Here is a 139,578-nt window from a genome sequence, read left to right as displayed (position 1 = left end):
ACACATCCCGATATCAAGTGGTACCAGAACATCCTGATATCAAGGATGGTACAAAATATTCCCCAAGAATAGGAGGAACACATCGACCCCTCCTAAAAAATAAGGTCAGGATGACAGGAGGTAATTTGTTTGTATCAAGGTATAAAGATGTATCTCAGAGGAAGTATCTTTGGCCAGCCAAGGGAGCAGTGGAAAGTCCCACCATTGACTGAGCTGCATCCATCATCACGGACACACACATCTTAGTATCCTTGTAGAGTCTGCCAGGTGCTATTACCGTGCTTCATCGACAATAAATCTGGCCAGGCACCTTCATTCCTTAATGGATCTTGTGGTCATTGAGCGGTTCACTCGAGGTCTCCTGTGCCAGCTGTCTGCACAGAACTGGGGCAGCACACAGAGAGAACATACACATTCAGCCAAACGTGTAACCACAACCAGGAAGTAGGGACCATCTCCATTTTACAGGTGGGAAACAAGACAGGGAGGTGAGTGATTTGCACAATGCCACACCAGCAAGTCAGTGTCAGAGCTGAGAATTAGACCCCAGGAGATGCTGGCACCTAGACCTGTGTTCAGACCGTGCCTCTATCAATCCCCACCCGAGTTCAGTGCAAATGGGTAGGGGAATGTTTGACTTTCCTAAAAGCAATGTGGCAAGACAGGTTCATCCCTGGTTGGTTTCCCAGCTGGCTGGAGCCCCAACTGGCTATGTCTTCATTGCAAAAAAAGACTCGTGGCCCGTCGATGTAGATGTTCGGGCTTGGGCTGGAACCCAGGCTCTGAAGCCCAGTGAGGGGGCGGGTCTCAGACCCTGGGCTCCAGCCTGAGCCCGAAGGTCTACACTGCTCATTTTAGCCCCGTAGCTTGAGCCTGAATCAGCTGAGCCAGGCTGAGACTTGCTGCTGTGGGACTTTTTGTTTTTGCAGTGTAGACGTACCTTCCGTGGGCTCTGGAGTCTCTGCCGAATGAGCCGCAGTGTCTCCACTGCGTGTGCACCCGCTTGTGACACCAAGACTTGCCAGGAGCACAAGGCCTGTGCTCAATTTGCTGTCTAAATGTGTGTGCATCTTTAGGATCGAAACCAAAACACATCTCATCTGCTTGCACTCACACCCGCCTTGCTAGGTAGTCACCTCTGCTGCTTGGCTTGGTTCATCGGCCACGCCCACCAGCTCTCAATCAGCTTTGTTCTCACCTGTGCCAGTTACAAGGAGTAATGACAAGGGGCTGGGCACCACGTTTTCTTCAGGCGTGAGCGGGAGGGGACGACAGACTCATCCTCCCTCCTGGGCCTGCCCCCGCTGAGCACCGTTTGGGCGGATGTCTTACAAGAGGAGGATTAGGGCGATGACCCAACAAAGGACTGAGCTGTGATTGGGCCAGTGCTGTTATTTGGACCCAGGCTGTAGGTAGATCTCAGTGTGGGGCCCTCGCTTGTTACTCCAACCTCACATATAAACCGACTGGGACATCGACGTTCATGCCCTGCTGCTCAATCACATATTCTTGTATTGTTTTAATGCCGCCCCGTCCATCCTCAGGGGTGCTCGAGTCATTCAGTGCCACTGGAATGCAGCCACCTCTGGGGTGGAGAATGGAAACAGCTGATGCAGCAGAGGAAGGAAAAGTTCAGCCAGGGACAAAATTCTGGCTCAGGACGAAAGTGGCGGGGGGTCTTTAGAGTCCCTGCACAGCAAACAGGACAGTAGTTCTACAGGCCTCCTCCTAGCGACCCACCCACAGGAAACCTCAGGAGCCTAAAAGTTCAGGTAAGAGGCAGCCGGCCAGACCAGAGATCCCTAAAGCGACAGGGCAGTGAGCTGAGAGCAGGGGGCTGTAGACCGACAGGCTCCTGTCTATAACCACGCAGCCGCTGACCCTGCCGTAACTGTCATGGCAGGCGCATGTCCCGACTGCCAGCTGCTTTCAGGAAGTCCTGGGGCCCACGGTCATTCCGTACGGTTAGTTATTTACAGTAGCACTGGCTGCGTGCCAGGCACTTCCCCGGCACACTGCACAGCCCCTGCTGCAAGGAGCTCCCTGGCTAAGGGCAGTGATCACCCTGGGAGCAGAGGTTTATGTGCATGGGGGGCTGGACAATCCCAAACCGAGACATTGAGAGGCAGCCACCTCTGGGGTGGAGGGCAGGTGTGGCCGAAGGCCAGGCTGGGGCAAGGAGATAATGATTTGGTTAAAGACACCGGGCTCCTGGGTCTTGCAGCCTAGGATCTTTAAGGTCCATTCTGAGCAGACAGGCCCTCGGCCAGCCCCCATCCCCCGGACTCCTCGTGGGATGCCCGGACTCCGTTCTACCGGTTCATTCTGAGTCGGCGGAGGAAGGCAGGCCCCGCCTCCAGGGGTGCAATGATTGAACTGGCTTCCCGGCTGCCCCGTGGGCGAGGGCGAAGCGCACTGCACACTGCACACTCACTGTGACTCAGCCGCGCTCGCCCTGCCAGAAACAGCCTCTCCACCTCACACACAGCAGTGGGGGGAGGTGACCCAAAACCCAGCCCCAGGCTGAAAGCACAGAGTGAAAGCTTTGTGCAATTGAGAAATCCACCCAGGGCGGTGACCCAGACGAGGTGGAGCTGGGCTGGGGGAACAGATTCCTCTGCACTGCCCTGCGATTCCAAACGGTGCAATCCAAGCCTGAGTGTAAGGCCTCCCCGGCAGCGCTCCGTGGGGCTCTGGGGCAGCAGTGGATGCTGCGGGTGAGGGCAGGTGGGCAGTGGCGCGTGCTCCAAGGGGCTCTTGGCAGGGGCCGGGCCACAGCAATGGCTAGCACGGGCCCAGCGGAAGAAGACCAGGGGAACAGAAGCATCCACTCTGACAACATCCCCACCATACACAATGTCCCCATGAGGGTGCTCATCAGACCCATCCCCTCGGTCCTGGAGGAGAGCAAGGTGGCCAGCCTCATGAAAACCATCCAGGTAATGCCAGGGTTATACATCCTGGGGGTGGCAGCGCTTCGCTGGCGATGCTGAGAACGGGGCCACCTGCTAAACCCAGGTTATGCCGGGGTGGCCATGCCAGGGGTGCCAGAGTTGGGCCGAGTGGCCGCACTGCAGTGGGCACAGTGACTTGTGACTGCTCTTCCTGCGTTCACGCTGAGAGTGTGCTGGTGACACGGGGTTACACCAACACTGCCAGGAGTGTAACGTCAGCATGTACCTTGAGCAGGCACTGCTGCGGGGGAGCTCTCAGCTGGGGTGACTAGGTGTTGGGGGGGTGAGTCTTTAGACCCTGGGCGGTGGGTTGGATGGGGCTAACTCCCTGCTGCTGTTTGACATGAGTCAACAGTGTGCCCTTGTTGCCAAGAAGGCCAATGGCATTTTGGGATGTATAAGTAGGGGCATTGCCAGCAGATCGAGGGACGTGATCGTTCCCCTCTATTCGACATTGGTGAGGCCTCATCTGGAGTACTTTGTCCAGTTTTGGGCCCCACACTACAAGAAGGATGTGGATAAATTGGAGAGAGTCCAGCGAAGGGCAACAAAAATGATTAGGGGTCTGGAACACATGACTTATGAGGAGAGGCTGAGGGGACTGGGATTGTTTAGTCTGTGGAAGAGAAGAATGAGGGGGGATTTGATAGCTGCTTTCAACTACCTGAAAGGGGGTTCCAAAGAGGATGGATCTAGACTATTCTCAGTGGTAGAAGATGACAGGACAAGGAGTAATGGTCTCAAGTTGCAGTGGGGGAGGTTTAGGTTGGATATTAGGAAAAACTTTTTCACTAGGAGGGTGGTGAAACACTGGAATGGGTTACCTAGGGAGGTGGTAGAATCTCCTTCCTTAGAAGTTTTTAAGGTCAGGCTTGACAAAGCCCTGGCTGGGATGATTTAATTGGGGATTGGTCCTGCTTTGAGCAGGGGGTTGGACTAGATGACCTACTGAGGTCCCTTCCAACCCTGATACTCTATGATTCTATGATTCTATGACCCCATTTCTCGAGCTCTCTCTCTGCTCCCCAGGAGGAAGAAGACAGGGTGCCTCCCATAGACATCCTCTGGATCAAAGGCAGCCAAGGGGGGGATTATTTCTATTCCTTCGGGGGGTGTCACCGCTATGCAGCATACAAGCGGCTGAACAGGGAGACCATTCCTTCCAACATCATCCCGTCGAACATCAGCGACCTTCGCACCTACCTGGGCGCCTCCACCCCTGACCTGCACTAGGAGCCGCTCACTGGTCAGAACAGACCTTCTGCAACAGACCAGCGGCGGGAGCTGTTCGCTAGGCAGCCTGACTCCTGGAGCCCAGAGCCGCCTACCTTATATCAGAGACCCGCTATCAACCCCAGGAATGGGAGCTGCCTGCTTGACCCCTCCACACCCAACCTCACCTGCAGGGGGAGCCCTTTGCCGGGCTCCAGGGACTCTGCGCCTGCCACCTGGGATGTCCCAGGCTGAAGCAGCCAGGGGCACCTGTCTTGCAGCGGGAGCTAAGCCCTGGATGGTTTTCTGCATGTCTTTGCTGCTGGTCGCCCCAGGGGCTGAGATCTGACAGGGACCATGAAGCAGGCTGGGCAGAAATGCCTCTATGCAGAGGCCATGCTCCCGGCTGCAGGTGAGATGGGGCGGGGTTGGAGCTGCAGGAGTGTCTATCGATCATAAGCGTGAGGGAGCCTCGCTTCCCACTCTCAATGGGACGGCAAGGAGCAAGGCCACACAGGGCTTGGGCTCTGACCCCAGAGCCCAGATATTATGGGAAAGGAGGGGAGGTCAGGAATGTCCCAGCACTCAGCTGGGAAAGGAGGGGCTGTGGGGGATGGGGAGACTTGGGATTTATTTTACTGCAGGGGGAAACTCTTTTAACCTATTTATGTAATAAAACTGAATGGGACCCAGTGTGTCACCGTGTGGCGATGTGTCCAGGAGCCGGCAGAGAACGCTGCCCGTTGTGCAAGAATCACACAGCACAGGTGCGGCATATGCCTGAGGCTTGAACCTGTGCAGGTGTGCGGACTTTCAGGTGTCAGCAGTAGTTATGAGCCAAGCCAGGCGCGTACAGGGGTGTCTCTGTGCAGTAGGTGTGAGCCGAGGTAGGCGCGTACAGGGGTGTCTCCGTGCAGTAGGTGTGAGCCGAGGCAGGCGCGTACAGGGGTGTCTCTATGCAGTAGGTGTGAGCCAAGGCAGGCGCGTACAGGGGTGTCTCCATGCAGTAGGTGTGAGCCGAGGCAGGCGCGTACAGGGGTGTCTCCGTGCAGTAGGTGTGAGCCGAGCCAGGCCCGTACAGGGGTGTCTCCGTGCAGTAGGTGTGAGCCGAGGTAGGCGCGTACAGGGGTGTCTCCGTGCAGTAGGTGTGAGCCGAGGCAGGCGCGTACAGGGGTGTCTCCGTGCAGTAGGTGTGAGCCGAGGCAGGCGCGTACAGGGGTGTCTCCGTGCAGTAGGTGTGAGCCGAGGCAGGCGCGTACAGGGGTGTCTCTGTGCAGTAGTTGTGAGCCGAGGTAGGCGCATACAGGGGTGTCTCTGTGCAGTAGGTGTGAGCCGAGGCAGGCGCGTACAGGGGTGTCTCTGTGCAGTAGTTGTGAGCCGAGGTAGGCGCATACAGGGGTGTCTCTATGCAGTAGGTGTGAGCCGAGGCAGGCGCGTACAGGGGTGTCTCCGTGCAGTAGGTGTGAGCCGAGGTAGGCGCGTACAGGGGTGTCTCTATGCAGTAGGTGTGAGCCGAGCCAGGCCCGTACAGGGGTGTCTCCGTGCAGTAGGTGTGAGCCGAGGCAGGCGCGTACAGGGGTGTCTCTGTGCAGTAGGTGTGAGCCGAGGCAGGCGCGTACAGGGGTGTCTCTGTGCAGTAGGTGTGAGCCGAGGCAGGCGCGTACAGGGGTGTCTCCGTGCAGCAGGTGTGAGCCGAGGCAGGCGCGTACAGGGGTGTCTCCGTGCAGTAGGTGTGAGCCGAGGCAGGCGCGTACAGGGGTGTCTCTGTGCAGTAGGTGTGAGCCGAGCCAGGCGTGTACAGGGGTGTCTCTGTGCAGTAGGTGTACACAGGTCCATGTATAGATGGGGTATGAGATTCTGCTGCCGTCCAGAGCAGACAGCAGATGGCAGCCTTACCCCGTTGTCAGCCCACTGATGGCAGGAGCAGCAGGGCCTTGGGTTGCTTGTATTTATCTTCCCACCCGGGGCCAGATCTTTGCTCAGTGGGCACAAATGACCCCATTTCCTCATGTCTCCTGGGGAGTGAGCAATCACCTCCTGCCCTGTCCCACTCCGGGCTTTCTCAGGCTGAGCTGCCCCCACCCCTAGAACAAGCTGTGCCCCGGGACCCAGCTCCAACCTGCTGCCCCCGGCACCCGAAGGAACTGATCAGATGCCTGGCTGGCAGCACTCGTCTCCTCTGGGGAGGGAGGGTAGCCCAGTGGTTAGGGCACAAGCCTGGGCATTGGGAAACCCAGCTTCACTGTCCTACTCCACCACAGACTGCCTGCGCAACCTTGGGCATGTCACAGAGCCTCTCAGGGCCTCAGCTCCCATCTGTACAGTGGGGATAAAGCCCTGCCCTGCCCGGCTGGGGTGCTGGGAGGAGAAATACCTGGATGCTTGTGGAGTGCGTGGAGACCATGGTAACAGGGGCTACAGAAGTACCTTAGATAGACCGGCCCCAGGACTCCTGGGTTCTGGCCACTGACACTGCGTGTGTGACCTGGGGGGCACGTCCCAGCTGCGCTGGGGGACTCCCTTCGTTAAGGGCCGGATGACACTCCGCTGCCATGGGGTGCACTCAGTGCGGCGTGTTCTGCCCTCCCCCAGCACAGAGCCGGGCCTGGAACGCCCCTTGCTGCGCTCAGTTCTCCACTGGGCCCCATCGCTCCCATACGGGTGTCCTCAGCCAGCCCTAAAGACGCTGCTAATGTGCTACGTCTATAAACTCTGGTCCCTGAGGATCTGAAACCCCTTGGTGCCCATCCCCCTAGGGGCCCAGCGAGTCTCCCCTCCACTGCACAGAGCTGGGACTCAGCGACTCTCCCAACACTGCAGGCAGAGTGGGGTTAAATGGAGCCCCGCATGGATGCACTAACCGCTACCCCCGCCCCCCACACTTCCCCTAAAGAGCTTTGGGGTGAGCGTTCCAAACATCACCTCCCCAGGCTACTCTGCTCTCCCGCTCAGTATCTGCTCAGCCTCCCTCAGCCTGCCTCCCCTTCCCCTTGCCTGGCAAATTTTCCTTCTCAGCCAAGCAACATGAGCCTGGTAAAAGCTGGAGAAGCCGCGACCCTGCAGAGGTCTAGGAACAGCTGGAGGCCAGGAGAGGGCAATGCTGCTTCTCCCTTTGGCCACAGAGCCTGCCAAGTCCTAGGAATCCCCGGCAGAGAAACCGGGGACCCCTGTGGAAGCACAAGGGCTAGGAGCATAGGGACCGCTAGAGCGGAACAGAGAAATGGCCCATCTCATCCGGTAGCCTGGCTTGAGAGTGGTCCCTGCGGGGGGCTTCCAAGGAAGGCATGAGCCGCCCACAATGCACCTAATTGAGCAGTCATGGGTGGAAACTTCTTCCTGAACACAGCTGGGGACCATTCACACGGCAGGACAAGCTGATGGTTTTTATTCCACTCAGTGTAACTGCAGGCACAGCTCTTATTCCGCACCTGCTTTGAGCCCTAGGTAAGGGATTGAATTTGGGCTTATGCATCTCTCCATTTCTGGAAGCTTACACACCTCTTTGCCCCAAGAATATCCAGTCGCGGGAAGCTCCGCTCATTAGTGGCACAATTGCACCTGCAAAAGGGACCCTAAAAGACACATTTCAAACACTAAATGGAAATACATTAAAACTAACTGTCCTGGAAACGGGCAGCCGAACTCATCCTGCTCTTGTATGTGGAGCTGGTGGACGGAGGGAAGGACAAAGAAATGACAATAGAGAATTCACAGGTCTAACTAAGGGTTATGAGGCTAACCCCAGCTCTGGCAGCAATGCTGATGGCAGAGCAGGCAGGCCCGAGAACAGAGTGTCTTAACCTCTATGGGCTCAGGACCCATTTGTAAACCTTGATGGCCTGTCACGATCCCCCTCAGATGCCACCAGACCCAGTGCTCCCACCCAGCAGGGGTCCACTGAAGGGGGACCTTAGAGCTAAGATTCCAGATGCTCCAGATCAGATGTGTAACCCCCAATGTCAATTGGGGGAGGGGTGGTGAGCCAAGACACCCCCCAAAACACAAACCCCACTCACTGCCAAGGAAGGACAGAGGATAAGGGGGGATTTGGAGGCCTGGAGATGAAGTGGGGAGATCAGGGGGTCTGGAGGTATAGTGAGAATGGAGCTGGGAGTCTGGGAGCTGAGGAAGGAATGGGGGGCAGAAGGCATGGGGGTGCAATGGAGGGCTGGGGAAGGAATGGGGACAGGAGGCATGGGGGTGCAATGGGAGAGCTGGGGAAGGAATGGGGGCAGGAGGCATGGGGGTGCAATGGGAGGGCTGGGGAAGGAATGGGGGCAGGAGGCATGGCGGTGCAATGGGAGGGCTGGGGAAGGAATGGGGGGCAGAGAAGTCTGCAGGCAGTGCAGCCAGCCAATAGCTCCCCAAAAAACATACAACCCCCACCCACAGCCCATGAGGAGGAGACGGGAAAGGGGTGGAGGGGATTTGGGTTCCTGGCAGGAAAACAGGGAAGCTGGGGAAAGGAGATCGGGGCAGAAGGGGCTAGGGGCACAGTGGGAGAAGACCTGGGGGGCTGGGGCCAGGATGGGTTCTCTGATGTAGGGGGAGTTGCATGGCTGTGGGCAAGGGGTACATCGGTGGGAGCTGACGGGGGGCAGGACAGGGAATATAGAAGACAGAGTGTCGTCTGGCTGCAGGGTGAAGGGTACATTGGAGGCTGGTGCTTCCCGGGGAATGTGGCACCTACTGCTCCCTCCCAGCTCCTGTCCCATGGGGCAGGCAGGACTCAGCTCTCTGCTCTGGGCATTGCGAGCTCTGGCTGGAGCGGGGAGGGAATTACAGTGCTGCTCAGGCCTTGGTCTGGAGGGGTGGCCGGGTGGGCCAAATCTGTTCCAGTGGCATTGCAACCTAGGCACCAAGGGTCACAGCACCACTCACTCCTATTTGCCCCCACCCCCACCCCGCCATCATGAAAGAGGAGTAGCTAGGCCAAATCTGAGCAGTGCTGCCACCCTGGGCACCAGGGCACAACCCCCGGAGTGGGGAGTGCAGCCCAGCCAGCCTCATGCCCCTTTGACACCTTCTGGGGACCCACTTTGGGTTGCACCCCAGGGGCTGAGACATCCTGCCCTCCAACTAGGGGATTGTAGGGAAGTCAGTTAAAGGTGGGTTCTGCAAACCCCACATTCCACTTCTGCACACCCCAGGCCAGGGGCGGAAAGCCTTCCAGAAACACCCCGCAGGCGTCACGATACCCTCCGAGGGAGACTGTATCGAAACCGCAGCACAGAGAGGGCACCCTGACTCGCCAAAGCTGGGAATAGAGGCCAGATGTCCTGGGCCCCGGGCCCCTGCTCTGACCACTAGACAATACTCCTCTGGGAAGAGCCTGTCTAACAAGGCTGATTTGCGGGGGGGCTACAGAAAGAGTAAAAGGAGGCGATTCCAGAGGAGGAATTAATCCAGTTTACCTGGATTTTAAAGGATCTTTTACTACAGAGTGAGCTCCGTGCAGTGCCCTCTGAGCTGGGGGCGTGTGGGGAGAGAGATGATTAGCTGCCTGCCTAGCTGCCATATTGCCCCTCACCACGCTAGCTACATGGGCCTTTGGCTCGCCGGGCATGGTGCACGGCCTCCACAAGCCTGTGCCACGCTGCCTTGGGGGCTCCCACCGGTTGCCACCAGCAGCCTGCTTGCGAGTGAGCCATTTCCGTAAGCAGCCGTTGGAGAGGAAGGGAAGGGAAGGGGTGGATGGGTTGCAGGGCCTGTGTGCGTCTGCAGGGGAAGGAGCCGAATATCTGGCGCTCGAGCTGCAGGCCTGCCTGCGTGGCATCAAAGCAGCTCTCGGCCCCTCGGAGGAAGCGCTGCAGCCATTCGGGCAGAGAAGGGCCCTGGCAGGCCGCTCCCTCGTGGGCCATAAATTTCTCTGAAGAATTGTGGCGTGCTAAAAAGTTTCCTCTTGTTAGAGAGAGGGAAGGAGGTGGCGGCTCCTTCGGTGGCCGCAGAGGGAGACTTTCAAAGGAATCCTGCCCACGGCTCCACCTCCTGCACCTGGTCACTCCTCCGACAGAGGCAGAGGGTTCACCAGGAGGGACACTGCTGCTCCCACCACTCAGCACCTCTGGGGCGATCACTTTCACTCCAGACACTGGGTGTGTGGGCCCCTGGCCCCTTCCCGGGGGCTGGCTTCACCCCGACCCAGCAACCCCAGCTCATCCCGGAATCCTTCCTGGATTTATGCCCCTTACCATCGGGATTTGGCTGAAATGGAGCCCAATGAAGCTGTAACTCCACCGGCAGGGATGAAACAAAGCTGCACAAATCCCCTAGCCCCAGCCATCCCCCAGCCCACACATGCACCTCCCCCAGAGCTTCCTCCTCCGGCTCACCCCAGGGAGCAGCTGGGCTTGAAACGACCTGCTGCCGAATCCTGCTCTTCCACGGTCCCATCTGCCTCTGCAAACAGACCATGTCTGCACTAGGGCTGCCAGGGGGATGCACTGGCTGAGCTCAGCCTCCTGCCCCCGTTGCCCCGTTCAGGAGAGACGGACGTCCCTGCTCGGGGGGGCTGGCTGCAAAGGGACCTGGGGGGTAAAGCGAGCGGGTCATGGAGAGAGGGTGGACATGGTCCCTTCAGTGGCAACTGCTGCTTTTCACTGTTGCGTTGTGACCCCGACAGATACCGCCCGGCTGGGCGCAGGCAGACAGACAGACAGAGCGCTAGGACGGGCCCATCCATCTGGACTCACAGGGAGTGCTGCGGGTCGGCACCAAGGTGCATCATGTCAGCAGTGACCTGCCTTGGCAGATAGGGGTGGGCGTGAGAGGTACGTGGGGGAGAAGATGGTGCAGATGGGGATGATTGGAGGGGTACGTGGGGGAGAGGATGGTGTGGATGGGGATGGATGGAGGAGAAGACAGTATGGATGGGGATGATTGGAGGGGTACGTGGGGGAGAAGATGGTGTGGGTGGGGATGGATGGAGGAGAAGATGGTGTGGATGGGGATGATTGGAGGGGTACGTGGGGGAGAAGATGGTGTGGATGGGGATGGATAGAGGAGAAGACGGTGTGGATGGGGATGGATGGATGGAGGGGTATGTGGGGGAGAAGAGATCTCAGGTGAGCTCAGGGCTAGATGAGCAGCCTGAGCCCCAGGTGCGTTTGGCAGAGCTGAGTAGGGGTGGATTTCCCCGAGTCCTGCCCAGCCAGCGCTAGGCCTGGCCGAAGTCTAGGCCCCTCCCCTAGCCAGAAGAGTCCAAGATAAAACTTCGCCCTTCGTAGTCCGTGGCTGCCTATCCCACCCGCCTGCCGGATGCCCCAGGAGCAAGCTCTGGAGAGAGCTGCAGTTATTTATATCTGTTTGCTCTGTCTGTCTGTCCGGCTGGCTGTCTCTCCACCTGTCCCCCTTCCCTCCTTCCCACTGCCTGACCTGCAAGGTCTCCGGTAATGCAGACTGACAAATGACCTCAGCTGTCTCCAATCCATTCGTTCCAGCAGAGGAACAAAGGCTCTTTGTGGGACTCGCTCTCAATCTCGCCTGGCTAGCAAGGGTCCCTGGGTCCGGAACTGGGACAGACTTCCCCTCCCGACAGGCGTGTAATGCATTCCAGGCTCTCGGGGATCTGCCGTATCGGCTCGCGGAGCCTGGCAGGTAGGAGAGGAGAGAGGAGCTCCTGGCCTATGGAGCTTCTTGGCAAGGAGAGGTTCTCTGCACCGTGAAGTCTTTGAATCGAGATCTGAGGCCTTCAGGAACTCAGCCAGAGGATTGGGGCCTACGGCCAGAGTGGGCGGGTGAGGTTCTGGGGCCGGCGAAGGGCAGGAGTCAGGCTAGATGGTCCCTTCTGGCCTTAAAGTCTATTAGTAGCTAGGATCCTGCTGCAGCTGCTCCTGATGGGAGTAGCTCCTCTGAAGTCATTGGGACTACTCAGCTGAGTAAGGGCTGCAGCACTGCCCAGACCTTTCCGGCTCCACCCACCGAGAGGAACCGCAGGCTGGCCAGGGAGCCCGTGAGGACGAGAACTCAGCTTCCCTACTGCATCCCCCCAGCTCCTACTCCTCAGCAGGCAGCTCATCCAGGCATGTCAAAGCCAGCACACCCTGAAGTCACCTCCAGCCTGGTGCGGGCCCAGAGCATCAGAATACGTGTGATGCTGGCTGAGCTCACCCACCACTGTGGGGAGAAGGCTGACACCAGCGTGAGTGGAGCTGACATGCCACAGAGCACCGCGTGACGAGCCCCTCAGTCACCCAGCCTGGTAAATCACTCAGATACCCCTGGTGCCTCGGCCCAAGTTTCCGAGGCAGGATCTGGTTTCCAGTTGAAAGGAGGCACAGAGCTGGATCAGATTCCCACGGGAGCACAGGGGCATTTTATGGCAGTTTAATGTGGTTTTCAGAAACCTGCTCCGCCCCCCAAGAAGCAACAGGAGCTGACTCGGGGCAGCTAAAATTTCCCCTCATCAGGACAGATCAGCGTTGGTATGGGCTATATGGGACAATCACCCCTACAGGCACATCCACACACAGCTGATTCCCACACCTTTTCTGCACAAAGCCAAATCTATAATGTGTTAAAAACACCACTACAAATGTACCCTTTTTAATACGTTCTGTTATTTATAACGTTCTCTACAAGCCTGAGCGTGTTCTTTCTTACACCTGAACCAGTTTGTTCTTTTTCATCTGACAGAAGATGAGCGCTTGGTTTTTGCTAACATTCAAATTAACAGTGAAGGCCTGGTTTTTGCTAACATCAACAATTGCACACTTGTTTTGCTCACGTATTTGCACATTCATTTCTCTTGCACGTCTATTGATTTTTTAAAATCAGGCCCTGGAATTGTTTTGCCGCGTGTTTCAAATACGGCTGGAACCAATGAAGAGCCTGATTCTGCTCTTGTGTTGCTGAATCAAGAACCCACTGGAAAACCAGGGCTTCTAGAGTGAGAACAGAGCTTATAACTGCTGAGGTTCGGGTTCCTTTTGACTCCAAAGAAGTGTGAGCTCTGGGCTGTTCCCTGGGTTTATCGTCCCAGGGGCAAGGCAAGAATTAGACTGTAGCTGCTTGAGACAGGGCCTGTCTCTTTCTTACTCTGTGCTTGTTCAGTATGTAGCTCAAGGAGGCCTGCCCCTGATCGCTGAGGGATACGGTCACAGAAATACTGTAGAAGAACAAGAAGAAAGAACCTCAAACCAGACTCATTCAGCAAGGTGTGTGGTGGGGGATTGTTCCTTTATTACTTGTCTCTGGAAAAGCCCTGGCGCAAATTAAGGGGGGAAATGTTTCGAGCAACTCCCAGAAAACCAATGCTGCATGGAACAACCAGTTTCTCTTGGTTTTGCAAACTAGCCAGACCCCACTGGAATCTCCCACCCGCAGGGGGAATCGTGGCCGCTGCTTGCCCTCCGCAATTCCTTTCTACTAATACTGAGTTAGGCCCAGATGGTGCCCAGCTGTGCTGCTAATGAGTGTTCGCAGTTATAGCGGCTGCACGTGTGAATGGCATAGCTGCCTTTGCAAAGGACCAGAATTCCCAAGGGCACAAACACTCACCTGGTTCGCACACAGAAGCTAGGTAGGTAGGTGTGTGTACAAACTAGGCCAAGTTTCACGCTTAACATTTTTGCTAATCTCTCCCTTAAATCCAGAGCATGCTCTCCCAGTGAGGTGCCCAGATGGTTTAGACAAGTATAGTATCTTTCCCAGCATGTGGCCTCACCTGTCTCAGCCAGCACCCCCCATGTGACTTCCCTCTCTCCCAGACCAGATACCACAGTGGTGGGCACCTAGGTATCAGAATCTAGCCAGCTACCAGCCCAAACTCCATTGTGGGTTAGGCACAAGCTCCTGGAGGCTATACCCAACGGCACAGGAGATGGACAGTGCCCCCAAGCTCAGCAGGTGGGCAGGGAGAGTCTAGCTCCCAGCTGGAGCGCCAGTCCATTTGCTAGAGGCTGGGAACTCCTGTCCAATGGGACAAATCCAGCCCCTTTCAGCAGTGGCAGCCCTTGCCTCGCCCTCCCGTCCCTGCCCTCAGCTCCCAAGCACGCAGCCTTTCCATTGCTCAGAGTGACAGTGCGTGAAAGCGGCAGGACCCCGGCGGAGAGCCCCCTCCCCCTGCTGGGGGGTTAATATCTCTCCCTGCCCATCGACGGGGGGGGGAGGGAGAGACCTCAAGGGCAGGCCAGGCCAGGCTTGTAAAGCCGGCCACCGGGCACAGGAAGGGGGAGCGAACGGACCCCTCCTCGACCCCCTGGTGTGACGGACGATGCTGCTTTAGCAAGGTTCAGCAAGGTCAGGCCGGCAGCGTCCTGGTGGCCACATGTGGCCCTGGCGGGTCTGGAATCCATTTGCCTCGGCTGGCAGCCGTGTTTTCCCAACAGGAACCCCCAAGAGCAGGGAATTGCCAGCCGGCCCTCCGTGCCATCTGCTCTCTGTTTATTTACTTACACTTAAGTATCACCTCCCAGATAAACAGCCCCTGAGCGGAGGGGCCCTAATATAGCATGTGCCCCGGAGAAAGGCTCTGTGCTTCCTGGCTTTCCACCCCACGCACCCCAGTCTGACCCCCACAAAACCCCCTACCTCATTCAGGGGGCCAGCTCTTGCCCTGCCTCACACACCATATCTAGGATGACTTGTGTGGGGTGTGCAGGATCTGGCCCCACCTGCAGCCCTCATCAGGGCCTCTCTCAGGGCTCCAGCAGCCCAGCTCCAAGCCCACCTCCCAAATGGCTCCTTCTCCTCTCGGGACCTGAGCACAGGCCAGGGAGGCAGAATGCCTCTGCCACTGACAACCCTGGGGCCTCGGACCTGGTCACTTCCCCACTCTGTGCCTCAGCTTCCCCACCTGTAACACGGGGGGCATTCACCCACCTCAGCACTTTGGGCCCCCTCCCTGGCCCAGGGCAGGAGGTGTGAGCGACTGCCTCAGCCCAGGCTGATCACCCTCTGCCCCATCAGCATCCGAAAGGCCCCTCCCGGTTTTTGCAGCTACAATCCTGGGGAAGGGGGCTTAGAGAGAGACTGTCCCATCTTGGTCTCCTGCTGGAGGAAGGCGTGGCTATTTCTCCCACCACACCCCAGGGGAGACAAGAGGTGGCCCCCCACCTGCTCCACAGCAGTCCAGGGCTGAGGGGTCCCTCTCTAGAAGGGGATCCCATGGCCCTCCAAGGGGCCCTCCCATGTCAGGATAGAACAAGGAGGTGGATCTGGCTCAGCTGGTCCTGAGTTGCTGGGGTCAAGCCAGGCAGTCTGCAGAGCTGGAGAATAAGAAGCCTCCAGCAAATCCCATCAGATCCCCTCTCCTCTCCCTCAGCAGCAGCTATGTCCAGCCAGCAAAGGAAAAGCTTCCCTGCATCAGCCACCGAGGGCGCTGAGAAATGCCCCCTCCCCCCCCAGCAGCGTGGAGCACTGCACAGACACACCAGCCAGCAAAGGTCAGCGCCTTCCCGGGGACCACACTTTCGGGTCCAAATTGCCACCGGAATGCTCAAGGATTACTGGAGCAGCCATGCCATGGCACAGCTTGAGAATCGGGTTCTTGAACTCCCACGCTGCAAACGGGCTGCGTTAAATCTCCTCACTCAGGAGCAAGTATGCAGCAGATCGAAACCCCAAACTGGGTCCCACCTGAGCGTGAGCTGCCTGTGCGTTGGCTCAGCATCTAGAGGGATCTATCTAGCTGCCCTGCACTCCTTACCATGAGACGCGAGTGCCTGCGTGTCCTCAGGCCGAGAACTTTGGGAACAGTGAGAAGCTAAGGGGGAACCAGCAAGACTGAGCTGCGCCTGGTGACATGCAGCGTCTCTCTGAAGGGAGCAGTCCCTCGGAGCAACTCTGTTGAGCCCGGACCTGCCCACCCAGCCTTCCAGCTACATCCCCGTAGGCAGCCAGAGGCAGCTGTTGAGTGATGTGACTCACGGATGTCTCGGGCTGGTGACTTTGATCATGGTACATCTCCTCCAAACACAGAAATGAGACTTGGCTTTGCACTGGGGCCCTTCAGTGAAAACAGAGAAAACCTGGCTGCTCTTTGCCCAACAGGCTTATTGTGAAATCAGAGTCAAAATAACATTCTCAGAGGCATTCAAAGGCAATTCTCGTGCCAGCAGACTGCAGAGTTGCCCTCAGTGGAGCTCTGTATCAATGCACAGAAGTCATCACTTGGAACACAATGGTAGTCAACCAGATCGCTGGCCATGCACCAAGATACGGTTAATTTCTGGCCTGTTGGTTTCTGTGTCTCTTCATTCATTTCTTATTTATTTTTACGGGATCTGAATTAAAACGTGGAGTTCTGCAGAGCACCCAAGCTCAGCTCCCCCCTTCTTGTTCATCAGTCTCTAACTCTTTGGTGTCCCAGGTTTATTATTATTAACTAGTTCAGTAGCACTCAGGGTGTGTCTACACTGCAATTAGCCACAGCCACTGACCCGGGCTCGCAGGTCTCGGGCTAAGGGGCTGTTTCAGTGCAGTGTAAACGTTCCGCCCAGGCTGCAGCCTGAGCTCTGGGATCCTCCTACCGCCCAGAGTCCTAGAGCTGGGTGCCACCCCGAGCCCAGATGGCTACATAGCAATGAAACAGCCGGGCAGCCTAAATAGACAAGAGAGGCGAAGAGGGAGGGAGAAGGGGCGTGTGAAACAGAGGCACAAAGAAAGGAAAGGATTCGCCCAAGGTCACAAGCAAGTGAGCGGCAGAGCCAGAAATAGAAACCAGGTCTCCTGACTGCCCTCCAGTGACCTTGTCGGCCTGAAGTCCCACAGGGACTGACTCCTTCTCAGGGGAAGCGAAGCAGCAAGCGCTGGCCAAGATCTCCAAAGCTGACTAGTCATTCTGGGTGCCCAATGTCAGATACCTTAGAGGGACCTGGTTCTCCAAAGACGGGTGCTCACCACTTTCTGACAATCAGGCTCCTTTAAGGAGTCTCCAGTTGGACCCCCAAAAACGGAGACAGCCCAAGTCATGGGACAGTTTTCAAAATCTTCGCCACTGTCCTTCAGAAGCTCCTCTGGCTAATGTAATAGGCCCCGGTTCACCAGGATATAGGAGGAATTTTCAAAGGTGCTTAGCAGGGGCCGATCTCCGCTCCCAGTGAAGTTAATGGTTATCAACCTGTGTGTTGTAATAACCCAGTCTGCTCTGATGTGGACAGCACGGCCCCCTTTCCTTCCACACCCACTGCCATGCCCAAGCCCCAGTGGATCCTGGGATTTGTAGTCTGACACTCCTCTGCCAGGGTATCAGAGGCCAAGGATCACACTGCGAAATCATCTGGCAACACCGCCTGAGCTCCACTTGTTTGGCTGCCGTCCGCTGGGGTTATAGTTCTGGCAAACACAACTGGCCCGCGCTCCCCGGGGAGCCCGGCTGGGGATGGGAAGGGGACGGACGTTGTTTTAAACCGCTCTGAACATAAGGCCATTTCCCCAGCCGCGTAAGGGAGGATTAGCTAATCTCAGCCTCCCCTAGGAGTGAAACAAAACAGCCCCCTGTGTGAGTCAGACACGGAGATCTCATTGTCCATCCTGCGGCCAGCGGGAGTCAGAGGCGGGGAGGCACATCCTGTCATAGAATGGGCCAGCACATAGACTGCAGCTTCTAGTCCAGCATCTTTCATTGGGGCGGGGGCATCTTGGCTGCCCAGCGTGCTAACCAGTATTGCCCTATTGCTTCTTTGTGCTCCCCCCTCTGTCTGGCAGTATCCAGCTCTTGTCTCTTGTCTGGTACTTAGGTTGTGAGCTTTTCGGAGCGGAGACCATCAGTCTCTTCTGGGTTTGTACAGCACCTGACACAACTCAGCCCTGGTCCTGGAGACTGGGGCTCCAAGGCACTACCGCAACACAACTAAAATGAAATCCCAGCAGCTCTGGGAAGGGCCCAGCAGAGGTTTAGGAGACCTCCCAATGTACAGGTCACAAGCAGAGGACATGCACAGGGAGGTCACTCGATGGTGAGCAGGTACCATGTCCATTTCTGAAGCCCGATGAGACTCAAGGCAGCTGTTGGTACTTCTGGTGCTGCCCTCTCCTCTGTGTCATGGTGATGCAGCCATGCTGCCTCCTGAGAGGCACATGCCAGGGTAAGAAGGCTGGTGCAGGGCCATCACTTGGCTGGGAGACAGCAGCGCGGCTGGAAGTGGCGCTGGGCAGCCTGTGGGTGGAAGAAGTCCCCTCCTCTGGATCAGGTGAGGGTTGGAGGCATTGGGCTACTGAAGGTGCTTTGGAGGAGACATAGAACTCCAGTCCTGAGCACTGAGAGCCGTTAAAGAGCTGGCAGCAGGAGAAGCGACTGTCCAGCTTGTTTCCTTTCCCCATTTCTCTGGTACTTTCAGGGAAATCTGGGATTTTCTGGATAGCTCAGTGGTTTGAGCATTGGCCTGCAAAACCCAGGGTTGTCAGATCAATCCTTGAGGGGGCCATTTAGGGATTTGGGGCAAAAATTGGGGATTGGTCCTGCTTTGAGCAGGGGGTTGACTAGATGACCTCCTGAGGTCCCTTCCAATCCTGATATTCTACGATTCAGTCCTCCTGAATCACTGCGCAGCATTGCAGTGCACTGCTGAACAGCCGCCTTGCTTCGCTTCAGAGGTGGCTGCCTGCCATTGGTAGGTGAAGTATATCTCTGCACCCTGTTTGTAGAAGAGTCTGTTCTGGAAGGTGCTGTGTGAGATCAGGGTGAATGGTGACTCTGCAGTTCCTTAATGCTGACGAAATAGACGTGCCAGGCACTTGCTTCATTTTATTGTCTCTGTGGGCCTCATGATGTGGCCTGTGTTGGGGCTCACAGTCTGGCAGAGGGAGTTAAAGGGGCGGATAGCAGCCAAGTGCATGTTCTAGCTCTGCTCCTCTACCAGGCATGCAAGCCTCCTCCCACAGCAGAATAGACCAGTTCCCTGCACTAACCCGCAGACCTGCCCAGCTGTTTGTGGCTCCATCTGGAGCAGGACCACTAAGGTACTGTGCTGCGTACAGCTGGCTGCTTTGGGGACCACAGACCTGCTTGATTTCCTCAGGTCCTGAGAGCTTTCTTTGATGGACTGAGCACCACACCTTGTAGCCCTGCCCCAAAGCCCACTCGTATTGGAGGAGGCAGTGTGGCCTAGAAGATAGAGCACTGGCCTAGTATTCAGGAGACCTGGGGTCTGTTCCCAGCTCAGCCACTGGCCCACTGAGTGCCCCTCGACAAGTTACTTCACTGCCCTATGCCTCAGTTTCCCCATCTGTAAAATTGGGGTAATGATACTGATGAAAAGCTCGGTGTTATTATTAGAGTGCATGGATCACTGAACATTTCTAAGGTCAACCCATTCCTCTTCCTCACTGCTTCTCAGGGCTCAGGCCAAGAGCACCTGAAAAGGCCAGCGGGTGAGCTTTAGGGGTGCAGGTCCATTGATTTCTCCTCAACCCCCCCGCCCCGGCCTTCCTCCGTTTGTCTCTCACCCTGGCTTTCCCTCTTGCCCTGTCATGGAAGGAGAGTTCCAGCCTTTGCTCTGAGGTTGCGAAAGCCTTCCCCAGACAGATTGGCTTTGGAGGACGTGCCACGGGTTGTGCTCTGTTTGTGGCGTTGATGAGGCTTTGCTTTCTCCTGCTGTTCCCCAGCCCCTCGCCCTGTGCCTACATGAGAGAGAGAGCGTTCCCGCTCCCCACCTCCTGGTCCCCAGATTGCATCTGACCACGGTCCGGCAAATCAACTCCAGCTCAGGTCAGGCCAGCGCAGCAAAAACAAACAGGGAGCAATTAGTTCCGATTGATGAAGCGAGGATTCCTGCAAAGGCCAGGGCAGCGGGCAGGGGCTGGGGGTTAAAGGCTATTGAACCAGGTGCTTCTGAGCCCTGGAGAGCACCGAGGGACTCTTGGAATCCCAGCTTGCACTGCTGCCATCCCCTGAGCGCATGCTTTCCCATAATCCTTCGCTGCTCCCCAGGAGCGTTAGCTGGGAACTCAGATCTGACGGGAAAGAGTCAGGAATCAATAGCGCTTGGGCCAATGGCCAGGACAAAGGGAGAAATGGGGCAGGAAAATGTGCCTTGTAAACCCTGCTAGGCTCTGGTCAGAGAGCCGCCGGGCACAGGTCCAGCTCACGTGCCCGGCTCAGAGAGCGGGGCAGCCCACGCTGACGGGCGAGGCACTGCCCCGCTGAGCAGCAGAATGCAAAACTGCAGTGGCCGATTCAGCCGCCCAGCTTCGTCTGCGTGGCTGGGGTCACATGCCATGGCTGAGCTGAGGGAGGAGTGGGGTTTTCTAGGCTGTGCCCCTGGAAATGTCACTGCTCCAGAGACTCCCAGCACCGCAGCAGGGCCTAGGGGTTATCATCAAACCTGGGGCTTCAGGCTGTCAGTACCTGCATCCCTGGGTGATTAGCTGTCACCCATGCTAGCCGCACTCGTAGCCCTGTTCTTATGCAGCCGAGGAACTCTCTGGAAAGTGTCAACGCTGCCAGCCTGGTTGCACTGCGTGGCAGGTGCTTGCGAAGTCCAAGTCGGCTTGGCTGGCAGGTGCCTCAGAGGCCCCCCAAGGGTGAAGCAGAAGGTTCTGGGGAAGCATCACCCATAAACCTCTCTACGTCCGAGTGTCCCTGAGCGCCGGGCGGAGTTATGATTTAGAAGGCAGGCTGGCTGCCAAAAACAATTTCCAGGTGTTGCCAGCTGTAGGAAAATTGATGGCAACAGACTGTACCACAGGCCTGTGACTGCTGCTCCGGGGCTGTTTGTGGAGAACTGGCTGTACAGTTCTGTATTGAAACTTTAGGGCACCGACTGACCTCAGTCCTTCTGGCGTCTGCATGGAAATCGATGTTGTTGCTCCCCGATTCCTCGCAGCAGCTCTCTGCTCTCTGAGTAGCAGCCAGTGCCACAGACTTGGAGGGCTTGGGTCTGTGACTTCCCGTCCCCCAAACAGGAGAAAGGCTCTCTCCAAGCAGGAGCAAAGCTCGGCCATGCAAGCCTTTTTGCTTCTTTGACCCCTGAAAGCTTCTGCCCAGCGGACTTGGGTTTTGCCTTGTGCCGACTGCTATGCAAAGCCCAGCACAAAAATGAACGAGCCAGAGTAAAGCTCCCTTATTGCTGGACCCACACCAGTGCCTCAAGCCATGCATCCAGAGCTGCGTGCATGCACACACGCATAGATGTGCCCAATAGATGCATGTACACAGAGAATGCATGCATGCACAAACACGCAGGATGCGATCGGAGGATGGATGGATGGACAAGCTCACATGTCCGCTCGAGCACACTCATCTAGATACATCTCTCTCCACATGGATGTGTACTCAAACATGCACTGGCTCTCACTTCATATCAGGCTGCAGGCTCCCTTCACTCCTACACTCTCCTCCCGGTGAAAGAGCCAGGCCTCTGGCAGAGCCTGCAGGGACTGCTGCCCAGCATGCGAGCAATCCTTGTGCACCATGGTGCTACCTGGACAGGAGGACGGGATGGGAGACTCCATGTGCTTCACGCGGGCCGGCTTGGAGGTGTTCATATGAAGGAAGCGAATCTCTCTCTCTCCCTGTCCCTCTCCTGGCCTGTTTTCCTTCAGCTGCTGTCCATGTGCTCGGTAACAGCCGCACCTGAATACACAGCCCCTGCCTATCCGTCTTGCCTGCTGTCAGGAGGATCAGTGCTGTTCAGCTCAGCCGAGTCACACCCCAGCAGGGTGCCAACGTGTAAGAGCCCCTTAGAAAACCAAGAGGGGGGAAGAGGGAGAGAAAAGCCATGACCTGTGGCTGGAAAGAGGGAGGATGGGCTGAGACAACGGGCTGAGAGGAGTCCTAGCCTGGGACAGCCCGATGGGCAGATTTCCACCTGCTTCTTATCCAAAGGAGCCAGCAGCGGATGGTGTGTCTGTTGTCAGACTGTGTCCCCCGGGCAATGCGTTACTCTCTCACGGGAGATACAGTCGAGTGCTCTGAGCACAGCAATGGGAGCCAGCCCCTCGTGGGGTCTGATATCGACGGCCTTGGTGGCCACGGGCAAGTCCAGGGGGGCCACATGTGTGAGATGGAGGCCCAGGAGGGCTTGCCTGCTCTCAGTGGGTTTGTGTGTCTCCCCAGAGCTGAAGAGGAGCCAATTGCAGGCGTGGGACTGGGACACGTTTTCTGACCCGCAGGCCTCGGCACCTGAGTTTGAAACAGCAGCAGGACCGGCGGAAGGGTATTCGCTCCCCGGAGCAGTCCCTGGCTCAGTCAGAGCTGGAAGTAAATCTCCTCCATGCTGGAGCTAGTCACTTCAGTTGGTAAGGAACCCACAGTCTCCCCCAGGTCCCGCCAGCAAATTACTCCTGGCAGAATTCCCTTCCGCCGGTCCTCCAGCAGGTAAACACGCCTGCCGCTCTGTGAGGACCCAGCTCCCTCTGACCGCGGACTCGCCCCCGCAGGGCTCAGTAACCCAGCCACAGACTCCAGAGCCTGCTCCAGTCTGAGGAGGCAAAGCCAGGTGAACCGGGAGAGGGATGGGCAGAGACACATACTGATGGGGATGAAACCTCCCATGCCTCCCTGCCATTAGCCACCTGCTCAGGGCCTGCATGATGCTCACCTTCCTCCTCTCCCCTTCTCCACCAGTAATCACCTTCATCCTCTCCCCTTCTCCCCATCACCCCCCACCAGCACCAAAGGTCCTGCCCCCACCCCCTTAGTGTTCCCGTCTCTGCAGAATTGCCAAGGCTGTGTGCCCAGCTGCCTGCTAATTATATCTAAGGTCTATCACCCTATGCTTGGAGCTGGGTGTCTGTCTGTCTGTCATATCTGTGGGCTACCCAGCTCTCCTTTGAACTGTGTCTATCTGCCATGTCTAAGGGCTGGGGCCATGCAACGACCGCACATGTCCATCTGTCTGTCCTCTCTAGCCACCCACCAGTCCCTGTGTCCATCAGCAGGCCCTGCCAGGCCCGTGCCTGCCTGTCATTAGTATCATCGCTGTTGGCTCGGTTCCGGCTCTGGGAGCCTTAAGAAAAAGCGCAACATACAAATGTTTCAGGGGCTCCTGCCAGGAGTAATTTGCTGGCGGGACCTGGGGGAGACTGTGGGTTCCTTACCAACTGAAGTGACTAGCTCCAGCATGGAGGAGATTTACTTCCAGCTCGGACTGAGCCAGGGACTGCTCCGGGGAGCGAATTCCCTTCCGCCGGTCCTGCTGCTGTAAGCCCCCTCCCTACCCTCTCTCTCCCCCGGACCGTCCTCGGCCAGCTACAGGGATAATAACCAGTGGCGAGCCCTGAGGAATTCACACCTGCCCCGTGTGCACCTCTGAAAGAGCCCAACAGGCCTCTCTCAGGGGCGGAACAGCCAAATGGCTGGTGGGCCCCCCCGCCAGCAGCAAAACTGTCACAGGCAGAAGGGGAGGGAGGGAGCTGGGCCAGGAACCCTGGACACTTGCGGTGAGGTTTCACTTGGCAGTGGGCACAGTGTGGTCTGACAGGCAGAGGCTCTTCCCCACCCCAGGAAGGCTCCATTCCCGGAGAGACTCTGGGGAAGCCGAAGTGCTAACAGGCTGTCTCTGGCCATGCTGTGGTGGGAAGATGCACTAGCTGGATGATGGCGGCCTTTGGGGGTTATTGGATTATAGGGGCGGCAAGGGACAGACTGGGAGTCCTGGCAGCATCTATACAGTCACCTAGGACAGGGTGCTGCACCCATGGGGAGGGACAGGCGGGGCCCTAATTCATGTCAGAGTCATTACTTAGATTGGAAGCTGTCTGGGGCAGGGACCATCTTCCTGTCATATACGTGTGTGTGTGCAGAGCCTAGCTCAACGCAGCCTCCCTCCCTGACTTCAGCCCCAGGCAGCACTGCAATGCAAATAATAAGGGAGAGGAAGCTGTGACTGGTGTCTCGGGACATTTTAACGATGCATCATGAAGTGCTTCCAAAGCAGGGCAAGCAGCTCGGCTCCGGGGGAAAGGGAAGGGCTCCACTTGTTGGAATGTTTCTCGTCCTTGAAAAAAGGTGCAGTCCCAGCTGCCCCGGGTGCAGGGGATTGTACGTCCTCACGGGGAGGGCAAGGGAAAGTGGCCAACGCCACGGGGCATCTCTGGAAACCATTCTGCTGGGGTCTGGTTCTGTTTAAACACAATAAGCCAGATTCTGCTCTCAGTGATACGGAGACAAATCTAGAGTAACCCCACTAAAGTGAATGGGGACTAGCCCAGCCATAGTGTGGACAGGATAGCAGGAGGAGTGACCCGCGCTGAACCCAGCTCCACAGATAGTCTGTGTAGCTCCCCATTCTGCCTGTGTGGTCACCCCCCAGACACCCCTTTCTGTCCAGTGATGCTGATCTCAAGGCTGCTGGGACCCCTCCGACCTACAGTGTGAATTCCACTTCAGTTTATGGGCTCCGGGCAGGCAGACAAATGGAATAGGAAAACATCCCTCTGCATCCCCCCTACCCTGGAAAGATCCCACCTCTGCTCTGCAGAGAGATGGAGGGGTGCCCCAGCTCAGCTTGTAACAACAGCCACCCCTTTCCACCGGACACACACCAAAGCCGGGAGTAAGGTAATCCCCCCAGCAGCAGCACCCAGCAGCTCGGTGAGCACCTCTTTCCTGGAGAAGTCCAGTCACAAAGAAGCCTAAAGATCATTGTGGTTCGTTAATCCAGAGCAAGAAAACATACATGCTGGCCCACCCTTCTGGGGCAAGGCTTCTCTGCCTTCTACCCACCACGCCCCCAGGTCGAGTCCCCTGGCACAACCATGCCCGCTGCTCTGCTCCAGTGATTTGCCAGGTCTTTCTTCTGCAGTTCACAGAATCATAGAAATGTAGGACTGGAAGGGACCTCAAGAGGTCATCAAGTTCAGCCCCCTGTGCTGAGGCAGGACCAAGTAAATCTACGCCTGACAGGCGTTTGTCCAACCTGTTCTTAAAAACCTGTAGTGATGACAGGGCTTCCACAACCTCCCTTGGAAGCCTGTTCCAGAACTTAACCACCCTAAGAGTTAGAAAGCTTTCCTAATACATAACCAAAATCTCCCTGGCTGCAGATTAAGCCCATTACTTCTTGTCCTGCCTTCAGTGGAAGTGGAGAACAACTGATCCCCGTCCTCTTTACACCAGCCCTTAACAGGTTTGAAAACTGTTATCAGGCACCCCCTTGGACTTCTTTTCTCAGGATTAAACATCCCCAGTTTTTGTAACTTTTCCTTTCTACATCAGGTTTTCTAAACCTTTTGTCATTGTTGTTGCTCTCTAGACTCTCTCCAGTCTGTCCACATCTTTTTCGAAAGCGTGGCACCCAGAATTGGACACAGTTCTCCAGCTGAGGCCTCACCAGGGCCGAGTAGAACAGGACAGTTACCTCCCATGTCTTACATATGACACTCCTATTAATACACCTCAGAATGATATTAGTTTTTTTTCACAACTGCATCACAGTGCTGACTCATTCAATTTGTGAGTGACTGTAACCCCCAGATCTTTTTCACAGTACGACCATCTAGCCAATTATTCCCCATTTTGTAGTTGTGCATTTGATTTTTCCTTCCTAAGTGTAGTCCTTTGCACTTGTCTTTATTGATTTTTCTCCTTGTTGATTTCAGACTAATTCTCCAATTTGTCACGGTCATTTTGTATTCTAATCCTGCCCTCCAAAATGCTAGCAATCCCTCCCATCTTGGTGTCATCCGCAAATTTTATAAGCATGCTCTCCACTCCATTAGCCACGTCATTCATGAAAATATTGAATAGTACCAGACCCGGGATTGACCCCTGAAGGACACCATTAGATATGCCCTCCCAGTCTGACAATGAACCATTAATAACTACTTTTTTAGTACAATCTTTGAGCCAGTTTTGCACCCACCTTATAGTCATTTAATCTAGACCACATTTCCCTAGTTTGTTTGTGAGAATGGCATGTGAGGCTGTATTGAAAGCCTTACAGAAATCAAGATATATCTCGTCTACTGCTTCCTGTTCCCCTCATCCACTAGTAACCTTATCAAAGAAGGAAATTAGGTTGATTTGACATGATTTGTTCTTGTCAAGCGCACATACACCCCATGCTGGTTATTCTTTATAACCTTATTATCCTCTGGGTGCTTACAAAGTGATTGTTTAATAATTTGGTCCAGTATCTTTCCCAGTGTTGAACTTAGGCTGACTGGTCTATAATTCCCCTGGTTCTCTTTGTTCCCCTTTTTAAAGATAGGAACTATGTTTGCCCTTCTCCAGTCCTGTGGGACTCACCCATCCTCCAGGAATTCTCGAAGATAATTGCTAACAGTTCCAAGATTGCTTCAGCTAGTTCCTTAAGTACCCTAGAATGAATTTCATCAGGCCCTGCCGACTTGAATACATCTAACTTATCTAAATGTTCTTTAGCCTGTTCTTTCCCTATTTTGGCTCATGTTCCTTCCCCCTTCTTGTTAATACTAATTGTGTTGAGTCTCTGGCCACCATCAAACCTCTTTAATGAAGATTGAAGCAAAATAGGCATTAAACATCTCAGCCTTCTTGACGTCATCCATTATTAGCTCTCTTTCCTCACTAAGTAGACCGCCTACAGTTTCCTTTGTTTTTCTGTAACTCCTAATGTATGTAAAGAACCTCTTATTTCCTTTTATGTCCCTTGCTAGGTGCAACTCATTTTGTGCCTTAGCTTTTCTGACGTTGTCCCTAATTACTCCTCCTTAGCAATATGTCCATGTTTTCACTTTTTGTAGGATTCCTTTTTGGTTTTCAGGTCATTAAAGAGCTCCTGATGGAGCCATATTGGCCTCACTTTTCTTCCTATCTTTCCTTCGCATCAGAATACAGTACTTTGCAGTTGTGCCTTTAATATTGCCATCTTGAGAAACTCCTGAGCTCCTTTTTCCCTTAGGTTTTTGTCCCATGGGACCTTACCTACCAATTCTCTGTTGAAGTCTGCTTTTTTTGAAGTCCATTGTCCTTATTCTGCTGCCCTCACTCCTTCCTTTCCTTAAAATCTTGAAATCTATCATTTAATGATGGTTTTCACCCAGGTTGTCTTCCTTCTTCAGGTTTTCAACCAGTTCCTCCCCGTTGGTCAGAATCAAGTCTCAGATGGCTGTCCCCCAGTTACTACCTCCCCCCAGTGCATTCCAAGAACTATGGGACTTTGTGTATCTTGCCATATTACTCTTCCAGCAGATGTCGGGGTAGTTAAAGCCCCCCGTTACTACTCGGGCTTGTGTTTTGGATATTTCTGTTACTTGTTTTAGAAAAGCCTCATCCACCTTCACTTCCTGATCTGATGGTCTGCATTAGACCTCTACCATGACATCACCCCTGTTTTTTTCCCCTTTTAGCTTTACCCAGAGACTTTCAACTGGTCTGTCTCTCACTTCGTGGTGGAGCTCAGGACAAGTGTATGCATTCTTGATGTATAATGCAGTGTCTGCTCACTTTTTACCCTGCCTGTCCTTCCTGAACAAGTTCTACCCCTCTATGCCAATATCAGAGTCCTGAGATTTATCCCACCAAGTCATAATTTAGCTTCGGGGCTCGTACTTCCTGTTTACTCCCCATTTGTGTGTAGACACAGAAGATGTTGAGCAGATTCCCTGACTGAGTTCCCTCTTCTTGTTCCTATGACCAGATTGTACTTTTCCGTGTCCTCCCAACATCTAGCTTTCCATTCAAGTTGTCTTTTCTATGTTTACCTAGGCCCGCCTTTGAACCTAGTTTAAATCCCTCCTCCCACTTACACCACCCGTGCAGCTGTGTATTCATCTCCAGAATGCCCATGTCCCTGCCTGGGCCCTTATCCTCCACCGGAAGGATGGATGAGAACAGAACCTGAGCCCCTGGCCCCTTCACCCTCAGTCCCAGAGCCCTGAAGTCACTGCTGAGCTGCTCAGGCTCAGACCTGACAGTATCATTACTGCCCACATGGAGGAGCAGCATGGGGTAGTGCTCAGAGGCGCTTGGCAACCTCTATGTGACATCTCAGACACAGGCCCCAGGCAGGCCACACCCCTCCTGGGACAGCATCTCAGGCTGGCAGATGGGGGCCTCCACGCTCCTCGGGAGGGAGACCCTTTCGTTCTAAAATCACAGCCTGGAGTTTCCAGCTGAGAAAACCAACCAACCAAAAAACAAAACTGGAGGCGGTTTCTGCATCATTTCATTTGTTTCTCTAACCTGCTCCAGCCACGCTGCCCCTCTCGCTAACGGGAGGGCTGGAAATCTGCCTGCTGCACAGGGACACTCTGCCCCATTTAAGGGGGTCTGTACATCGCACTTGCTTTGCTAAGGAGCCTTTGGTGAGGGAATTCTTGAGTAATCAGAGGGTTCTCCTTTAATAAATGCAACAGGCCACTTGTTGGTATCAAGACCCGTCTGTGTAAATACACGATTCTCTCTGTTTGGGGAGCAGGTTCCCCCTCTGTTTGTTTAAGCTGCCTTCCCGCTTTGACCTGCAGAGCTCATGGCACCCCAGGCCCTGGCGATCTCCGCTCAGCCTCGGGCCTCTGAGGAAGGGAAGCACAGGAAGCCTTCTGCCTGCTTTATTTGGCTGGCTTCCCCTCCTGCCTTCGCTCTCTGGGGCTCTGTGCTTGCAGGCAGAGGATGAGAGGAGGGACACTGGGGTGGCGGTGGGAAAAGAGAAAGGGAGAGTGAGACAGGAGTGAATAGCTCCGCCAAAGAGGAGCAGACAGGAAAGGAAATCTCCCGGCAATAATTCATTGGCTCAGGAAGCCAGTGATGGGCAAACACTCCCTGTGTGTCTAAGGGGCTGTTCTGATCTTTCAGAGCTGCAGCAGGCTTTGGCTAACCCTAGCGGGAGGGTTTCTTCTCTGCTAGGCCGCTGGTTTGCAGAGGGCCTGAGAGGAGCGGAATTGCTGAACCCCAAGTGAATTCAGAGGCTTTTGCTGCTCAGATCTCTCTCCACTTCTGGAAAAAAAAACTTCATTTTTTCCACTGCCGGCACACACCTTCCTCCTGGGGTGAGAGGAAATGCTCCTACTCAGCCATGCTCCAACCTAGCATTCAGAGAGCTTTATCTTAGCAAAAGCTGTTTTTTAACTAGGATGATTTATATGATTAATGGAAAACCCAGATCTAGGGGAGCAACTCACCGCTCCTCCAATCCCTGCCTCAGCCAGCAGGTATCACTGGAGGGGATGGTGTAGGAGCACTGGTGGTGTGAGCAGCTCCCAGCTACTCCGCTCTCAAGCCTGTCCCTGCGGAGCGCACGCCAGGGAATGAGCCCCTATGGGGGACTGAAAGCGACTCCATCACAGCCTCTCCCAGCAGCTGGCTTTACGGGAATGGGAGACGAGCGCTGTCCATAGAGGATCTTTAGCTTCTGCATTCACAGTGTGCAAGATTCCCCCAAGAGGAATCACTAGAGGTAGGCGCTGAAGGATTGCATTTTTATCGGGAAAGGGCGATAATCGTCAGTTTCACCAGGCACACACACACCAACAAACAGTATGTGCCTTGATGGTCATTGAAATGTGCAGCTCGGCCCCAGAAGAAACCTGCTGTTGAGAACTTATCGTAAGCTGAGTTGAGGCTCTCGACTCGGTATGTTTTGACATGTGATGCCGACACTGTGTGTGTTAACGGCTCTGAAGCTTGCACTTTTGGAACCTCAACATCTGCTGTCGTTAAATCATTTCTGTCTGACCCTCCCCCCACCCCACCCTCCATAATTTCTCGCAACTGTGAAAATTTAAAGCAATCGAAATAGGGAAAAAACGCTTAAACATAAACATGGATATTATCTGTCAGAATCATTACAAAATAGAAAGTGAATGCCAAGCCCAGCGATAGGCAGAAATACAGGGCTGCTGGCCCGGCGGAGGTCAAGGGTAAAGAAGGCCCAGCCCCTCCAGGAGGTGACCCAGGGCAGCGTTTGAAAGCTCAGCTCCTCTTCAGGAAAATGAAACCATCCCCACCACGTGCTACTAAAGCGCCCTGCCCATCTTAATGTCTACATCTTCTGTGCCCTCCACAAGCTAGTCCTTCAACCCTGCATGCCCCACGCTTGGGGAACGTGCAGCAGGGAGCAGTGCATAGCTGCTGGCTCTGTGGAAGCTCTTCTGGGGGTGCTAGACAGGTGCTGGCTGTGGGGGGCCTTGCAGCCTGCAGAGGGGGCAGGGTGGGCTGTGAAGTCGACTGGAGCTGCCTGTGTCTGTGTCAGGAGAAGTTAGTTCGGAAGCAGCATTTGCAGCAGCTCCCCAGCGGGCAGCAGATCTCTGATGTGCAGTAGCACTTCCCAGCACAGCCTGTGCCCAGCTGCAGCCTGTTTAGATTCATTGCGGTGTGCCGCCCCCTCAGGGCTCTGTTTGCAAGGTGTCTGCGCACAGTAAAAGGGCCCCCATCCTGATCCTTGTAAAGCACAGAATAGAAGCAGCGTCTGCTGGCTTTAAATTCTGGGGGCTGGGAGAGCACCACAGTCCTGTTGGCTGGATGGAAAAGTCCAAGGCAGCCCCATTGGCTGGCCAGGAATCTGCTCCTAGTTCCTAGCCCCTCCCAGGACTTATATAGAGAGATTCTTGTGAATCCCACTAGAGCAAACTGTACCACCCTCTCCGACTCGAAAGGGGAGAAGCTGGAGCAACAGCTGGGAAGACGTCAGGACCTGCAGCGGGGGTGGGGAGGGCTTCCTGCTTGTGTCCGTGCATTGCGAGCCCTTGAACGCCACCAGGGTGAGCCTCTGGAGTGAGCCCCTGGTGCTCCAGCGAGGAGCCAGGCTGCCTCTCAGAGCCCTTCCAGCCTGGAGTGCAGAGGTGTCTTGCTGCGGAAGGCTCCCAGAGAGCAGAGGGGCCCTGGGTCTGGGGGCAAACCCCACCATGGCATTCACCATGCTGAGACCCGTGGCAGCTCACATGCTGTACCCAGACCTCAGCATGCTCTCTGAGGACGAGGAGAACCGGAGCGAGAGCGATGCCTCGGACCAGTCCTACGGCTGCTATGAGGACCTGGAGACCAGGAGGAAGGTGGCCAGGAAGCCAGGCCAGGTGGTGATGGTGAAGCAGAGGCAGGCGGCTAACGCCCGGGAGAGGGACCGGACGCAGAGCGTCAACACGGCCTTCACCGCCCTGCGGACCCTCATCCCCACCGAGCCCATGGATAGGAAGCTGTCCAAGATTGAGACCCTCCGCCTGGCCTCGAGCTACATCTCCCACCTGGCCAACGTGCTGCTGCTCGGAGAGGGCTGCGAGGACGGGCAGCCCTGCTTCAGCACCATCTATGGCTCCAAGGGGGAGCTGGACAACAAACAGCCCCGCAGCATCTGCACCTTCTGCCTCAGCAACCAGAGGAAAGGGGTAAGTCCATCCTCCCAGCTGGGCGGCGCTGCCCCTGCTTGGCCAGCCACCAACAAACAGGATCCCTTTGAGAAGGGAGGCTGGAAAGGGAGCTCTGCATTTGGACTGGCAAAGGCCCTACGTAGGTACAGAGGGATGTCGCTGGGGTGCGTGTGGGACGGGAGGGTGCTGGGTTTCAGGTGTCAGGATGAATGTAAGCAGAGGTGTCAGGGGGACTCTGTGGGGAGTGCATGGCCGAGTGGCAGGAGGATATGAAGGGCGAAGGGGAAGAGGTGACAGCTGGCACAGACTGTCTGCAATCAGGACTGGCTGTAGTTCAGACTGAGCAGGATGCTTGTGCAGGTTGGGGTGTGCGGGCCTTCACTGAGGGGTAGCTGCTTTCGGCCAAATTCTGCCCTTCGCTACACGCACACAACTCCCGTGCAAATCCCCAGGCCAAACTCTACGCTCGGGGTAAATCCAGAGGAACTCAGCTGGAGTTATCCGTGGCACTCCAGATTCACAAGGGTACCTGTGAGAGCAACATCTGGCCCAATGAAATAATGCCCCGGGTACCTGTGCTTGTGTCGTGCCTTTCAGCTGAAGGTCTCAAAAGTGAGCAAATCTCATTAGTGCCCTTTTACAAATGGGGAAACTGAGGCACGGAGGGGTGCGGTGGTTCATCCTAGCTCACACACAGCGAGTCACTGAGGATTGGAACCTACTCCTGAGCTGCAGGACCAGGCTGCCTCCGCAGGCAGATCCAACGTACTAAATAGCTCCTGTATACTGAGCATATATGTAACATGCACTAGCTGGCCCATTAACGCTAGTTTAAATGCATAGTCAAGAGAATTTAGGGCTCTTAACTGGAAGTGTTCTTGCTCTGTCTTCCACCTGCCTTTTCTGCAAGCTGCAACCTTGCACAGCACACCTGCTCCGGAGGTTGTATTAGGGGGCGTCTCAGGAGCTTTGCCTTGACTCCTTGGCTGTCTCACTCTTCATGGAAACACTCTGCCCCTGGGCAGAGAAGCCGAGCAGAGAGACTCTAAAGTAGCACAGGCCCCTCCTGGGTGAGGCCTCCTGCAGACACCTTCTGTGCCGGTATCACGTAACTTGTTCTAGTTTCCATGTGTTTGGTTTAGATTAGAGCCAGGCCTGAGACCAAACTGTGGATGCATTATATTGAACCCCCTTCAGAGCCTGAGGGTGTCTGGGCCCTGGGATCAGACCAGCCCTTTGCAGGAATAAAATAGAGATGCCAATATTGTGTCTGGATGCAGCTTGATTCCCAGCTGCCCCCTCGCCCCAGGCTGCGGGGGTGATGCTTGCAGGGCTCCAATTTCACTGCATCTCACATTCTAAGTACTCTTTCACCAGGAGTTACCCCATTGCCATTTAGCTCGAGGGAGCTAACACCTTCGGAAAGGCAGATCTGGATACTTCCCAAATGTTTGTTCCTGGCTACGCACATTCAGGCTTTACCCTAGGGCCCAGCCTTCCTCCACTAATATCATAATGAGGGCCCTACCAAATTCACGGTCCGTTTTGGTCAATTTCATGGTCATGGGATTTTAAAAATCATAAATTTCACGATTTCAGCTATTTAAATATGAAATGTCACGGTGTTGTAATTGTAGGGGACCTGACCCAAAAAGGAGTTGTGCGGGGGTCACAAGGTTATTGGGGGGGGGCTGCAGTATTTCTGCGCTGCTGCTGGTGATGGCGCTGCCTTCAGAGCTGGGCAGCTGGAGAGCGCCGGCTGCGGGCCGGGATCCCAGCTCTGAAGGCAGAGTCACCGCCAGCAGCAGCTCAGAAGGAAGGATGGCACGGTATGGCACTGCCACCCTTACTTCTGTGCTGCTGCCTGCAGAGCTGGGCCCTCAGTCAGCACCCGCCACTCTCCGGCCGCCCAGCTCTGAAGGCAGCACAGAAGTAAGGGTGGCAATACTGCAACCCCCCTAAAATAACCTTGTGACCCCCACCGTGACCCAACTCCCTTTTGGCTCAGGACCCCCAGTTTGAGAAACGCTGGTGTCCCCCCCGTGAAATCTGGTCTTTTGTGTGCTTTTACCCTATACTCTACAGATTTCACGGGGGAAGACCAGATTTCACAGTCTGTGATGCATTTTTCATGGTAGGGCCCTAATCATAATCTTCTGCCTGTGACATCATAACCTTCGGCACGGCAACCAGCTGTGAGGTCACAAACAGGATGGTGGCATAATGTGGGGAATAAAGAGCAGGACGAGATAAACTGGAAAGAGACAGAAATCTTGGGCCTAACCCATAGTTTCCACTCAGTCCCAGCTCCCAGAAATCAGAGGGAGGTCACTGCAGTCAGGCCCTCAGGATCTGGCCGCTGCTGCAGCTCTGTCCTGAATGGTGCAGAAGGAGAGGAGCGAAACACCGAGCTAGGAGAGTAGCCGCTTCATTGTCTCCACCCTCTGTAGACTGTCTCCTGGGAAAGCTGCCGTATGGTTCAAGCCGGTGCTGGGTGGGGACTGGGAGTCCAGAGTGCCTAAATGCAATGCTCATCTGGGCAAGCTCTCTGGATGCACTCGATAACCATCTGCACTCTGCCCGGCATGCACACGCTGACCCCAGCGCTCACACACTGCTCCGTCCCTACACGTAGTCTCCCGGTCAGACAGCCCTTCTGCACATCAAACCGGATACATGGGGCTGGAGCCTCCTCCTACTTATCCCAGCTTTACCCCGGTGTGACTCCACGGGCTGCAGCAGGCTTCTCCTGACCTACACACTGACCAGGCACTCTCACACCCACAATCCTCCCTGAGATTTGTCTCCAGTTTCTCTCCCTTTATTTCCCACCTCCTGTCTCTTCCCCCATCTGCTTGTCCATCTCTCTGGCTATTGAAGTATTTGAGCTGATGGGTTTAAAAAACACAACAGATGCTCAGGAGAGACCACTTCCCACCTGCCCGTGCACTGTGCACCCCCAACATTTGGGCCTGTACCTGAATGGCAGACCCAGGCCCGGCCCCCTTGTCGGTGCTCTGCACCTCAGCTGTTCTCAGTGGCCCAGGGACTCAGGCATGAGAAAAAGGGAGACCAGGCCTCAACCCTTTTGGAAACTTGCCCATAACCTCTGAGGCCCGAGACGATAACCAAAAAGCCCTCTCACCCCCTTGCGCAGCTGGCAGGGAGGGGGCAGGCCGGAGATAACTATTCAGCTATCGATGGAAGCCACCTTTAGGACCATCTCTCCCTCCCAAGGCAGGATTGTTCCCCACAGAACATTTACTAGTGCTGGGGCAAGCCTAGCTTTAAACGTCCCAAGCAATGGAGCTTCCACCACGTCTATAGCCAGATAGACCTCCCCCGTCAGGAAGCTTCCTCCCTATCTGCACTTCCTCCCGCTGCTCCGAGCCCTAAGGAAGGAGATTTTAGTGCTCTAAGAGCTGATCCATGAGCTCTGGCACGGAGAGTCGCAGCAAGGCCTAAGTACCAGCCTGTGGGAACAAGGGCACTGTCTCTAAATGGGAAACAAGCATCTGCAGCAGTTGGGGTTTCTTTCCCACAGCAAAGACGCAGAGGAAGGGACTTGTTCAGCAGGTCACTGGAAAGCTGGGACTAGAGCCCAGGCTGCGGGATTCCCATATGCCCTAGCCACAGGACTTCACTGCTACCTCTCGCTAGCCATGCTGGTCAGGGCCAGGTCTTTGTTGGGGGTGCCGTCAGCGGACTCTGGAATGTGCGGGGTTATTGAATGTACTGTAGATCCAAACAGAGACCAGCAGTGACCTGGGGTTGTATGGGCTCAGGAGTACAGAGGCTTCGTGTGCTGACCCTTTGCCCCAGAGACCTGGACTCAAATCCTGGCTCAGGTAACCAGTGAAAATGACTCTTCTGGCCTCCAGCGAGCCCGCTCTCTTCATGGCAAAGTCCCCCTGACACGCGAGGGTGGCTGAGAGGCTGCGGGAGCACAGGGAGGCTGCATCACCAGAGCTTTGAGGGGTCCTGGCCCAAAAGGAGGGCGGCTACAGATCAGGATTGGGGCAGGGCTGGATGAGCCGGGAGAGCTGCAGGGCCCAGCTGAGATGCACAGGTTAAGCCTGGGGCTGGGGAGTGGTTGGGGTGGGAGGAGCTGGTACAACACCATCAGTGCTGGCTTGAGCCTGGCAGAGGGGATCAGCCTCAATGTAACGGGCACCAAATGCCCTGCACAGGGGAAGGCAGAACCTGTTGTCACATCTCCGTGGAGTGTTCCTAGCCGATTCCCACAGCACACGGGGACCCCAGGGTAGGTCATGTGTTACCATGGTAATCAGGAGGGCAAGGCCCCTGCCTAGAGCCAACCCAGGTCCCTCTCTGCATGGCGTTGTGGGTGGAAGTTCAGTCCCGGGGGTTACTTTCCTGGACATTGGCATCTACTCGCGGTACCTGCTGGGACTTCTGCCTGTTGCAGGCCCTGCCCCCCATTCTCACGCTCCTGAGACAGGCTAAGGAACACAAAGTATCTGCAAGCCCCAGACGAGAGGGTCTGGGCTGGGACTGCACCCGCTAGGGGTGGCAGAGTAGGACACCGCATTCTGGTTAGTGCAAACCGCTCCTCTGGGAGGGTAGGAGCCGCTCCGGGGTCATTGTCCCCAGAGATTCCAGGCCTCTCTAAATGGGCCGTGGGGACGCCTTGGATGGTTGTAGTGGCTCCCTGGGGGCCAAGGGCCAGGGCACAGTCAGATGGGAAGATCCCATTGCACTTTCAAGAAAAGCAGAAATTTGTTCCTTAGCCAAAGTGTCCGCTCCTGCCGCCCTAGGCTGCATGGTGGCTTGTGATGTGCTCTGGCACCCTTGTGAGGAGAGGCTCTCAAGGGGCTGTTTTCCTGGCGAGTGGCTATCTCTCCTGCAGCCTGCTCTGGCACGTACTAGTCAGGATAAACCTCCCTGATCCCCGTACTCGTGGGTCAGTCCCAGGTTGGTTTTCCCCAAGGGGCTTCACTTCAAGAGATGAGGGAATAAATGTAACTCCAAAAAGATTTAAGAGCAAAATTCCCAGCTAGTGAGTCCCCAGGAAAGAGACCGGGAATTTCCTCACTTTCCAACGTAGGGACTCATCAGGAGACAGTCAGTAGCCAGGGAGTTTTGAGAGAGAACTGTGCTTCGTAAGGTTCCACCTCTAGAGTTTAGATGTCACGTTGACCTTGATAGCTAATCCCTGGGCACCTGCAGAACATCACACCGGATCCCGTCCTCCTGGCCATACCTAGAACAAGCGAGACGTCAGCATGCCAGCTCCAGCCCAGCTCGGTCTCCTGGCCTTTCCCTGTCTTTCAGACCCACCCCTTCATCGCAGTTACAGAACTTGCAAATCTATCTTCCCTGTCTTCCCTGCCCTGGCTATTTGGCCGTTCTGCCACCTGCTCTTCTGTCATCCAATCACAAGGCAGAGTACTAGGAAAGTCACAGCACCGTATTGCAGCCAGACCTCCCTCTGGAGCTTGGAAACATGACAAGACGACATGGCCAAGTTCAGCCTGTCACTCTCAGGGCTCTAGTGCTTGGGGCTTGGAATTTCCACCACGCCCTTCCTTTGCAAACACCCCCCCTCCCGTTACAGAGAGGTGGGGACGCACACCTCTAGTCTGGCTCTCCAGGACTGCCCCAGATGAACTATGGAGAGGCATAACCTATTCCAAGTGGAGGAATAGCCCCAAAGGAGGCCCATCCCTGAGTGACGCTAGCACAGGTCTTGTTAGCAGAGTCACGGGGGACGGTCGCACAGCCATCCCAGATGGAGTGTGGTGTATCTTGCCTCCTCCAAAACAATCTGTGGGGCCATGGCTGCACAGCTCTGTCTGTTGCAAGAGCCCAGATGAGTGGAAGGAGCTCCGAGAAAGGGGTGGATCCCACCATGACCGTGCCATCCCCTAAGCGCATTAGTAGGGTTTTCGTCAGGCGAAGTCCCCAGCAAAGTCATGTAGAAATGAGTGAGGACTTCCTGCTCTGGTCCATTGTGCTCCTATGAAGAGTTAACAAGGCAGCAACACCAGCTACCACAGCCCACAGCAAACTCTGTGGGAGGATTTTCCTGTTCCCCTGTGTGTTTCTAACCCCCAGCCCAAGATGCAACCATCTCTGGGCTTTTCTCTGCCTCCTGCTAAAACAGTTGCTCAGGGCACAGTCCAGCTGTCTGGAGGCACAGGAATGCAGTGTGAGCATCGTGTCTCCAGCTTTCCCCTTCCTTTCTTGCAGGGCAGCCGGAGGGAGCTTGCAGGCAACTGCCTGAAGGCGCGAGGGGTGAACCCAATGCGGGTGCCGCGGAGATGAGCCCGAGCTGCGGGAGCATCTGCCTGAGGAGCCAGGCCAGGTGGCCGAACCCCAGAACACATGAGCTTGATATTCAAGACCAGGGTGGGGGAAGGAGCATGGGACCCCTGGAGCTCAAGGAAAGGAAAGCCTATGTGAAATGAGCCCACACTCAAAGGACTACACGGAGACACAGGGGGCTGGGGCTGCACCGACTTGGACTGAAAGGCAGGACGATGCTCTAGATGCAAATAAGGGAGAGAGAGAGAGTGACCGCTCCTCTGCCATCCACTGTGCCTTCCCTCACGGCCAGCAGGAGCCCAGGGCAGCAGGGCTCACTGACCCCTGGAAGGGGATGTTGGCCCAGTGGCTGCAGGACAGAGGAGCGAGCAAGGGCGAGAGTGTAAAATATTGTTCAGTGGTTAGTTTCGATACAGAGCTTTATGAGAGTTAAGATTATTGCAGGTCTCCATGGTCACTATTTTTTTTTTTCATATTCAGCAGGTTTGAAAATAAAGTTATTTTTTTGATCATTTGGTGGCTCTTTTTTCATTGTTTCCCCCTCAGTTATGCTCAGGACACACAGCTCCAGTCAGAGGTAGAGGGCTGGGAGTCTCTCCGTTGATGGGGCTGACAGCAGACTGGCTGTGCTTTCCCCAGGGGCCTTTTGCTTCTGCTCTGGAGGTCTTGATCTGGTGCCTTACTGGCCCAAACTGGTCTGGTCAGCAGTGTGTGTCTGCTGAGAACCGCGGCTGGCTGTGGTAATGCAGAAACCCTGGTACTACAGCAGTCATTCTATGTGCTGCCATGAATCATCATGTCACATGGGCTTCGGTTAGTAGCTGATGGCCCCGGCTCAGCACTGCCAGAGTGCGGGAGGAAGGAGGATCATGGGAAAGGTACGAAGATACAGGGGTAACTCACTGAGTCCAGTGAGCTCATGACTCATTTGCTGTCGGACACAGCTGTGGAGTAGGGCAGCCTGGGAGTCACTTCCCAAGCACACAGGATTCCCTTTTATAGAACAGACACTTCAAGGGTTCCCACACCAGGGACAGCTCTGACCTCTGGGATCCTCCAGCCCAGCTCAGTCCCCAGCAAGAGAGATGCAAGGTCTCTCCAGTCGGACAGATGCAGGAGCTGGTCAGCTGGCTCAGAGTCACTGGGGATGATCGACGAGAGCTGGAGCTAAGGGGATGCCAGGAGACAGCGGTTCCTCAAGGGTCCACAGGCAAAGCAGTGTGAGGAAGGCCCCAGGCACTGAGCCCCATTCACCTTAGAATGGACAGATCCCTTTCTTTCACCACTGGGATGAGGAAGGCATTTCCTCCCTGTACACACCCCAAGGGGCGGAGGGTTGGGGAGACCCCCCAGTTCATACACATAGTCCTGCCATGCTGATGTTTCACTCACTCTGGCTCATGCATTTTCCCTCCCCGATAACCTCTGTAAATGCAGCTGCACCTTTGCCACCTCGAAGCCCACCTGAGGTGCAATGCCAGGGAGAGCAGGCGAAACAGCAGCATCCCCCTCCTCCCTGCCTCCATCTCCTAGAGCCAGAGAAAGGGGGGAGCTTGGACTGGTCCACAGGCAGCACCCTCCTGGCTGCCTGCTCTCTAGAGACGTCTCCCTCCCAGCTCCCTTCCCCCAGGATTTGATTTATGTAGTGACAGCCCGGCACAGCTGTGAGAGCAAGTCCCCGCCAGGGACAGGGTGGGTGGGGAGATGCTTGTTCTCAGCGTATCTAATCTGTACCAGACCCCAATAAACAGCCGTGAGATTCTCTAAACATTTCTGGGACACAGAATCCCCGGCCTTGGGTTTATTGGGGGGCCAGGGAGGCGGGGGGCTTGTGTTCTCTAAACAGCCATAGCTAGACAGTTAAAGGAAGATATCGTTTTCCTTGGAAGGACTGAGGTCTGCAGCTCATGGCCAAGCCCAGAGCTGGTATCGCAGCTTCCCAGAGGAGTCACAGCTACTGACTGTAGCCTGGGAGTTCGCATCCCAGCTGTGCTGCTGGATTTGCTACTACGCACCCCGGGCGAGGGGTGTTGCTGCTTTGCTGCTCGCTGGCTCCAGCGCTGGGAGTGTGGATCCCAACAGCACTAGCATTGCTAGTGCATGGCTCCTGGTGCACTCCAAGGCTGGGAGCCTGAACTGGGCACACGCCCCTCCCAGTGCTGCTAACATGGCAAGCGCAAGACCGCAACATGCCACTGTTGCAGGGGAGTCCAGCAGGGAAGGGGTTAAACCAGGCCCACGCTGGTTTGCCGTGGAAAGGGGATCTGGCCGAGCATGCTTTCTGTGGAGGCCCATAATAGCCTCTTCCTCCCAAACCCCGGGCGTGTTCTTCTCATCCCAGCTTGGTGCTGCCTGGAGATGCCGCTCTCTCTGCCTGCCTATCTCGCCCTCGCTCTCCCTTGCCCTCTTCCCGATCTCGGACACCCTTGGAATGGCTCCTGGCTGCTTTCTCTGAGACAGGAAGGTGTCCCCGAGTCTCAGGAAGGAAAAACACTCAGTGCTGAACCCACAAAGACCGTCTCTGAGGGGCTGAGGCTGGATGGGCTCCAAGCCTGACATCACCTGGGAACTGGAACCCGAACTGCAGCTGCACTTTGCTCCTCTGGTTTTTTTTTCCCCTGTAACTTGTGTTTTTAAGCATTCTTTTTATAGCACTTCTCTTTTCCCTCCCAAATACTTCAGTTTCTGAGATTTTAACCCTGAAGGGCCAAAGACTCTGGAATGCAGAGGGGCTGGGGCGTTGTCTTTTCCCCCAGGGGCCATGGCTCTGTCAAATCCCCTGTTACACTGTGTGTGCCCTGGGCGCCAGAGGAAGCCGGGATGATATGCAGAGGGGTTTGTTCCAGCAGGGAGAATGGTGGGTAAGCGCTCCATGAACGTAAGGGGAACGGTAGCCAAGCAGGTCACACCAGGGTCCAGCAGCACGACAGAGGTTTGCTCAACCTACTGGGCTTGGCGGGAGGTTCCCGGCTGGGCTGCCCCTCAGGAGGGCAGCACAGTGTGGCAAAGATGCAGCGTTTGATGCTGGACTCAGCGTTGACCCAACATACAGGGGGAAACAAACATGGCGTGGGCTGGATTCTCCACTGCCACGTGCCCCTTGCTGCAGTCCCTTTGGGCCCGACTTGTCCTAGTGCCACGTCATCGTCGTGGGGGCCAGAACTCCAGGGACAAGTTCAGCCTGGTGCCATGTGGGAAGTCAGTGCAGAAACCGAGCCCCAGACCGTGACGTGATCGCTCACAGGGGGAGAGTGCCTGGAACAGGGGGACCGGAGTCAAAGCGAAACTCAATGTTATGGGGGCGGGGCAGGGGGGAAGAGACAGGGCTCCAGAGCAGGAGGAAGTGACTAAATCTGATCTGGATGAGCAACTCTGCAAAACCCAGGACTGTGGGTGTTGAACCAGACCCTTGAGTTTGTGCCGCCTCTGTCTGTGAACTGAAGACCCAGGGCCTGATTCTGTGCTCACTTACAATGGTGCAAATCAGGAGTCAACCGTTACCCTTGGATATAATCAGGGTAAGTGAAAGGAGGTTCAGGCCTATGACACTAGACTGATTTACAAGGTGCCCTTTGTTTAAACACCTGGCTGCTGTTTCCTAGTACCTATTGTCCCTTGGCTCCTTGTCAGAGCATGGCTCTGTGATAATGAACACACAGAACATACCATGAGGTCACTTATCAGAGCAGCAGTTCTGCGATCGATAGGTATATAGAAAATGTATCCAGAAATGTCCCTTTTCTTGTGTAAAAACCCCAGAGTCACAGCCCATCCCAGAGTCACAACCCGCCACAGATCACCCCAGAGTCACAGCCCGTCCTGGAGTCACAACCCATCCCAAAGTGCAGAGGGACAAAAGCCCAGTTTACAAGCTGAAGGCAGAATGACACTGCAAGGACACCCCCTACCCCCCGCCCTGCCCCACACCAAGGCAGCTGATAAGTGCAGAGTACTGTCTGGGAGTCATCCAGAAATAAAAGCCAGAAGGGTTGCAATTTCACGTTTTCCTAGGCAGCAAGCCAAGACTCCATCTAGCAGCAGATCAGCCACAGCCAGTCTCTTCTTCAGGTAGGTTTAACTCATCAAGGGACTACATTCATCACACCAGCTGAACCTGCCTCATGGGGTTCGACTTTAACCTTAACTCCTGCTCTGCCCCTGGGAAAGTAAGCCTCTGCAAAAAGCCCACAGGCAGCCAGTGCAAATCAGGGGGCCCCAGCCGCATGGGCCCACAGCGGGAGACTCCACTCGGAGTGGGAGGGACCCGCTGCCATTTGCACTAGCTGCCCTCTCCGCAGATCTCAGCGGCAGCCCCAAGCAGAGGGTGTTACAGCTCCCTGCTCTCCAGGTTAGAAGGGCCCTGCCTTCCCTCCTCATGCCCTGAGTGTGGCTTTGCTGGGCCCTGATCTCCATTCCTTGCCAGTCTCCTACCAGCGCAGACAGTGCCATCTCTTTACCCTCCATGAAGTCCCCTTCGCCGGTGCTCCCCTCGTGCCCCTGGCCTCCGGGCGGGGTCTGTGTGGGCTGGGAGCAGTCTGGCTGTGGCGCCTTTGGTCGTTAAGGTGATTGGTGGCTCCAATCTATGTCGTAAGTGCCTGGAGCCTTGGACGGGTGTTTTTAAATGGCGGTGGAGACCTCTAAGTAGATCAATGACCTCACACTCTCCCTTGTCTGTTACTGTCACGTGCCCCATCTTCACCGCCCCACGCCAGGCTCCATTCCGGCCCACAGCCCCCTCGCATCGCCTTTCTCCCTGATCCCCACTTCGTGTGTCCCGCTCCTGGCTCCCCGCAAAGGAAAACAAGCCTGTGCTGTCCCTTCCCCCGCGGGCTTAGGGCGGACGATGGAGTGCTGCAGGGACAGGGAAAGACCGGGGTTCATATTTCTGGTGCATTCACCCTGGCAACTCGTGCAACTCTCACCAATGTGCTCTGTCCATCTGGCGCTCTCTCTGGCATCGCCCCATCTTCCCTTCCATCCTTTATGCCCCCCTTGCCCCTCCCCAGCACTATAACTCCTCTATCCCCCAAGTGTAATTTTAGCCCCAAAGGCTGTAGTGTTGTCGCATTACTCTGTAGTTTGCCGCAGAAAAATTAATCCTGAAACTGAACCTATAGAGCCTATGGAATAAATTCTCCTAGCGGGACAGACTCGCTGAAGTGGGTTTCCTGGCCGGGTTTCCTTCATTGTGAGTATTTATCTCATATCATGTCCCACGTTTAGGCCTGGCCCATGGGAGGCTTGATCTCCCCCATCCGCACGCACAGTTCCTGGCCAGGCTGGTCCTATATTTCTTTGTATCTCTACATTTTTTTGCACTGAGAAAGGGCTTTTCATCTAAGGGTCCTAAAATGCTTTGCATCGGGGGGTAGGTGTAAATTATTATTATTGTTTTAAAGATGGGGAAATTAAAGTTTGGTTTTTTCCTGTCTCCTTGTGAGTGCGTGTACAGTGCACCGACTACGTGTCTATACTGTCTCTATGAATGACTCTGTATATTTCAAGTAGATCTGTATTCTGCATCCCACAGTCACAGCCACTCTGCTTCCCGGGCCCCTTTATCTCTCACTCCTTCTCGCTGGCCCCTCTTTCCCTCCTGATATTTGCCTCCCCCTTATTTCCTTCATCTCTCTCCCTTAATCCCCAGTAGGGACAGGGTGTGAAACTTACTGCACGGGGTGAAAAGCAGGTTAATTTCCAAATGGAGCTTCCCTCTGAAAACAATAAGACAATGCCCGGCCGGGGGCTGCCTGCGTAAACCAGCCCCGAGGAGGGGAAGTTGTAATATTTGTATTTAGCAGTCAGTAAATTGAAGAAAAAAACCCCCTCAAGGCAATTAGAGCCATTCCTGGCCCTGTTCCTTCCAGGGCTGTCCAGGAGGGACCCCTGGGGCCACTCAAGCCCTGCCTGAAGGTCACCTGAGCTGCACTTATTCCAAACAGCAACAAACCTCAGTGCAGAACAAAGAAAACAAGGAGAGGAGGCTGCAATCCTTCCCCGAGCTCTCCACAACCCAGGCTCTCTCCCTGGAGTGTCAGCCTAGAAAGGGGATTCCAGAGTCAGCCCCAGAACTGGCCAGAGTCTGGGCCCCAGGATCTACGGTTATGAACAAGTCCTGCTAGAGACAGAATAGCCCTTGCTTGGGGAAAGCTCATGTGAAAGTGGAGGTGGGAGGGAAATGGGGGAAAGGGTCCTGCACCTTAACCCTTTCCCTGCCTGTGTGATCATTCTCTGGCAGCCCCGGGATATGCCGCAAGCTGTGATATGCAGGTGGTAAATTTCCCATGATCCTTCAGGCACCAGCCCCAGCTGGCGTACATCAATGTCGCTCCACTGAGTTCAGCGAAGGAGACTGACCCCAGGAGAGTAAACTGGAGATAGTCATACTGGATCCGACAGGTGGCTCATCAACTCCAACGTCCTGCCTCCAGCACTGACCGATACATGCTGCTGCAGGGGATGGTGTAAGAAAACAGACTCCCCCAGGGACATAGCCAGTGAGCAATGCTGCACATGCGGCTGTGAAGGAAAGGTTCCTTCCTGACCCCCATGCTGACCAGCTGATGCCCTGAAGCAATTCCTGGTTGTTGTTATTGCTTATCCATAGCCAGCCCCAGTTTTACAGTCCAGCTGCCATGCCGGCTGGCAACAGCTCTGCACTCAAGACCACAGGGGGTAGAAAATGGGTCCGTCTTGACTGGAGCGGCCTGTTGCCCTCAAACGTCCTTCTGCAGCAAAGGGCTTAGGGTGGCGCTCCCCTGAACTTAAAGATACACATGGAAAAGTGCAGGGAACTGGCTTCCCTTATTTACTGGAGCTGACGTCAACCCATCTGTTGGGATTGCCACGTCAGCCTGGCCCGGACCCCAGGGACAGCCCCCTCTGCTCTGCAGCTTTTCATTCATTTGCCCCATCCGATTCCCTTCTCGATTGCACTTGGGGGGCCTGTTGCCACACTTGTGCTCTAGGCCAGAGAACTGCAGGGAACTCCAGCCATTACCGTGGGGTGCATCTGGATGTGCAAAGGGTGGGGGGGCTCCCTTTCTCGCCCACACCACCATGGGCTTCTGGTTCCCTCTGTACTTTGCTGGTGGGATTCACAAGGCCTGGATTCAGACTTCCCTATGGCCTTCCCTCTGCAATCTCTGGCCTGCCTCTTTGGAGCTCAGCGTCCTGGTCTGAACGCTTCAGGAATTCCAGTCTGTTTTTTTTCTGCTGGGGTGCAGCCCAGAGTGTCCACTGAGAAAGACTCAGCATTTCCAAAGAACCTGTCCAGAATGCCTGGACAGGAATGTTCCTGGGTGAACCAGAGCCAATGGTTGTAGCCTGTGGATTGCATACACAGCTGGGAGGGAGACAGACATTAGTGGATGATTCACAGAAAGGGCATCTGACCCACCTCAGCCCTGAGCTAGAGCAATGCAACCTCCCTGAGCATGCAAAGGGCAGGGCATGTCCGTTGCATTCCCACACCAGGGCTGCAGTGTCCCCAAGTGTGCAAGGGCAGGGCACGTCCGGTGCATTCCCACACCAGGTGTTAGGAATCAGGGCCTGCAGCAGAGCCTGTCTCCTAATGAGCACTGCTGGCCTATGGTAGGCTGCCTGACTGGCTGCACTGCCTGACTGATGGGAAGAGTCCAGAGAACAGCTTTTAAGCCCAGCAGCAGCAGTTTGGTGGCTGCTCAAAGCATTTGCCCATGACTGTGACCGCTCCTGCACCTGCTGTTCCCAGCCTTGCTGCTGCCATGTTCTAATTCTGCTCCTCCCTTACTCCTGCCCTTGGCCCAGCCCTGCTCCTGCCTTACCAAACTTCAGATAACCTGGCCCTGACCTGTGGCTCCAATTCCTGACTTCAACTCTGAGCCCAGGCTACTGACTCCTTCTGTAACCACTAGGCATGACCACCACAATGCAGTCTCTGACACCAGGGCTGCTATGCCCCTGAGCTGATGGGGGCAGAGTATGTCTGGTGCATTCCCAGACCAGAGCTGTCAGTAAAGCTCACAGCTAACGCAGTGTGGGTGTGGCAGGGTTTGGGACATTGCACTGGAACGAAGACTTGGGATGCAAGAACTTGCAGGGTCTCTCACAATACTCAGCAAGCGAGCAGGCCAGCCATGGTGCCCAGAGTACCAGCCCAAGCAAAGGGATTCCCTTCCCAGCCATTGCAGGCTGGGAACAGGTGTGTCTCTTGTATAGGTCCTGGGGCCAGAAGACTTTCCAGGGATGGAATTCTGGGGAAAAGGCAAGTCTGGCCATCTTCATTTACATTAATTATAATTAGGGCCCTACCAAATTCACAGTCCATTTTGGTCAATTTCACAGTCAAAGGATTTAAAAAATCATAAATTTCATTATTTTAGATATTTAAATCTGAAATGTCACCGTGTTGTAATTATTGGGGTCCTGACCCAAAGGCGGCAGTTTGGGGGATCGCAAGGTTATTGGAGGGGGGTCGTGGTCTTGCCACCCTTACTTCCGTGCTGTTGCTGGTGAGCTGGCGGCCAGAGAGCGGCAGCTGCTGGCCGGGATCCCAGCTCTGAAGGCAGAGCCACCGCCACCAGCCGCACAGGAGTAAGGATGGCCTGGTACGGTATTGCCACCTTTATTTCTGCACTGCTGCCTTCAGAGCTGGTCACCCGGCTAGCAGCTGCCACTCTCTGGCCACCCAGCTCTGAAGGCAGCAGCACAGAAGTAAGGGTGGCAATACTGCGAGCCCCCTCCAAAACCTTGCGACCCCCCTGCAGCCTCCTTTTGACTCAGGACCCCCAGTTTGGGAGACACTGGTCTCCCCTATGAAATCTATTCAGTCCAGGGTAAAAGCGCACAAAAGACAAGATTTCATGGGGGAGACCAGATTTCATGGTCCATGGTGCATTTTTCATGGCCATGAATTTGTTAGGGCCCTAATTATAATGTTGTTTACCCATAATTTCATCTACTGAGTTTTGTTGCTTTAGTTGGAATCTGTTTATGTTCTGATTGTAAAAGTAATGCTAGATGATGATGATGATGACGGCTGGACTCTTGAACGGGAACAGGAATTGTGCAAAAATATCCTGAGTGGCTCAGTGGGTCACCCTAAGTTATGGGAGTGAACTTTGGTTTGGTAACAAAACCCAAGCTAGGAGGGAGAAGGGCTTTCCCTTCAAGATCAGGAATGCTAGCTATCCCAAGGGGCAGGGATTGTGGGCAATGTCTGGGTTTCCCATTTGGATGTTTTGCACCCCATGCAGAGCAAATAGCATTGACTGGACTGGACTGGATCTGGCAGCAGTTTGGAGCTGGTTACACCACGCTCCCACCTTCCAGGCTACTGGCAGCAGAGCTGATATCAGAACTGGACCGGGAAGCTGTATATGGGAGCAGGACCTGGCAGAGTGTTCTCTCTGGACTGGTGCAGACAGGTGGAGAAGACCTGCCCCTTGACGACCAATGACTCCTGCTGGACCCCTGAGTGGGGGTTTTAAGATTGGGGGTTTTGTGGCAAGAGTAAGCATTCTGGGCCTCACTAAATCAGACAGTTACTCTTCAGAATGGTGGAGCTGACCAAACTCTGGATGCCCGGGGTTTGCAAGGCTCATTTTCTTCTATGTCATTTGGCAGAGAGAGTTTTCATGTCTCTTTATATTTTCCCTCTTCCCCAAATAACAAGGTCCTTGTGTTCCCAAGGATTCGGGGTGCTGGCAGGAGGGGAAGCACCTGCTGCAAAGGGGACCAGGGCAGGTTTATTTATTTATTCTAATTTCCTGGAGTCAGAAGTGGGAGCCCGGCTTGGGGTTTCAGAGTAGCAGCCGTGTTAGTCTGTATTCTCAAAAAGAAAAGGAGTACTTGTGGCACCTTCGAGACTAACAAATTTATTTGAGCATAAGGGTTTGTTTATTTTAGAAGATGGCCCCCAAGAGAGCCTGAATCCAGCCCTTGCTGCTGCACTGGGCACTTGGCAGACTAGACATAGAAATCTGCTCCTGCACAATCTGAGCTGGATTCTCCTGAGCCTCCCTGCAGAGCCCATTTGGTCCCACAGATCGAGTTTAAAAGAGTGGATTAGACATTGGAACCCCCTCACCCGGGACCGTGCCAGTGAAGGCTCAAGCCCTCCCAGCAGGAGCAACAGGCTGGCTGATGAAAGATCTACCGCTCCCCCATCTATTTCTGCATGTGTGTGTGAGTGGGAGTGGAAGGCAGCTTGACTGAGTGTGTCGTGGAGATCAGTAACACCTCTCCGGGGTGTAGGGATTAAATCTGTCCAAAACTCAGCCTGGAGGAATCAGTTCCGGACTTCCTTAAGAAAGCCTAACCCCCTCCAGCCCCAGGGAGCCATCGGCAGTCAATAGTCAAGAAGGATCAGCAGAGAAGCAGGGCATGGCAAGAAGCCCCAAGTTCTGCACTCCATCACAGAGGGGCCTGACCTGCTAAGCTTGGACCCAGGGCTAAGTTCCGGGGTTGGGTTCAGACCAGTGGTGAAATCTGGATCTGGATCCAGCTTTGGATTCCAATCCTCTCCATCTCCCAGATGAAGTTCAGTGGGGTTCAGATCCAGGGGCTTGGTTCCAACCCAGCTCACAGAACAGCGTGCCAGCCGCATGGAGAGGAAACAAAGGGGCCAGAGCTTTGCAGCTACTTTAACAGGCGAAGCAGAGCGACAGAGACTCATTCCCCTTCTCCCCCATGTCGGCCACGCGGCACGGGCTCCATGCTGCAACCAACCAGAGAAATGGTGTCGGGACTACGTGCAAGGGGGCAGACTTGGGGCAGAGGCAGACAGGAGTGGGGGTGGAGGACAATGGAAGGGAGAGCTGAAAGCGGGGAGTGGGACAGCACCGGGGGGGGGGGAGGAGAGACAGAGTGGAGGGGGCTCTGACATGCCCTTCTCACTATTTAACCATCTCAGGGTCCGATACTGACAAGCCGCTGAGCTGCTATCAGTGCTGAATGTTTTGTAGCAATTCCCAGAGGGCTCCTCAGCCCCTTCCATCTCCACCTACCCTGTCTCTGTCTCTGTCCCACCCTAGCCCCCACGTCAATGCTGCAGCTTAGGTGTTGGAACAATCGCCTGACAAAGAGTTATTTTTAGCTGCCGGAGTCAGGAGCGAGGCTTCGGCCAGCACTCTGACAATGGGGGGAAGGGGGCTGGGCTTCCCCAGTGACCACTGGGCAGCAGAAGGACCTGTAAGGTTTCCTCGATGACCCAGGTCCATACAATACAAGGAAAGCAAAACAGGGACATACCCAAGCCAAGACGATCTGCTCCTTTACCTAATGGGAATGACCCCGGGTGAGGGGCTGGGAGAGTCCAGGCAAGCAGGGAAAGCAGGAGCTCTCCCAGCTCCTCCCGTGGGTGAGGCTCCCACACAAGTGGGAAAACAGGGTGAAGTGCAGCAGGGTTTCCATGAGGTAGTTCCAGGACTGGGCCAAGGTTTGGTGGAGCCTCACGTGCGGCAGTTTGCAGGGGCCCCTGGCCTGGCTCCTGCCTGTCTGCTAGACCGTGCAAGAATTCTGCAGAGACTTAGCAACATAACCTCAATTCTGTGGGGAACAGGGGGCTCCATGCACAAAGGCAGTGGAGAAGGCTAGGAAGCTGAAGGAGTGGGTCACCCACTTCTGGACATGTGCAGGAGTGGAGGAGTAGTGGGGCTGTTGGCCACCCTGCCCCTTCAGAGTCACTCAATCCTGGGAAGGGGAGAGGGGAGTTCAGTTGTGGCCTGTTTGGTCTTTGGCCTCTCTGCTGAGGATGCCAACAAGGAGGCAGCCAAAGCCAGCTGGTGTGGATGTGAACCACTTGCAGTGTGTTACACATCTGCTCTTGGCTGGAGGAATCAGAGGATAAGAGTCTACTCCAGCTCCTCTTCTCCACAGAGGATAAGAGTCTACTCCAGCTCCTAGCCAAAGGTGTTGTCTCTTCAGCACAAGGGGCAGAGGCTCATGTTCTCCCCACTGAGGACCCAGAATGGTGGGTGTTATGGGGACTTGTGCCTGCTTGGAACTGGCCAAGCAGACACCCACTCATTGCACACAGGCTGCTGAACAGCCTCCAGATGGCCACAGGTTTTGGTTACCAGCCTCTTGAGCCAGATGGAAACCAGTGGCCTAGCAGTGGAAGGCTTGTATCTCCCTGCCAGTGCCCTGTGGCACTTGGTCCCCATGAACCAATCTGCCTTGCAGAGAGGAACAGCGTGCTAAATAAACCAAGCGTGCCTTCACCCAGCGTCAGGGCCAGGAGGATTCCATCTGCTGTGCAGCTCCAGGGGCCTCTTCTGGCTGGTATCGCAGGGGCAGCTTCAGAAGAAGGCTGGGCAAACAGCGCTGCCTTTTCCTGCAGAGCCTCCATCCACTGGACACTCACATGCATGCTGGTGGTCAATGGGAGTAGAGTTAGGCAAGCAGTGAGTGCATTTGAAAACTCACCCCATGCTCCTTGTGGCTGCTGAGCCCAGGGGTGTGCATGGATCAGCTTGTTATGGACAGACAGTGCCCTATTTCAGAAGGGCAAGCTCGCACTGACCACTAAACATGCTGTGTCCCTGCCCTTGCCTAAGAAGCCCACCATACAGCATGAGCCACCTTGCACTGCACCCAGAGAGGTTTGGGGCTGGGGGGGTATTGAGGAGGAAGGAAGCTGCAGCCCAAGTCCAGTTCCATTTGAATTCCTCCAGAAACCCTCACAGCTGGACCTGACAGCTAGTTGGTTGATAACTTTCTTTCCCAAGCTGAATCAATGTTGGGAGCCGGGGGGGAATGATGGGGTTTAAATTGATACATTTATGGAGGGGATGGTGTGATGAGACTGCCTACAATGGCATACAGCCACTCTGCGACAGCTAGCAGCAAATATCACCAACAGCCAGTGATGGGACACTAGGTGGGGAGGGCTCTGAGTTACTACAGAGAATTCTTTCCCAGGTGTCTGCCGGGGAGGTCTTGCCCACATGCTCAGGGTCCAACTGATGGCCATATTTTGGGTCGGGAAGGAATTTTCCCCAGGTCAGATTGACAGAGACCCTGGGAGGTTTTCGTCTTCTTCTGCAGCATGGGGCATAGGCCACTTGCAGGTTTAAACTAGTGTAAATGATGGGTTCTCTGTAACTTGAAGTCTTTAAATCATGATTTGAGGCCTTCAGTGACTCAGCCAGAGGTCAGGGGTCTATTACAGAAGTTGTAAGTGACGGTCTGTGGACTGCACTGCACCGGATGTCAGACTAGATTATCAAAATGGTCCCTTCTGGGCTTAAAGTCTAGGAGTCTACAGGAAATAAAGGTTCACAAACTCGAAAAATAATTTGTAAAGGTCACCAAAGGGCTTGCTGCATGAGGTTTGCTAAGGAGAAGATGAGAGGGCAGTCGTGGTAATAGGTATTACTGGGGGACCAAAGGCCTGCGGCTGGAGGCAGAGAGAATGCAGACACTGGGCAATGCCAAGGATAATCCAATCCCAGGGGGCCCTGGGGGAATCAGATCAGCCTGAACAGTATTGGGTCTAACACTTGGGATCTCCTACACCCTGTGCTGAGACTGCACCTCAGTCTGACCCTACAGAAAAGGCACTGCTCATGTGTTTCCATCACAATGATTTTAACATGCCAAAGCTCAGAGAGTAATTTAACTCCCAGATCAGGTCTCAATAGGGATTCTGAGGAGATAGCACAGGGCAAAGTCCCAGGGCCACATGCAAGGAGGATTGGATTTGCAAGAGCCTCTGGAAAAGGGCATGGGATTCAGTCTTCTTCACAGCTGCTGAGGTCCAGGGACAAAGCTGTCTCTGCAGGGCATGGTACTGCAGCTGATTCAGGTTAACCCGTAGGAGTAGGGAGAGAAGGGTAAAAAGGATGAAGGTTGAGTTTACTGGTAACGGGTGGCCTGGGTCTGAAATCTGGTCAGGTGAGTGAGGGGGCCCTGGATTCCCCCTGGGAATATTCTGGGAAATCAGATGCTGTCTGGAATCATTGCCAGAAAATCACTCCCGCACAGACACCATCCTCCCATCAACAGGGATGTGGTCTCTTTCCCTTCCTCCTTTGGTCCCCTCCCCCCATAGTTCAAATTCCAGTAGACACCACAAGAATCCTGCAGTTAATCTCCTTGGTTTCTACTGGTTTCTGTTGGTTCCAACTGAGGAACCAGTATCCAGCCGACCAACAGACCCATTGTTCTGTTCCTAGCTGGCCAACTGGAACCAGTAGAAACCCGATGAAACTATTCCACTGGAATTCAGGTGGCTCTCTCTGTCCCATCTCCCCTGCCCTTTGCCAAGTATCTCAATGATCCAAGGCCTGGAGTTTGGTGAGGGGGAGGAAACTGTTTACTCCCCCTTTGAGAAAGATTTACACCATTATGGATGTATCTATTTACTTATTTAGGAAGTTCTAGCAGGTTTACAAACCATCAGCATGTGAAGATCAAAGACAAAGCCATAAGCCTTGCAGCCAGGAACTTTGGCTAGTGAACATTATCCAGAAAAAAGAAAAAAGAAAAGGAGTACTTGTGGCACCTTAGAGACTAACCAGTTTATTTGAGCATGAGCTTTCGTGAGCTACAGCTCACTTCATCGGATGCATAGCATATTGTGGAAACTGCAGAAGACATTATATACACACAGAGACCATGAAACAAAACTTCCTATCCAGAAATATCATCAGGTCTCTGCGTAAGAGGGTCTCACCATACTGCGGAGTGACCCTCTTTGCACTATCCAGGAAGTGTTGTTTCTGGATTCTTACCCCATTATTGACCCGTGTCTTACCTGCCTCCTTAACCCATGTGTTTCATTCAAGTTCCATCCAGGGCAATCTGGAGCTGGTAACTGATGCAGAAAGCACAGCTCCTCTTCCCTGCTGAGACAGCCCTTCTCCCCTGGCCTTTTCTAACCCCTTCCATGGCCAGCCAGGCTGGCTTATCTGGCTTTCATAGAATCATAGAATATCAGGGTTGGAAGGGACCTCAGGAAGTCATCTAGTCCAACCCCCTGCTCAAAGCAGGACAACCCCAACTAACTCATCCCAGCCAGAGCTTTGTCAAGCCAGGCCTTAAAAACCTCAAAGGAAGGAGATTCCACCACCTCCCTAGGTGCAGCTTTGTTTAGCTCCACGGTGGGAAGCAGGCTCAGGATTCTGCAGGACATTTCCAGTGTACGGACATAAACCCAGTGCTTAATTTGTGCCTGGGCTTGTCAGGGCTGAGCCCCGGCACCTCTGGGCTTGGCAGTTCACAGCCCCAGCACCTCTGGGCTTGGCAGTTCATAGCCCCAGCACCTCTGGGCTTGCTGCATCAGTTCTGAATGTAAAAAAAATTGCTTGAGCCCCGGGCCTTCTTTCATTACAAATTAAGCCCTGCATAAACCCCCAAGATTTCTGACACGTCCAGGACTGAGCCCATGGTCCTTGTCCACATAATTCCCTGGCTTCCCGATTGCATTTCCCCCATCCCCACAGTGCCCCAATACTGCTTCTTCCATAGGGCAGGTCCCCTGCTGGAGCCAGTTGCCTGAATTCATGGCCAGAATATGTCCCTTACGGACACGAAGCACTCCAGGAAACCTGCACTTTTGCAGCGTTCCCATGGTGCTTTAGAGGCAGAGCAGTGAAGGTTGGCCCAGGCTCCAGGAGGGGGGCTGGGTGGGAATGGGAACAGAGTGAAACAAGGTCTCAAGGGGCTTTCCTTGAGAGGAAGCAGCACTGCACCCACAGGAGAAGGCCAGAGCTCGCATCCTTGCCACCTAGTCATTTCATACAAGGCACGTCTGGAAATTACGGTTTGTGAGAAAAGAGAACAACAGGAGCAGCTGCAGAGTCTGTCACAGCTTTTCCTTCTTCTCCTTCAGTGCTGCCGCTACTGAACTTGGTCCTGCAAACCGGAGGCTGACTGCAAGGGGTGGAGGCAGCAGGTGGGCTCTGTGACAGCCCACACAGCTCTGCCTCTGCAGCTCAGCCCCACAAGCCCTATTCTGGGCTCCTTCTGAGCAGCGCTGGTCATGGTGGATGCAGCCAGACCCAGAGAGTGTGTCTAAACCGCACACTAAGCCCAGGCTCTGACTCGGGTTTGTATCCAAGGGCCGCTTCTGTTTGCACACAAATCAGTCCGACTCAGGTCAGCAAACATTCAGGACCCTGGTCCTAGGACCCTTCTAGGGAGTGGGTCAGAGCTTGAGTCCTGCTGAGACTCGGGTCGAAGCCCTGTCATTTTGCAGTGTGGACACAGGTCAAGCAGCAGACCCAAGTCAGAAGGTCAGCGTAATGCAGTATGGATGAGTTAGCCTGGCTGTGAGACCTTGGTCCAGCAGCTATAAACCCAGATTTACAATGCAGTGTGGATGCTCAACACGAGCTTGGATGCTCAACCGGTTCCCACAGACTCAGGCTTAGTGTGCAGTCTAGATATACCCAGTGTGGCCAGGCACTTGACAAGCACACCATACACAGCTCAGCCAATCCAGCAGTGTTATTCCAGCCCTGGGCCCCTGTGACACACTGGCACCTGGGCAAAAGGTCCCCAGTTCTTTGCAAGCAACTCTGGTCTCAGACCTGACAAACTCACTCAACCAAACACACTTCTTGCAGGGCCTTTATCCATAAAGAGTAACATGTAAGGTAGCTGCTGAAAGTTCATAAGTTGGCAAGACTCAGAATCACTGCGAGGTGTGTGTACAGGTGATATTTAAGGACAATGTAAGTATGTGGAAAGTCTGCGTTATAGTTAGTTAGAGTTCAAGTTAGTCACTGGAGCGCTCATATCTCAGTGACGGCCCATTCAAGCAGGAGGGAGTTGTCACCCTTCCTGTTTAGCCGGTGATGTAATGCAAGGCTCAGTTGTCCAGCCTTGCTCCATCCCAAGACTATCAGTGGAAAACCATCAGAGACAGCTGCAAACAGCCAAAACCACTTGGAGATAAAAAGGGAACATTACAACAGATTAGAGAGCTCGACCTGTCTATGAACATTCACAAGACTGTTTCAACATAACCCTGCGTGGAGACAGGCACCCTGGATACATTCACTGAGGAAACATCTTACAGAATGGGGGTGTTTTAATCAAAGTTTAGTTCCTGGTTCCTATGACACCAGCCGGCTCTGCAACCTACTTTATTAGAAAGGAAAGGCACTATTCATAAGTGTAGGCCCTAGTTCGCATTCTATGGGGTTTTTTTTGTATTGTAACCATTTGTTTCCACCAATCTCTCTTGTTTCTAGTTGAAGCTCTAGTCCTTCTTAAATAAACCTACTTTTGTTTTATTATGAGTGCTCACAAGTGGTGTGCATTACATAGGAGCAGTGATTTAAGGTAAAACTAGTAACTGGGGTACACTGCTCCTTGAAGGGCAGAGGCTCTGGGATGCCTGTTTGTAATCAGTGTCAGGGGCTGGATATCACAGGAGAAAGGGACTTGGGGACTGGGGTGCACCTCTTGCGAATCTGCATTTCCCAGGGGAGAGTGCTTGAGTGGCTAACAGGTGTAGGGGTGGCTGGGGGTGTAGGGAGCAGACACCCAGTCACCACGGGCAAGCCTACGTCTCGCTAGAATCATGGGGTAACAAGCTGATTTACAGTCCAGGATACCCCGAGAACCGTCACAGCCCCCAACCAACACCAGTATCTCTCAGTCCTGGCCTACAGGAGTTCCACTAGTCCAGTTCTGCTTTCCTCACTCTTCTGCCAATCTACATCAAACAGGCCCACAGCAACTCTACTCTTCAAGTCTGCCCCCATCCCCAGTCTGAGTCAATGTACCTTTATCTTGACTTTCAGCCCTTCTGCTATGCCCATAGTGGATCCCTGCTGAGCAGAGAATAGCTTTTGCAACGAGGAAAACAAAAAACCTGATCCTGCAAACAAAAAACCATGTTTGACTTCAATAGTTCTGCTCACATCAGTAAATTATGCACAGGCTTGGGTGTTTATAGGAATCTTCACTTTAAATTTCAGTTCCCCTTTTGAGGTGAAAGGCAAGTGTGTGCTGACTCCGCTGGGCCATGTATTTTCCCCAAATGCTTGGGAGTGTCCCCCTGCTGCAATAAAAGCATCTGCAGAGATCTGACAGCTCTCTGAACATCCATCCAGAGAAAAAATATTTGGGAAGAATGTACAGCTTGGATTAGTGACAGCTTCTGAACCGTAGCTCAAACGTGCCACCTCGTGGCAGACTCTGTGAACAGAATATTTTGCTCTCTCATGGCCATGGCCCCATGAGATGATGGCAGTTTTAAAAAGAAACTTTTAAAGAACCCTCTGTGCTTCCCATATCCTATGGAATGTCTCACCCCGTTTCTACACAGAGCCCTGTTCTCCCAACAAGGGCAGAGACTGAGGGAATGACTGGGCTGATCTCATGAGACTTAAAGGCTGTCTCCTATTTTACAGCAGCAGCCGCGTATTTGGGCAAGAGATGGACAATCACTGAAACAGATCCCTAATTCCTTTCAAGGGTTTCATCAACCAGCGTGGAATATACAAGTCTACCTCTGAGTTTTGGCTGCTGAGACTGTTAATTACGCAGCAAATAGCCCTGGAAATCCAGGAAGAGTGACAAATTAGACAAAGCTTGTTTGCAATTTACAAATAAATACATAAAAATCTGAAACAATTGGAAAAAGCCTTTAAAATAATGATCAATATCATGATGGAACTCGTGTGGGAGTTAGCTTCTGGCACTGGGACAAAGGACTATCTTAAGACGACACTCTCCTCCTAGAGATCTAGGACCAGGCCATATTGGAAAGTTTAAATCCAAGCTGCTTTTTGAGGTTATCCAAATGTGGGGAGGGGGAGGAAATAAAATCAAAACATGGTGACTGACATCAATACACTTGCATTTTTTTACAGTTGGAACAGAGACAAAAAAAACCACCTCTCCCCTCCACACACTTTGCAAAAGATGATGATACAAAAATGTACCAGGAAAGGTCCTGATCCTGCAAGGAGTTATGCCTGGGCCTGCAGTTTTAGGAGCCTGCTCACTGTGCATAAAATTAAGCACATGCATAAGTCTTTGCAGGACCGGAGCCAAAAGTAGTTCTGAAGAACAGAAATTTGTAAACAGCATTGTCGACCAGACTGTCCTGTTTTATAGGGCAAGTTCTGTGGTACTAGCTTGCTCTCCACTGACACATCCTGACAGAACACTGGGGCCGCAGAAACGATCGGTGTGACATGATGCTTTTCAGGACAAGGCACCATTCCAGTCGACATCCCGTTTCAGCACTGCCCCACCTTGCTTCAGGGCAGCATCTCTCACTTACAATGTGGTTTCAAAGCGACATCGCATGGGACTCTGGACCTTGGGCACGTGCCATCGGAACATTCTGAAGTGGCACATACCGCTTTGTGGTGTGCTTGACATGACATCACCGTGCTTTGTGGTGCTGACATCATATGGTGATATGACATCATCAGACCGTTGTGTCGACGCCCTATTCTGATCTGACGCCGTCACTTTCTGACGCACCGAGTTCATGTGTCAGAATCACATCCCCGACGGTGAATGCCTTCCCGCCATTGCGCTGTCAGGATGCCCATGTTGGCACTTCAGTGCCATGAAGTCATGACACCCGAGTCTGGCTCAACAGAGGAGCTGAGCCCGCTCTAGGCCCCAGCGCCTGAGGGGCGCCCGTGAAGGACAGAGAACTACAATTCCCAGAAGGCAGTGCCGTGGCGTCTCGTACGGCGCATGCGTGCCTTCCTCGCGTGCGCTCGGCCTGCCCCGTTGCCCCGCCCCGCGTGTCCAGCTTCCGCTGCCGCCGCAGCACGTCGCGAGCTCGGGGAGAGGCCGGGTTTCCGATTCCGGCCAGCCTCGCTCTGGTCCCTGCGGCTGGCTGCCGAGCCTTGTGCCTCCGCCATATTGTCTGTGTGAGGCCGGTGGGGAGGGAGGCGAGAGCGGCGGCCGCTTCAGGTACCGGCGGGCGGGGCGGACCCGACCCCTCCTCCCGGGGCCCGGCGGGGCGGGGAACACCCCGAGGCATGGCGGGGGCAAGGATGGGGCCACGGCGGAGGGGTCCCTGAGGGGGGGGTCCCTGCAGAGGAGGGGGCCCCTCCCCGCTGTGTGTGGGGCCCGGCCCGGGGGGGGTGCCCTGCGGGGGGGCTCATCCTTCCCGGCCTCAGGGCTGTAACTCTACAGAGGAGGGGGCCCCGCTAGGGGATAGGGAGGGGGGTGCCGGGGAGAGGGGGCCAGCTCTGCGGGGTGGGGCGGGGGTGGGCCCCTTCTTAGTTCTGGCCGGGGGGAAGGAGGAGGGAGGGTCCCAGGGTCCCACCCCCTCTCGCTTCTCTGGGAGGTGGAAGTGGGTGGGGGGGGTCTATAGCCTCCTGGAGAAGAGGAGCCCCTCCCCATCCCAGCCCTGTTGGCAAGGTGTATGCCCCCGAGAGAGGCAGTATCCTCCCCACTCCCCTTATCGGTTCGGGGTGGGGCAGGACTGTTCTCCTGGCCGAGAGGATCTGTCTTGCCCCACCAGGGTGAGGGGTGGGAAGAGGAAGGGTCCATCTCTTTCTGCCAGGGGAGTATGTCCTTTCCCCATGTGAAATAGGATGTTTCTTCTTTTAGCTTCATTGGGAGGGCGCTCTTGCCCCTGAAGCTGTGGTTTGTCAGGCTCTTCTCAGCTCTGTGGATGGCAGGGGGTTTATGTCCCGAGGAAAGCTCCACTTATCACTGCTCTTCTCACCCCAGCTGAAAATTGGTTCAAAATACTTTTATTGGAATAGCAAGTTCTATCACTATTGCTCAAGCATGTGAGTTTTGTTTTATTATTTTTTAAAGAGGACCGATTGGGTAAGAATGTTTAGGCCACCTACATTTTTCTAGCCAGTCTTTCACTGGGAATAGTGGGAGATTTATACAAAAACTGAGGATGGAGTATGCTCCTTATATGTTAGCGAAACTTTTCGGCCGTGATCTTGTGCCAGGGTCCAGTAGTGCAATCCTCTGTGTCCATGTGGAGTCCCATTGATTGCAGTGGAACTCTGCAATGATGCAGAGGTTTGCACTATTAGGACCTGATGTAGGTTTGAGAGGCTCAAGAAAGTTACTGTTGTAATCCGCATCTTTTAGTGGGAAGTAAGTGGTGGAGGGCACTGCTAGGACCACACTACTCCTATTCTCTTTTGTTATGCTCTTTTCATATGTAGTTACCAGATTCGTGCACATAAATATGGTAATTGTACAAATTTGGTTCACAACACTACCTAAATTATTTGGAAAAAGTGGCCCATAAAGTGTCATAATCAGGCTTAAGAGTCAACAACTCATTGAGATGGCTGGGGGGCAGTTCACATCTCTCCTAGAGTTGCTGTTTCAGGCTACTTGCAGACACCTGGAGGCAACACATCAGCTTTGCACGTGTTTATACTCAGGCCTGATCTAGACTAAAAAATTGTATAGACTCAGCTACATTGCTCAAGGGTGTAAAAAATCCACACCCCTGAGTGGCATAGTTAAGGTGACCAAACCCTGGTGTACATAGTTCTAGGTGGATGGAAGAACTCTTCTGTCAGCCTAGTTCTTGCCGCCCAGGGAGGTGGATTACTTGCACCAACAGGGGAACCTCTCCCTTCACCGTAGGTAGTGTCTACACTGAAGCACCACAGTGGCCCAGCTGCAGCTGTGTTGTTGTAGCATTTCAAGTGTAGACAAGCCCTCAGTTCATGTTTAGAAGACTGTCTTTGTAGACATAGGTGCTAGAAATATACTCTTTAAAAAAACCCAAAAAACCACTTGAAGTATGCAGAGTCAGATATTCATGGGGCCATGTAATACCTGAGGCAGGCAAGATTAGCCCGTGGGTTGGGTGTTTGGCTCTAGTGGAGCAAACCATGGACATCTGTAATAGGTAGGTATCAAACATCTGTCCCGTATATATATATCCCTCTTCTGTTGAGACACACACATCTGACAGAGAGGCAAACTTCATTTCATAGTTCTCTTGGGGGTAGATGGATCTGTGAAGAGGGTGGGTTTACATCCCCCTGTGGTGATGGAGGGCCTACCCGTTCCTTGGACAGTTAGGTGTCAACCTCTTTTCACACCTGTAGCAGAGAGAGGGAAGTACAGTATTGCCTAAGGGGTGAGGGTGGAGTTCTTCCCAGCTCTGAGGTGGAGGTGTAGGCCTTTGAGGGGTGGGGGTCAGGGGTCTGTTGCCTTGCAACTCAGAGGTGAGGAGTTAAGTAGGGTATGTTTGGGGTGGATATAGGTTTTAATATTTTCTACATATTAGTAGAAACTACATCCTCCAAAATCTTGTCATGGGGAGGTACAAAGCTCTTGGGGTGCTGATAGTATAAACTTCTCGTGGCTGTGTTTTTCTAAGTAGGATGTGTTCTCTGAAGAGGAATCACTTTCTTGCAAGTATAATCCCATAATGGAGTGGGTGGAATGTACTGGGAAGGTATTAATCCTAAAAATGATTTGAGGGAAGTTATAAAGAGAATTCCAAAACAAGGGGGTGAATCTGCGGGGGTGGAATGTGTCCTGGCAATGGCTGTAGTAAAAAGAGGGGGGAATTTGACATCCATGGAGAACCAGGTGATCTAGTACGGCCAGGATTAGATGTTGTAAACTGAAGGAAACTAGCTCCTGGACCGAGAAAGGGTGGTGTAATTGCTCATGTGGAGGGGAAGTATCTCGTGGAGAAAACAGGGAAATACATTTTGGCTGGGGTGAAACATAAGGTGGAGGTTATATAATAAAAATGAGGGGAGGAGTAGATCCTGGGGGAACATGGATTGTGGAAAAGGGATTAGAACATGAGCAGTAGGTGTTGTGGTCAAAGTGGGGGAATTAGATTGTAGGATGGAGCTGGGGCAATGGAGATGAAGGCTATAGTAGTGAAGGGGAAGGGTTGCCACTTCATAGTCAGGAAGCGTGTGAGTTGAGAATGAAGATGAGCTCCTGGGGCTGGGGTGCAGGAAAAAATTGTAATAAAGGTACTTTCTCAGGATAGAAGAAGAAATTACTTTGAGTGTGAAGGATGTGATAGAAGGGGTGCACTGAGATTAGTTTCTGAGAGAACAAGTGTGTTAACCAGATGATGTGAAAGGAGTAAGAGTAGGTGACAGAGTGGAGGTGTGATTAGTTTCCATGTCTCGTGTTATCTCTAGGGAGGCCTGGGGATCTATTTCTGGGTTATCAAATGTGTCATTCTTTTTATCCAGTGATAGTGGATTGCTTATATTAACGTGTGTCCCTTGTGGGGCTCTTGGGGTGGGGTTGAGCTCTTTCTAGTGAGAAGTAACTCCTAGATTTTTAAGTCCAGAAAGGACCATTATGATCATCTAGTCTCATCACAATGATCAGCTAGTTTTGATTACAAGGAAACTGCCTCCTATGAACTCCCTTGGTGCCAGATGCACCATACATAGTTGTCAAAACCTTGGTCTTCTTCCTTGATGACTTCTACAGTGTAGTTATGAGTTGTTGGTACAAAATTCTTTAGTTTATATTGACAACTAATAGTGGGGACACTGTAGAACAAATTGAGTTTAATATAAAAAATGAGAGCCACTGTACTGATTATTTTAACTTTCTTTCAACAAAAACCTTATTTAAAAAAAAGAGGAAATTTTGGCAATCACAAGAGTGCCACAGATTTTAGAGTGATAGTAGCCATCTTGGTCCTAGGATGTGAGAGAAACAAGGCGGGTGAGTAATATCTTCTATTGGACCAACTTCTGTTGCTGAAAGAAACAAGCTTTCGATCTTACACAGAGTTCTTCTTTAGTCCTGAAAAAGATCACTTTTTAAGCTCTTTCAACAACAGAAGTTAGTCCAATAAAACATACTACCTCACCCACCATGTTTCTCTCAGATTTTAGGTTGTTTGCTGCAGAATATGGGAATCTTGACAAAAGGGAGTTCAACTTCCACTTTAGTGAGACACCTAGGTGTTCAGAACAAGTTGACTTATGAGGTTGGTCATTGCTAACAGCAGTGTGATCTCCACTATAGTCTACATTTTTAGGGCATTTGGGTATGTCCGTCTTGACAGAGGCATATACATTTGTACTGTTTTCAGAATGAATGAACCTGAGGCATTTGGATTCACTTACAGTTAGTAGGCATGAAGAATGTTGCCAAGATGGAGGACAGATTCTCCTTAGAACAGCAATTGACAGTTGTGTGACTTTTATTTTCGTTTTAATATTTTGTATGCTAAGGATGGACTTCAGCATTCATATCCCTACTGAGTTGTAATGACTGTTGAATACTGCTAGTCTTGTGGATTTAGTTGTCTTCAAAAGTGCTGGTATGAAATGCAGAATTATCATGTGACGCATTCCTTCGTGGATACATTTCAATTGCCCGCTCTGTCTGAGAGCTGCCCTAACAATAATTTTTATACAGGGCAACCTTTCCCTATACTGTATTAGTAACACAATAGCTGGCATTTAACAATCTCTGATTTATGTGGACCATGACTGTTTTTCTCCCCTTGTAGTATTTATATATAAACTTTTCTGAAGTTCAAGTATCAGGTTTGTATGGGAGCAGATTTTTTAGGGGAAAATATTTTTATGTATTGCATCTCCTGCTTTAGCATCTGGGAGCGGCACAGACTTTTCCTGCCTTAGTTTCTTTCATGATGCTGCCTGAATGTTATTGAAAATGGCTTGCAGTCACTTGTCTTGCAGTCCAGTTCTGTCAATTTCTGATGATAACCACAAATTTTCTGTTGCACAAAGTTTACAAATGTTACCTGCTTGACAGGACCAGACAGCCATGAGGATTTCCTGAGGAGAAACATCCAAATAGTGAGATCTTTTTTCCTTTTGGTGGTGGTGGTACTTTCCAACTCTGCCAATACATGGGCTACTTAAAAACTTTAAAAACAAACCAAAAAAAAAAAAAGTTAAAATAGCTGTGGCTTTGCTGTCTGAACTCCAGAGAAAGCACTCTCCTTAAATAATCTATGAGGGAAACCACGTAGGAGATTGCATATCAGTGCTCTCTTAGAGCCTGCTTACTAATTAATGACAAGAAAAGACCACCCTTCAAAGCAGCAGTTTCTAGGTAAGGTATGATTTTCCAGAACTCAAGTGGATGGGAGGCCTATGTTAATCCGGTCTGAGATCAGTTGCAAAGTGAATATGGAACATAAGAACGGCCATACTGAGACAGACCAAAGTTCCATCTAGCCCAGTATCCTGTCTTCCAACAGTGGCCAATGCCAGGTGCCCCAGAGGCAATGAACGGAACAGGTAATCATCAAGTGATCCCTTCCCTGTCACCCGTTCCCAGCCTCTGGCAAACAGAGGCTAGGGACACCATCCCTGCCCATCCTGGCTAATAGCTGTTGGTGGACCTATTGTCCCTGAATTTATCTAGTTCTTTTTTCAACCCTGTTATAGTCTTGGCCTTCACAACATCCTCTGGCAAAGAGTTCCATAGGTTGACTGCATTGTGTGAAGAAATACTTCCTTTTGTTTGTTTTAAATCTGCTGCCTGTTAATTTCATTGGGTGACCCCTAGTTCTTGTTATGAGAAGGAGTAAATAACATTTCTTTATTTACTTTCTCCACGCCAGTCATGATTTTATAGACCTCTATCATATCTCTCCCAAGTAGTCTCTTTTCCAAACTGAAAAGTCCCAGTGTTATTAATCTTCCCTGATGCGGAAGCAGTTCCATACCCCTGATCATTTTTGTTGCCCTTTTCTGAACCTTTTCCAATTCCAATATATTTTTTGAGATGGGGCAGCCACATCTGCACATATATAGTGGTGCTAAAATCTCCCTTTCTGACTTGAAGGAGCAGTTATTTACTGTTGCCAAGTGGAGAAGTCCAGCAGCTGCAAGCTTGATAAAGGGTTATAGTTTGGAGATGGTTGGCCAAAGCCCCAGCAGAACAAGATTTATATTTGGCAGAGTGGTGTGTGAGAGAGAGAGAGAGAGAGTAGTTTTGCATTGGGATTCTTACAAGCGCTGTTACTTTGGGTGGTGTCTATTACAAATTTGCAAAGGTAAATGCTTTTTTTTAATGCATTCCATGACTTTCAGCCTTTGGTGCATGACTTGCACCCTTCAATTATCCTGTATACTGTGGTATTCTAGTGGCACAGCACTAACTGGTACAATGTGGCATGTGTGGGGAAAAGGACACTAACGTGTACCACTGTCTTATACTAGATGTATTCGTTTGGCAACACTTGTTTACTCTGGTACGTTAATAAAGCTTTTAAAATTGGATTGAGTTTCTCTTCTGCCAGTCTCTTAGGTAACATGTAGCACTAACACCTGCCATGCTTTGAGGGTATCTTGGAACGATAGGATGAAAGCTCCTTCGGCCCAGTTTAGAGTGGGGATGAAAGAGCCTGTGCTTTAATGAGAATACTTGGGGTTGGACTTTTAGTTGTGATATAGATGCCTCAATAGAATTTGGTAACCTGAGATAATTCAGTAGACTTAATCTAGAACAAGTCTTAGAGTTTTTGGGTCTATGAAACAAATCCAGACAGTTTTCCTTCCTCTAATGCAGTGATACTCAGACGGAGGCTCAGGAGCCACAAGTGGCTCTTTAATGTGTGTCTCCTATGGCTCTTTGCTGCACATGATATTAAAACACTGCAATTTAATTATTAACCAATCAACATGCTTTTATGATGTTAACCAGTTGTAGAATACTTAGTCAGTCATTTTGCTGAGAGAATTAGATAAATAAAATGGTAAATGAAACAATGCATTCACGCTACTGTGATTCTTCTGGGTAATGTTGATCGCTAATTTGGTTCCTGAACCACTGAGGTTTGAGTATCACTGCTCTAATGTAACTGACTTCTGTGATCACACTATGATGCACAGAACTAGCCTTAATATTTAAAGGAGGATCAGAGAGACTTTCCTGGGGGGGGAGCCTCCCAAAGTCAACAGACTACATAAAGCATTTGTTGGGAGTGGAGTGGGAGAGAGTGGAAGGAAACCTCCTGGTTACTAGCAGCCTCCTGTTGCAGGACTAGTTCACTGCTGTTGGGGCCAGGTTGCAACACTTACACAAGTTTTGCATGCAATAGTTGCTCCGATAAATTGGGGACTATTGGAGGGATTTTTGTGTATTCCTTTGAAATTTAGCCCTTATAAAGTTGTCTGCAAACATCAGCAGATTCATTGCTTCAGTGAGCACCCCTATCAGACAGGTGTGGTACTTTCGCCATTTTACAGATGGCTGAACAAAAGCAGAAAACTTGTTTTGCCTGAGACTACTGAGGAAGCTAGCATCAAGTGTGGGATTACAGCGCAGGTGTTCCTTGTTCTCAGTCGTGTGCCTTGTCCACTAAATTGTGCTGCTCCATTCTAATGGGATGCCTCTCTTATGGCCAAATACAGCTTTGGCCCCTCAGCAGAAGAGCCAACTAAGCTGTTAGGGAGTTTGTGGCATCTTTAGTGCCTTCAGTGTCAGTTTAGAGTGTGTGCTAATGCTGGAATTACTCTGGGAGACTTACTGCCAATTTCTGAACTAAACTTTCCTGCCATTTCCAGTTATAAAGGGTTGATCAAATTTTCTTTTAAGTTTAAGTTGCAAACTCTTCCCTTGTTGCCTGAGTTGACAGAGAGGGTCTCAGGCTTTATAAAATCTGACTCCTTATTTCTCCACAGCTGAGCATCACCACCCATTTAAAAGGAAATGGGAAGGATAGCTGGCTCAAAATGTAGCTGAGGAGGCAATAATGATGGGAGAACAAGACCGGGATAGCCAAACTTACTAACTCTCTGAGCTGCATATGACAACCTTCAGAAGTTCGAGAGCCGGGGCATGCCTGCCAGGGCTTGGGGCTTCAGCCCTGCTCCTGCTGAAGCCCCGATCCCCAGCAGGCACGCCCTGTGGGGCTGAAGCTCCTACCCCACTACCAGGCACAGGTCCAGAGCTCCCCCCACAAGTCTGGTAGCTGGAGAATGGGAGGGAGGCATGGTGGGGCTCCATGAGCCACACTTGAACTGTAAAAGAGCTGCATGCAGCTCATGAGCCACGGTTTGGCCACTCCTGAATTAAATTTAAAAATTGTGTATGTTGGTGTTGGGCTTTTTAATCTCTGAATTTCAATAGAATGCTTTGTTTGGATTTTAAAATTTTATTTTATTTTTAAGTTGACATTGTCCCTTTAATGGGCAAATGGATTCCTGGAAAAAAAGATACAAAACACCAGTCCTGGTAAATACAAACCAATTTCTATTTCTAGTTGGATTATGAAAAATTCGGATTGTCGGAGTTCCTGTATCCCTGTAGGTATGCAAACCAAGTCCCTGTTGCCAAATTGAATTTGTTTTTAATGTATACCACAGCAGTCATTAATTCTTCTGTGTTAGGGTTAAGAATGAGATTTTTGAGTACTGAGTGAAGAAAGACTACCTTCTTTTTGACCAGATAGGCTTCACTGTAGTCATCTACAGTGTGTCTAGATATTTTATTTAGAGTAACATGCACTTTGTGCTAAGTCCTTTCTAGACACAAGGACAGTCCCTACTCCAGGGAGCCCACAGTTAGTCAGACAAGGAGGCAGAGGTTAGAGGAAAGGGAATGATGATAGGCAGTATGTATGTAAGTCAACTAGATCTGCTTTTAGAATGTTTCCAGTAACTACATTGGATGTCTTTAAACCATGGTTATTTCAGAGGTGGACCTAAGCCTTAATTCTGAAAGGTGGTATTTTCCCCCCTGTGGTGCAGTAGACCAATAGATGCAGGTTTGGAAAGGATTCTTTGTTTGTTCTTGTTCTTTAGGTCACTTTGGGGGAGGAGGGTGATTCATCATAATTTTGCACCTCTCAGATACCTGGTAAAAAGTGATATTTCAGAATGAGCCGGCTGTTTTCTTTCCTAGCCACATGAACACTGCTACAATTGCAGCTGTTAACGAGCTTATGTGCGGAAAGTAGGAGTGAGTGGAAAGCCTTTGGACCCATCTGAGCAATCAGCCTTTGTTTTAGTTCTTGGAGAAACCTGTTTGGTATATGCTCTTTCTAGGGCTGATGAAGAGAAGGAAGATGTCCCTGGATCTCTGGGGGCAACAGGCAGCCACAAGAAATAATTTTGAAAAAATTGGATAATCTTGTCATTTCTCATCTCGTTCCTCTGGAGACATTTTCTTCCAGCTTAGTCTGACTCTTATAACTGGGTCATCTTCTGTAATGGTCACATTACATAGTATTGAAAAGAGTTCAGCGGTGCTCTGTCTAGATAAACTCATAGCTTTCTGGTAATATTCTGCTGCTGGTGGAAGTAGTGAAGCAGTGCTTCTACCACCCACTCTATGGATTGTTACTATTTAGTGATGTTTGTATCCAGGGATGTCTTATTTATACACTTACTCAGAAAGGTCAGGAGTTAGATAGCTGTTGCAACATTCCTCAGGACACCAGTCTTCTGGGAAGTTCTTGGCTTCCAGTTCCATTAGTGTCAACGTAAGCACTTAGACTCAGTGTGACACTTGTTTTGGGTGTAGTGCCCTGAAGAATCCCACACTCAGAATTTTCTGCAAGGAGAGCTTGGTGCCAGAAGAACTTCCACTGAAAGGGCAAATGCATTCCCATAACTTAGCTATGCTCTCAATAAACTATACAAAGTGCCTTTTCAAAACAGATTTCAGAAATACCTGTGTCCAGAACTGTGAAGGGTGCTGGTATCTCATAGGCAGCTACATTTTGCTGACCTTTTGCATGGGATACTTCCACTGAGCAGTAAATTGACACACATTTTATTAATTAATATTACTTTTTTGTGCTGTAAATGTATACCACCCCTTAGAAAACACAAGTTCTGTGATATGAGGGGCTTACTATTTAAATTAATGAGAGCAGTTTTTAAAAGCTGTCGGGATCTTTCTCTTTTTAAAAAAAAAAAAATGGCTAATTTAACTGTGGCTTAAACTAATCAAAATGTGTTTTTTAAAATAGAATTTTAAGCATCTCAGTCTCGGCTTTCTCATCATTCTAGTGGTGCGCTGCACTTCTTGTGTCCTGACCTACAGAGTCAAACTCTCAAGATGGCATACTGTTTGCATCTTGTTACTGATTTGAGTTTTAGAGAACTGATATAATCCTTTTAATAGATACAGAAAAGAGGATTGTAATGTGTATGGTGCCTAGCACAATTGCTTCTGGTCTTTGATCGGTGCCTTTAACCGCTACTCTAATACAATTAATAATCAATTATACACTTCATATTTCATTGAACTGTGGTCTCATGCTTTTACCCTACATAGGATAAATTAAGTTCTGTGGGGTACTTCCAATAAGGATGTTATATGAAATAGTGATAAGCCCATTCTCAGTTTGGTTAGTTTGTTAGGAAAATTTCAAATGGTCTCTGAGAGTTTGTCTGCATGGGGAAATTGACTAGCATAGCTATAGCACAGGGGTTCTCAAACTTCATTGCACTGTGACCCCCTTCTGACAACAAGAATTACTACATGACCCCAGGAATGGGGGCCGAAACCTAAGCCTGCCCAAGCCCCACTGCCCCAGGTGGGGGGCGCCAAAGACGAAGCCCAAGAGCTTCAGCCCCAGGCTGGAGGCCTGTAACCTGAGCCCCACCACCCAGGGCTGAAGCCCTTGGGTTCGGGCTTTGGCCCCAGGTGCCAGCAAGTCTAACACTAGTCTTTGCGACCCCGTTAAAACGGGGTCCCAACCTATAGTTTGAGAGCTGCTGCTATAGCAGTTTCCAGAGTAGTGTTCACACCTGGGAGTTATGAGCTGTTCCAGAATTTTTCTGAATTATCCTGCTATAGCCATGCTGGTCAGTTTCCCCATGTAGACAAATCCTTAGTGTTGAACAATCTTTAATCTTTCTAAAGCCAGACTTTTTTCCTCCGTCACCCCTCTTTTAGCCCCTTTTTGTCTGATCTCCAGTATAGCATTGACTGGAAACCCAAAACTGTGATTCTCACTTAAACCATGTTTGTGGTAGAAGTGAGCCCTCTCCAAGTCTTTAGAAATTATTGGTTACATCCACCACTTAAGAGGAGGTGCTGAGATTTCTTCAGAGCTGTACTGCATCACTACGGGCCTCAAGTACTATGGTACTTGGCTTCCTTGTTTTGTAGTGCTTAGTGCCCCAGGATGCTTTTTGTTTCTGTGGGCAGGATAACAATTTTGTTTTAGTATCTGGTGAGGATAGTTATGTGAACTGTAGGTTAGAGTAATCCAGCTGCTGGCACTTGTCTCCATGTGTCTGCCTTTCTGATAAGAAGTGCACTGTTTTCAGTATTACATGTGCTTCTGCTGAAGATTAGGGCAATCAAATACCTGTTGCAACCAGGAGCAGTGACCATTGTTGCTTTTAGGCCCTGTTCATGCTACAGCTTGTATTGAATCAGTTAACTGGCATGGTTGGCTCTGGCACATGATTGCCTTCCTGTAACCAGCTCAGCACACAACTGTATTTTGCAATGTGGACACAGCCCAGTCTCTTCCCACCCCTTCCACCCAACACATTTATGTGACTAGTTTGGTGATTCCTTCTTTCTCCTAGCTCTGTGTGCAATAAGACATGCTGGACATGGAACAATGCACTCTTCTTGATGCCACATTGCATTTCCTCCATGTACTCTAGCCTCTGGAGATTCACTAGGATAGCTCTCGAAATTTTCCCTCAATGAACAGGTATTGTCAGGCAGTTTGGTATGTGCAGATGCACAAACAATATTGTGAAGGCTAGAAATTTGCTGTGTGGAAACAAACTTTACTTTATTGCTTGTAAACACTTTGATAATGCCTTTTAATCTGTTACAAAATCACAGGTCAGAAATAGTGTAGACAGGGGCCTCTGTTCTGTCTTGTGCTTTTTCCCATCTTGTTGTTTGACATACTGAACGTTTTGTTGGCTTCATTGCTGTTTGGTTTGAAGGGAAGTGTCCACCCAGATTTGAGAGCTTAAATGATGGAAGCAGGGAGTGGAGATGATAGTGTTCATGCAGAAATAAACAAGTCACATGCTACATATAGGCTCTTTCCACACTACAAGTGTAACTGTGGTTTTGTAATCAGTTCATTACACTCATTTGACCTAGGTACAGCTCAGCTGTTTGAGTTGTCCATAGTGCAGCTTTTCTTCCTCTCAGCTATGGGCTGAACTGTATTTTGCATGTTCCTGCCTACCACACTGCCTAGCCGTGTTGGTATCAGTACGTTTTGGCCAGGAATTTAAATCATCTTATTTTGCCCTCTTGCATTAAACACCCCCTCCTCCCTCCAACACATTTCTTATTGAAAGGGATGAGAGAATTGACAGTGCTGATCACTTTTGGTTTTAAAGGAAATGGAGGAAGATATGCAAGTAATGTTACATTTACTTTAAAACCAAAAATTACCACTACTGTCATTTCTCTCGTTCTTCCTCATATAGAACTGTGGAGGTAAATACATATTTATCCTTCTAGTCCCTGAAGTTTTTGTGGAATTGTTGGGGAAGCTCCAGTGGGTGGTGGTTTTCTGAGGTGCCTTTTCGGAGGAGTTTTCATACTGTACATCCTGTGTCAGGCTATAACTACGTGACTTAGGAAGCCATCTACTGTGAAATTTGTCCTGTTGTTGACTACTATGACTCACTTTTTTTCAACAAAATGATGAAATTGGTCTTCTAGAAGAAGCTAGACCAGATGGCGCACGCTAGAATTCTTATTGATATTTAAATCCTTGTAAGTGTTCAAACTAAAACAGCCAAGTCAGTTTAGACTAGCCTAGAATCAGCTAGTTCTACAGAGTATTACTAGAAAACTCTCCTTTGCTGTTATGCCTACAAAACTTGACAATGGCTAGATTGCTGGTGTGTTGAGACCACTGCATATCATGCTGACCGATATTTTCTCATTGTTTCCTTGTCTCTTCCCCCACCCCACCCCAGATCTGTCTGTCTCCATCTGTCTTGTCTTATACTTGGATTGTAAATTCTTTGGGAGAGACTGTCTTTGTTCTGTTTGTACAATGCCGAGCACAGTGGGGTTCACAGTAGGCACTTGGATAATATAAATAATCTCAAATTAGAAAATTAACCAGCTGAAACATTGCAAATTAGTCTTGCATGGTCTCTCTGCATCCAACCAGCTAGGTTTCTAACTTTAGCTCTTTAGTTGCTTAAATTGAAAGTCACTGTCACTCTGCTGGGAGGGAGCAGAGTCAGGAAATGAATAAAAATGAAAGTTTTGACTTGAAATGTACGATCCTAATGGATTGCAGTATACTAAGTGCATTTTAGTAAACTTGTGGATTCTTGCTGTGTATAATTACACTTCAGGGGCTTTTCCATCTATCTGCACTCCTAATTTCTAGCTGTGTAAGTCATGCAGAACCACACTCATGGCCTTAGGCCTTAGATGATTGCTGCATGGCTTTCTACAGTAATATTAGTGTGTTGCAAAGGCATAATACTCTCTCCTTCTAGAGATTTTCAGTTGGTGCTCCCGGCCCACTCCTCTGAGCTGCTCTGAAATGCACCAGTAAATGAGTCTTTAGTCTACATTTTATTGGGGGCTTCTATCATATCTCTGATTCAGACTGTCATGAGGATGCACACCTTTGTAACCTTGAGGCTGCATTATCACAATGACTGCTACTTGAAGTTACACTTAAAAAGCACCTGCATGTGTCAGTTACTGCAAAATGCTGCAGCCCATGATATGAGTAGGGCCCTACCAAATTCACGGTCCATTTTGGTCAATTTCATGGTCATAGGATTTTAAAAATCATAAATTTCATGATCTCAGCTATTTAAATATGAAATTTCACAGTGTTGTAATTGTAGGGGTCTTGACCCAAAAAGGACTTGTGTGGGGGTCACAAGGTTATTGTAGGGGGGGTTGCATTATTGCTACCCTTACTTCTGCACTGCTGCTGGCGGTGGCGCTGCCTTCGGAGCTGGGCAGCTGGAGCATGGCGGCTGCTGGCCGGGATCCCAGCTCTGAAGGCAGAACTGCTGCCAGCAGCAGCACAGAAGTAAGGATGGCCTGGGGTAGTATTGCCACCCTTACCTTTGCCTTGCTTCCTGCAGAGCTGGGCCTTTAGTCAGCACCTGCCACTCTCCGGCCACCCAGCTCTGAAGGCAGCAGCGCAGAAGTAAGGGTGGCATGGTATGGTATTGCCACCCTTACTTCTGTGCTGCTGCTGGCGGGGCGCTGCCTTCAGAGCTGGGTGCCCAGTCAACAGCCACTGCTCTCCAGCCGTCCAGCTCTGAAGGCAGCACAGAAGTAAGGGTGGCAATACCGCAACCCCCCTAAAGTAACCTTGCAACCCCCGCTGCAACTCCCTTTTGGGCCAGGACCACTGGTCTGAGAAATACTGGTCTTCCCCATTCAATATGTATAGTATGGGGTAAAAGCACACAAAAGACCAGATTTCATGAGGCGGGAGTCCAGATTTCACAGTCCGTGACCTGTTTTTCATGTCTACGAATTTGGTAGGGCCATAGATATGAGCCACTACGAGGACCTAACCAGTGCAGAGAACAGATTCTACTTGCTTGTTATACCTCAAGATGTTGGTTACATTCTACAAAGTCCAAAAGAGTCTCAGATTCTGGTCACCTGAGAAATTACTTCTCCCTTTGTCCTTACATAGGGATTATGAGCCAGTAAATTGCTTCCTGCCATTGGCTTGTCATCTATTAAGGGCAGAGGACGAAATGTGCTTAGTGGACGGTTTATACCTCCAGGACTTGTCCCTCTGGTTGTGTGGCACAACCTAAATTTAGCATGCTTCAGGGTGCTGTGCAAGGCTTGTTGGTAAAGCCATAGAAATGTAGAGCTGGAATGGCTCTCGAGGTTACATAGTTCAGCTTCCTGTACTTAGGCAGAACCAAGTATACCTAGGCCATCCCTGACAGGAGTTTATCTAACCTGTTCTTAAAAACCTTCAATGATGATAGGGCTTCCACAACTTCCTTTGTAACCTGTTCTAGTGCATAACTATCCTTACAGTTTAAAAGTTTTTCCTAATATCTAACCTAAATCTCCCTTATTGCAGATTGAGCTGATTACTGCTTGTCCTACCTTCAGTGGTCACAGAGTACAGGTCATCACCATCTTCTTTATAACAGCCCTTCACGTGTTCGAAGACTCTCATCAGAGCTCCCCTCAGCCTTCTTTTCTCAAGACTAAACATGTCCAGTTTTTTACCCTTTCTTCATAGGTCAGGTTTTCTAAACCTTTCATCATTTTTGTTGCACTTCTCTGGACTCTTTCCAATTTAACAACTTTTTTCCTAAAGTGTGGCACCCAGAACTGGACATTTCTCCAGCTGAGGCCTTTCCATTGCTGAGTAGAATGGGACAGTTACCTTCGGTATCTAACATATGACATTCCTATTAATACAGTCCAGAATATTAGCCTTTTTCACAGCTGCATCATACTATTGACTCATATTCAATTTGTGATCCACTACCATCCCCCCAGATCCTCTTCAGCAGTACTACCACCTAGCCAATTATTCCATTTATGTATTTGAGTCTTCCTTTCTAAGTGTAGTACTTTGCACTTCTCTATTGAATTTCACCTTGTTGATTTCAGACAAGTTCTCCAATTTGTCGCAGTTGTCTTGAATTCTAATCTTGTCCTGCAAAATGATAGCAGCTCTTCCCCTTTTGGTGTCATCCACCTATTTTATAAGCATATGTCCATTCCATTATCTGAGTCATTCATAAAAATATTGACTAGTACTGACCCTTGTGGGCCTCCATTAGATACACCCTTCCAGTTTGACAGCAAACCATTGATAACTACTTTTTGAATATGGTCTTTCAACCAGTTTTGCACCCAACTTATAGTTACTTCATGTAGATCACATTTTCTAGGTGGTTTGAGACTGTCATGTGGGACTGTGTCAAAAGCCTTACTAAAATCAAGATATCACATCATCTGCTCCTTCCCATCCACTAGGCCAGAGGTCCCCAATCTATGGGCTGTGCCCCCTAGCGGGGCGCTGAGGAACATTCAGGGGATGTGCGGCTGGGACCCGCGGTGGGCAGGGAGGGAGCACCGCTCAGCTCCTGGCCCTGGTCCCGGTCCCATCCCCAGCTCCTGGCCCTGTGCTTAGGGCTCTGTTCCCAGCCCGGTCAAAGAAGGAAATTAGGTTGGTTTGGCATGATTTGTTCTTGACAAATCCACGTTGGCTATTCCTTACAACCCTGTTATCCTCTAGGTGTTTACAAATTGATTGTTTAATAATTTGTTCCAGTGTCTTTCCAAGTATCAAAGTTAGGCTGACAGACCTGTAATTTCTCAGGTATTCTTTGCTCCCTTTTTTTATAGGTCTCTAATTGACCAGTGGAGCTATTACTTAGACTACAAAATATTAATAGAGGCCTGTGTTTTTTTGTAAGGCGGCAAGGTGTAAAGTGCAGCACATACATGGTTGAATTATTTAGATTGTGCCCACTGTGATCTAGGTGCCTTCCACACAAAGGAAGACACAACCCCTACCCTTGACTGTACAATCTAAATAGAACACTTGTAAGGGTTTGTTTGTTTGGGGGGGATTTTTGTGGACCATTCTGAAATACAGCTGTCGTCTTTTCCAAAACTGTTGTCTAAAGCTAGCAAAGATCTTTATTTGGAGCCATTTAAACTGGTGGTTCTCAAACTTTTGTATTGGTGACCACTTGCACTCAGAGGCCTGCTGTGTGAGAGAGTTTCGGGGTAGAGGCTGACAGCTCATGACCCCTATGTAATAACCTCCCAGCCCCCTGAGGGGTCACAACCCCCAGTTTGAGAACCTCTCATTTAAACAAGTGTGCTGCCCCTTAAGTTGAAGGGGTGAGGATATGCAAGGATACAGGAAATATCTCCCTCTTTAGGAGGGAAGAAATGTAAGATTGCAAACCCCAGGATTCACTTATTATGACTCTCAAGGGTGAGTGTCCTATTATGCACACCCGTGATGCAATATAAATACTAGTCACTTCTATAGAGCCTTCCATCTGAGGAGCTGTAGGTGCTTTATGGTCTCTAAATGAGCTTCACAACAACCTTGTGAGATAGCTATTCTCAATTTATGGATACTAATATGAGATCATGAGCACTGGTATCTGTTCTAGAAGTCGTTATGACTCTAGTCTCTTTAGGTTTGTATACTATGCTCAATACCATAGGAGCTATGCGCTTTCCAAAAGTGCATTCAGCAATGTGACTAGTATCTCTGCTGCATGACTTTCTCCCTTCCTCCTACCAATGAGATATTGTATAGGATTTTTTAATGGATTATATGTACACTTTGCTGTGTTTGTATTACCAAAGGCAAGTTTAAAGTATGCCTTGCATTTGAGCAAAAGGTGGTGAGGTTTGTGGTGGGTTAGGTGGTGCTGAAGTTCATTCCACTATATTGGACCAGCTCCTGAGAGAGCTGTCTTCTGCACAAATGAGCTTTACCCTTACAATGGACAATTCCATTTTGCCTGAGGATCAGAGTAGTCAACCGTGATCCCCAGCCCAGTTTTAGGTGATATTTTAAGTGCTCCGGGCTGAGACCATTGCATGAGCATTTAACAATAATAGGCGGCCCTTGTGGAGGAGTAGACTAGTTATGTTATGTGTTCAGGTCTAGATTTCAGACTAGATGGAAGTTACCCATAATATTTAAATATTAAAATTTTTCCTTGGAATTGAAGTTAGTCTGTTCTGACTGGTTATGACAGTGGCATTTAATTTACATTAAAGCAAGGGCAAAGCTTAACTGAACACTCAGTGAGAGTCACACTAAAAACAAGAAAATGATAAACTGTTTACAATACTCCTAATAAGCAAGATGCAGAGCAGTGTCGTTAGACAATCACAGTGGCCATGGTACTTCGTTTTCATTTGAATGTGAGACCACAGCTTCGTGTAGGACAATCAGATTTGAAGTCTTAACTTTTTATGGTCAAATGATCAAAATTATTTTCCTCTGCCTGTAGAATTTCCCCTGGTTAATGCAGCAGGCCCTGGTGATGAGTCACAAGCTATTGAGAATAGTTTCAAACCAATGCTTGAAACTCTGGATGTCTCACAATGATCAGTCTTACTAAGGCCATGTCTACACAGTTCTTGTACTGGAATACTACTTTGAAACCTGTCAACTAGCTGCGGCTTTTTACCGATGCAACACGTAGTATGGACACAGTTACGTCAGTATAAAAGCGTTTTATACAGGCATAGCTTATTCCTGTTCCCATATGGGAATAGCTCTACAGGGATAAGCACCTTTAGACTGATATAACAACCTGCATACTGGGGATGTCCTGCTTTAACTATACCAGTAAAGGTAAAGCAGTACAACTTTTGCATGTAGGCGAGCCCTAAGGTACGTGCCGAGCCCTTAAAAGTATGAGGACCAAGAGACTGGCTGTTGTTACTGTCTTGTTCGATCTTAAGTTAATGTGTCAAAGCTGGCTTTTGTGTGTAGAGGGTGTCAGTGTTGGGAGAAGAATATGAACATAGACCCTTCTCTGCTATTTCTCAGAACAAGAGGAAGTTGGAAAAGTTTTACACCACAAAAATATTCAACGGAGTGTTCGGTTGACTTCAGTAACTTTGTTGCTGTTAGGTTGCATTTGAGATCCTAGACCTGTTTTGAATCTACTAAACTTAGACTTTTATTTCTTGAGAGAGTAAGTAAGCTATATTAAAAAGTCTGGTTATTTCTGTTTGACACAAGCCTTTTCAAAGAGATTTGTGGTCAGTATGAACTTTCCTGCTTAGTTATGGAAGAAGGATCCTTGCTCTGAAGCAAATTTCAAGGGTTTTTTACACAAGTTATGGGAGGTCTTATGGAGGTGACTAACCTTTATCTAAATACATAATGGGAGAGAAGTTGTTTATGTAGGTACTAGCTAATTTCTTAAGTGGCATGGAGAAGCCACAGCAGTGACTCGGGGCCAGTGATTCCTTTCATTCCACCAAATGAATATATGTGGTCATAAAAGCACAGCTTCTGCATGTTGGCCTAGATAAAATGCTTGGATTTATGTCTGTTCTCTGTGGATGAGATGGGGTAAATTACAGATGACAAGCACTGGGGAGCAGTAGAGAAGGATTTGTTTTACTGCAGGGTTGTTGGCTGGGACACTAAGCATCAATATTTTTGTTCATTAACATAGCATCCACAGTGTTCTATATGCTTTAGAGGTAAAAAAAAAAAAAGCGACAATCTCTGCCCTGAGTTCTCACTCTAGATAGTATAAAAGTGTGTTGAATGATCAGTGAAATGTGCACACGTCTTGACGTTCTGTGCCTTTTTTCTTTGCTTTTTGCAGACTTAGGATTTGTTGGATGTGGAAAAATCAGTAGCAAACTATTTTAAATTAGGGTAGGGATCCCTTTGGGCAAGGGTTGTCTGCTCTTGGTTGAGTGGTTGTACTCTCAATAGCTGCGATAAGACGAGACACTATTTACTAAATATATGCTGGGAAAGTCTCTCACCACTTTGAAATGCCCCATCCACAGAAGACCTCTTTGTGGATCTCTGTTCTGAATACCAATGTCTTGGGCCATTGGCAGAGGCCAAAGCAAGAAAGTGTTTCTAGACACCGCAAAGTCCTTTCATTTCTAAACTTTACTTTTTTTACAGTTTTCCCTGGTATGTTGGCTGTAGATGGAAAACTAATTTTTTGGAATCGGTTTGAAACTCTTGGGCTTGAGTTTAATAAAAAAGCAAGCATAGGGACAAGGGAGAATGAAAATAAATGTTTAAGCCTCTTCTTTCATGCATATTTGATGCACTACAAAGTAATGAAATCATAGGCTACTTTTGCCCTGATGCATTTGTAGTTCTTAGACACACACGATTATAAGTAAAGATTGAAATATTTAAATTGTTTTTATAAAAAGTCTACTCCAGAAAACGTGTCAATCTGCCCATCATCCCCCTGTATTATGCAGCATCATATGTCATCTTGTAATGTGGATATAGTAGATTGGGCCCTTCAACATACGGTGACTTTGAGCATTGTTTCTGTACTGGAGGGTTAAGAAGTTGGATGTTGTGTTGCTTTCAGAATATGGTTGAACTAGGAGTCTATCTGCAGATTCAGACCACACTGCATTGATTCCAATTTGCAACTATGAAAGTTAGAGAACTTTTTTTTAAAAGTGAAATTTTGAATCTGCCAAAATTCATGGGGTAGTGCTCCTTCCCACTTACTCAGGATGAGCAAGCAAATACTATTTTTCAAGCCCTGAGGAATGGTCTCAGGCACATGGCCAGTTTCCAGTTCTGCTGGACAGCTTTTAATGATTAACTTAAACATTTTAATATTACCTTGAGATTTTAACCTTTGTTCATTTTGTTTCTGTAGTTGGAAAAACCAAAGGCCCATCCAAGGCCTTCACCCTGTGTCCGGCTTCGAGATCGGAGGCTATCAGAACTCTAAACACCTAATATAACTCCACCCAGCAAGCTGTCCGACATGTCAGGACCCGTGCCAAGCAGGGCCAGAGTTTACACTGATGTAAATACACACAGACCCCGAGAGTACTGGGACTATGAGTCACATGTTGTTGAATGGGGGTAAGTGTCTGCACTTTGTATTGACGGTGCTGGGTGGGGGTTGATCCTTGTTGGATCTGGCTGAGTGGTGTGTGGGAAGCTATCAGTTCGAGCTTCTATAATGCTTAAGGTTTTTCTTGCGTTTTGCCAGTATTCTAGTGTGAATGGTGTACGTTAGGGTTGTAAACTTTGTTACCATCAATTGTAGAAATAGCACAGTGCCCCTTCACGGTGTCTAAAAGATTTTCTTGTGTCATTATTTTAAAACCACTGCAGTATAAGAAAACTTTGAACAGCCCCCTCCTTCCTTTAGTCTAGTTGCTTTTCAGTGGTGATGGAGAAACTAAGATCTTAGGCTTGGGTGAATAATTTGAAAAGGCGTCAAGGTACCTCTGTAAACTGGGTGACAATTGAAGGGACTTACGTAATAGACTTTTTTTTAAGTGTCTCTGTATCTATCGCTTTGTAACAGTCTCATTGCTCAGCTCTCTTCAAGGCTCTGGAGAAGTTTTGTACCTTTCATTCAAAGGAATGGAGTGTTTAAATTGAGCTTAGAACTGAAACCTCCCAAGATTAAGACTGCATTGGTGCTAGCTGATATTGCAGCACTTCTGCTCTGATATAGCAGTGTCTCGGCTGTGTAGGCCCTTCCTGTGCCTGACTCTGAAATATACGTTGTCTTCTGAGCATAAGCAGTGTCCCAGACTCAGTCCATTTTAAACAGGTTTTATAGCACTGTCTCCCTTAGTAATTTAATTGATGTTAACAGTCTGTATTTGATTTTGTGATGTGCATGGAAGTCATACACATCAAGTCTATGCTGGAAGGACCGAACAAACGTATTGGGGTGGTCTCAATTGAAACACACCATTTTTCCCAGCCCTTCACTCAAGGAAAAGATTGGGTACGAGGCTTATTTTGTCGCTTGTTGGAGGAGAAACTGATCGGTTCAAGTGAACTTGGTTCTTGTGAAGCCCAGGAAATAAATCCCCTATCCAAGAAAAGGTGCAAAACAGGCAATGACAATGAAAGGTTTCCTACACTCCTCTCCCAATGTTCTTCAGCCCTGAACAGGAGGGGTCACCTCTGTGTGTGTGAGGGTAACTGTCTACATGGCCCCTTCAGTCCTTGACCTCTCTTACTGAGAATGCTTCAAGGTCTCCAGGTCTGAAGGTGGTTTTTTTTGTGATGAACTCGTGTTGAGGAGGAACTACATGGAGACCAGGTCATTACAAATAGGCAGTTATCGAATGGCAGCTACTCTTCGTCATTACTCACCTGGGTTGGATTTGTATTGAGGTGGAAAGGTGAGGTTCCACATTTCTCTACCAGTCTTTGATCTTTTATTTTAGAAAGAGGAGTCCCGTCAGCCATTCTACCTAGCTTATATAGAAGACAAGGCAGAGAGCTGATGTTTGTAGAGGGACAATTTTGTGAATGAAAAAGGACTGACTGAGCTCTTTGGGACTCTGTGCCTTTCTCTCTCCACAGAAATCAAGATGACTACCAACTAGTTCGGAAATTAGGCCGGGGCAAATACAGCGAAGTGTTTGAAGCCATCAACATCACAAATAATGAAAAAGTAGTAGTTAAAATCCTCAAGGTGAGCAAGGGACCGTGTGGAAGATGGAAATCTGTCCCTGGGGTGTTTAGGTGGATATAAAGTGCAGCACTTTGGTATAGAACATCTGAGCCTCCTGAAATAATTCTGTTGTGGGAAATGTCACTCAGTGGCACTTGGAACCCCTTGGAGTTTCCTGTAACTCAGCACTATTCGCAGTCCATCCGGGCAAGCCCCATGCTTGCTTACCATGTCAAATCTGTCTATCGGAAATTGCTTCTTCTAGCAGCATCCGCTTCTGTGCCTATCCATCCTTCCAAGGTGCTGCTCTGTATCACGGTGTGCTGCCATGGCTTTCTCCCCACTGCGTTAGGAAACTAGGTTATCTGTGAGATCAATGCCAGTACACCAGACATTAGCTTTTAGAGCTGAGCTCTTAATTTGTTGACACCAAAGGGTTGATTAGAAAATTCTCTTGCCTGTGGAAGCCATGAGCTCCCTCCCCCATGAGCACTCTGGCTATTTTTCCCTTATGAACAGAGAGGCAAAACACTCAAGAGTCAAGCTGGAATTGTTCCTCTTTAAGGCCACGGATTAGCTAAACTTTAGTGACTACTAACCTTAGAGCATTGCTTTTCTGCTCTACAGAATGTCTCCATAGTTAAGATTTACATCTAAAATGCAGTTTCAAGAGGTAGGCTCAAGACTCTGGCATGTTGTCTCTGGCTAATAAAAGGTCTCTAGCACTGGAACACGCATTTTACAGTCTGAATTGGTGAACTGTTGTAATCCAGTGTTTCTCAAACTGGTTGTATTGCTGCTGTTCCACTCAGAGCTTGCTGTTGACATGGTGCTACTTCTCATTTCCAGCTGTCTGATCATATGCATAGTATCGGAATCATTTTGTATTTTTGGCTACCTTTCCAGGTAATGAGTGGCTTTAGCTGTTGCTCTCATCAGGTGCTTGTACAATTGAGAGTGGAAGGAGAGATGGTTTGGTATCACAAATGTTTGAGACTCCCCTCTTTCTAATGCATGCAAAATCAGATAATGAAACTGGAAAGTTTGGCTTTTTAACCTAATTCCATAAGAGCTCTAACAGCCACTTTTAAGAGAGAGACAGCTGCTGAGCTGAAGCTTTTCCATTAGTCTTACTCACCGGAATATTTTATTTTACCAATGCTTTGGGTTTTTTTCTTTCAGCCGGTAAAAAAGAAGAAAATCAAGCGTGAAATCAAGATCTTGGAGAACTTGCGAGGTGGTCCCAATATAATCACCCTTGCAGATATAGTAAAAGACCCTGTGGTGAGTATAAATGGCTTAGAGATGGTGCTCAAATTGCTGGGTTTGACTTCAGTGTTGACCTGTCCTCACTCCGCTTTCCCCTCTGCTCTTAAATCCTGTCTTTAAATTGCTTAATCAGATCAGCTTTCTAATCAGTTTAGCTTCTTTCAGAGCCCCCCCGGCACAGCTGTGCCCTGTGCCAATGTAAGTTTTCAGTGTAAACCAGCCCTTACCCTTCTTGACTAAGGGGCAGTAACACTGGACTGAAGCATGTAAATTGTCCAGGGGAAAGGGATTTTAGTCATAATCATAGAAAATCACCAGATTCATTCATAACTGTTTACAAAGATTGCTTATCAAAGATTTAACATAGCTAAATACTTTTCTCTCTTCCTAGTCCCGGACCCCTGCTTTGGTTTTTGAACATGTAAACAACACAGACTTCAAGGTACAGTTTGAGTTTTCTGCTTGTAATTGTGTTCTTTTCCATTTGAAAGCCACCTCCCTTAACTTTTATTTATGGAGAGGGACTAGTACCGGGGTCTTGGGCAGGTAATTCAATAGCTGTTTCCTTCTGACATGTTATCCTGACATTAAAGATGGCTAATCCTGGGGCAGAGGTTTGTAACTTGCTCATTCATGATGACTCAGTAGTAGAGCACTGAATAGAACCCAGGAATCCTGATCCCAAGTCCCATTCTGTTAAACACTTCTTGTACATCAGGTGAATCTCCTGAACATTCATTGGTCTCTTCCCAATTTTGAAATGTGAAAATGCATGTTTCTGTGGCTTCAGTTCTGTGGAGAGAGAGTTAAGTGCTGCTTGCTGTGAACGCTTTTGGCCTACTTCTGGAGTTATTTACCCCTTCACATAACACAAGAACCGGGGTCACCCAAAGAAATTAATAAGCAGCACGTTTAAAACAAACATAAAGGAAGTACTTCTTCACACAATGCACAGTCATCCCGTGGAACTTGTTGCCAGGGGACTTTGTGAAGGCCAAAAGTTAACTGGGTTCCAAAAAGATTTAGATAGGTTCATGGAGGATAGGTCCATCAATGGGTATTGAAGAAGATGGTCAATAATGAAACCCATGCTCTGGGTGTCCCTAAACCTCTGACTGCCAGAAGCTGGGACTGTACGACAGGGGATGGATCAGTCAATACTTGCCATGGTCTGTTTATTCCCTCTGAAGCATTTAGCACTCACCACTGTCGGAAGACAGGATACTGGCCTAGATGGACAATTGGTCTGACCCATTATGGCTATTCTTTTGTTAACACCATCTGGAATAGTTGTCTTAATTCTGCAGAAATCTTCAGCCTATGAGAGCCAGCCTGCAAGCCACTGCTTTTTATGACACTGCATTGGAGGGTTGAGGGTGTCTGTGGGAAATGGAATCAGAACTGTACTCCTTGGAAGTGAGCTTTACATTGGCCAGAATTGGAGGTGAACAATACAGCTGAATTATGTGAGGAAGGAGGCAGTGCTGAATGGCTGGTGGATTGAGGAAATGTTGCTACCACCATCAGTGCAGTTGAAAAAACAGAGCTGCAGGGAACCTGGTTGTTTTGTTCTGTATTGGCATGGATGTGATTTCCTGCTGTGTTAACACTGAAGTGATGTCTTTGTCCCCCACAGCAATTGTACCAGACATTAACAGACTATGATATTAGATTCTACATGTATGAGATTTTGAAGGTAAGTAGACGATCTCCAGTTCATTGATTTTTATCAGTTTTGTGTGGATCTGGGATTTGCCCCGATACAGTCCTACAGTGGTTGGCGTGACTAGTCAGTGATAGAAAACAAATGCAGGTGGGAGAAGGATCAGGTTTCTGAATGACAGAAATGAGGGCTGATATCAAGTTTACAGGAACTGGCCTGTTTTGTTCCCACATATTCTAGCCCTGCTGGGTATAGACTGGTGCTGCCTTTGAGTTTTTGGGTACACTGAGACAAGTAGAAATACTAATCAGATTTGTGTACAGCCTGCAAAAGGGGAAAACTTGGACCGGAAGCTGCTGGCTTCCTGCCTTAATATAGTCTGTGAACTGAGTGCATTTGCAGCACAAAATCCCCTTTCTTATGCACATTGGGGGTGTCCTTTTTTTCCCCCTTTCATCAGAGTTTGAAGGACGCTAGACCTGTTTGGTCCATGGTGCCTTATAGCTCTGCTTTTATGGATGTTATTGAAATTCCACTTACATTAGGAGGCATCTGAGGTGAAGCTAGAAGCATTGCTCTCCCCAAAACATGTTGATGGACCTACTCCTGGGGAGAAGGTATTGAAAGGCATGTTCTATAGGTTTTCTTTTTAGTATGAGTCTGAGTAGAACATAGTCAGGTCTGCTGTGTGGTGAGATTGGGGTATGCATGAAAACGCTTCCCCATCTGCTGCATTTGAAGAAAACTGTATCTCAGACATTAGTCCTGTAACCAGTATTAACTTTACAAATGGTTTGGTTCATAAATCTGTCGGAAGTAGGGCAGTTATCTATTTTTGGAATCCCTTCTCATACAGCTTCCTCCTTTCCTATGCATGGGAGCCTTGTCAAGGGAGTAGATCTCAAGGAACACAAAATGGTGGAGTTCCTTTGTGACCCCTGCTTTGGTCAGAGTGGGTGCAAAAGAAAGTTGCTAACCTGTGTTGAATGACTTCTTCCTTTCCTCTGTTCTATATACAGGCTTTGGATTACTGTCATAGCATGGGAATCATGCACAGAGATGTCAAACCCCACAACGTCATGATTGACCATGAGCACAGAAAGGTAAAGAGCAGAATGCTGGGTGGGTTTCACTTTTTTCTTCAGATCTACAGCACCTCCATCATGCCATCGCTGTGCTGTGGTGCTGCCAGAAATCAAGGCTCAAAGTGGCAGCTTTTCCATTATGTGAATAAATCTAAATGAAAATCTGTAAAAAGCCTTTAACTAAATAGCTACAGTTAAACTTTATACAGAATTACAACTGTTTAAGTGACGGCTCTTCCTCACGTGTTGTAGTTCATACTGTAACATGTACTGCTCGGGGTGATTACATGTACATGTGATTCCTCTGTGTGGTTGGAATGTGGCCACTGCTTTTACTTGCAAGTCTAGCTATGCTAGTGACTATAATGTGGTTCCTTTGTCCCTCAAAAACTGATCTTTAATGAGACATCCCTACCCTGTTAACCCAGACAGAAGCAGCTTGTGCTAAGAAATGTTTCCTTGCCGCTACGTTAGATCTTGGAACTGAAATACAATGCTCTGGCTTGCTCAAATAGTCTCAAGTGTGTGGTGGGGTTTAAGTATTTCCAGCACAAAGACAGACAGGTAGTGGTGTTGAGTTTAGACAAATGTTCATTATCTCACTTCTAGCTGATTAAAAAGACGCAATATTACTCTAAAATTTCACCAAATTAAAATTTTCTGAGACATGGTGTCTAGAATCATTTGGAGAGCCAAGGCCCAGACCAGGCCTTCTTACCTCTTCCTCTTCCATTTCTAGCTGAGGCTAATAGACTGGGGTCTGGCTGAATTCTATCATCCTGGCCAGGAGTACAATGTCAGAGTGGCTTCCCGATACTTCAAAGGACCTGAACTCCTTGTAGATTATCAGGTAAGAATCACAAGGGAGGTTCAGACCAAAGTTGCTTAACTTTGGCTTATACAGAAGCCCAATACTATACCAGAGTAGGAGACTAAGGAATTAGAACAACTGAAGACTTGACAGAATTCAAGAACCTTGGAGGACCTGTCCTCCAATGCAGAAAAAAAGCAGCAGAGGGCATTCAGCATCAGTGTACTGGAGAGACAAATGTTTCTAAGAGGCTCTAGAGAAGAGCCAAACAACTTAAAGGCCTGCTTCCTTGATTTCAGAAGCAAGGGAAGATAAGGGGACCAGCCTTGAACTAAGGAAGAGCATACAAAGAATTGAACTGGACCCATGTTTACACTCAGGGTAACTAAATGTATGGTATAGATTACTGAATGGAGCCAGTAAAATCCTAAAAAGAGAGGTTATTGCTGTAGTTCATTTTAACGACATGCTGTTTCCATTGTGAAGGGTTACAAACTGAGTGCTGGGGATGGAAAGATGTTACTGACTGACCAAGGGGCCCAGCACTCCCAGATTCTGTTCTGGTTCAGGGCCAAGCCAACTTCTCACCTGCCAGTTTTTCCTAGGGGAGAAACAACGTGTTTCTATTCTTTCTTGCTTGCCCCACATTACTTCTCTGGCAACACAACCTGCCAATTGATCAGTTCCATAATATCTACCTCCAGTGAACGTAACAAGGCGTGTGAGGGCTGCAGTTCCATCCAGATAGAAAGATGGAGCTGAGGACATCTGCCACTGTTCTTTTACGTTCCCAGAGCCCAGTTTGAGCAACTGGAATTTTAGAGCCAAACAAGGTTTTCTAGGATCGTATTGTGTTAGCATGTTTCATTCTTTATTCCCAACGTCATCTGGCCTATATATCATTTGGACAACACTCTTTAGCATTGGAGTCACTTAAGTTAGCTTGCCAGAAGGAGTGAATCATGTCTTTTCTTTTCTTTTTTCAGATGTATGACTATAGTCTGGATATGTGGAGCTTGGGTTGCATGTTGGCCAGTATGATCTTCCGAAAGGAGCCATTTTTCCATGGCCATGACAATTATGATCAGGTGAGTTTGGCAGGTACAATCCCCATGGTCCAGGTTTCTAGTTTGCATTTCCAGCCATTACAAGGGGCTGAAGAATTAGCATTTATCATCACTATTTTTCTCAATCTGAAGCCATGTTTTAGTCTCTATTCAATGTGTAACATTTATCTGCTGATTCAATGGAAATGTATGGATAGCAGGAACAGTACCTCAGTTGAGCCCTGTCTCAGCAGGTGTATCTGAAGATATTTGTGCTCATCAAGAGCAATGGTTCTATTTAGCCTAGTAGACAGTGTGTTTCAGGTGTTTCAGAACAACAGCATGGACAAGTAACATTATATGAAAAGCCCTTAGAATCATAGAATCATAGAATATCAGGGTTGGAAGGGACCCCAGAAGGTCATCTAGTCCAACCCCCTGCTCGAAGCAGGACCAATTCCCAGTTAAATCATCCCAGCCAGGGCTTTGTCAAGCCTGACCTTAAAAACCTCTAAGGAAGGAGATTCTACCACCTCCCTAGGTAACGCATTCCAGTGTTTCACCACCCTCTTAGTGAAAAAGTTTTTCCTAATATCCAATCTAAACCTCCCCCATTGCAACTTGAGACCATTACTCCTCGTTCTGTCATCTACTACCATTGAGAACAGTCTAGAGCCATCCTCTTTGGAACCCCCTTTCAGGTAGTTGAAAGCAGCTATCAAATCCCCCCTCATTCTTCTCTTCTGCAGACTAAACAATCCCAGCTCCCTCAGCCTCTCCTCATAAGTCATGTGCTCTAGACCCCTAATCATTTTTGTTGCCCTTCGCTGGACTCTCTCCAATTTATCCACATCCTTCTTGTAGTGTGGGGCCCAAAACTGGACACAGTACTCCAGATGAGGCCTCACCAGTGTCGAATAGAGGGGAACGATCACATCCCTCGATCTGCTGGCTATGCCCCTACTTATACATCCCAAAATGCCATTGGCCTTCTTGGCAACAAGGGCACACTGTTGACTCATATCCAGCTTCTCGTCCACTGTCACCCCTAGGTCCTTTTCCGCAGAACTGCTGCCTAGCCATTCGGTCCCTAGTCTGTAGCGGTGCATTGGATTCTTCCATCCTAAGTGCAGGACCCTGCACTTATCCTTATTGAACCTCATCAGATTTCTTTTGGCCCAATCCTCCAATTTGTCTAGGTCCTTCTGTATCCTATCCCTCCCCTCCAGCGTATCTACCACTCCTCCCAGTTTAGTATCATCTGCAAATTTGCTGAGAGTGCAATCCACACCATCCTCCAGATCATTTATGAAGATATTGAACAAAACCGGCCCCAGGACCGACCCCTGGGGCACTCCACTTGACACCGGCTGCCAACTAGACATGGAGCCATTTATCACTACCCGTTGAGCCCGACAATCTAGCCAGCTTTCTACCCACCTTATAGTGCATTCATCCAGCCCATACTTCTTTAACTTGCTGACAAGAATACTGTGGGAGACCGTGTCAAAAGCTTTGCTAAAGTCAAGAAACAATACATCCACTGCTTTCCCTTCATCCACAGAACCAGTAATCTCATCATAAAAGGCGATTAGATTAGTCAGGCATGACCTTCCCTTGGTGATCCTTCCTGATACCATAATCAGTCTTGCTCTCACACTTACCCAGTATCTTCATGGTTTCTCTTATTCAATAAAGTGACTGACTTCACACCAAGTTCCTTATTTATCCTCTTTGGGTACTTATGCACCAGAATTATATAGGTTCTAGGACCATGGGTCAAAACTTTCAAATGGAACATGTCTAAAATTAAGCCCTTAAATCCATTGGAGCTGTGGGTGGATCAGGTGCCTAAACTGATATGAGAAGTTAAAGAATGTTGGCCTTCTTGTTCAGACCTTCATTCCAGAGCCCTCTAAGATAGTGCATTGCCCCTCAGTGGCTCATTCTGGGGCTTCTGCTTTTTCCCCGGTTTTATTCTTGCCTTCACACACAGTTGCTATTTTGGGGCTTTTCCTCTACAAATTGAATTAGAATATTGCATGCCCTCCTCTAATAGACTGCCATGACTGACAAGAAGAGCTGAATATCGGTACGGGTATGTTTGCAGTATTTGCAATCCTGTGCAGTCTGGGAGTAGGAGCCACAAGATCACCCCTGAACATGGATTCTGTGTTCTGGAATAGCACTTCAGTGCTCATAAGGGGATATACTGTGTTACTTTCATGATGGTTGTATCACATCCTTCCCCCTTCATAGTGGTTTATCTTTTGTTGTTTGATACCAGTTGGTCAGGATAGCCAAGGTGCTGGGGACAGAAGATCTATATGACTACATCGACAAATACAACATTGAGCTGGATCCACGCTTCAATGACATCTTGGGCAGGTGAGCCACGAACCTTTCAGATCTACCCAAAATCGTTGAGCAGGTAGACTAATGCCCTGGCAGCAGCGCTTTGTCTAGACACAGACCACTGTCTAGGGAAGAAAGCAGCTGCAGGGCTCCTAAAACTAACCTGGTTCTTATGTGATATCAATCCAGTAGAGCAGTGCTACCTTGAAAAGAATCTTCTCTCTGCAGATGTGGCTGAGGACAGGTGCTGACAGATTCTGGGAGATCTTGTAGGCAGTAAATGTACAGTTGGAGTTAGTGACTAGGGGAATTTGATGAGGTAGCCATTGACTTTGTTATAGCAAATCAATCACTGCTTAGGAGGAGGTAGATTTTTCTAGTACAGTGATCATTTTCAGTGGTGACATCCACCAAAACTACCTTGTGGGAGGTGGAGTAGGGAGAGAGAGGGCTTGTCTACACTACCGGATGGATCAACGGGCAGCAATCGATCCAGCAGGGGTCGATTTATCGTGTCTAGTATAGACGCGATAAATTGGCCACCGATTGCTCTATCGTCAACTCCGGTACTCCACCTCAACAAGAAATGCAAGGGGAATAGATGGGAGAGCATCTCCCGTCGACACACCGCACTAAGTAGATCTAAGTACGTTGACTTCAGCTACGTTATTCACATAGCTGAAGTTGTGTAACTTAGATCGATCTCTCCGTAGTGTAGACCAGCCCGAAGTGTGGGCTGGGAGTTAATTTCACAGCCTGAATCAGAGTGCTGTAAGAAGTCACACTGACTACTGTGCCACCGAGCGGTGGCATGGTGTACTTCAACTTTATAATCTACAGTACAGTTTTGATCATATTTGCTGCCACACTGAATAGTGATGGTATCTCTTGTGGCATACACCTGGCCAGCAAGCCTTGTTTAAAAAGAGGAAAAGCCATATTCAGCAGGGGTGTTGCAGACTCCGCTCATCTGACTTTCCTAACTCTACAGGCACTCCCGTAAGCGATGGGAGCGCTTTGTTCACAGTGAGAACCAACACTTGGTGAGCCCAGAAGCTCTGGATTTCTTAGACAAATTGCTGCGGTATGATCACCAGTCACGACTCACAGCAAGAGAAGCCATGGAACACCCCTACTTCTGTATGTATAAACAGTCTCATGTTTTGCTACTGTTTGAGCTGCTGGTTCTGTTGGTTAATGATGATGGAGATGGGGCAAGCGGCTGTAAACTGAGCCTTGTCTCTCCAGATACTTGCATAGCATCTGAGAGAGTGTTTGCCTCTGACTGTGGTAGATGGGGTAGTCCATTACCACCTAAGCCAGCCTGGATTTGCCCTGCTGGGAAGGGAAGGCACTCCCAGGAGGGAGAATGAGTTGTGGTATATGGTACTGTCAAGCCAGTCAATCAGCTGCCTTGTTAATGAAGACACCTAGTGGTGTTGCATTGGTGATAATTAGACATCTGTGCTGCAATTGTTATTGCCTGTCTTTTAATAAAACCAGATGAATAGTATCTCATCCCATTTTGTTGATTAATGTGCAACTGAATGAATATCTTGTTTTAGTTTTTGCCTATATTTTGTTTGATAGTATGGCAAAATTCTCACACATTTGTTCAAACCTATTTGCGATTTCTTCCACAAATAATTCTTGGTCCGAGGATTTTTCGTGAATAGTTGCAACAATGTTAAATCTGATTATTTATTGAGTAACGCTAGTCACATTGTTTTCTTGGTCCCTGATTGACTCATACAATTAACCAACACGGTCTACAATGAAAATTTTGCACCTTTAATACACAACTGTTTTTGGCAAATGTTAGAGCTAAAAAATTGATTTTCTTGGTTCTTAGCAATTGTGAAGCTTGAGTGCTAGAACTTTCATGAAGAGCGAATGCAAAAGACTTATAGAAAGAGCTGAAGAGAATTTCATTCCAAATATAAACAAGTATCTGCAGAAAAATGGTTTCAAGATTTGCTCAGCTGTAGTCAGCAGCAACCAGGGAAACATTTATGGTTCCTTGTGCTGCTGCTGCAGCAGGGCTCTGGGTCTTTTATTATCAGCCATGGGTGTGGCACTGTCTGTCTGCAGCTGGGAAGAAAAGGGGCAGTTAATGAAAGAGGCTTTTTATGGAAGATAAAGACCTAAAAAGCAATTGTCACCCTGAAATTATAGTATTGTGTTAAACCCTCAATACACTGAACAATTTAGGGTTGTATTTAGAAATTATCTGTTAATTTGGGATAAATCTCTGATCCACTAAACTCACTTTCAAAGATCAACTTTATTAGAAGTCGTCTTTCCTTCCCAGACTAACTTTGGATGCATTTCCCTCAGCTGCTTTTTATCATGTCATGCACACCCACTGAGACTAGAGTGCTGCATTAGTGCAGCTTATCAGTGATCAGATGCAACCCTCTTACACCTGTGCGCATCTCCTACCAAAGTCCGTGGGACTTGCTTCTGTGTACCAGAGGGCGGAATTTGACACTTCGTATAAGAATGCTTAGTAGTGCATACTTATACAGCAGGTAGCAGTGCAAATACATTTTCCATCATGCAGGTCTTGTGCTTCTGAGATGCTGTCTGGCAGAACAAAACCTAACCCTTCGTATGTTGTTCTTAGATCCCATTGTGAAGGACCAGGCTCGGATGGGTTCATCCAGCATGCCAGGTGGCAGCACTCCTGTCAGCAGTGCCAGTATGATGTCAGGTCAGTTCCTTCTTGGTAAATGCTGTAAAACTTCCTGTACAACAGCTAGATGGGAGGTGAGGAAAGCAATCAGGACTAGTGAATTCTGCAGGCAGTGCCGCTAGCTGTCAGGTACAGGGTATGGCCTACGTAAGGGGGCTACAAAGGAGTTGGGGATGAAATAGGAGGAAAGATTGGGATGGCTTCACTAACTTAACCTGCCGTAGTCCCTGCTTGTTTCACAGGGAAGTGTTCTGTTGCTCTGAATGCCTTTGGGGCCGCTTTGAAAGATGTCGAGATGGGAGGATAGTAGTTATCCAGAGTCACGTGTCCGCTCCCAAAAGCAGACGTGTACAAACGTGATTCTCCCCACACCATTTGAGACCAGTGGTGATTGTTCAGAGGCCAGTGAAAGCTCTTTAGTCACATCTTGTTCTTTAGAATGTAGTTGCATTTTGTTACACTCCCACTAAAGTGGCCTCCCAAAGTAGCTGGCCTCTAGAAGCATGTTGGGTTGCCTCAGGTATGATGTGCCATGCTCGCTCTAATTCATGCTGAATTGTCTTGTTTCAGGGATCTCTTCAGTGCCAACACCTTCACCCCTTGGACCTCTAGCGGGCTCACCCGTGATTTCTGCCACCAATACTCTGGGGATGCCGGTTCCAGCTGCTGCAGGAGCTCAGCAGTAGTGATGGGTTTTGTCTCCAAATGCCTGAGCTGAGTAAGGTGGGGAAGAGGTTCCCCCTCTACCTCTCCCCAGGATGCAGCTTGCACCCGGCAGGGGAAGGGAGGGGATGGAACACTTCGGAGGCTCCGTGTCTGAACAGTTGCTTGTGGATTTATAGTAGTTCAGTCGTTATATAAAAAAATTATTATAGGCTGATTTTTTTTTCTTTTTTTTTTTTACTTGAACTTTTCGTAACTCAGGGGAATCCCTGAAAATACTGCAGATGGAATATTTCTCGGACAATTTTTTCCCCAAACTCCTCATCACTTGAGAACAAAGATGAACCAACTACATTTCCAAGCCGTTGTATCCTGCTGGAAATCTCTTCTCTTCACAGTCCCACCATTACTCCACCACCAGCTCACACTTTGGGGGGATTGCCTTGTGCTTTTCTCTGGAGTCTACCAGACCAAATCTTCACAAGGCAGTGGGAGGGGAATTCTTAAAGTACCAGTCACTTTAACACCATATTCTGCATATGACTCAACTGGGGTACATTAAGGAGACAACTTCAGTTTGTAGAGATGGTAAAAACTTCTAAGAAATAAGTGCAGATAAGGCCTAAAACCCTATTCTGTCCTGTATGAATCATGTCTCCCTAGGAGCTAACCAGAGCGCTGACTCTCTCCCTTGCATGTAATTTTAGTCTTAAAGCATAAAGTTACCGATCCAGTTGACGTTCTTGCCATCTCCTGTTGAAGGTGCTCCAGTAGGGTAAGCTATACTCTAATCAGTACCTTTCCACATAAGGTTCTTCCGGCCAATCCCTTGGCTTGGAATTCTGGAATTAATTTGTTACTGCGTATATTGTTTTTTTTTAAATTGTTTATACAGATTTCAAAATGGTGGCTACTTAGAGCTGGAAAATCAGACTGCACCAAGTCACATATTGAGTCATCCCCCACCAGCCCCGCCCTCATGTGCCATGTGGTGAGAATACTGGTTACCTCACAGTCTTGTAAATATGCACGGAGAGGAGGGAGCGAGTAGACTAACTTAAACTGAAATGGTAGACCTGTAATTGTGGACAGATATTACTATTGATGACAAAGCACCCTTGTTACAGCCTTGCTACCCTTTGCTGTGTATATATACTTTGTCCTTCATATGTGAAAGATCCACTGTTGGAATTCTTTGGTGTAAATAAACATTTGGTTTTATTTATCAAGGTTAGATTTAAGTTCCCTGTGTAGAGGTCTCACTGGGTTGGTGTCGCACACTTTTACACAGGAGTGGCCTGCAGGCCTGCACGTATTGAGGGAGCTGCTTTCCTATTCATATGCACCTTTGTATGATCTGTTTTAGTGAGCAGTGCAGAGAAGCCTTATAGAAGCATCACAAGCCAAAGTATCTCCTGAGATAAGGATCTTTTGCCATAGAATTCCTTTTGTTTCTCAGCCATGCTGGGATTTGTGGTAGGGAAACAATTCCCAGCTTTTTGTGCATTGCTGTTCACTGAAATCAAACCACTTAAGCTTGTCAGGTGCTCCACTGGAGAGAGAAACTTTAAGCACAATGGCACCCATCACTTCTATCCTCGTTTTAATGCCATTGCATCAGCTGCTTGTTCTGGGCATTGAGGACTCTTCTAGTTCTTGCAACAAGTCCTGAAGCCTTGGCATTTCACCCCTGCTTGTTCTATAAGCATCTACCACTTCAATTTTTTGTGGGGGGTTTCAACCATTATTTCCTTAGTGCTTCAATTAATTCTGCAAAGTAAGGCAGTTGAGTGTGTGGGCTGGATTAAATTGAGAGAAACTGGCCAGCATGGAACCCATAGCCCCCTTTACATTAGGATCACCTAAATGGGAGATGAATTTTTAATGCACACCAGGGTAGCTTTCTTCTCCATGATGTCATCCAGTGGAAATTTATTGTACTTAATCTTTTTATATCCTAGAATGATGTGAAAATCAGACCATGTTGACTGTTTCCTTGATGTGCAGTAGCTAAAAGCACCAAGTATGGCAAAGATATAACTTGTGGTTTGTTTGCACTAGGTTGGGAGCTACACAGGACACTTAACCAATTTATTTTTTTGTAAATGAGGAAGGACTGTAAATCAAAATATTTGGCTCCTTCCTAGCTAAGTGAGCATCATTGTAGATAAGGCTGTATAATAAGGAAACCACAAAAAGCTGATGGTTCTCGTGCCCATTAAGCCTTGCAAAAGAAAACAAGATGAACACGGAAGGACTCCGTTCTGGAAGTGACACAAGCTCTTTATATAAAATGCTACATCAGACTCACTGCACAAGCATGCAACTAAACAGACTGGGATAGTGTGTCCAAGTGGTGATGGGAGGGCAAGAGTTTACAGATTGTAACACTTCTGTGTTGTAAATTACCTCATCTGTATACCTTGTATTGGAACACTTGTTTCTCAGCACTACTCGTGTCTCTGCATTGTGTTAGATGGCAGGAAATCAAATGCCAATATATTAGTCCTGTTGGCAACTAACCTTCAAGGTTTTTTTTTAAAGGTTTTTTATCTTGTTTGAAGTGGCCCTTTTTTTGTTGAAGTTAGACTTTCTTTTCTCTTGATTAATTGGTTGTAATTGTATTGTAATTGTTATAACTAAATCTAACTATGCTGGGAAGAAGTTGTGCCATGGAGGTCTTTAATTTTTTTTAATAAAAACATTGAAACAAAAACATCCCCACAGAGTGAGCAGTGCAGTAACCTGCAGCTAGTTACACATGCATACTAAATTGCTTTGATTTTACACAAATTATATTGGTGTCTTCCATAAAAGGAAATAAAGATGAAATGTAATTGTATCCATTCTAATGCTGCAGAAACTTGTGCCCTGCTCAGACAGTACTTTTTTATCTTCTGTACCCATACCACTTTGCTCCTTGGTTTTTCCAGGCTCACACAAGCAAGCAGGTCCTGGCTTGTCAGAACTTGGATGGAGGCCTCCAAAAAGCATCTAGGTGCTGCAGGAAGTGGTGTTGATTTGGCGGGTGCGTTCTTTCCTCTGAGTCAGTCTCTGTGGCGATTAGGGACACTATTGGTGGCAACACTGTCACTTGGATGAAGGATGAAAACAAATGTCCTGGTCATTTGTGGTCACTAAAAACCTTATGTTGGTCTTCAAAAGTATTAGATTTTGTGTAGGAGAGTGGGGCTAATTTGAGTAATTATATTTGCACCCAAATTGCCCCTGCAGTTTGAGCTGGATTAAGGCAGTGACTCTCAAATTCTGCAATTAGGAGTGTGTGGAGCCCTTCCTCTTAATCCATGGAATGAAACTTCAGGAACACAAGCAATGCGATGAAGGAGGATATGTAGTTAACTGAAAAGGGATCTATGTCTTGCGAAGCAAATGTTGAGCTTCTGGTGATCTGGTATTTAATTCCTGGCCTAAACTACTGCTCTGCTGCTAAATAGTTGCCACATTACAACCCAGAGGTGGATGCATTTAAATGGCAAGTGATGCAATCTCCAAGTTGTCTTTAACACCAAGAAGCCCCAGTGAGGATCAGGGCCTCATTGTGCCAGAAGCTGTACAAATGCACACTGAAGAAAGTCCATACCTGCAAGAACTCCCTATCATTTTTTTGTAAAGTGGTGGTAGTGGATGAGGTGCTATGTAAATGCATGATACTATTAAACTGGGCCTGAAATGTAGTGAGGAAAAATGTGAGAAGGGAGGGGAAAAAATAAAGCAAATTAGAAGTAAAATAATTCCAGGGTGGCTGGCTAGCTCTGCTATAATGGTCTTTCAGACAAGATCTTAGTACAACTACTTGTGATATCTGTTTTGGTACAAACGACGAGGAGTCCTTGTGGCACCTTAGAGACTAACAAATTTATTTGGGCATAAGCTTTCGTGGGCTAGAACCCACTTCATCAGATGCATGGAGTGGAAAATACAAGAACAGGTATAAATACATTAAAAGATGGGAGTTGCCTTACCAAGCGTGAGGTCAGTCTAACAAGACAATTCAATTTACAGTAGGATACCGAGGGAGGAAAAACTTTTGTAGTGGTAATGAGTAGCCCATTTCAAACAGTTGACAAGAAGGTATGAGTAACAGTAGGGGGAGATTAGTATGCGGGAAATTAGGTTTAGGTCTTGTAATGACCCAGCCACTCCCAGTCTTTATTCAGGCCTAATGTGATGGTGTCCAGTTTGCAAATTAATTCCAGTTCTGCAGTTTCAGGTTGGAGTCTGTTTTTGAAGTTTTTTTTGTTGAAGAATTGCCACTTTTAGGTCTGTTGTTGAGTGACCAGTCTCATTGGTGGTCAATTTGCTTATTTTCATCTTCGTTTGCACTGTAGAGAGGAGCCCTTCTGACTGTCAGTTGATGGATTTGGCTTCTTTCTCTGTTCTCCATGTTTCTCTGGGTCACCCTCTGTCTCTTTCCAGGTGGCATCCATGTGGACTTTAAGAATGCCACCAATATGACTTCCACATCAAGTAAAGGATGTCCTAAATGTGATCATCTTTGTCATCTTACCATATTTGATGCTTTAGGTTGGTTTGCTCTCCTTAGAACTTCTGATGTTGCAGAAATTCTTTCCAAGAAACTCTGAACTTTCACAGGCATTTAGTTTGGAATGAAGTAATCGTATCGATTTTCTTAGATTTCCATGACTCTGCTCCATAAAGGACAGACCTGATGCTGGTGTTAAATATTTGTATTTTTGTTGGTGCCAATCTTGCCATTTTTCCAAATCTCCAAGTTTATGAAAGTTGTTTGCTTTTGATATTCATTGCTTGACATTTACTATGGTGTCACCAACATTGCACATCTCTTCCCTGGGAAGGTAAAGTGACTTACTACTTTTACTCTCATGGATGCTTTGGGGATATTAGTAGTCATATATTTTGTCTTCCCGTTAATGAACATACTACTTTTGTTGTGTGTGCCAAAAGCATGGTGTTTTCTTCCATTAAATTATGTGTTGAACTAAGCAAGAGGACATCATCACGAAAAACATCATCCAGTTGTGATCATTTGTCCATAAAATTCCTTGGTTGCCTTCTGTGGTTACTTTCCTCATGACATAAGCAAATGATGAATGCAAACAATAGTGAGGACATAATAAGCCCTTGCCTTACTCCAGTTGTTGCTGCAAACTATTGGCTATTGTCACCATCTCTGGCTGCATGTTCATCGGATGCAAAAGGATCTATATGATAATTCTGAAGTGGGCTGTAGCCCATGAAAGCTTATGCTCTGATAAATTTGTTAGTCTCTAAGGTGCCACAAGTACTCCTGTTCTTTTTTCATATAGATCCTTAATTATTCAAATTACTTTTGCTGGTATTCCATAGCATACATAATTTTACAAAGGCTGTTTCTGTGTGCAATCAATAAAACTTACACAAGGTGCTTGCCGCTCCATACTTTGTTCTGAGAATAACAATATGGTCTGCACATGATCTCAATGAAAGAGAGGAACAAGCAGGTTAAGTTCAAGATGAATTTGCTTCTTGATACATTCCAGGATGCATTATTTCCTAGGCAATGAGTAATAATTCCTGTCCAGTTATGGCAGTTGATAAGGTCACCTTTCTTTGGCAATTTTACTAAAAGGCTTCTTTCACTGGAATGGATTCTTTTCTTCTATCCATATTTTATCCCAAAACCCCAGGAAAGTCTGCAGGCTGTTTCAACACTTGCTTTAAGTGTCTTTCCAGTAGTATCCTCTCCAGGTGCTTTGCCACTTTTAAGGTTACTGATGGCTTTTCTAACATCCACTGTAATATCTCCTAAACTGATACCAAACTTGGATGGTAGGTCTTTGTCACAAATGTCTACTAATTTTGCTTGGTCTTGGTCTGTTTAAAACAGCCTGAAAATGTTTTTCCCATCTTTTCCTTTGTTCTTCTGCACTAGAAATCTTTTCTATTTGCATCTTTAATAGGGCTTCCACTATTGCTAAAGTTTCCTTTGATATTTGATCCTTATACAAGGTTGTAAGGTCACTCTTTGGCTAGCATGGTCAGCCTCTTGACCTGTTTTATCAGTATATGCCCTTTTATCTGCTCTAGCACTCCTTTTTATCTCTCTGGCTAGAGCTCTGTCATCATCTTCCACTTGCTTATGTCTTCGTCTTAGCATTTAAGAGATTTCGCTTTAGTTTCTTTTCCATTAATCCATTCGTCCACTTTTAGATTCTGTTGCTGTTAGGACTGTCTTTACTACTTAGAAACCGCACAGTCTGATGTCTTCCTGCAGAGCATCAGTCTTGATTTTCTTCAGTTGACTCTGCTACAATAAACTGAAAACTGGTTTCAACAAACTGAACTGTACTTAGTGTTGGAGTCTTTTAATAGTGTGCTGTCTTCTAACCTTCTTCATCCTCTTTAACTTGAACTTGAATTTAATGATACTAAGGTTATGGCTACTGCCCCCATCTGTTCCTCTCTGTCTGCCAACAAACTAGAATTTCTTTGAAATGCAGGTGTGATCTACCTTGTCCTTCATAGTACCCTCTGGGGTGCTGTCACTTTATTAATTTCTTTGAGGGAATATTGTTCCATCTGTCACTAGGTTGTTCAGTATGAATTTCTGCTACTCATTCACCATTTCACTTCATCTCTACACCTCTGCTGTATGTGCCCATAACTTAATCTAACCCATCATTGTTACGTCCAATCTGTGTGTTAAAATTATCCGTAACCAAGATCCCAAAACATAAGTGTCTAACACATCCTGTGACAAATCATAAAAAGCATCTTTTCCCTTCTCTGGATGGTTGTTGGCTGGTTTGTAACATTGTTTGTGTTGGGCTGGAGAATTTAATGTGAAAGTGAGTGGCACTTGTTTCATTGACTGAGTTCTATAGCCTAAGTGCCTGTCCTACATCATTCACCATTAACATTGATTGGTATACACCAGCTTCATGTCTGTCATCTACATATCCAGAGTAAATCAATTGTCCTGACTGATTTCAAGGAGGTCAAGCTGATTGCCATATAGTGCCACTGATTTGGTCTGTTTTAGTTTTGTGTACTGTTCTTGCCTCCTAACATCTGATTTTCATTACTCATCTAGCCTAGACCAAGGGATTTTTCAGGACATGGGCTTCCTTGTGTATTTGACTACCTGCCCCTCATGTTTCTTATATGAAGAGCTTTTATTCAAGCCTGCTCCACACAGGCTCCTGTAGAAAATTTTGTTTTATGCAATAGGATTACTAACTCCCTAGATAACTCAATGCCTGTGGCACTATCCACTGAATGCATCCGATGAAGCGAGCTGTAGCCCACGAAAGCTTATGCTCCAATAAATGTGTTAGTCTCTAAGGTGCCACATGTCGTCCTTTTCTATCCACATGTAGACCTCCCTAGCTCTGGGACACAAGTGCTAGCTTTGTACGTGTCCCCATTCTACCACCTAGTGCAAGCGACCTCTGCATCTTTCTGGTCGTTTCCAGTCACTTTACTGGCTGGCCAGTGCGTGTTTTCCCCGGGTGCACCCGTGGTTTATCCTTTACCCAGGGCAAGTTCTCAGCGCAGAAAATTAGGCAGGGGCAGGTTGCGCTCACCAGGGTCCGCCCCCCCGGCTCTGCGTGCGGACGGGAGCGAGTGTGCAGGGGGAGGAGGGACAGGTTTGCACCGGGTTGCTTTGAAGTCTGACGCGGTTGCACCCAGCCCCCCACGTGCGGTGCAGGAACGGCCCCGCGCCCTGCACCGATTTGCTCGCAGGGCTGGGGGCCGGGAACCGAGCGCGCCCCGGCTGGCGGCCGCCCCTGCCCCGTGCAGCAAGCGCGAGAGACCGCGCACGCGCCAGGACGCTCCGGAAGCTGTGTCACTCAGAGGCGCAGGCGCAGTGGCTTCTACTGGCCTCTTCCGCCCTGGCCGTAGGACGGGAGCCTCAGGCGCAAGCGCTCGGCGCGGCGACGTGCACGCCGCGGTGGGCGGAGCCAGCAGAGGAAGCGGAGCCGGGCCCCGCCCGCCCGGGATGCGCTTCGGCGCCCGGAGACCATGTCCCTGCTGCGCAGGCCGCCGCCGGACGGTACCGCGCCGCACGGTACGGGGGGGGCTGGGCCCCGCGCGCGGCCCCGGCCTCGGGTCTCTGCAGGCCCCGCCCCTCCGGAGCCCCCGTGTCCCAGCTGCCCCCGCGCTCGGGCCGGGCCCTGCCGGGGGCCGCTCGCGCCTCAGCGGCCCTTCTCCCCCGCCGTGCCTGGCGCCGCTCGGGGGGCCCGGCCGTCACCCCCCCCCCGCCCCGAGCCCGGCCCCGCCCCCACCCCCCAACCCGGCCCCTGCTGCCTCGCCCGGCCCTGGCCCCGCACCGCACCCGCCCCGCCCCCCGCTGCCTGTCCGGGCCCCGCACCGAGCCCGGCCCCGCACCCACCCCCCGCACCGAGCCCGGCCCCGCCCCAACCCGGCTTCTGCTGCCTCGCCCGGCCCTGGCCCCGCACCCGCCCCCCGCTGCCTGTCCGGGCCCCGCACCTAGGCCCCACTGCGCGGCCCCGCCCCCACCCCCTAACCCGGCCCTTGGTGCCTCGCCCGGCCCTGGCCCTGCACCCACCCCGCTGCCTGTCCGGGCCCCGCACCTAGCCCGGCCCAGCCCCGCACCCACCCCGCCCCCGTACTGAGCCCCCACTGCCCGGCCCCGCACCGAGCCCGCCCCCGCTGCCTCGCCCGGCCCCGCCCCCGCTCCTAGTCCCGCCCCCACTGCCCGGCCCCGCCCCGCACCTAGCCCCCGGCCCGGCTTCCGCTGCCTCGCCCGGCCCCGCACCCACCCCCTAACCCGGCCCGGGTTCAGACCACTGATGACATACAGGAAAGGGTTTGTAACCCTCCGAGAGTATTTATAAAAAGTAACCCAGACGGTGTAAGTGTGTGGTTTCAGTCCTGCTACCTTCGGCCATTCATCCCCCTTCCTTCCTGTTGTCTGTTACCTTTTGTTTCCCTTGAACCAGGCTCTTGGGGGCACTGTTTCTTGTGTTTGTGCACCAACTGCCACAATAGGGCCCTAATCAGGTGTGCTTCGGAAATACAAATACACCCACTCTCTTCATATTTGTGACATTGGCCCCAGTCCTGCAAATGTGCATATGCTTACCTTTAAGCACGAGTAATCCCAATGATTACTTAAAAAAAGAACAGGAGTACTTGTGGCACCTTAGAATCCATTCTGTGCATCCGGTGAAGTGAGCTGTAGCCCACAAAAGCTTATGCTCTAATAAATTTGTTAGTCTCTAAGGTGCCGCAAGACCTCCTGTTCTTTTTGTGGATCCAGACTAACACGGCTGCTACTCTGAAACCAGTGACTACTTAGGGGAAAGGCAAGTCAAATAGGGCAGTCTTAGTTTTGTGTCTTGACAAGCAGAATATAATTGTTCTTCCATTGCCTGAGAGATTAACGGGCTCAGTGACTGTGGCTTGAACGTAGAGCTGGAAGTTCCATTCCCTGTGCAGCATTGGACAATTCCCTTAGAAGTCTTTGAGCCTCAATTTCCTCATCTGTAAAATGAGAGAATACTTGCTGCCATCATAGGAGTGCTGCAATCTTTACAAAGTGTTATCTAGGTGTTAAATATTTTCAGTGCGGTGCCAATGCTTTCTGTTTCCGCATACCATTGGAATTGTAGAGTTCTCTCAGCATAATTACTGAAATCAGACACTGGTACATGTAACCATCTCTATATACCTCTTTAGCAGCCTAGGTGATCATTGGCATCTTTGTTTTATTTATTTATTTAGTTTTCTATTTGTACAACTGTGTAAAAGAGCACCAGTCCCAGGCTCTGAGCTCCATCTTTAGTCCTGGACATAAACAAAATCCACTTAAACCAGCCAGCTGAGCCTTATTTTATGGAGGACCTGGAATTACTTGTATAGCAAAACCTACCTCATCCCTTTGGCTGCACATTTCTCTCAGACAAGATGGTGGTGATTGATACTTCCTAGGGACTTGAGTAGAAATGGTTGGTGGATCAATAACATGTTTGAAAACATGTGTTCTTTCCACCCCCACACAACAGGTCTCTGTTTTCACGCCAGTAAACTTTAAAAATAATTTACTGTTGGGGAGGTCAGTGCAGCATATATTTTCTTTCCTGGGTGTTGCTTCCTAAATTCTTTGAGCTTTCTTTTTTATAAGTTTTCTCTCCTCCTTCCTGATTCATTCACTATGTGCAAGACCAGTGTTGACATTAAAGCTTGACTTCAGTAGACAGTAGCTGAGTAGAAAGGAGGTAACTTCTGTTCACACACTAACACCTTGCAGAGTAACAGCCGTGTTAGTCTGTATTCGCAAAAAGAAAAGGAGTACTTGTGGCACCTTAGAGACTAACCAATTTATTTGAGCATAAGCTTGCATCCGATGAAGTGAGCTGTAGCTCACGAAAGCTTATGCTCAAATAAATTGGTTAGTCTCTAAGGTGCCACAAGTACTCCTTTTCTTTTTACTAACACCTTGGTGTGCAGCCGGGAGGAGAAAGGAAATACAGGGATAGTAGAATTACTGGGTGAGGTTTTGATAACTTTCTCTGTTTACTGGCATCAGGTGACTTGTTCCTTACAGGGGAGCTCCAGACCTATCAAAAACTAAACAGAACTGCATCTTGATTGAAAAACAAGCTATACACAATGAGTTTTGAAAGGGATGCTGTTTAGATGGGTACCATCCACCACTTGAGCTACTGACTTGTTTGTAGGTGTTTGCAAAGCCTGTCATCCTGTCCATTTCTCTCATTCAGACACTTCAGAACATAACGCTATAAACTGAGCACTCAGGAGCAACTCACTCATAGCAGACAAGTGTGCAAGAGCAGTGGGGAGGAAACACACTTCTGATATCAAATATTCAAAGGGCTGCTGTATACTACAGTGAGTGAAAGTGTGGTGGGAAAACCAACAATTTTCTCCATTAGGCCAGTTTTAGTCCATTCCTTCCCCGCCCCCCTGCTCCCCCCCCAAAAAATCCCATCCAGACTGACTTAGTACCAAATTAATGCAGTCCAAATCAAAAGGGCTATATAATGGATGGTAAAAAGAAAAGGAGTACTTGTGGCACCTTAGAGACTAAACCTAAGGTGCCACAAGTACTCCTTTTCTTTTTGCGAATACAGACTAACACGGCTGTTACTCTGAAACCTGTCATAATGGATGGTGAGAGTGGCGTTTAGACTGGAAGCCACACAAACATGATCTTGTTGGAAAAGCTTTTGAAGGCAGGCTAGATGTTCTCTCTCATTTTACTCACTGGAACTATGGCTCTCAACCAAAACCTTCAGACGTACTGAAGGATTTTGCTGCCAAAGGGTATGGAAATCAGCTGGTTCTCAGCTGCCTTTTTGTTTTTCCCCACTTAGAGCACAGTGCTGGCAAGTAACCCGCTGCAAATATGGCCACGCTGGAATCTGCTCTAAGGAAATATTTCTGTATCCTGTATAATGCCTTTAATCTGTTAATAAGCAGTTCACTACGTGCATTGTGTGTGTCATTCTTTTCCCCACCTAATGTCCCTAAAAATCAAATGTCCTATAAAGGCATCATGGTATATTTGCTTGATAGTACTTAGCCCTGACATATCACTTTACAAATGTTAATTGACAAATCCTCCCCACGCTCTGGAGGGGTGGGTCGGTGTGATCTGTATGGAAAGTGAGTATAATTCTAATGTGAATACTCCTGTGCACATACGGCAGCATTGGGGAAATGTTCAGTTACGTAATATTTCTCGGTACTGATTTGGGGTAAGCTCAGCTCAACAATACTAGAGTCTAGCTGCCAGACAGTAGGAACGCAGAGTACCCATCTTATGAAACCCTCAACACCTCAGCTGGAAGGTGAGCCATCCCAGCACTGGATGCAAAGTGGCTTTGAATAGTAACTACTGGGTCAGGTGCAGTGGCAGTTCTGTTGAGGTCGTATTAGAATTGAAGGACAAGGGATCCTGTAGAACATTAGTGATTGCTTCTCTGACACTTCGGAATTCATATGTCATCTGAAGAACAGTAGCATATATTCCAGTGAGATCTCACAGGGTGTGAAGGAACTGCAGAGCTGGTAGCAGGGTAGCGGAGTTGGCACTTTAAGTGGTGAAAGTGCCATTGTTGTGCTTGGCCTTTGGTGAAGATTCTTGGTATCCATTGATGATAGGTCACATATGATCTGCCCTTGCAGGGGAAGCAGAGTGAATTATCTCCTGTGCCTCTCCCATCTCTAGCCGGGGTGACACAAGATGTTTTTTCGATCAATTTTTTTACATGGTCTTTGCATCTGTGAGCATGTACCTTCGTTTTGCATGCTGGACAATAGCTGTAACCCTGACACTTTATTTTTTGTTCCTCTTGCAGAGTATAATTCTAAGAAGAAAAGGAAAGTAGCGGAGATTTATCAGGCCCTGAACAGCGATCCCATTGATGTGGCTGCACTCAGACGAATGGCAATCAGTGAAGGGGGTCTCCTGACAGATGAGATTCGTTGCAAAGTATGGCCAAAGCTTCTCAATGTGAAGACAGATGATCTGCCTCCTGCTCCAGGTACAGAGAAGCCCTTTCTTTGCTACTTTGGGAAAAACTCTAGTGATCTTTGTACATACTTGGGGCTTGAATTGTGCTGTTTTTAACTTGCGTTTTCTTCATGTAAATTGAGATGCCTTTTCCATTGCGCTTGCTTGAGAATCATACTTGTGGCGCGGAATGATTCCCGTGGTTTCACCTGCGTTACATATTTAATTATATGAATAGAAGATCCAGGAACGAGCTGAATTTTTTATTTTTCCATTGCACTGTAAGAGCCCTTTTACGGTTTGGCCACATTGATTGAAGTAAGCGTGTTTGGAACACAGCTGATGTGGTCTGGTGTAATTAGCTTGCAAAATGCACGTTAAACCAGTAGCAAAAAGCTGCAATGTTGCAAACATATCTAGTTTAATTACCTTTATCGTGAATGGGAGCTTGGCTTTATTGAATACTAAATGGAGGTTTCTGTCCTAGGCATGGGTGAATCAGTGGCCAAATTTCTGTAAATTGAAGCTTGTACATAGAGTAAGTCACATCTGAGGCAGGGAAAATTTGCTTTCTAGTGACACGCAGACCTGGAGGAGTTCCATATGCAGTGGTTTTTGCTTCCACAGCCCCCAGAGTGTAAGATGGGTTTTTGTGAGCGGAAATATCTGTTCAAAAGTGTGCATTCCTGGTTGCCCTTGAGTAGCTAGGGTTGAATTAAAAATGCAGAGCTTCAGGAGACTGGGGACTAATGTTCAGCTCCACACAGCTGCGTGCATGGCTTATGGCATGCTAATGATTTCTTCCACTTACGGTGTTTTAAATATCTTAGCTACCCATGCTTAATTTCACTCAATTTCTATTTATTAAACTGTGTGGTGTTGCCTCTACCCCATGTAATGTCTTAGAGCTATATTCTGCCTTATTCCAGTGGCATGGTGATGGGGCAAAGACTTATGCCGAAGGACAAAGAAAGATGATGTAAGGATCTTAAAATGATGTTTGTACCAAGGAAATTAGTGCCCTGATTTCTGGCACTGAAATGTCATAAATTGGTATTGACAGTGCCAGAATGTATAGCAGTACTGGACTCATGTGTAACAAGTGAAAATGGGGATCTAAAATTGAGGACTTGAACAGTTTGGAGCCTAAATTTCATGTCCTTGATTTGTGCAGGGTCCTTCTCTGAACCAGCTCCCGCTAATGCTCTCTGTATGCTACTCAGTGACCTGGGTGGGTTAGTAACGCTCTTCTTTCTCCATCAGGAAAGGAGCTGCGAGAGGACAATGAAGACTACCAGCAGGTGTTACTGGATGTGAGGCGATCCCTGCGCCGCTTCCCACCTGGTGAGATGGTCTTCCTGTTTATAGCAGGGAAGCTCCATGCGCACCAGGAGCTCCCTGTCCCCACACCTCCGTGTGATGCATCTCACTTCTGGGGCCAGAGTAGATCTGCAGGAGCAACACTCCAGGGGCCCATTGAAGTGGAGTCTTCTGGAAAGGCCTTTTCAATCTGTTTGCCGCAACACCCATTTCAGATATGGCTGCAGGCTTCCTCAGGCTTTTCCTTGCACTGCAGCTGTTTGTCAGCATGTTCTTTCCACACTAAATTCTCGCCCTTAACTTGCTGACTCATTCAGCCAGCCCATCTGGTACAGTGATAACTCACCCTATATCTAGAGAGGCCTGACTCAGATATAACCATCCCTGGCCATTCTGCTATTGTTCATAGGATGCGACAGAGTCGTGTACGGTGATTGAGGGGTTTACCATTTTCCTACATGTATCTTGGGCTGAAACATATCTGGGTTTGGAGCCTGAGTTCACTAACGATTTATGTGGATTTTGTTTTTTTTTTTAATCATTGCTAAAGCGTGTTCCTTCCAGTGACTGTCATGCACCAACCTATCCAACTCTCAACATTTAATAACAAAACCTTCTTGCTTTTCCTTAGTTCATATGGTTGATTGGTGCTTGGTGCTCTTTATAGACCCTTTTGTACTAGCAGTTACCTGAGCAGCTGTTTGTTGCTCCTGGGCAGAAACTGCTTTTCATTGCCTGCTTTTTTTCTTTGTATAAACAGTTAGTATATTCAGATCATCAGTATATTGTGGATACCATGCAGATCCCTGTTGCTCAAGGTTCTGCTAACACCATATTCCTTTTGAATGGCCATATTCGGACAATGCTTAGAATTCATAATAGACCAAAAAAAGGAGATCTTTGTCTTGTCAAAACCTTGCTTGGGATTTTGTGAAGCTTGTTCTGCTGTGGGGCACTGTATCTACTTATACGGGTCCTGGCAAAAGGTGGATACAGTTTTCTCTACACATGGCGTTCTGTTCCAAAGATGCTTTCTGTCAGTGGGCAGAACCCTGTGTATAGGTGGGCAGTGCGATCACTTCTATGAGCTTTGCAAACTCAGCACAGTTTCCATGAAAGTGGATTAGTTTAATTCAGACTTCTGGAATATTAAAAATAATTAAAATCCTCAGCATATACAAGCATGGAGTGTAATTTAGCCTTCAAGATGTTTTACAAACACTAGTAAATCCTCCCCATCCTTGCAAAGCGAATATTAATATTCCCATTTTACAGATGGCGAAACTGCAGCACAAAGGGATAAGCAACTTGCCAAAGGCCATTGGGGAAGTTGCCAGAACCAGGATTACAACCCTGGAGTTGCTAGTTTCTAGTCCCATGCTCAGGCCACGGCACCATGCCCCACACTCAGATAGGGTTGGTTGACAGTTGTCAGGACATTGAGATTGTGGTTGTTGCTGCATGGTAGAGCTGATTAGACTGCTCCTGGGATTCTGTGGGTGACTGACACAGTACATGGCAGGTACCTTGTCAGGTCTCTGACTCAGCCTTGCACTAGGCCCATCTGCTGCTGTCCCCACAGGGATGCCAGATGAGCAGAGGGAAGGGCTCCAGGAAGAACTGATCGACATCATCCTGCAGGTTTTACAGCGCAACCCCCAGCTGCACTACTACCAGGGCTATCATGACATTGTGGTCACTTTTCTGCTGGTCGTGGGGGAGAGACTGGCGACTGCTCTTGTGGAAAAGCTTTCGACCCACCACCTCAGGTACTTCAGCTGGGCACGTGTGGCACGTCTCCTGCAGAGTGGGGTGACAAGGAGCTTCCTGCCCACCTTCCCTGTCAGAAGCCCCATGTTGTGGAGAAGCCTTACCTGCCATTCACATAGGGAAGAGTCTGGAAATGTAGGGAAAACAAAAAAGCCCCTTAAGCCCGAAAAGCAAAGCATGAACAGACTGGCTGCTTTCAGCCGACAGTGCTAACAAGGCCAGGGGTGCTATGAAACTGCTGTGGTAATGACGTGAATAGCAAATGACTTCACAGAGAGCCATGCTGAGGGGAGAGCTGAAGTGAGGGCTGGTTGTTCTATTGTGGAATGCACTGCCTCTGTACATTAAAAACCCACTTCATAGCCCCACCTGTGACCGCCTGTTCCATTCTCACTTCCATGGCTTCCCCCAGGGTGGCCTAGGACAATGGCTCACTTTTCACGCAGTGCAGTAGGCTGTTCTGGACCTGGTCAGCGGTGAGCACGGTCAGGTACCGTGGGAGAATCTGAGTGAGTTGTGTGTGTCAGCCAGGCTGGAAGTCAGCCTCTGGACTGGTTCTGAAGGGAGTCTTCTCCCGTCCCCCATTGGGGAGCTATTGGCTACAACCCTTGGCACTGGGAAGGCATTAGGATTGTGCTCACATTATTTTCCTAACTCTGGGCCTGTCTGCACTCAGGCGTGCACGGATGTAGCAAAAGGTGTGAATAAAATCAGTGCTGTAATTTCAGTGCAAGGTTATGTGTAGACCCACTGTTAGTTCTTACTGCTAGTGGTAGGTGGCTGTTGCAGGGAAGAGGGTGTGCTAGGGCAGAGTCCCTGGCTCTTTTCTGACTCCTTGTTGTGAGACTGGACCTCCGGAAGGGGTGGAATGCAACAGGGTCAGCGCTCTGAGATGAAGTTGTAGGGACAGCCCCACCCCAGAGGTCAACTGGGTTGCAAGTGTGTCTTCACTACTGATTGGCTCTGTGTGTTGTGCACTCGCCGTGGTGAATGGGACCGGAATGACACTGTAGCGTGATGGAGCTTTTGTTTGTCTCATGACAGGGATTTTATGGACCCAACTATGGACAACACCAAGCACATTTTAAATTACCTGATGCCCATTATAGACCAGGTGAACCCTGAACTCCATGACTTCATGCAAAGGTATGTCAGGGTTCACCAACACTTTCCCTTTCTCACGGGGCTCAGCAGCAGCTCCCAGCCAAGCCCTGCCGTTCTCATGGTGTTATTCCAAGGCACTGTGTGGCTCAGCTGGGTCAGGGCCTGCACAGCACAGCGGTGCTTTCCTCAAAATGGAGCTGTGGCCCCACCACTGATAAATGGGGAAACCCCTGTGGCCCTTGGTTTTCCGGCAGCCCCGCTGCCCCTTCCTTTTGAAGCCGTTACACTGTGTCTTGAGGGCTGGTTCATACTGTGGCATCACCACCCTGGCTCCTTGTCATCTGTGCTTGCATGACAAAATGATTAGCAGCTGGTGTGGGACCCAATGCTAATTAGTCAGTTCTGATTGCCTCGTTTGTATAGTTTTGTGGGCGTGAGACATTTCCTCTGGGGGCCTTCTGCAGTTTATCATTGGCCCTGAGGATAATTGGGGCCTCTTTCAAAAATGGCAGTGGGTTGAAGTCAGGGAAAGGGGGGACCTGTCGAGAGAAAAGCAGAAGTGGCAAACTTCTGTTCAGAGTCCCTTGCCCACTAGACCCATGGCTGCGCTGTCCACTGTGCAAGCAATATGTCTGTAGTGATGAGGTTGACGGCCGACTCCCAGAGGCTGGTAACTCTTCAGAGTGGGGAGCCCGGCTGGAGGGTTTGTAACTCATACCGTGCAGTGTGCTATACATGAGCGCAGCACACATCACTCTCTTTAAAACGCTTCTGAAGAGAGACTCCAGGGTCAAACTCCCGACCTTTGTGATTGAACTGTCCCCTCTCTGAATGAACCGCTTCCACGCGGTGGCGATCTGGGAACTGAGGGAATCCTCGGATACATGTGACGTTCCAAGATGCACCTGAGTGTATGTGGTGCAGTAACTGGGCGTTTCCATGGTGGTAGCATCTGTCTGTCAGAGGGAGGGAGGCACAGTTACAGTGGTGGGCTGGGCCCTAATCTCCCATCACTAGTGGTCAATGGCCCATCCCTTACCAGAAATGGAGGAACCCCTGCCATTAAGGGATTACCAGAAGGTACTTTTATCCACACTGGAGAGGTGTGGCAGAGGAGATTCTGGTAGCAGATGAGCTGTCTAATTGGGTGTTTTCTGTTTGCACAGTGCTGAAGTGGGGACCATCTTTGCACTCAGTTGGCTCATAACCTGGTTTGGGCATGTCCTGGCTGACTTCCGACACGTGGTGCGATTGTATGACTTCTTCCTGGCATGCCACCCGCTGATGCCCATTTACTTTGCTGCTGTGGTAGGTATCAGCTGTTGTGACTTTGTAAGTGAATGAAACCAGTGTGTACCATTAACTGTTACACAGATGGGGCTAGTGAATTCAGCATTGGTTTCTAACCCTGTTCCATCTAGAATGTCAGGTGTACCTAAGGCCGTTTCCAAGGAAATGGGGTTTAGTGAGTTCAGTGTGTTTTTAGTGAAGAACATCACATGTCTCTCTTTGCCCACTGCCCTGATCTCTGAACCCTGGGAGTAGAATCCCAGCTGTATGCACCTTCCTGCTATTCCCATACAGGGCAGCCGTCATGGCTGCACTGTGTGGCCAAGAGGGAAGCAGGATATACAACAAGCTTAAGCCTTTTGTTTCATACTACAGAAATCAGTGAATGTGTTGGGCAGACCCTGGGTTCAATACTGACTGGAATTCTTTTTCTTGGCATTGCCACTGCAATTTGAGATGGAGACTTACCAAGGCATTATTTACAGTAAGGGCTTGGTTGCAAGCAGGTTTCTGATTTGTGTCCATGTGCCATTTATCTGAGTGCCACCTAAACAAATGTCGCTTCCAAAGCAGTTTCACCCCAGGGTGCCTTGTTCAGATACTGACTGGGCCTGGCTCAGGAGTCTTGGACTGCTCTCAAAGCCACAGCACCTCCGGCAGGAGCTTTTCATGGCTTCAGAGCAGCTAGGGGAACTTACTATGTCTCCTCACTCAAGAATGTGATGTTCTAATATGCGCCTTCAGGCTAGATCAAGGAATTCATTAGAATTGAGGGGTGGAGGGACCCTTTTCATGGCAGGCCAAGTTCCTTCCAGGCCGTAGAGGCAGCAGTAGTGAATGAAAACAGAAAGGACACCAGCCTACCCCAGAGCACTGAGCTGCTGCTTCCTTCCCTTTGCAGATCGTGTTGTATCGGGAGCAGGAGGTTCTGGACTGCGAATGCGACATGGCTTCCGTCCACCATCTCTTGTCCCAGATCCCACAGGACCTTCCTTACGAGACCCTGATTAGCAGAGCTGGGGATCTCTTTGTCCAGTTTCCTCCATCAGAGCTTGCCAGGAAGGCAGCACAGCAGCGTGTTGAGAGGTGAGTGCTGGATGGCATGCATTTTTGCTGTGCGACTCCCAGCACGCAGCATTGGCGCAGTTCAGGAGGGAAGCCCAGTGTCCATCTCAGAAAGTGCTCGCAGGAATGGAGTATGACTAGGATCAGATCATGTGCTTTAAATCCTCGTGCTTCTGACCTGGGCAGGCAGAATGTTCCATTTCACCGTGTCACAGCTCTTTAAAAGAAGGCCAAGCCATACAGATTGGGTCATTCCATCAGGCTCTGCCTTTTCCTTTTCTGCACAAACTCTGTGACAGCGTCCTCGCTCCCTTGGGACTTCCCTTATGCTGCCCCCTCCCTGCTGGATCCATTCCTTCTGTGGGCTGGGATTCCTCGTCTCTGGGTCCAAAAGCCAAAGCGCCTCTCTGCCATTTGGTCCCCACACAAGTCTAAACCTCGTAGCACTTGGTCGGGTTAACGGGCAGAGCTTTGTTCAGCTTTCAGTGTAGTATTAAGATGATCCACTGTGTGTTGGACGGACTGTTCTTGGGGCTGGTGGATAGAACACCAGCAGAACAGTACTTAGGGACTGTCTAACATCAGAACGGCCAGAGTGGGTCAGACCAAAGCTCCATCTAACCCAGTCTCCTGTCTTCCGACAGTGGCCAATGCCAGGTGCCCCAGAGGGTCATCATCAAGCGATCCATCCCCTGTTGCCCATTCCCAGCTTCCGGCAAACAGAGGTTAGGGACACCATCCCTGCCCATCCTGGCTCATAGCCATTGATGGACCTCTCCTCCATGAACTATTTTAAAGTGTTAGCAATGCTCTGTTAATGCCTAATCAAACCAGCAAAGCTGAAAGGGCCTCACTACTCCAGAGTGCTGCTTTTCCATGCCAAGGGTCTGTTTCAGGTTCTCTTTAGAACACCGGTTTCCATCTTTTGCAGTCACTCGCCCTCTGGCTTTGTCCCTCTGGCTTTGGCAGTATCTTGTGGAGCAGGTGTTTCTACCAACATTTCTCTTTGCACTTCAGTTAGTTGCTTTCAGGACAGTGTAGGTCCGTAGTCCCCTGCTCCTTCATCGCTCTCATTCAGCCAGCTGGGTGGAGTATATTGAGGAAGCTCATCCTGGTCAGAGCAGCTTTTTGTGGGCTAAGGGTGTCTGGGTGCAGAAGGACCCCTTGAGCTCCTTTTCTTTTTATTTCGGTCTCTTTCACTTGCAGGACCGCTGCGTCCACCTTTAAAGACTTTGAGTTGGCTTCAGCCCAGCAGAGACCAGACGCTGTGCTGCGACAGCGCTTCAGGGACCGGCTCCGAGTGGAGGAACGGACAAAATCCTTCTTGACAAAACCAAGGACCAACCGCTTTGTCAAGCTGGCAGTGATGGGGCTGACGGTGGCACTGGGGGCAGCTGCTCTTGCCGTGGTGAAGAGTGCACTAGAATGGGCACCCAAGTTTGAACTGCAGATTTTCCCCTGATGGAGGGAGAATGGTGCCCTGCCACTTTAAAGATCACGTCCTGCCGTAGCAGGAGAGGACGGTGTTTCCTTTATTGAAAGGATTGTCTAAAAATGACTGGTGTAGAGAGTTTTCTAGTCCTGCTGCCCTCCATAACACAACTTGCCTTTGTCTCTGAGTCAGGGGGGGACTGGCCCAGCAGCAGTGCTCACCATGTGAGGATGCTCACCTTGTTCTCGCCTCCCTGAGCAGCAAGGAAACGCCTCCTCTCTTACTCTGAGGAATTAGAAGCTAACACTTCCTGAGCTGGCAATGCCTGGAACAGCCTGGCTGGTCAGGTTTCACACGCACTGACTGGACACCTGCAGAGTCTCCCCAGAGTGTAATGGGAAAGGAAACAACTAAATATTTTCAGGTGGATGAGCGGTCACATCTGCACTAGCAATCAGTCTGGGAACTCAGTGGGTTGGGGGAGGTTAGACTCCTGACGAATGGTGTAAGTAGCTTTCTGGTTCCCAGGGCATCCCTTTCTGGCCTCCCCAGAGCACTCCGCTGTCTAAAGAGTCGTGGACTTATCAACACTCTGATCTTTTTCTTGCTCTGCAGGCAACGTTTTAGTAGAGCAGACCCGTTTCGCAAATTCCTGTCATGGGAATAGACCCCCTAGACCAACATTAGGGTTCAAGGTTGTCACCACTGTCTAACAGCATGAGTTACATTAGTGTCCTAATCTCCCCAGTCTAGTATGTTTACAGGAGGGAACATCCATGGGCTTTTTCTGGTCTGCTGGAGAGAGGTCAGCTCTCAGCCAGCCACACCAACTTGACTGGTAATAAGCATAGTTGGTTCTTTCGGTTCAGCAAGATGAGACAGGGCTGAGTGTGAATTATTTGCCTCAGGTGAGAACAGTTACTTGCCAGGCCACACCAGCTAGTGTTACTACACCGAGAGAAGCCATTTCAATTGCTAACTTTTAAACACAGCCTTTAAACTAAAAGATTCTTTCCACAGTAGCTTGCAGCAGGACAGAAGCCATTGCCACTGGAAGCCCCTTTAAAATCTCTCCAACTAACTGTTCAGACTTTCACATCAACCCTTAAAATGCTGCAGGTGAGTGACTTTTCCAGAAATTGACCCCAGGTGCTTACAGCCCAGCTGCTCACCAGATCTGCCGCCAGCTTCTCCTCCTCCCAGCCCCAAAACCTCCAAGCACCTAGTACTGTCTAACTTAAACTAAGCCAATAGACACTACACATCTCTACCTCCTCCTCCATTGCTGCTAACCTCTCCCACAAGTGCCCTTACCCTGCCCCACAGCTTCCGAGGTGACTGACTGTCCCCCACTGCATCCCACCTAATGCCATCTGCCCCTGTTTCCAGCAGTTACACACATGGAAATTAGGTGTTGGTTGAAGAGTTAAGGAAATCTGAATATACTAGAAGCTTTGTGCCCTGCAGTAATCTAGAGCCTTTTATTAGTTCTTAATACAGTCAGTTTTATATCTGAGTGACTCTGACTGTGCCCTCAGTCCTGAAGGCACCATGCCATTCAGAACTGCAGCGTAAGGAAGTAATAGTACCTAGATAGCATAGCAGTGTGCACCTTATACAAGCATAACTTTATCGGATCGGAGCAGGGCTCTGAGCAAAAAAATTGCCCTTTGCTCCTGCAGTTGCTGATGTCTGTGGTATGTTTTGATTCAACAAACAAAAACAAAACAGCAAGGAGGAAATTTGCACAATTCCCCTTTCTGTTGTTGGCCCTTCTTTGTGGGCACCTTGCTTTCTAGTGACATCTGGCTAGTCAATGATCAGGTTGTTTCCACTCAAGCAGTCACTCCTCCCCTTTGCTGGCACGTCTTCTAACATGCTGCAGGTTTAAAAAGTATTGTCAATTTCTGGCTGCATGGGAGTGGGCTGCCCAACCAATGGGAAGTTGCTGGTGACATCCTCTGCAATAAATGGAGTTGCGGGTATGGGAAGAGCTGTTAAATGAAGCACTTTATTAAAAAAAAATAAATAAATAAAAATCCACTCCTAGAAGAGGAGGGCGCTCTCCCCTGGGGGTTATTTTCTCACATGGTTTACCTTCCTTGCCTAAATACAAACCCAGGACCCTGGTTCCATCAGGGGCACCTTGGATGCTTGTAGTTGATCTCATTGAAACAGAAGATACCTTCCTGTATAGCTACCAAGAGAGATGAGCCCTTCTGCAGCGTTTGGCCTGTGTTTAACTTGGTGTGGTTTGTGATAGGCCCAGGCCGGGAATTAAGAAGAGAGGGAGTGTGTGGGAGGATTTTTCCAAAGCACTGAGGTGAGTTGGGAGTATAAGTCCCATTCAGTGGGGTTTATGCTCCTAATTCAGGGGCTTTTGCAAATCCTTCCTGACCTGTACAATTAAAATACAGTGGGGGGGATGTGGCCTTTTCTGTTGTGTAAAGGCAGCCGGAAAGGAGTTCCCTCCCCCATCTGAAAATCTTTCTGCTGTTTTTTTTGTTTGTTTTTTAAACATTAGAAATTCAGGTCTTGTCTCACCTGCTTTGCTTATCAGATGCTGGGCAACTAGAGAGCTGGTAGGATTGATATCACAAGTATCGAGGAGCAAATAATGAGTAGTTGAGAGTTATAGTCGACTTTTAACATTGTTTTTCCTGTTAACACCTCTAGCTCTAGCACCAGACACATTTGGCAGGAAAGATCTTTGTTAAAGGTTGAAACCCTCTATCCATGCTTCAGTTAACAGGATACGAGAGTGCCTGTTCCAGCTCTCTGGTCCTCCAGCACACGCAGGGAAAAGGAGACTTGATCTTACTGACTCCTGAGGGAAAAACACAAACATCCCTGCTTGCCTTCCGTATGCCTAGTAAAGCAACAGAAGGTGCCATTGCAGGGACCTCCTGTGGCACTGAGTGTGTTGTGCGTACTGTGTGATTTCCCCTTGCATGTACAGATCAGAAGGCCTAGCAGGTAGCCTGGAGATGCTGCTAGAAACCAGTACAGCTTGGGGATTTAGTCAAACACCTCCCACACCTAAGCGTGAACCCCTGGCTTACACGCTCAGAGCGGTTTCCAGCCCATGTGTAAGCTCATTCCCACCTGGAGGGGTTACTGGACCTTCAGTACCCTTCTGTGGCTGAGGGTCCCTGGACTGCACTCGGGCTCTCCAGGAACGTACCAGTTTCATTCTCTTTTTACACCTTCACGGAGGAGGCCAGGATGGCCCCTCCTGAAAGACACTGTTTTCTTCAGGTGGTTTATGCTGTACAAAGACTTGTATACATGTGTAAATGCTGTTTTGTACAGAACTGTGTAAAATAAACAGCAATACCCAGTTACCACATACCTTCCCCACTGTGAGTGCGCCTCGGGGCTAGTAGATCTGTCTGCCCAGGCACGTGGCTTGCAGCTTGTGAGGTGCAAAATTGGTTTTTCTGTCTCCCCCTGAGCCTGGAGCTGCCCTTGCTCTGCAGTGAGTGAGTCACCCAGTGGTTCTGTTTCCAGCTCTGCCATCAACTCGGGTGTGTCGCTGCTCAAGGAACGTCATTGTTTCTAGTTCCCTATTTGCCACAGGTTCACTTCTGAACTGAGGAAGGGGAAAGGACGAGAGAACAGGTGGGTGAGCAGGGAGAAGCTGAAATGCACTTAGTGCCATGGCCGGAGATGCTGGTCATGTTGCCCAGGTCACTCTTAGCCACCTCGAAAGGAGGCTGTGGCACCCATCCAGTCCTTTGGGCAGCTCGCTCATTGACCCCAGCCCAGAGGCACCATCTGCAGCTGGGTTTGAGTTCATTAGTAACCCTCCTCCATGCTCTGTTCAGCCCTGCAGACGCTGCCGGTGTCCCTCTCCCCAGCTCCATGACGTGTAGCAGGCACGTGGTAGCAGGTGGCTGTTCACTAGAGTGGGCTGATGCTATTTTTAGCGTGCTGTAACTTCCTTCCAAGAAGTAATTTTCATAATAGCGTTTAAAGTTTTTTATGTTGTAGGAATGTTATAGTGGACATATGACTTCATCCGCTGGTGAAACGCAGCCCACCCCCAGCACAAGAGCAGCTAGTTACCAGCATTCTGCCAGCCAGCAGCTTAGGCCAGGAAGGGAGGCAGACTTCACACCCAAGGAAAAGCCAGGTGGCCAGATCGTGTAAAGGGAAGTGGGATTTACCCATGAATAACCAGGAGCCCAGGCTCTCTCGTGCATGGCTCAGGCCCTAGACAGCAGGCTGGGGTAAATCAGCATGGACGGCAATGAAGCGATGCTGATTTGGCAGCTCAGGGGATGTGACGGGGATTCTGTCACAGTGAGACGAAATTGCTGACAGACACCAGCCCCTCCCAGTATGAACGAGACACTTATTCCCCAAAGCAGGAGTCATTTGGCCTAGTTTGGGATTTACGTCTACGACCCACTGATGTGCTAGGGGCAGGCTAACCTGCCTCTCAGGAGATGCCATATCTGCATAACCAGGCACAGCACCAATAGGTTGACACAAACTTCTGGACCAAAAGTTGCAGCCCTTTATTGTAAATCCAGGTGGAGGGCAACGAAAGCTGCTTGCTAAGAACCAACACCTGCCCGGTCTGTCCCCGGTGCCCTGGAGCATGCCATGCCTCGTGCACGCCAGCTGGGCTGGGAGGTTGCTGCGTCCTGCTGCACCAGCTGACTGAAGTGCCAATGGGCTGCAGCGGGCAAGATGGAGGCTGTAATGAGCCAGGTGTAGGGGTGGTTGCCCAGGCAGTCCCCTGGAGCACTCAGCAATGTTGCATCTCTCTGATGGGCTGGACCTTTTTTCTGGCTTGGCCACTTGGGAGATGAGGAGCATCAAAACCCTTTTTCACTAGCTGGCAAAATGGCTAAGGCTGCACTGGTGACCTGTAGGATAGGGGGAACCGTGTTTTCCCTAGGGGATGAGGAAGGGCTCCTTCAGGCCTGAGGGCCACTAATGTACCTGCCACCTCCATCAACTAGAGGAGCCAGAGTGTTCCCAGCCTGCTGTTCCAACCCAGCCCGGTCATCTTCTACACAGCTGCTGTGGCGGGACACGTGAAGGGAACAGCTCATGAGGTAGGCCCCCCCACAACTTGCACAGGGCGCTTGGTTCCCAGCAGGGGAGGTCGACCCCCAGCCTTCTCCTAAGTCCGCCTTCAATACATGAAACAGGAACGCTCCGCTCGCCCCACGGCTGCTGATCTGCACAGTCCTTCCCCTAGTGGAGACGTGGGTCTGTGGTGGGCTCTGGGAGCCAGAAACCTACAGGCCTGGCCCCCGGCTGTGACGGTGTGGTGGGGAGAGTAGCCAGGGGCTCAAGGGGAGCTGTGTTCCCCCCCAACGGGGCTGGGGCACTGCGTAGAAAGCAGCCACTCCATCCTTCCTCTTGGCTCCTGCGTGCTCAGTGGCAGTTCTGACAGCGGGGATGGCAAGGAACGCCGTTCAGCCTGCAGCGGCAGCCACCGCTGGTGTCGCCCGGGCCCTGGGGAGAGGAGAGCAGAGGAGAGATGATGCACACACAGGGACTGGAGTCAAACGGTGGACAGGTGGGTAAGAGGCAGTCAGGACGTGGGACTGGGAGCGAGGCGGTTGTGCTAAGCTGCTGGACAGGTGCGGGCAGGGCTGAGTTTGGGGCAGGCTGGAGGCAGGCAAGGCTCTTGGCACTGGAGAGGGGGGAAGTGTAATGGGGGGAGCACTGGAACTAACTCCCCACTCCGGCAGCCAGCTGAGTTGTGAGCCATGACAGCCCTGGCTGGCTCCTGCACCCCCGCCAGCCACTCCAGCATCCAGAGGGCCAGCTGTGTGCAGCAGCAGCTAGTTATTTAAATGGTCACAATTTGGCTTCAGAGTGAACAACCCTGCTGCATCCAGTGGTTCATGCCTCTCCGAGCGTGTGGGTTGGGCTGTGTGCAGACTTGAGAAGGCAGAGCTGCAGGGGCTCGTGTTGGCAGGTCTTTTCAATTCTGGGGCAAGCGACTCTGCAGAACGGAAGGATTCCCAAGGTCGCACCTACAGTCGCACACACTGGTTCATGCTCCAAACCTACCGCTGACCCCCAGCGCGGCCCCTTGGTCACCCAGCAGATCTCCGTGTGACAGACAGTGCAGCGGATCCAGTCACAGCCATCCTTCTTCTGGACAACGATCTTACAGGTAGGACAGTACATGGCCTCCCCTTTCTGGACCATCGTCTGAAAGGAGAGGAGGGCAATGATAACATGCACACAGGGGAGCTGATGGCCCCGGCCTCCCATTCCGACCCTGGATCCCCAGCAATGCCACCGAAAACACTCAGTGGGATTTGCCCTTCGCAGCTGATGGGGCTAGCGTCTGGGCTGCCCCGAGCTCAGAATCAATGGACTGCTTGCTTTACCTGGCTCTCTAAAGCCGATACTCCCTCATTTTGGACCATTGCACCCACAGGGTAGCAGAATGCCCAGGAGCCGAGCCATGCGAGCGCCTGTTGGTGCAGTCACATTCCACTGGTCTGGCAGTGGAAAGCTGGGCGTTCCCCTATCTCCCACTCTCTACAGCCCCCTCCCCTTCTGCCCGCATCAAGCCCCGCTGTCTGGTCAGTGCATTTCCTAAAGCAGCAGCAAGGGCTGAGAATGGTCACGTGACTTTCTTTACCATTAAATCTGCAATGCCTCCCTGGCCACGTTCGGTGCTAGCCTGCAGCCCCTTCCTGTCCGTCCATCCATCCCCCCTCCCCCACACACACCCGTATCACTGGCGTCCCAGTGCCCCGCTGTCTACACATTGCTCTGCCCACAAAAGGGCCAGGCCAGAGTGGGCTCTTACTGTCAGCATCTCGGTGGTCTGCCTGGCAGCCTGGTCGTTCTGAGCCCGGAGCTTGAGGTCGTCCTGATACTCCTTGCAGTTCATGGTCTCGTGAATGGCCTGGGGAGAGCATCCTGCTAGCTCACCAGGCTCTCGCACACCTCACGCAGCAGCTGCTACGGCCTGGCCTTGTTTTCCACCTGCTGCTCCCCCCGCAGTACCGAGCTCCCAGGCTCAGGGGCCAGCACAGGTCACCTCCCCCCAGCTACATCAACTGTGCCTAGGGGAACACATCTCCTCCAACACAACCCTGGGGTCACTGAGATGGACTGGACCCCGGGGCCCCCCCTCACACCGCAGGGCAGGGCCCACATACGCATTCCAAGCCTCTTTTGTGGGGCAAGGATACATGACCGGAGTTGAGGGGAAGATCAGAGTGAGCTGGGGCTGGCTCCAGGAGAGGGATGGAGCGCAGGGCAGTGGCTACGGGCTGCTGTTGGCAGAGCTAAGGCCATGGCCCTGTTAGCAGGCTCTAGCTCCCCTCTAGGAATGCGGTTCTCTTTTCTGTCTACCCGTCCCTTGCACTGACCTGTTCCAGACAAAGGCCAAGGGACCATGGCAGGCAGCATGTGACAGCGTGGCTCTAGGGCTGCATGGACGTGATGCCGGGCTCATCTAAAGCCCTGGGCAGGCCTTCGCCAGTTCCAGGGGCGGCCATGCTGCGCTAGGATGGAGCAGGGCTCGTGAGCTTGGTCACTGCTGCCACACACAGTTCAAAGGCCCCCAGCTGCTTTAAGGCTGCATCCCCCCCTTTCCTGAACACAGCCATGCCCCATGGCACCTGACTTCGCAGAGCCCAGTGGGCTCTGAACTCCCCTTCCCCCATTCTGGCCTCTCGGCCTAGGAAGCTGCAAAGATGCTGGGGCAGAGGCAGATGGCATCTCACCTTGCAGAGCAGGCAGTTCACCTTCTGGCACACGGGGCAGGCAAACTCGTTCACGTCGTCCTCGAAGATGCACCAGCCCCGGCAGTCCGTGGTCTTGCAGTGGTAGCTGGACCGGCTGCGGTTCTCAGCGATGGAGACGCCCAGGTCCAGGAAGTGCTGATATTCAGCAGAGCTCAGGAGCTGTGAGTGGGACCCAACCCTCTCCATCAGCACCGAGACACCTGCCCGTCCCCTGGCAGTGACACTGATAACAGCCCCATCCTCTTCTCCCTGCCCCACATCCCCCTGCTCCCTCGCAAAATAGCTGCCCCAATTCCCCTGCTCTAGCCCAGCCTACAGGATCCAGCCATGCTGGCATGCCATTGCTTCCTTGGGTTGTATCCAGTCTCAGCTGTGCCTGCAGCTCCCAACCCACACCTGACTCTGTCCCCTCCTACTCCAGCCCCATGGGCCCTGGCCCGTACCGCTTTGATCTCCCGTTCCAGCAGCTGTCCTGGGCAGGAGTACTTCTCGTCGATGTACGGACAGGGCACCTCGGGCTCCGGGCTATTCAGTATCGTCCCCTTCAGACAGTCCCTGTGAGGAGCCAGGGGTCAGAGGAGACACCAGCAAGACACAAGCACGGGGCAAGCTGCTTGAAGACTGAGCTGGACGGGGTCACCTAGGGGCCAACCTAGGCAGCAGCAGAGCCAGGCCTGAGGTAAGGAGAGGAAATCCCACCAGCAGACCTGGCCAGGGCAGCATACGCAGCCTGCCTGGGGCCCCCAGTCCCTGGGTGGGTGCAGAGGGGATTACAACAGCACAAGAACAGCCTTGCTGGGTCAGACCAAAGGTCCATCAAGCCCAGTATCCTGTCCTCTGACAGTGGCCAATGGCGGGTGCCCCAGAGGGAATGAACAGACAGGTTATCATCCAGTGATCCATGCCCTGTCATCCAATCCCAGATTCTGGCAAACAGAGGCAAGGGAAACCATTCCTGCCCATCCTGGCTAATAGCCATTGATGGACCTATCCTCCATGAATCGATCTAGCTCCCTTTTGAACCCTGTTATAGTATTGGCCTTCACGACACCCTCTGGCAAGGAGTTCCAGAGGTTGACTGTGCATTGCATGAAAAAATATTTTCTTGTGTTTGTTTTAAACCTGCTACCTATAAACTTCATTTGGTGGTTCCTTGTTCTTGTATTATGAGAAGGAGTAAATAACACTTCCTTATTTACTTTCTCTATACCACTCATGATTTTATAGACCTCTATCATATCCCCCCCTTAGTCGCCTCTTTTCCAAGCTGAAAAGTCCTAGTCTTATTAATCTCTCCTCATACGGAAGCCATTCTATACCCCTAATAATTTTTGTTGCCCTTTTCTGAACCTTTTCCAATTCCAATATTTTTTTTTTTTATATGGGGCGACCACATCTGCACACAGTATTCAAGATGTGGGTGTACCATGGATTTATAGAGAGGCAATATGATATTTTCTCTCTTATTATCTATCCCTTTCTTAATGATTCCCAGCATTCTGTCTGCTGCTGCACATTGAGTGGATGCTTTCAGAGAACTATCCACAATGACTCCAAGATCTCTTTCTTGCGTGGTAACAGCTAATTTAGACCCCATCATTGTATATGTACAGTTAGGATTGTTTTCAAATGTGCGTTACTTTGTATTTATCAACATTAAATTTCATCTGCCATTTTGTTGCCCAGTCACCCAGTTTTGTGAGATCCTTTTGTAGCTCTTCGCAGACTGCCTGGGACTTAACTATCTTGAGTAGTTTTGTATCATCTGCAAATTTTGCCACCTCACTGTTTACCCCTTTTTCCAGATCATTTATGAATATGTTAAATAGGACTGGGCCCAGAACAGACCCCTGGGGGATACCACTATTTACCTCTCTCCATTCTGAAAACTGACCATTTATTCCTACCCTGTGTTTCCTATCTTTTAACCAGTTACCAATCCATGAGAGAATCTTCTCTCTTATCCCATGACTGCTTATTTTGCGATTGGCTCCTTTCCACCTACCTGCAGACTGGCACCCCAAGTGGGACTGACTTGTACATAAGCTAGCACCCCAGCAACCAGCTTCCCCTTGTACACAGATCTATATGGTACACAGCACTGGAGGGGGCTCCACTCGCAGATCCTTAGGAGGGAATCTAGTGCTCCCTCACCAGGTCCCTGCTGCACTGAAACAAGCTCCCAGCTGATCGAGGGACACTGCCAGGGACTCGGAAGCCTTTGGCTGGGCAGCCCAGCCAGCTGGTGCCTGCCCATCTCCAATCACTCTGGGTGCGGGCTTCTCATGCAGAAGGTTAGTAGCTGCAGGGCACAGGGCTGGAGTTAAAGCCCCTGCAGGTAGGTGGCTAATTGGTGGCAGGTACCCATAAATGACACAGGCTGAGGGCTTGGAAGGGGGGTAGCAGAGAAGATGGAGCAGGGTGATGATGATTGCATCCCTGCTCTGGCACGGGGCCTGTCAGCGCACAGCACACTGTCTCCAGTCCCGTTTTCTCCTACTCAGGGGCCAGTTTGAAGCCTTTGGGTCGAGCAGGAGCACAATCCCACCTGGGACTGGGCCCCGCGGGGGTGGATTAAGATGTGATGAACACCTTGGTGGGGGAGGGGCCCTGACACACTGCTTTTCCCTCCCTGCCTCCCTTCCTGCTAGTGGTTCCTGTCTGGCAGAGCCCTGGCTCCCCACAGCTGATGGGATCCCCATAGATTTTTGGGTAGCCCAGGCCAGTCCATCCACCCTATATAGCAGGGCCAGGCTAAGAAGGCTAAAGCAAGAGCATAGCCTCTTAACAGGATTCAGCCAGGCTAGTTCCTGTCATGCTACCAATCTTTAGCCGTATGGGGCATGCTGCCGACGCCCTGTGGGCAAGTATGCCGGGGGAACGCTCTGTCTGTCTTAGCGCTGCCCAGCTGGGCAGCTCTTCCAGCCAGGGGACGTGCAACCAGGCGCTCTAACCCAGAGACAAAAACCAGCTGGCAAAGCCTAGGAGGTTCTGAGGCAGGTAAGGCTCCCAGGGTGGAGGCCAGACAGGGAAGGGGCTGGGGCTCCCATGCACCGGCCAGCCGGGCCGGAGAAGGGCCGGGGCTCCCGGGGCAGAGGCCGGATGGCTGGGCGGGAGAGGGGCCAGGGCTCCTGGGGTGGAGACCGGATGAGAGAGGAACCGGGGCAGAGGCCAGCCGGGTGGGAGAGGGACCAAGGCTCCTGGACGCAGTCTGGCTGGGTGGGAGAAGGGCTGGGGTGGAGGCCAGCCGGCTGGGGAGGAGAGGGGCCGGGGCTCACGGGTGCAGGCTAGGCAGGCGGGAGAGGGGCCGGGGCTCACGGGTGCAGGCGGGCCGGGGTTAGGGCCAACCCACCTGCAGAAGGAGTGCAGGCACTCCCGGAGCGTCACCCCCTCTCCAGGCTGCAGGGTCACAAAGCAGATGGGACATTCGATCACTTCATCGGCGGGCACCAGGCTCTGCCCATCCAGCTGCAGGAGGTGCTGGTAGTTCTCAATCTTCTGCTGCTCTGTCACCTTGGCAGAGAGAACAGCCAGTGTCAACAGGAGGGGCTGGTGGGTGGGGCACTTCGCTTACATTTGCTATTAGGAATCTTGACCCCTATGGGGCTGTGCCCTGGCCTCTCTACACCACCCCAGCAGCTCTGTGCAGAGGGGATTCCCCAGGGTTGCAGGGACAGTGAAAGGGCCTCCCAGAGCAGTGGCCAGGGAAGGGAAGGAACCTCACCCCAGCCTGCTTTGCGCTCCAGCTGTTCTGGGCTGCCAGTCTGTCCCCCAGGGACGGTTACAGCCTGGGTGTAAGTTAGAGCAGTCCCTGGGCTGCTCTGACTTACCCCAGGAACCAAGCCAGCCCCTTGGCCATCCCACAAGGCTGGAGGCTCAAAGGCAGGAATTAGTGAAGTCTGTTGGCTGGGTAACAATAAGCCAGTGCTCACCTGCTAGGTGGAGAGCCCCATTCAGCGGCAGGCAGCTCAGAGACCCCCCTGAGCTGGGGGGCTACTGTTTCCCCCAACCTATCTCAAACCAGGACTTGTTTTCAGAATGTCCTCTCAGCCTCCCTCCCTCTCTGTCTGTCTCTGATAAACAGTGCCCAAGGTCAGCCCCACCCCAGGCTGCCCGGCCTGGCCAGTGGGCTGGGGGAGGGGAAGTAATTAGTAACCCAGCAGTGACTTCCAGCCATTGATAGATTTCAGAGCTGTCCAGAGGGGAACTGAGGCCCAGATCACCCAAAGATTTGGGCGCCTCAGCCAATCAATAAGTGACTTGCCCCCAGGGAGGTTGTGACAGTGCCTGGACCCTCAGGCCTGCTCCTTCGGAGTCATTGCAAAAGCTTCATGCAAATAAAGAGAGGGAGAAGGGACTCAGGGAAGGAATCAGCCTCCTCTGTCATCATTGGGTGCCCCCAGCTCTCCCTTGCATGCCCACCCTGTGACGGGAGCTTTCCCAGCCCAGCACGCCCCACGCTGCTCCGTTAAAACCAGGAGCAACACACAGCTGCAGCCTTCGGAGTCCATTGCAGCTGGCCTCTGCAGGCTGCACCTCCCTGCCCTGCACTGGCTCTGTGTGGCTGAGGGTAACAATGGGGCAGGCCCCTCGGCAGCATAGTGTGAAGGCTGGAAAGAGCCTGGAAATGAGGCTCTTCTGGATCTGGTGCAGAGCGCAGCTCCGCTGCTGGCCCCGGCGAGGTCGGGGAGACGGGCCCCACTGCTGGAGATGAGGCACCGCGAGCGCCTGGACCTGCCTGGGGCCAGGAGAGGGGGTGGGCCCCCTGCCTCACCAGAGCAGGCTGGGAGCAATGGGCCCCCCTCGCAGGCCCCACTCTCTCACTCCCGAGCCAGCGTGGCTAGCCGCCCCGTGCCTCCCAGCTCAGCAGGGGTGAGGCCAGCATAACTCTGTGCTCCCGAGTCCTCCTGGCACAGGCTAGACAAGCCCCACCCGCCTCGGGGAGAACTGGTGTAGCATGAGGGCAGCTCCCCTGACGAGCGCCCACTTGGCAGCATGGAACCGCCCCCAGAGCCCTGTGCAGCTGAGCGGCACCAGCCAGGTGTGCAGCTGGGCTAGAGGAACCGGTGACCCCCATCCCCGCCTCCTGGTCAGTCTCTGCGCAGGGGGCCCTGTGCCAAGAGACACACCAAGGGACCAGCCTAGTGGAGCCAGGGCAGGGTGCTGCACGAGCAGCTGCATTACAATGCTTGCTTATGGCAGGGGGTTGCCTCTTGAAAACAGTGCACAAGGCAGGATCTGCCCCAGGATCTGACCCACAGCTCCCCAGCGTCCCAGCCTCCAACCTGTTGGTACTGCCGCATGGCTTCCTCCTCATTCCTCATCCTCGCCAGCTCCTCCTCGTCCGGCTGGTAAGCCACGGGCACCATGTAGTCCTCAGGCCGCTCCTTGCAACAGATCTCGCAGCCGGGGCGGGTGGGCTTGTTGACATAGGTGCAGCTCGGACAGACCCAGCCGACCTAGGAACAGCCCCGGTGAGAACACGGGAGGTGAAAGAAATGAGCCAGACGGGGGCGTTGGCACCCTGCTTCTGGGGCTCCCTTACCTTGGGGGGTTCAGGGGGAGGGGCGGCTTCCACCTGCAAGAGCTCATGCCTCAGCTCCTCCATGCACAGGCTGTCCTGCGCCCCTCCAAGCCCCGTGTCCACCTGTTCCTGGCTCCCGCGAGGCTGCAGGAGAATGTCGCTGAAGCCCAGCTCTAGAGAGAGGCGAGAGGGAGTGAGTTGCTGACAGGAGACAGAACTCCCTGCTGCTCCCACATGCCCTGGCCATCTCTCAGGAGCCAGCACTCGGTGCAGCCCCGGATTTCAGCGCCTGCTTCTTGCCGTCGCCCTGCAAGGGACGTCTCCTCCTGAGACCCGCGCTAGCCCTCAGCCCCAAGTCCAGCAGTCCCCTCTGCTTCCTGCCCACTGGAATTCCCCAGCGCCAGGCTCTGCCTTTGGGGCTCCCCTCGGCCGCTCCGCCAGCCTCACCTGCCAGGACTCGGCGCTCCCGCTCCTTCTGGAACGTCTCTTTGCTGAGCTTGGCCTCTTTGGCAGACCTGAGGTAGAGATAGGCCATGTCGCCGTCTCGCTGGATGCCATTGTAGTGCAGGGTCTCCTGGTCTCCGGGGAGCCTCTTGCCCACCACCCACTGCTGAACGCTGGGTGGGAAGCCGTAGAGGAGGAATACCTGGGCCAGGAGACACCGAGGGCCTCGTTCAGAACCAGCTGGCCACCAGGTGCTGTTGAGGGCAGTCGCTCAGTGACCTTACGCGGGCGCCCACCGGCAACAGGTGCCTCATGCGGGAGCCAGCAGATCACGCCACACAAAGCAAGGCAAGCAGAGGGCAGCCCAGGCAGGGGGTGTCAGTAAAACGACAGATCCTGCAGCCAGCTGGCAGGCTACTTGCTGCCCACGAGGCGGCTGCCGCCTTCAAGGCCAGTGCGCGGTCTCCCCCACTGTGCCATCAGTGCCCCCGGCTCCAGCCCACAGGCCCATACCATGTCCTTCAGAGAAGCCAAAGTCATATGAGGATTGACTTTCAGGTAGATGGGGACTGTGGTCATCTGGGCGTCCTCCACTCCCACCCACAAGCTGAAAGAAGAGAGGCAGTGAGAGCAGTTCTGGTGTCCCTCCTGCCCTCCCCGAGGTCCTACCGCAAGATGAGTGCCTAGCTCCCGGCGCCCGCCTCAGTTGCTCAGACTCCAGCTCACGTGCTCCTGCTTTCTGTCTTTCCCATCCTCCTGCTCACGTGGCCCAAGTCGCCTCCCCCCAGCTGCTGGTCTGGGGAAGGAGCTCGGAAGGGAAACGCCGTTGCCTCATTCTTCCCTACTGAGCCCAGGGCTGGCCCACCTCTTGGTTCCACACGGCTGCAGACCTGACAAGGGGCTTTGACCCAGGGACCATCAGTGCAACAGGTGCAGCCTCCCCTGCTGGAGCCAAAGCCCTAGGTCTTTAGCGTCTCCTGTGGACTAGTCACTAGAGGGGGGCCAAGCCCCATTCCTTCCTGGCCTGGTTACACCTCACACTGGAGCTGCCCGCGGTTTATGGAGTGAAGGAGGCCAGGGCCACAGGAGGGAGACCCAAGAGCTGCAAATGGGGAGCCACCCATTCTGGGGAGGGAGCGGCCATGCCCCAGCCCCCTGCTCCCTAAATCTCCTGCAGTGGAGTCTCTCGGAGAAGTGGCCTAACACCCCTTTTAAAGGGACAGTGACCACGGTTGGCCACCATCCCCATTCCCCTGAGGCCAATGGGCGGCACCCACACGGTGCCCTCCCTGCGGAAGCTGCCCAGCACGTGCTCACCTGATTTCCTTTTTGGGGTAGGCCTCTGGCTTCACCTGCACCGTCACGGGCACCCGTTGCTCGGCCAGCCAGCCAGCGCACTCCAGTGCCAGCTCCTTGTCCCCTCCCTCGATGGCCTCAGCCAGCTTCAGGGCCAGCTCCTCTGCTACAGACAAGAGACCAGGCTGTGCTGGGCTGGGCCCTACTGGGGGGGTCTCCTGGTTCGGGGCCGGGGCAGGACCTGTTCAAAGAGCCCTGTGGGCTCCATCTAGGGCCTGGCAGGGGAGCTGCTGGGAGCTGTTTGCTGCCCAAGTTGCTAATTACCATAGATGAGTATCACTATTTAGATTTATGCAAAGATTAAGAGAGGTCCCTCCACGGCTTTGGGGGCCCCCGTCAACAAACTGCCGCCCCAAACTGAGCTGCCTTGGAGAACAATGAATTCCCTTCCCCACACACACCTGCTTTCTCTGCCCGCCGCCCTCCATCTCCACCAGCGTGTCCTGCAGCATGCCCACTTAGGGCCATACAGGCCAAACCACTGTGCACCGGTGGACGTTTCCCTAGGCCCCCACACGGAGGGGCTTCCTCGGACGCCCCAGTGACCCCACCTTTCTTCGTCGTCTCCTCCGTGTATTTTGTCCCCATCGCAGCAGAATCCCGGGGCTGTTTAAGGCAAACAGAAGCATGTCAAACCCGGGCTGGGGGAGCGGGGCTGGATGGCTGGGGCGCTGGGAGTCCAGTGCAGCCTTTGCATCTTCCCGGCAGGGACCCCAGAGCCCAACCACCTAGGGCTCCCTGGGGCTCTGTGCTGGGCTTGGCGTGGCCAGGGCAAGTGAGCCGGGTAGGGCCACGCTGCACCCTCCCTGCACCAGCCTATGCCCGCTTCACTCTCCCCACCCACACCCCGGAGCTCTCTCTTGTGTTCTCCAGCACGCATTGCGCCTGGCCCATCCCACTTCCAGGCTACGCTGGGCTAGAGCGCTGCCCAGCAGCCCCTGCTCACAAAGCGAGGCGGACGGACCCCAGCAGGGCTGTCGCAGCGCGGACATACAGGCACGGTGGCTGCCTGGCCCTCTTTTTAAAAGTGCTTTCCCAGGGGGCATGTGGGCACCTTTGTTTCCCTGCAGGAGTCAGCCCCGTTAGCTCTTCCCTGGATCAGCCCAGGAGCAGGCTGTGCTTTCGGGATATTGCGCCTCCAGCCCATCCTGGGTCTTGCAGGCTCCACCGGTGCTGGGGTGAGTCCCTGCCCTGCATGCCTCAGACACTGATCCCCGTTACTGCCGGAGCCTGGACGGACAAGAGCAGGAAAGCGCTGACAGCGAGCTGGGCGCTGCGCAACCCCCAGCAGGCACAATCCCTGCCCCGCTACCTTCCAACCCTTGCCATGTTTGCCAGCCGCACGGGGATCAAGCTGGGTCAACACCGGCAGCTCACTGAGCCGGGGCTCTGCCCCGATCCCAGCCCCCGCGGGCCCATGGAGCAGGAAGCCGGACTCCACGTGTGCCTCTCACAAGGCGGCCAGCCGAGGCTACATGAGCCAGCGATCCCTGCATGTGGCCCCACACAGGCCTGACAGACAGGGCAGCAGGAAGAGGAACTCAGCAGCAGGGAAGCCCAGCAGGCACAAAAAAACCACACTGTCAGGCTGGAGGGCAAAAGCCACTCCCTGGGCATCCCACCTGCCTGGCTCACTTACCTCCCGGAGCCCTGCACCAGGGGCCTAGATTCCAGAGAGCGGCGCTGGGCAGGGGTCAGGGTCAGCTGAGAGCTCACCACTGACTGAAGTGAAAACCGAAAGCAGAAGCAGAGAGATGAGGAAGTGGAGCCAAGACCTTGAAACAGGGCAGGGCTGAGAACAGCAGGAACAAAACCGCACGAAGCAGCTGCAGGGGACTCAGAAACCGAAAGTGCAGCTCCCCAGCCCTCCCCCGGCAGGGCCCGCTGAGAGGAATGGCTAGGTGCTCCCCGACCCACAGGCTGCGGAGCAGGGGCTCTGACCCTCTCGGCCTCCAAGGGATTCCCATTCACTGGCGAGCCACCCGGGGTGGGCCGTGCCAGGCTTTGAAGCAACGGAAGGGGAGGCCTGCCCGGAAGGCGCCGTCCCAGGGTTTGGCAGGGAGTTGAGGCAGGCTGGGACAGGACTCTGGGAGGTCTAGTGAGATCTGCGGCGCCATCCAGCCTTAGGGTCGCCTTCCATGGAGCTGCAACAAGAGGAAATTCAGCGAAGACAAATGCCAAGTGTAACACTTTGGAAGGAAAAAATCAAATGCCCAGCTACAAAACGGGGCCTAGGTGGTGGTGCTGCTGGAAAGGAGCCGGGGGTCACTGCGGCTCACCAACTGACTGTGAGTCAACGTGATGAAGTTGTGAAAAGGGCTAAAATCCTTCTGGGGTGTATTAACAGGAGTGTCACCCATAAGGCACGGGAGGTCATTGTCCTGCTCTGCTCAGCACTGGTGAGGCCTCAGCTGGAGTCCTGTGCCCAGTTCTGGTCACCCACTTTGGGAGAGATGTGGACAAATTGGAGAGAGTCCAGAGAAGAGCAACAGAAATGGTGAAAGGTTTAGAAAACCTGACCTGTGAGGACGGGTTAAATACACTGGGCATGTTTCGTCTAGAGACAAGAGACTGAATGAGCGACCTGGTATCAGTCTTCAGATCTGTTAAGGGCTGTTATAAAGAGGATGGATCAGTTGTTCTCCACCTCCACTGAAGGCGGGACAAGAAGTAAGGGGCATCATCTGCAGCAAGGGCGGTTTAGGTTAAATGGCTGGAGCATTCGGACTCTAAGGGTGCTTAAGCTCTGGAACAGACAGCCGTGGGAGGCTGTGGAATCCCTTTCCTTGGGCAAACCCGTCACGGCTGGTCTAGGTTTACTTGGTCCTGCCGCAGCGCAGGGGCTGGACTGGATGAGCTCTCGGGGTCCCTTCCAGCCCTACGTTTCTGTGATTCTATGCTGGGCCTCACATCAGGGCTTCTCTCCCTTTCCCGTACCGGGCCCCCAGCCCCGTGCACGCTGAGCCAGGAGTGACAGGCAGGTGGAGAAGCCCTGACTGAGTCTTGGTGTGTTCAGTCCCAGCTCCCAGGGATGTGGGTAGCAAGACAACACTGCCAGCTGGTCAGGCTGGGTCTGTCTGCATGAGGGGCTGGGCTGGCTGACTGCTGGAGGAAGCCCTCTGGCTGTGTATTTATCTGTGAACAAAGGGAAGTGTGAGTGAGGCAAGAGGACAGGGGTGAACCCAGGACCAGCCCCAGGGAAGCTGGGCAGCAGGGCTCCTCTGTGCCCCTGGCAGGGAGAGGAGACATTGTGCCCTCCCCTAATGCGAGAGGTTACGGCTCAGCAGTGAGCGATTCTGAGAGAGGGCTCTGCAGTCCTGCACCCCGGCCCATCTCCCCTTCCTGCTCAGCTGCACGGCCAGCCTCTGAACCTCCATCCCTCACCCCGTACCGTGGGCCAAACTCTGCTCTCCTGCAGCCCCAACTGGGGTCTGTTCCCGGGGGCCCCTGAGAGCAGGATGTGGTTCAGTCCTGCACCTAGCCCCAGTGCACGGTACCTCTCCCCCCAGCACCTCTCCCCTAGTGCCTCCGCTCTGCTTGTGCTGCTCAGTGGGAAGCCCAGAGAGCCCCAGTGCTGCAAAGCTTGGCTTGGAAGCGATCCCCAGCCTCCTATCCAACCCCCGTGCATCCAGGCCCCGGAGTGGCACGAAACAGCCTCTCAGGAAGCAGCTTCTCCTCATCTCTCTGGGGAAAGGATTAGACCATCCAAGGGGTGAGTGGAATTCCCTTCTGCAGCTTTCACAGCCCGCTGGAGATCGTGAGAGCAAGTGACCGAGCTGCCTGCTGTGAACTGGGGAAAACCACCCTCCGGGGCAGAGCAGAGGGGTCTAAGCTGGGCTGATTTCATTTGCACGGCCCTCCGCTCACCCCCCGGGCTCTCCTGCGCCTGGACCCGGAACCAGCTCTGCCTGACGAGACATGCCAGGGAGACACCATCCTGCTGAAGCAGTCAGGCCTGGTGTTGGCAGGGGGCAAGTTGTTAGACTCACAAAGAGGTCTCTTCTGGAGTGGGGGCATTCCTCTCCTCCTGGCTCCATGGGGAGGAGCTGGCTAGTCACCTTGGGCAGAGATCAGCTGGCTCTGTTGCTACTGAAGAGGGAGTGTTAGATTGGCGATGGAAGGTGTGACGATGTGAGCAGCAGGGTGGGGGGAGTGTTGACCTGGGAATGTGCCCTGGGGATGGGAGACCTGAGAGCCTGTCACCTGAGCCAGGAGGGGGCGGGGGAGGTAACACCTCTGCCTAGGAATGTGAACAGAGGCTGCAGGAGAGAGCCTGCTGGGGGGGTTTAGTTTCAGTTTGGGGCTGGGTGGAGGAACACAGGGAACCCCAGGGCTGGGGTCTAAGCTCCCTGCTCCCCCAGAAGGACTTGACTGAGGGGTCCTGGGTGTACCCACAAGCTCTGTTTTGGACTGTGTTCCTGTTGTCCAATAAACCTTCTGTTTTACTGGCTGGCTGAGAGTCTCAGTGAATCCCAGGAAGAGGGGTGCAGGGCCTGGACTCCCCCACACTCCGTGACAGAAGGAACATGCTCTCTCGTACTATGAGCACTGGAATTGCCACAGGCTCAGGACAATGGTCCAATGGGTCCTTTCTCCAGCAGCAGCCAGTCCTAGCTGCTAGAGGAAGGGGTCAGCGCTCCCGTGATGGAGTGCTACAGACTATCCTGTCCCTGGGGAAGTTTCTTTCTGAGCTCTACCACTTTGGGGCTGATATGCCCTGTAACACAAGGGTTTATATCCCTTATGAACAGCTATCCTCTCTGAGGTCCTGAGAAATCCTTGGACTCAGTAACTGTCTAGTAGCAGTGAGTTCCACATGCTAATCATACATAGTATTTAAAATATTTTCTTTTAGCTGTTTGAAATGCGTCACCTTATTTATTCAGATAGCCCCTGTTCCCTTGTGCTACAGGATAACTAGAAGCATCCACTTTCTCTTCTCAACCTGGTACATTATTGGATATTTCCTTTCTTATTCAACTCCTCTCTCAAATGACACTCCTAATTTCTCCTCCCTTAGAAAGCTTTCCGATTGTTCCTGCTGCCCTTCGCTAGATGCTATACATGTGCCCGCACAGTGTGTGAGATACAGAGAGGCAGGGAGGTGATCCGAATGGCACAGGCTACCCCTGGACAGGAGGATTTGGACAATGACATTACAATATTTGCAGGATTATTCTCACTCCCTTTCAACTTACATTCAAATGTCTTGTTTGCTTTTTTGGCCCCTGTCATTTGTTGAGCAGATGTTTTTACTGACCCAGTCACAATGATGGCCTGGGTTTTTTTCTGAGCAGCTACAGTTAATTTGGATCCTGGCCACACAGATGACTTAATCTGAATACAAGTCCTAGAGGTGGTGCCAGACCAGGAACACTTTATCCAAATCCCCATGATCTGCATGGGCTGGGTTCACACGGAATCAGGAGCCTTTGCAAAGCCAAACCAGAGCCCAACTCTGCTGCACCAGGGGCACAGAAGTTCCAAGCAGCGCACAGGCAAGGAGCCAGTGTTACAAACCTTTTATTTGTCAAAAGACAGAAAAATAGACACATGGTGCTGTGTACAAACGAGTCTTGGCCTGGGCCCTGTCGCGTCAACACATGGTCGGGGTATAACACGCACGCTACGAATGCACAGCCCCGGGAGAGGCGAGGCCCCGGGTCTGTGCTGGGAGAGCGGCAGGTGCCCGGCTGGGCTAAGCCGGGTGGAGCAGGCAGGTCCATTCTGTGCACGCCGGCCACTCCCCAGAAACCAGTTGCCTCACAACTCCCTGAGATACGTATGGTCAGAGTTCTGGGCTGCTGCCGGCCCCCCACCCCCTGGCCCAAGGGGATGGGGCAGGGCTGACCTGCCACAGGCTCCTGGGGTGGAGCAGAGGGCAGGGTTGATCCAGGACAGGGTCCCCAGCGGGGAGGTTACAGAGCAAAGTCAGCCTGCTGCAGTCACAGGACAAGACTGGGGGGAGGGGGGCAGGCTGCATGGCACAATAGTGCAAAGACCTCATAGCACCCCCACCCTGCCGGGGCTCACTCTCTGCCCCCCCCCCCCCCCGGGGGGAGTGAACTGCTTGGACAGGGGCTTTATTTGCTCATTGCCAGGAGCCCAAGAGCTGTGCCTGGCAAATGGGGCAGGCTGTAGCCGCCCTCCCTGCTAGCACAGAGCTGTGCCCCACCCCAGCATAGTGCGCCCCCTGCCCCCTGCTTCAGGGGGAGCACTGCATGCTGGGACTTGTAGTCTGTATGGGCTACAGCTACACAGGGAAGGAGAGGTGGCCGTGGGCACCCCACAGGGCTCCACAGGCTACATCCAGCTCTTGGGCTCTGATCTGACATGACCTTGGAACCCTCCCCACCCCCGTCTTGTTCTCGCTCCCACCCAGCTGCATCCCTCTCTACCGCACCAGACGGCAGCCCCTTCTCTGCTCTGCCCATTAGCGTCTCTACCCTCCAAGCTCCACGGAGCCATGGCCCCGGCTGCAGCAAAGGTCCGTTCCCAGGTGACACAAGACAAGGAGCTCCTCAAACGCCCTCCCATGCCTGCTGCCCTCTGGGAAAGGCCCCCCCCACACACACATACACTTCAGGAAGCTGGTATCAGAGCTCAGCCCCCTCTGCACCCATCCTGCTCCTACACAGACACAAGGACTGGTGCAGAACCCAGAGACGCCAGGGCCTGCCTCAGTTCCCTGGCCACTCCCTGCCTCCGGAGCCCTATGTCTGGGAATGGGAATCGCACCATCCCTCTGGGAGGGCACTGCTGGTGATCAGAGTCTGAACAAGTTCTTTGGCACAAGTAAGTGGAGCCCCCTAGACCAGGGCACGCTGGAAGCTTGTTCCCATTTAGTCCCATCCGCCCTGAATCGCCGTGTCAGGCTAAGGCACTTTCCTGCTCTGCAGGATTCAGACACGCGCCTGGACAATCGCAGCTCCCCCTCTGAGCTCTTGGGTTTGCAAGTCCTGGCTCTGGGCCCTGCTGGGGCCACCACAGCCACAGCGTTACCTGGATCTGAGCAGCAACCCCCCTTAGACAAACAGTCACCAGCCCCAGCTCGCCTGGGGCATCCGACAGTCTAAGGTTCCCTGGGGGCATGGAGGGCCCCTTCGCTAATGCATCCTTGGGGATCCTCTGAATGCTTAACTGTGCAGATCCTCCTCCTCCTCCACCTCCTCCTGACTCCAGGTGTCTGGCACAACTTGCTCCAGCCCCTGCTCCCCAGAGGGGTTTGTGCACGAGTCCTCGGAGGCAGCACCACCGCTCGCTAGCCAGGGGTGGAGCAAAATCTCACGGGCCGTCAGTCTCTCAGACGGGGTCTTGCGCAGGAGGCATCGGACAAGGCACCTGGCCTTGGGGGAGAGGCCATCCGGGATGGAGAAGACCCCCCGGCGGATCTTGCTGAAGAGCATGGCAGGTTCAGTGTCCTGGAAGGGGTATCGCCCCACCAGCATGGTGTAGAGCACCACACCCAGGCTCCACACGTCAGCCGCCTTCCCTGAGTAAGAGTTCTTGGAGCTGAGGATCTCCGGGCCCACGTATGCCGGGCAGCCATGCTTGTCCGACAGAGAGTCATCTGGGCCGCTCAGAAGACAGGCGTCCTCCAGGTTCTCCAGCATCAGCTTTGTCCTGCAGAGAAAGAGGGAAAGCTCCAAGTAAATCAGCAGCTGCAATCCAACTGTGCTAGGTAGGTAGGCCACAGAGCTAGACCCCAGAAGGCCGGACTCCAGACAGCAGCTCTCAGCATGAGACAATGGTACCGCCCCAGAGAACTAGGTGGGAACTAACTTCTTAAGTGACCAAGACAGGGATTGGATGGAGGTGCCATCGGAGGAGGCTTTAGAGCTAAGCCCTGGCGGCTCTGCAAGGATACAGAGGTCTGAATTCCCTGCAGCACAAGCAGACCTCTGTGGAGCTATGCAAGGAATAGGGCCCAGAACGAAAGCTGAAGCCAGAATGACCCTGAGCTACACCCTAGGGGTCTGTTAGCTCACTGCCATGCCGCTGTGATCAGTGGCCCTGTGGACACAAAACACAAGGCCCCAGGAGCTTCCGCAATGTGCAGGGGGCACGTGGGCTCAGCCTGGCTGGAGAAGCAGGTTTCGAATGGAAGTGGGGCTCAGGAACCCCACCCTCCACTAGCACTGATAAGCTGCTGTCTCTCTTCCCCTGGCTCTCCTGGGGTCAGACAGCCGGTGTCCCAGCAAGGCTGCCGCAGCCGCACACATGGAGAGCTCATTCCAGAGCTTCGGCTGGGCTCTGCACAAGAACCGTATTGACGAGGAAAATGGCACTGGGCTCCCATGCACTGGACCCAGGAGTCCTGCTCCCCATCAAGCCCGCTGCGGGGCCCTTGATACTGAAGGGTTAAGCTGGACGCCAGCCCTCACCTCTCCCTGTCCACAAAGAGGAACTTGCGGAGTTTGAGGTCTCGGAGGATGACCCCATGGTCGTGGCAGTGGGCGACCGCTTCGGCCATCTGCTGGAAGAGCCCAGCGGCCTCTCTCTCGGGTAGCCGCTTGCCGCAGCGGACGTGGCTGTGCATGTCACCTCTGCCAGGCTGGAAGAAGATGTAGACATTCTGGTCCCCTTGGATCACCTCAGCAACCTGGGCCACGTTGGGGTGGGGCGAGAGGTGCCCGTAAGGGGCCATCGTCTCTGGGTAACTCCTTGCCGGATAAACCTAAAAGAGGAACGACACTAGGCATGAGGGAAAGCACCCCGGAAAGAAAGGCAAGGGGATGGCGCGGGCCAGGCCATGCACGCCAGGCCATGCACAGGCCTCCAGGCAGTCGCTCCCTCCTGTCTACAGTCCTGCTGCCGCAAGGGATCTAGGGCTCCATCTAAGTGGGGGCAGGAGGTCTCCGATCTGCCCATACCTCACTCTCCTGTGCCATGCTGTTCAAGGGTTCTTAACAAGAACAGGAGGTCTTGTGGCACCTTAGAGACTAACCAATTTATCTGAGCATAAGCTTTCGCAAGCTACAGCTCACTTCATCGGATGCAGACTAACACGGCTGCTACTCTGAAAAGGGTTCTTAAATTTCACAGTGTAGCCACCAGGGGGCAGCACTGCTTAGGAGGAATGTGAGGAGCAAGGAGAGGGGAGGCCTGGACCAGGAACCCACTACCCTCATACGGGTCTCGTATCTTCCCTGCCCAGCATCAGAGGACGCATGTCCGTCCGTCCCCTGTCCACTCGTGGAAGTCCAATTCTCTCCCACGCCCAACAGGCTGGAAGGGGGAGCTGATAAACCTGAGGGGGACCCCAGCTGGGGATGGAGAAACTTTCCAAACAAACGCCTTGCCAATGCTGTTCTCTGCAGCCAGAGCCCATGCTGGCCCTGAGGCTCACCTGCCCTTTACCAGTCTAACAGACCAGTGCCAGAGGGGCTGGCACAGGTGTCCCCAGAAAGCTGCCCGCAGGGGGCTCCCCACAGCGGGCATCTCCACCAGTGCATGAAGTGCCATGGCATTTCCCCATAAACAATCTGAATCTCACAGACTTCCCCAGGGCACAATCTCCAGTAACACTGGGCTCTGTTTCCTTGCAGAGACTGGCACCAGAAACCCTGCTGTACCTTGCAGCTGTACTCCGTCTCCGTTTGCGTGTGCACAGCCCTGTAGGAGTGGCCCTCTTCCCTGGGCTCCAGAAGGATGTACGGTCCAATCCGCAAGACCCTGGAGTCCTGGTCCACGGCACAAGGTGGCTGTGCAAGGGGCTGCAGGCATGGGGTGAGTCCTGACACTGGACCCAACCGGGGACGCTTGGGCTTTGAGGCCTCTGAGTCAGGGGTATCCTCGAAGTCCAGCCGTTTCTTCCTGAGTGGAGACGCCACAGGGATCACCTGAACGTTTCGACTCATCTGCAGAACGAGACGACGGAAGGGCTGCATCAAGATACAGCTGCAGTGCGACACCAGTCGCTTCAAGAAAGAAAACCCAGGAAACCCCTGCTCTGTCGGCACCTCCACCTGCTTCGCAGAGAGCTGCTCTGGCAGCTCAGGTTTGTTCTCCAGCATGTGGAGAGCAGCCCCAGCTCCTGGTCCATACAGACATCTACCGGGTGGGGCTCCTACGTGCCATGCGCTCTAGTTAGCTCTTGGTTTCCAGTTTCACAGTCTTAAGGATTCCGTTTGTATCAGGTGCAGTGTTACTACGACAGTCTGCACAAACCCGGGCCAGAAGCACCTGCTTCAACTCCCCGAGAAGGACATTTGTGCCACCCTGCTCCCAAGGAAGACCTAGGCATTCAGAACAGCTGGCTCTGATTAACTATAATGACTACAGTGAATGGACGAAAGCCCTAAGTTAAGCATGAGTTCACCCAAAGCCGACCGAGAAGTATTTCTGGCGAAAACTTGCCACCCACTGACGTCCTGTCCAAAGTGGTAACGGCTCCAGCCAGCCAGCACCAGCGGGTACGTGTCTGAGGAGGATGTGTGCGTGCATTCACGTCTGATGATGTAATGATACGGTCTCATAGTGTAATAATGGTGAGTGTGTGTCATGATAGCATGGGTTTGTCTCTCCCATAGTGTAACAATAGTGAGTGCATGTGTCTCATAGCGTAACAATGATGGGTGAGTGTGTGTGTGTGTCAGTGTCAAATCAGTGTCATGACAGTGTCTCTCTCTGTGTAATAAGGATGAGTGTGTGTGTTTAATAGGGCAATAATGGGGCTGAGTGCATGTGTGTGTCTCCATGTGATAACGGTGGTGAGTGCATGTCAGTGTCATGATAGTGAGCGTGTGTGTCTCACAGTACAACAATGGTGGTGAGTGTGTGTCTGCTGATGGTGGGGGGTGAGCCTGCAGGACAGGTACTGAAGAAAGCCCCCCCCCCCCAGCTGTGAGCCCCCCCCAGCAGCCAGGCGAGCCCGGCAGCCTGCACCGGGCCTTGCCTGCTCAAGGGGGCAGCCTGGCGCCGTCCTCCACCCTCCCAGCCAGCGCTGCACAGTCCTGCTGCGGCTGCCGCTTAGTCACCGCTACCCCACGGCTGCCGACGGGGGGCCGGGCACCCCCCTTCCCCGCAGCGTCCCCCTTCCCCGCAGCGCCGGGCACCCTGAGCCGGGCACCCCTCTTCCCTGAAGCACCGGGCACCCCCCCACACAACACTAGACACACACACCCCACTACACCGGGCACCCCCCTTCCCGGCAACACCAGGCACACATACCCATAACACTGGGCACCCCGAGCCGGGCACCCCCCTGCTCCCCAACACCGGGCAGTCGCCGCCCCCCGCCCCGGCCCAGGCCAGCCAAACACACCCTCGCTCCTACCCCGTGCGCGCTGCCCCGAGGCCAGGGGCACCCACGGGTGGCGCTCGCCTTCGGCCGCCAGCAGCGGGCTGGCGGCTCTCAGGGCCCCGAGCCGGAGCCCCCGGGCAGCGCCAGCCCCAGCCCCGGCGCAGAATGGCCCTGCTTGCTGGCCCGATCCCGGGGGGCCGGGGCGGCTCCCCGCAAAGCCCGGCCGAGGGGAACCGGAGCGCGCCCCGAGGGAGACCCCCGCCCCGGGGAGCAGGGCGCCGTACCTTCGGGGGGCGGGCGCGGGAGAGGCTCGGGACTGGCTGCCGGTCGGGAGCGATCCCCGCAGGCCGATCCCGGAGGATCCTGCTCCCGGAGTCTCAGACGCCCCGATCCGCCATTGTCCCGGGCTGCTCTGCTCCGGGGGTCCTGCCCCGAGCCCCGGCCGGGGGGCGATCGATGGGCAGCGGCCCGTCTCGGTGCGGCTGCGGCGGGCGCTTTGTTCGCGGGACTCGCTCCGATTGCGCCGGGGAGGCTCACATCGCCCGGCCCCCTGGCTCCGAGTCCCAGATCCCGGCGGATGATGTAAACGGGAGCTAATCTTAGCTTCCCCCACCCGCCCCCGTGCCGCGCTGCCGCGCTCCCCTCCCGGCGCCTTCCCTCCGGCTCCCTCCTGCTCCCGGCGCGGCTGATGCTGAACTCACTCCGGATTGCAACATGCCCCGGCCGCAGGCCCGCCCCTCCGCTTTCCCTGCCGTGACGACACGCGGAGGTTCACACTCGCACTCAACCCTCCGCCGGGTGGAATTGCGCCACTCCCAGGCTCGAATTACTCAAACCCGCGTCCGGATTGCACTCTGATTACACAGGCCCTGGCGGCTCCCCCCGCCCACCCCCGGCTCCTAGAATCGGAGGGGCACCCCCAGCTCCGGCTAGCGTGTTCCCGGCTTGCTTTGTGTCCTGGTTTGTGTATCTAGCTCCGCGGGCCGCCAGCTGTTCGAGCAGCGGGTTGGAGGCTGGTTTCAAAGCAAAATGTCTGGGGTGGGTGCTAGTCGGGGCCTCCAGAAAACTCTGTGCCGGGAGGAGACAGGGCCACGTCGGCCCACAGCACTGCCCTGTATACAGGCAGAATCAGTATATTCCAGCCCAGAAATTCAGAAGTGATCCCCTCCCTGCCCCTCCTCCTGCACCTATGCAAAATGAGCTTAAATGTGAATGCCCCCCCTTCCCCATTGCCCTGCACTGGGCACTGCTGTTTGCACTGGTGCAAGGCTGCGATGGCGGGCTGCGGGTCGGCCTGCACCCACTTGTGGAACTGACTCCCCAAAGCCAAGGGCAGTGAGGAGACAGGTCTCGTGAGACACTTCCATGCAGCAGCAGATAACTGTCCTGCACCTGACAGGTCTCCGAGTCCATTTGCACGTCCGATTATCCTGATTGTGCCCCCGTCACCACCGCGCTAAACGTGTGCGCCAAACTGGGCCTGCAATTCTCCAGCTGCAACCCGGAAAGCGGGTCCTGAGCCCCTGGAGGCCGTGCACTGGCCTGCCCCTGCCCTTCGCACCTCCTCTGCCTACCCCTAGCCACTGGATGTTGGCAGGGCGGACTC

The 139,578-nt window shown here is 51.4% G+C and overlaps 6 protein-coding genes across 8 annotated transcripts; 4 read left to right on the top strand and 2 right to left on the bottom strand.

The window, feature by feature from the left end:
• Positions 1-2,536: 2,536 nt before the first annotated feature.
• Positions 2,537-4,716, top strand: SRXN1 (sulfiredoxin 1). The gene is made up of 2 exons (XM_074969684.1): positions 2,537-2,939; positions 3,984-4,716. The coding sequence occupies exons 1-2, from the start codon at positions 2,709-2,711 to the stop codon at positions 4,185-4,187; spliced, it is 435 nt and encodes a 144-aa protein (XP_074825785.1). The 5' UTR covers positions 2,537-2,708; the 3' UTR covers positions 4,188-4,716.
• Positions 4,717-30,646: 25,930 nt separating this feature from the next.
• TCF15 (transcription factor 15) lies at positions 30,647-38,099 on the top strand. The gene is made up of 2 exons (XM_074969556.1): positions 30,647-31,349; positions 37,545-38,099. Exons 1-2 carry the CDS (start codon positions 30,873-30,875, stop codon positions 37,617-37,619), a joined length of 552 nt encoding a protein of 183 aa, XP_074825657.1. The 5' UTR covers positions 30,647-30,872; the 3' UTR covers positions 37,620-38,099.
• A 19,225-nt stretch (positions 38,100-57,324) lies between these two features.
• Positions 57,325-91,445, top strand: CSNK2A1 (casein kinase 2 alpha 1). 2 transcript variants are annotated; one of them, XM_074969382.1, is made up of 14 exons: positions 57,325-57,497; positions 58,143-58,327; positions 77,837-78,048; positions 79,519-79,630; positions 80,792-80,893; positions 81,270-81,320; positions 82,515-82,574; positions 83,561-83,644; positions 84,366-84,476; positions 85,424-85,525; positions 87,771-87,871; positions 88,830-88,978; positions 90,465-90,551; positions 91,104-91,445. In XM_074969382.1, the coding sequence occupies exons 3-14, from the start codon at positions 77,948-77,950 to the stop codon at positions 91,217-91,219; spliced, it is 1,176 nt and encodes a 391-aa protein (XP_074825483.1). In that variant the 5' UTR covers positions 57,325-57,497; positions 58,143-58,327; positions 77,837-77,947; the 3' UTR covers positions 91,220-91,445. The 2 variants fall into 2 exon arrangements, with proteins under 2 accessions (XP_074825483.1, XP_074825484.1); XM_074969383.1 differs by lacking the exon at positions 58,143-58,327.
• A 7,670-nt stretch (positions 91,446-99,115) lies between these two features.
• TBC1D20 (TBC1 domain family member 20) lies at positions 99,116-115,003 on the top strand. Its single transcript, XM_074969608.1, has 8 exons — positions 99,116-99,249; positions 103,529-103,714; positions 104,947-105,027; positions 106,586-106,772; positions 107,818-107,919; positions 109,044-109,185; positions 110,069-110,253; positions 111,439-115,003. The coding sequence occupies exons 1-8, from the start codon at positions 99,204-99,206 to the stop codon at positions 111,692-111,694; spliced, it is 1,185 nt and encodes a 394-aa protein (XP_074825709.1). The 5' UTR covers positions 99,116-99,203; the 3' UTR covers positions 111,695-115,003.
• Positions 115,004-116,224: 1,221 nt separating this feature from the next.
• RBCK1 (RANBP2-type and C3HC4-type zinc finger containing 1) lies at positions 116,225-128,506 on the bottom strand. The gene is made up of 14 exons (XM_074969657.1): positions 128,367-128,506; positions 127,782-127,957; positions 127,279-127,333; positions 126,689-126,833; positions 125,885-125,978; positions 125,375-125,573; positions 124,949-125,100; positions 124,689-124,862; positions 122,756-122,916; positions 119,847-119,958; positions 119,383-119,562; positions 118,458-118,556; positions 117,704-117,847; positions 116,225-117,139 (listed from the first exon to the last, which is right to left on the bottom strand). Exons 2-14 carry the CDS (start codon positions 127,872-127,874, stop codon positions 117,059-117,061), a joined length of 1,689 nt encoding a protein of 562 aa, XP_074825758.1. The 5' UTR covers positions 127,875-127,957; positions 128,367-128,506; the 3' UTR covers positions 116,225-117,058.
• Positions 128,507-133,103: 4,597 nt separating this feature from the next.
• TRIB3 (tribbles pseudokinase 3) lies at positions 133,104-138,766 on the bottom strand. 2 transcript variants are annotated; one of them, XM_074969658.1, is made up of 4 exons: positions 138,674-138,766; positions 136,303-136,587; positions 135,112-135,404; positions 133,104-134,350 (listed from the first exon to the last, which is right to left on the bottom strand). In XM_074969658.1, the coding sequence occupies exons 1-4, from the start codon at positions 138,686-138,688 to the stop codon at positions 133,864-133,866; spliced, it is 1,080 nt and encodes a 359-aa protein (XP_074825759.1). In that variant the 5' UTR covers positions 138,689-138,766; the 3' UTR covers positions 133,104-133,863. The 2 variants fall into 2 exon arrangements, with proteins under 2 accessions (XP_074825759.1, XP_074825760.1); XM_074969659.1 differs by lacking the exon at positions 138,674-138,766 and adding an exon at positions 138,257-138,572.
• Positions 138,767-139,578: the final 812 nt, after the last annotated feature.

This window comes from Natator depressus, chromosome 13, assembly GCF_965152275.1.
Source record: "Natator depressus isolate rNatDep1 chromosome 13, rNatDep2.hap1, whole genome shotgun sequence".
Classification (NCBI taxonomy): domain Eukaryota; kingdom Metazoa; phylum Chordata; order Testudines; family Cheloniidae; genus Natator; species Natator depressus.
Note: the sequence above shows the minus strand (reverse complement) of the source record. Positions and strands in the feature narration are given on the sequence as shown.

Bases quoted from the DNA above. Each gene is read 5' to 3' on its own strand.
- SRXN1 (XM_074969684.1), top strand. From the start codon at position 2,709: ATGCTGCGGGTGAGGGCAGGTGGGCAGTGGCGCGTGCTCCAAGGGGCT. The intron at 2,940-3,983 runs GTAATGCCAGGG...TCTGCTCCCCAG, and splicing joins GCCTCATGAAAACCATCCAG to GAGGAAGAAGACAGGGTGCC.
- TCF15 (XM_074969556.1), top strand. From the start codon at position 30,873: ATGGCATTCACCATGCTGAGACCCGTGGCAGCTCACATGCTGTACCCA. The intron at 31,350-37,544 runs GTAAGTCCATCC...CCTTTCTTGCAG, and splicing joins TCAGCAACCAGAGGAAAGGG to GGCAGCCGGAGGGAGCTTGC.
- CSNK2A1 (XM_074969383.1), top strand. From the start codon at position 77,948: ATGTCAGGACCCGTGCCAAGCAGGGCCAGAGTTTACACTGATGTAAAT. The intron at 80,894-81,269 runs GTGAGTATAAAT...CTCTCTTCCTAG, and splicing joins ATATAGTAAAAGACCCTGTG to TCCCGGACCCCTGCTTTGGT. The intron at 84,477-85,423 runs GTAAGAATCACA...TTCTTTTTTCAG, and splicing joins AACTCCTTGTAGATTATCAG to ATGTATGACTATAGTCTGGA.
- TBC1D20 (XM_074969608.1), top strand. From the start codon at position 99,204: ATGTCCCTGCTGCGCAGGCCGCCGCCGGACGGTACCGCGCCGCACG. The intron at 106,773-107,817 runs GTACTTCAGCTG...GTCTCATGACAG, and splicing joins CTTTCGACCCACCACCTCAG to GGATTTTATGGACCCAACTA. The intron at 109,186-110,068 runs GTAGGTATCAGC...TTCCCTTTGCAG, and splicing joins CCATTTACTTTGCTGCTGTG to ATCGTGTTGTATCGGGAGCA.
- RBCK1 (XM_074969657.1), bottom strand. From the start codon at position 127,874: ATGGGCTGGAGGCGCAATATCCCGAAAGCACAGCCTGCTCCTGGGCTG. The intron at 124,863-124,948 runs GTAAGGGAGCCC...GGCTGTTCCTAG, and splicing joins CTCCCCCTGAACCCCCCAAG to GTCGGCTGGGTCTGTCCGAG. The intron at 119,563-119,846 runs GTACGGGCCAGG...TCCCACTCACAG, and splicing joins TGGAACGGGAGATCAAAGCG to CTCCTGAGCTCTGCTGAATA.
- TRIB3 (XM_074969658.1), bottom strand. The intron at 135,405-136,302 runs GTACAGCAGGGT...TTCCTCTTTTAG, and splicing joins AGACGGAGTACAGCTGCAAG to GTTTATCCGGCAAGGAGTTA. The intron at 134,351-135,111 runs GTGAGGGCTGGC...CTTTCTCTGCAG, and splicing joins CTCTTTGTGGACAGGGAGAG to GACAAAGCTGATGCTGGAGA.